This window comes from Lutjanus erythropterus, chromosome 20 (assembly GCF_056507025.1).
Source record: "Lutjanus erythropterus isolate fLutEry1 chromosome 20, fLutEry1.hap2, whole genome shotgun sequence".
Classification (NCBI taxonomy): domain Eukaryota; kingdom Metazoa; phylum Chordata; class Actinopteri; order Lutjaniformes; family Lutjanidae; genus Lutjanus; species Lutjanus erythropterus.
In genome coordinates, this window is record NC_139336.1 from 9,250,740 (window position 1) to 9,372,635 (window position 121,896).

Below are 121,896 nucleotides of genomic sequence, written 5' to 3' on the forward strand. Positions count from 1 at the left end.
TAGACATTTTTCACACTAGCTTCTTTGATATTGAATAGAATTTTAAACAGGCATTACCGATCATAGTAATTAAGGTTCTGTTTCATTTACGTCAAACAGAGTCCAGTCTATGGTAAACCCAACAAACTGGAAACAGGAAAGCTGAAGAATAAACCTGGTATGTTGGAGTTGTGTGGCTTGTTGAATTTTGAGTGTGCATTGATCTGGACACGGCTGGTTGTACAATCTCAAAAGAAAAAATACCTGACAGATCAATAGGCCTTTTTCACAGCTTCCATTTTGGCATGAAATAGTACAGTAAACAAAGGTGTGTGAGTCACTGTGGTGCTATTGTACACGTTGGCTTGTATAATTGTTAACACCTGTGTTTACCCTTGTATTTCAATATGGCTGCTGTGAAAAAGGTCTATTGAACGGATAAACACACAGGCCCTGCTCTTAACTCCACTGAGTTCAATCAATTTATTAAATTAACTTTCTAAATAAACATGATCAGCGTGATAGCAGACTTCCCAGCCTATATTGTTAGAGAGTTAAAACTCTCCTGAGACCCTTATTTTGTAAGGTACAATTGAATTTATATTAAGTTTATTTGACTAGAAAAGTTTGTTTTCAGTCATTACAAAATTACATCAACCTGTGTTTTTACTACAGCCAACTTAAAGGAGAAAGCACAGCTCAAATCAAAGCTGGAAATTCGCTGAATCAGTAAGCGTCTGTTCATAAATCATTAATAATCTTTCAGAAGGTGTAGATGTCTATAATGCTTAAATTGAGCGAAATGTTAAAGGGGTTGGCAAATCGTCACTGAACTCTGACTCCAACTTTTCCGGATAACGGACTTAGCCTCACATTGACAGACAACTGACAGTTAGAAACAGCTGATCAACTTACAGTGCAGGACTTGTCGTCGCTTGTTATCATCAAATTACGATGTTGTGCTTGTCTTGCACTCCTGCAGCCTGCCTGAACTTCCTCAACTCTGGAGAGGAGGGTGCACAACCACAGACTGTACATTAAATAGGATTTCAATATACGATCTATGGCTCCAACTCACAATTTAAATTGTAGTATTCATTTTTTATTCCCTCCCAGACACTTTATTAAAGCTTCTGGACTGAAAAATGGTATTTAGCACCAAACTTCAGCTGTATCTGTTTAAGAAATCTTGACTGATGACAAAACAAGCGCCACTAAACATAAAAAAACAACCTGCTCTCAGGAGACGCACCTTTAACGTTTGTGTCAAGTTGCTCTGTGTGAAGATCTAAGAGGTGTAAAAGCTGAGAGGCCTGAGGCAGTTTATCTTTTTGGCAAGAAGCGTTTGTCTTAAATCTTCTTCTGAACCCGTCCACTCATTTGCATAGGTCATGCTAAGTTCTATCAGATGTGGAGTTGAGTTGAAAAGCCCTGAGTTCCTCCCCTGAAATGACAGCTTGACAGTTTTGTTTAGAGGAGAAGTTTAGAGAATGACTCGAGCATTTAAACTGCACTTTAGACTTCAATGAGACAAGTGTTTCTTCTTCTGCTTCTTGCCATTTCCTGCTCTCTCACCCCTGATCTGTGCGATTATTGAAGCTAAGCCAGCCTGCTGACCTGTGATTTGCTGCTTGAAAAAGGAAACTCACACCGGTGCTGAAGTACAAACAGAAAGATATGACTTTGTTGGCCTCGATTTGATCCTCGATCTTCTTAAAAGATCAGACTTTCTGGTCAGTCGTTTATCCCGTGGGCAGTATTCAGCTCCTGTATGCAGTTTTTTTTGTGTGTTTGTTTAAAGGAGAAACATAGTGAGCAAATAGCAAGTTAGAGCCATAGACGGTATATTAAATAGGTTGAAATCCTATTTCATATACGATCTGTGGTTGAAGTGAGTTGCTTCCCCCATGCAGGCTACAATAAACAAACATTTTCTCAAGATCAAATCTTCAAGGGGACACCAAAAATACTGTTGTATTAACGTTTACAGAGGAAACCCTTATTACTAGAATAAATTGGATAACTGATAAGGGTCATACTGGCATGCTCAAATGTTTTAAATAATTATATCAGTAGTAATAAAATAGCAGTGTTCCTTATCAGTTCAACAGCCTGCATAGGTTATTTCTTGTTCAACCAGCAATACCAAGAATGGCCAGTAGATGGCAATGGTATCATATATATGATGTGATCTCAGCTAACAGAGTCTCCCTTAAGCAGATAGTTTCAGTATAAATTTGCCTTCTAATCATATTTTTCTGATACATTTGCGTAGTCATTCAATATGTGTCACCAGTCTAATCTCTGTGGCTTTACAAGAACATAAAGCTCAAAATAAGTACACATCCAGAAACTTAATATTTTAATCTAGTGTTTGTTGTAATTATGTCTTTGTTTATGAATTAAGTCTTCAGTTATTTTTTAATGTCATAAACAAAATGACATCATGACAAACATTTTACATGCATATAAGTAGGAATATGCTACCTGATTACATAGGAAAGTTACTGTTTAATATTAAATGATAGAAATCTACAAAACAAAGTATTTTGGTATGAAAACCAGCATGTGTCTAACAGGTGTACCAGAGTAAACATAAAAAGGTTGAAAATTCAGCGAGTTATGATGATTTTTAGGGAAAGCGGCTGCTCCTCACCAAGATGGCGACCGTGTTTGATGCACAAGATTCAAACGCGAGGCATTCATTCATTCATTCATTCATTGTTACTGCTTATTTTTTGAAAGGTGAGGCGGGGACACACAGAGACAGACAAACATTCACACCCACACTCATGACAATCTAGAGTCAGCAGTTAACCTAATTAATGCATGTCTTTGGACTGTGGGAGGAAGCCGGAGAACCCGGAGAGAACCCACGCAGACACAAGGATAACATGCAAACTCCACACAGAAAGGTCACAAACTCTCCAGCCCCTCAGCCGGCTGGGGGATTCAAACTCAGGACGCTCTTGTTGTGAGGCGCCAACCACAGTGCCACCATGCTGCCTCAAGTGTGAGGTGATGGAGCGAAAAAAAAAAAAAAAAAAAAAGCAGCGGAGGGCAGTCATTCTAAACTTTAAAAAGCATTGTTTTTTGTCTTTAATTAGCACAAGTGCTTCAGGAGCATTTAATTATATCAATCATATCTTTACTATGACCCGAGGTGGACACTGCAGCTGTAGCATTGTTGTGAATATTTCAGTTTATCACGTTTTCTTAATCTCTGATGACATATCATGTTTTTTTTGTTTTTTTTGTAACAGTAAATATATTAAAGATTTATCCGTTCAACTGTTACCTTTCTCAAAAACAAATGAAAAAATAAATAAATAAATAAAAACTCTTCCACTATAAAGGTCAGGTTCCTCGCCTGGAGCAGCTGGGCATCGCAGAGCGTCGTTACGCGGCTGCAGCGCTCAGGGCGTCCTCTCATAACTGATGTTCTCCCACATTCGCAGACTGGAGACATTAAACTGATTGCATTTTGGTAAAACCCTGCTCCCTCCCGCCGCTGCCAGGGGAAAGCAAACGCACACGGCTCCGGCTTCCTCCGCCGCGCTTGGCAGAGGGAAATACATTTCGCTGTTATCAGCTTCAGTTGGTTAAATGCTAAATTATTCATAGGGAGGTAAAGGCTTGCCCTCATGAGATTAGTGCGCCTAATTGTTCATCGAGTTTGCTGCCTGAATGCAGGAGCGAGGCTGGCTGAACACCAGCATCCAGGATGATTTCTTTAATGAGAAAAAGAGACATGACATTCAGAAACTATTTACAGAAGTCCTTAAACTTTTAATATGCTTAAGCTAGGCAATAATGGCCACCTCCAACTTTGCTGGTTGGGAAAATAACAAGGAAATTAGGCATCAGGTTGGGAGAAGGAGGCTGATGTTTACTCCTTAGATTTACCATAACACATAGACGCTACAGCATGTTCAACCCTGTAACATTTTATTGCCATTTAAGAAAATACAACCATAAATTTTCTTCTTTCCTCATAGCCCAAAAGGCTTTTAAAGTGATTTGATGCCCATTGTGTCTCTATAATTCTAATGAAGATCTCCTGCATCTTCGCTTGATTTCACTTTAATGTCTCAATCATGTGGTTAACATCTTTTTCCTTTGTTCTGAGTGTCCTGTGTGTATTGGGCTGTTTTCAAGCTCCACCAGCTGCAAGAAAGCTCTACAAAATGCAGAACCGTTACCTTTTCATTGTGTTTTTCCATCAAAGATACTCAGTGAGCTTTTTTTTTCCGTTGAAAAGACATTTAAAAAGCGACGGTCACCAGTGAAAAGATCTTCAAAACTGAAGGTTTTTTCACTTCATGTTGTTGGAAGATGTTAATTAAAGTCTAAAATTTCAACCATATCTCACCAGAACTTGCATTACTGACAATTTTCATTCTCATCCAGAGGTGGAAAGAGTGCACACATTTTTTACTCAAGTAGAAGTTACAGACATCTGTACCACAAAGAGATAAAAGTATTGATTCAACTTCTTTACTCAAGTAAAGAAGTATGGGTACTGGTACTAAAGTCACGCTTTTTTCACGCACATTTTTGTGCAAAATTAACTGAATCTCACCTTTTCTCTGTGGTCAAGCCTCCCTCTGTCTGTTTTGTCTTATTATATCTTATATGTTTTTGTCTTGTTATGTTTTTCTTTAATAACAAGACATTTTTCCTCTTGTCACATCTTATACGTCTTGTAAGATCTTTTACGTTGGTTTTCATCGTGTTACATCTTTTACACCATTTTCATCTCTTTACATAGTTTTCATTCACATTGTTTTTGTCTTGTTATGTCTTATAAGTTGTATGACTTAAACCGTTTTTGTCTCTTCATGTTTTGCATACCTTTTTCATCTTTTACATTACTTGTAGTCTTATATCTTTTACATTGTTTTTCGTCTTATGTCTTATACGTTGTTTTTGTCATGCTACATCTTTTGCACCATTTTCATCTTGTTACTTTTTTAAAGTCAGTTTTCATCTTCTTAGATTGTTTACACCATTTTCGTCCTGTTCCATCTGTCATGCATGATACGCACTGATGGATACACCAAGGAATCTTTTCTAGGTATTATTGTCTTTTCCATTTAGTTTGAAAACTTGAGGTTGAGAAGGTTCCCTTCACATGCAAAAAGCAATGAGCCTGTTTTGAAAATGTATAGGGTAGAAAAGTAAATACAGTACAGTACAGATACCTGAGATCTCTACTTTAAGTACAGTAGCAAAGTAATTGTACTTAGTTGCATCCCACCACTGAATGAGCCTAACTCAGTTGAAAGCCAGAAAAAACAAACAAACGCAGGACTCTGACTCCAGTTGTCTTACAGAAAGTTCTGTGTGTAACACACTCAGTCGCCCCATCTTTCTGTTCAGCTGCAGTGTTGCACGTGTGCATTTGGCTACAGCAAGAAGTGCAATTTCTTCATTTTACATGAAGAAGCTGCTTCTTTTCGCTGGTTGAGGTCTAATACATTCAGACAGAACATCAACCAGATTTTAGCAAGAAATCAACATTGAAATCCCGGGTGGGTACAGTGTATTACTGTCTACTGTGCTGCTTTTAAACCTATCTTCTGTCATGGCAAATAAAAATGCCCTTGAGCCTGCCACGGTTCACAACATAATACAATTTCTAAATATCTGCTATGTTTGAAATATTACAAAGACATCGTGACTGTTCGTTTGGTCTTTAAATAAGCAATTGCTTTTGGTGTGACGCTTCAGCTTGTTTTCTAAAAGTACAAAACTAGTATCCTGGCTACAGCTAATGATGAGCACATACAGGATGAAGCACTTGGTTTAACTGCTCTGAGGCTTTTTGTGTTTTCCCTGTGAGTCAGTCTTTAAAAGCTCAGAGCGCAGGGGTGTGGAGAAGGGAGTAATACTGCAGTGCACTACACTCTGCAGTAGATGGATATTTGTTTGCTAGACTCAAATCGAGAACAAGCCAAAGTCTGCTGAATTATATATTAAGCTATAATTATATTCTGCCTTATTGCCAAACGCCTGCAAAAAGATGTGTAATCACCAGCAAGACAAATACGTGGAGGGAGAGCAGGGACAAAAGTATAACTTCTTTGTATTTCCCTCGTTTAACCATATTTCATGTGAACAACATACACATATTTTATTAACACCACCTGTTTTTCCTTTTTTATTTTGGACAAATGAGTCGGACAATCACTCAGTTTGTTAATATGGAACAAAATAATCACAGTCATGGGATAACTCAACCACAAAACAAGTAAGTACTTAATATTTCTGGCATAAAAATCGGTGGAAAAGAATTTTCTGAGAGTGTCTTGCTGAAACTGTGAACTGGTACTGAATTGTGGCGTTAGACATAATTAAACTGTTTTTCACCATTTTTGTGTTCAGAATTTTTCAAGTGGACTGAAATCATGCCTTGATCACACACTGGAGCCGTATGTCTCCTGATATAAAGTAGAGCAAATGATGACAAGACCGGTTCTTTTAAGTAACCTGGTTTGTTTTTGTCAGCCACCACAAGCACTTTGTCCCTCCTCTCTCTCTGTTAACTTTACCTTGGCTAACACCAAACATAGACTGATAAATTATACCTTCACTGATACTATGGATAGGCCTGACAGATTATATACATATAAAATCTTCAGCAGAAAACACTACCTTAAAAACTGAAAATGCTTCCACTTCTAATCTGATTGCTTCCATTGATCAGATCAGGCTGACTACTTCATGTGGACTTCATGTGTTACAAAAGAACAGGTCTGTGTTGCAACTGTCATTCCAGCTCTCCCTTACTTTTTTTTAAAAAAGAGGGAGGGACTGCTGGCACCGACAGGTTTGGTTAGAGGGCACTTTACCAACCTGAGGCTGAGATAGAAAATACTGGGCTTCCTAGGGCTGCAGCTAACAATTATTTTGATAGTTGATTAATTGGTCGATTATTTTCTTGATCATTTGATTTATAGTTTTTCAGTCTACAGATGTCAGAAAACAGTAAAAAAAAATGTTCATCAGTGTTTCCCAGTGCATAGGATGATGTCCTGAAATGTCCTGTTTTGCCCACAAACCAAAGGTATTCAGTTAACTGTCATAGAGAAGTAAAGAAACCAAAAAATGTTCACATTTAACAAGCTGGAATCAGAGAATTTTGACTTTTCTTAAAAAAACTGCTCAAATTGATCAACTGATTATCAAAATAGTTGATGATTAATTTAATAATCAATTCATTCATTCATTCATTTTCTGTAACCGCTTATTCCGTAAGGGTCGCGGGCTGCTGGAGCCTATCCCAGCTGACATTGGGCTAGAGGCGGGGTTCACCCTGGACAAGTCGCCAGTTCATCGCAGGGCTGACACATAGACAACCACTCACACTCACATTCACACCTACGGGCAATTTAGTGTCACCAATTAACTTAGCATGCATGTCTTTGGACTGTGGGAGGAAGCCGGAGAACCCGGAGAGAACCCACGCAGACATGGGGAGAACATGCAAACTCCGCACAGAAAAGCCCTGCTCCAGCAAGCCGGGGGATCAAACTCAGGACCTTCTTGCTGTGTGGTGGCAGTGCTAATCACTGCACCACCGTGCCGCCCTAATAATCAATTGAAAATTGATTAATGGATTAAATGTTGCAGCTCTATGACTTTGATCCATCAGGTGGACTCAAACATGACCACAAACGAATGCTAATGTTGCAATGTGCCTGCTGGATTGTAAATAGGTGAATGCCTGTTAACATGTGCCCTAAAATAACTTATCAGAGTGATAATGTGTCTGGGCTGTTTGTCTGAAAGCCTGTTTTAAAATTCTTCACTCCCTGAGAGGCTGAAACTCACTGACTGCAGCTTTTATATCTCAGGTATGCAGCCTTATTTCCTGCTACTCAATAGCAGCAATTTTAAAATGCTCTCACTACTGAGACATCGTCCACCTGTTACTGTGGGTCTACCAAAGGCACGCATTACCATTTTCCCAGCATGCTCAGCAACCTGCTTAATATCTCGCTGTCACACATGGCAGCAGAAGCTTGAGCTCTGATAGCCGAGCGAGGAAACTGACACACATGTCTGTGCAGGAGTCTTATCCCACAGTTCATTTTTAATAAGAGACTGATGGTGCACTTACATCCATCAAATGTATGACACACTGTTTTCACTGCCTGTGTAGACACAGCAAGGTAGAGGTTTCAAAGAAATGATGTCAATCCTAATTTGATTTCCTGTGCTGGGCAAGGCTCTGCAGAGATGCTGGAGGACGCCTGTGGTACCAGGGGGACTTGTTTGGGAAAAAGATATAGTGGGTCCAATTAATCATGGAATGCACTTAGAGATGGGCAAATGGAATTTGAAATGAGCACTTTTATTTCATTAACTTATAAAGCCTGTGGGGGTGACAGCAAACCAGGATGGATACATCAACAGTCAGGACGAGGAGAGGAACGAGCACGAATGGAAATGAAATGGAAAGACAGCCCATGGCGTGCAATTAATGGCAGGGACTTGGCTGAGACATCTTGAGGAATTTCTTATTAATTGCTGTCAATACTGTGGTGGCTACATTTATTTGAATAAGCAAACAGGTACCTGGTTCTTTCATCAGCATATGTATATGAATGATTAAACAGATCTGTTTGCTCTGGTTGAAAATTACTGACTCAGAAATGGAATATAATATTCATAAGTGTTTTCATTATATCATCTGTAATTATGCTACAAATATTTACTTCTCCAAAGTCACACCTCTTTGCAGCACCTCAGTCAACTTTCTCTTTTCCTGTTTCCTGTATTTTATATTTAAATATATGTTTGGACCCAAATACAGACACTGAGGACAGACAGGAGCAGATCAGTGATGTTTAATAAAATCAAATTAACAAGAGTAGAGGCTTACCTAAAGTAGGCAGGGAGAGTCCTCTTCCTCAACCAGAGAAAAGTCCAACCAAAAAATAAATAAAAAATGTGAGGAAGGAAAAATGTCCAAAAAATGCAAAACAAACAAACAACAACAACAAAAAGAAATCAAAACAAACAAGGAGAGAGTAGACTTCACAAGCACATGGGGATGAACTTGCCACTACAGTGGGAGCAGACACAGCACTAAATACACTAGGATGAGGAGAATACGGGGCAGGTGATCATAGTGATCCAAAAAAGGAGGGAGAGAACAAAGGCAGGAAGACAACAGAAGCACACAGAAGACAAACAAAAATAAAACAGGAAATGATTGTAAAAAAGAAAAAAAAAAACTTTGACAGAGAGGATTTTATTTGCTGGAAGACGTGTAAAAGATACATATATATTGCATTATAAGTTAAATAATGTTAGCAAAATATGTGACTAAAAACTTCAAAACAAAACATCTAATAACCAATTTTAGCAAACTGCTAACAAGCTAGCTAATCTACATCAATCATTGGCCAGCTAGTGCTTTGGTAACATTAGCTAATTCAGTTAATGCCAAATCTTTTAAATATCTTTCATTTTTTTTTCAACATCTTCAGATGAGCCAATTGTCGAGTTAATGAGGGTCAACTGTTGCTTTTTCGTTACCTTAGAAAGTATGTTTTGATGGGGTCGTCTTCCACGGAGGCCGCCATGTTGAACCGGTGGGTTTCTATAGTAGCCCAGATCAGACGAGCCAAACACTGGCTTTGGGGGGGACATATAGTGTTCTTGGCGAGTTTCACGACCACCGTAGTTTCTCTAACAGCCTTGGGAAGGGAGAGTAAGGTGAGGAGTATTCAGCTGGTTGCAATCAACAGCCAGATGCAACCAAACAATTTTTAATTCACTGTTACGTCTAAATGAAAATGGTAAACATATTATAAAAACATGTGTATCTTTCAAATATATACAGTACTTGCACATGCCAAGACATGAACAGTCATATAGCCTAAAGATACGACACATGCGTGAATGCACAAGGTGGAATCTCCAGATTTACATGATGCACCTATTTTCATTTACAGTGTTTCCAGAGATGCAACCAGAAATAAACCCTTTTGCATGTGCACGCATATGTGTGTAAATGTCATGCACACACACTGTACATACCACAATATGTAGATACATAAATCTGCAGCATCAGTAGATACACAGTTCTCAAAACCAAAAACATATTTTTCCCTCTTACCTGTATTAGTATTTATCCATGTAGATAGTTTTGGTGTGAATTGCAGAGTTATGGAGATATAGACTTTTGAATGTTTTTATTGAGACTGTGAGAGCAATGTTGATTCTACTTTATGTTAATTTTGGATCTTAATATTACTACATTACACTAAGAGAGATTTCTTATATTTAGTGTACATTATTGTAAATTAGGTGGTCTCATCATGTATATGCATGTCTACATGCACGCCTGTAAGACTTACTTAGAAAAGAAAGTTCAGAATACAGTATGAGAATATTTGAAATATGCAAGATAGTAATCCGAAAAAAGTTGTTGTACAAAAGGGATGTGTGTTAATCTAACGTGTAGTGACTCGTGGTGGAGGAGAGTAACCTGACACACCAGATGATTTGTCACACTGGGAAGTCATCCTTAGAAAATGTTTGGAGAAGGGCGAGTACTCTAAAAAAAACAAAAAAACAAAACAAAAACAAATCACTTGGCAGGTGATTGGATGAACCATCTGTCTATCAAGTGTAACACAGGCTAACTTTAGCTAATAAAATCAAACTCTTGCCGAAGCCGGTCTGGAGAAGAAAGAAAACATCTTTATCATGGAGGAAATCCGTCAGTGTCATTCTTTGCTCTTTACTCTCCAGTTCTGACATAAGTGATGCTATCACAGTATCTATGGTAACATCTTCAGGAGCCACTGTTGTTTGTTTAAGACGAGTCTCTTCCATGGACGCTTCTCGCTGTCGTCACACCTAAAACCACGCCTGGAGCTCCCAGTAGTCCCCCCAAGGATGCTGATTGGCTGTACCACTTTGTTTGTGGACACAAACAGATAACTTGAAGCTTGGCAAGATGGATTCTCACAAATCCAGCTGCCTCGCAAGGTAAGGAGGAGGGCATGGAGTCAGTGATAGTGGGGGGTCTCTCTGTTGCTGAGGCCAACTACAACTGGGAAAAAAAAAACTGTTCTTGTGTGAGGCCTAATGCCAGAGGGGAGAGTCTCGGAAAGTTTGTGTCTGTGGTCACACGGGGGCCACAATCTTACCTGCACACTTCAGGGTCCTGGAAGCGTACAAATCACAGGGGGCAGGCAGATTGCAGCCAATCACCTGAATGATACGCTGCAGGCTGCTTTGTCCTTAGCAGTGCATAATCATTGTCTTTGGCAGATTGAACATCTTCAGCTGTACATCTTATGTTGTGTTTTCTAGCAGCTTTCTAGAAGAGGAAAAGTAAAAAATTGGATTTTGTGAATCTAACATCATTTTGAAAGTTTCAAATGTATAATATTAAAGGCACAAAATGGGGGAACATGTTTGTCAAATGGCAAAAACAAGGAAACCTTTATAAAAATGTAAAACACAGGGTAGTAGATTTCCTATATTATTATTATTTAGTTAATTGTCCTCAGTTTTTGGTAACAAAAGGAAAATGCCTTCACATTTTTGAGAAAAAATGAACAGAACAAACCTATACAATGCAACAGTAGGTACATTATGTGCCTGTCGAGATGAACAGGATGTCCTGCCAGCTCTGCCACTGCAGGCGAGGAGGCACCGCGTTCATCTCGGGAGTTTTTCTTTATGACTGCTGGAGCAGCAGCAGGAGTGAACATCTTGTGGATATAAAGAATGGGATGGTGCAGCCTATGTAATATTGTCCATGGCAGCGGGCGTACCCGGGCATCGAGTCTGGCATTCATTCTCTGCACTTTGTGATGACCAGCGACTGAAACAGGTTTGTTGGTTATTAAAGTGCCATGAGGCGTTTAAAAGATGGTGTGCGCCTCAAGACCTTCATTTGATGGTATCTATTCTATTAAATGTATCTGACTGGCTATTAAACAATGAAAAAAGTTTGTGATTTTTCTTGAAGTCCTGGATATAGCCAGCCAGAGACGTTTGTGAAACTCTGAGAAATTACAGGTTCTAAGACAAATGTTTTCTTGAAGTTACTTTAGTTTTAGTTTGCTTCAGAAATTTGTCATTTGTGGAAGGGTCTGATGATGTGCTTTTTGATTTACGCTAGAGAGAAATATATGTTGCTGATATGTCATTTGGAGTGCACATAGCTTGGATGATGGTAATGATTTAAAGTTTTTTTCCACCATTTTTTTCACTTGGCTTGCCCAATTCTGTCTGGATTTCTCACAGTGATCGGTGTTGTTTTATTTTTGATGCTATAGAGTTCATATTAGAGCACAGAAAGTTCTCAGTGAAGCTCCCTGGTTTCCTGACATCAGTAGAAAAAGACAGACCACTCCAGGCTCAAACTCTTCCCTCCAGTTACACACTTTTTACTTTTATTGCTGCCACACGCTTCACAATATTGTGTGGGTGTGGTTGTGAAGGAGGTACTTGGATTTTTTCATGTGAATAAAGGATGTTAAGACTGATTAAAAGTGATTGAAATCAGGATTAATGTCGTGCTACAATGTGTTTTGGATTTCCATAAAACAGATTGTGGTGTGCAATATGTCATTATTAAATCATTAAAGCAGATATGGATATGTATTAGTGTGAGAATCAGACAAATCTGCCAGCTCATTTGCTTGGGCAGATATGTCCGCCCCCATTCCTTTCAGACAGAGGCATGTTCAGCCGCAATAAAAAATCATTTTAAATGGAAGCGGTGCGTTGAACACCCTGTAGTGTTGCACGAGTGCACACAACTACCAAACGAGAGAAAACGTACCTCAAAACCTGCTATACACCGTTTTCGCTGTTTTTTTTTTTTAAGGATTGTTTAATCCAGAGACCGCAGGAAAACAGTGCAAGGACAGGAACTTGTCTAGCCAATCACAACCCTTTATCTAATGTGGGGGGAGCGCAAGGAGCATGAGGCTTTTTCGTAAACAAACAGGATGGCTGCTTATGTGTAACTGTCTCTGTTGAATCACACCGGTATTAAACTAATTGGACGGTATATTTTCCCTAAAAGAAGAACAAACAACTGGACTTACAGCTCTTGTTGATAAGAGGGATGCTTGCCTTACCTCCAACAGGATTTGTTAAATTTAATTTATCGACTATGCCACACACAGTACCGTGTTTCATTGCTCTGACAGGTTGTAGGTCTATCCAGAGCCTTGTAGGTCTGTGCCAGTTGATAACGCTGCTTGGAAATTGAAAATTCGCCAGACCAAGGGTTTTCAGGCTAGATAAGGATGCTTGTGTCACTGTATTATTATTTTTTTTTTTAGCCATTCTAGCTAGTTCTGTGGCACTATTTGTCTGTCAGGCGGTTGGCACACCACTTTGGCCTGTACTCAAATAACAACTGTTGGACAGATTGCCATGGAATTCTGTGCAGAGGATAAAGTTTTTGTTTATCCAAATAAATGTCTTAACATCTACTGGTTGGACATGGATTGGCACAAAATACAGACATTCATGTTTTCCAGATGGTGAATTCCCATGACTTTAGTGATCCTGTGACTTTTCCTCTAGTGCCACCATGAGGTTGATATTAGTGGTTTTGACCAAAATGTTTCAACAACTGTTGGATGTATTGTCATTAAATTTAGCAGACGTTCATGAAGACATTCATGGAAACTCACTGATTAGTATTAGTCATATTTTGGGACTTGACTTGGGACTGTGCAAAGACTTAAGACTCACTAAGTCACTAAGACTTATAAAACAATGACTTGGTCATACAGCTACTGTGTTTTAGGCTAATTGGCACAATGGTACACAATTAACATTCTGCGATGGCCACGGCCGTGCCTCCAGTATCTCCCCAGTGTTTTTCTTGTTTTCCCTCTCCTGCTGTGTCTCCCGTTTCTCCTGTCTGTCTTTGTGTGTGTTTGTGTCGTGGGTGTGGTACAAAACAGCACGTCTTCTCTCCAGTCCTCTGCCAATCATTGTTTGAGCAATGTAGTAGCATGATACTGTGGCCCTTGAATTTTGGATGCGTGTTTACCTTGCGCTCTAGTGTTTTTTCCTTGGAGACCAATCCTGTTTTTCCATGTGCCTCCGGATCACAGCCTGCCAATGTGCCTGACCTGCCAGCCACGCTCCCTTCCAGCCATTACGCCCCCCAGCCTCACCTCACTCCCTGCCATCAACTCATTCACCTCTGCCTTCACCACCAGGATCCCCCCTCATCCTTTCTTGCAATAAATTCCTTTACTGAGTCGTGCATTTGGGTCCATCTCTAGTAAAACCTTGACAAATTCTAAATATCAGAGTGTTAGCATTGTTACTGTTAGAACATTAGCATTCTGACTTAGCTGATAGTATTGTTTTTAGACTACAGGTGCTAGCATGTGTGTAGTCTCTTAGTCTTGTCTTCTTGTTACATTTAAACTTTGAAATATTAGACTCTAATACATTAACATAAGCACAAGACAAATGGCTTGAGCTGCACCTGTAGCTCTTATGTCTCTGAGTTGTGCAGCTTCGTGGTAAATAACTTGGAAAGATAAATGACTCATAATTGTATCAGTATTTCCTGAACTGTGTGAACTCTCTTCCTCTTCCTATCTGATTCAGACTCCCACTGATAGAAGAGACGCTGCCTGGAGGAGGGTGGCTAATGCTGTTGATAGTCTGCACAGCCTGTTAGGATTAGTTTAGCACTGAAGCAATCATTAGTAATATTTCTCCTCAGTTGATATGATTTTATTGGAGCATGCTGCATTCCTCCAAATCAGACTGATAAATGTTTATAGCGCCTTCAGATCTAAATCTGTATCTAACAAAGCTGATTGACTTCCAGTTAAATCAAGTGGATGACACACTACAAGAAACTCATTTCACGTGGAGATTGTTTGAAATTTGGACAGATGATATAGTAAAAATCACAAAGTAATGAAATACCTGGATGCTGTTGCACAGTGCATTTACATATCAAAACAGAAAGAATCTAGTACCAAAGTTTCTTAAAGGCTGCAGTGGATCTATTTTCAAGACACAGCTTAAAAATACAAAAGAAGTTGTGTGGCTTTGAAGAGCGAGTCATCCTTTCATTGCACAAATTGAACTGTCACCATACAAAGAATATAAATCTGATGGAAATACTGAATAAACATATTTATTTATTCAGAGAATCGCAGCTCTTTGCAACAGCAGCAGTGTCAGCCATCATATCAGTTTATCACTAATTATGTGACTGACTGTCATGACAGGCAATCCTCTTTCTACAAAACCCGAACTGAAGGATCTTTTTCAGAAATTATAGTGCCATTTACCCTCCACTTAACCAAACAGCTGCAGAGCCAATCAGCAAATAGGTTGGAATGTGATTACACAGAGGACTATGAGAGATGAAACGGTTTGGTTTACAGTAAAAATATAAATCTGAAGCTATAAATATACAAGAGTGTAATGGGAATTTAATAGAAGAGAAATAGCTTCGACAAACCCAAGGATGGTGTGTTTTTTGAGGGCTGCATGTCCAGAATTATAAGTGGACGGTGAAGATGCTCAACCTTCAGTTTCCGCTGTTAAACTAAAACAGTTTGTGGGCTTACGTCAATTTTCAAGACAAAATTGCAGAGCAAGAATAGACCACTTAATGGTTTACGATCAGTGTCTTTTGTTATTCACTGAAGGATATGTGAAGAAGACATGGGTGCTTTTTGAAACACTATAAGGAAAAGCAGTGAAAGACCAAGAGAGGACAGTGGTCAGGACAGAGAACTTCCAGGATGGAAGGACGTTTCAGAATTTCTTTAATTTCTGTTCTTTGTTGTGTTGATGTAACAGGGCTGCAATGACTCAATATTGCAACAGGTAGCCTTCTTTTCTGTGTTTTTCTTGTAGTTTTGGAATAAAGTATTTGACAACCAACTAAGCAAAATTTATTGTTAGAATAGAATTATTTACTTAATTTCTGTAGTTAAGAATTGTAATTCATTGTAGATAATTTAAGTGTTATCATTTTATTCAAATTTATATTCATACTTCACAACAGTTTCATAGGGAAGTAATTTTATACATATTTAAAATACTTTTATTTGGTTTGTTAATTATACCCTATTTACAGTACTTCATAGCTACTGTTACTGTAGAATTTACAGGTGAAAAATTTACATACTAAATCCCTGATCATCGTATGTTGAACTATTTTCATAGATTATACACACTTACCAACAGCAACACCTTGAGGCTGTATTTTTTCTGGGTACTTTTACATTATAGGGCTAAAATCATATTTCCCTCAAACATTACTTTAAGTGACAAATTGCAAAACTTCTTAGTTGTATCATGTTAATTTGTTTTGGAAAGAAATAAGTTTGAGTAGTTTTTCGCTTCCACTCCTTTTATTATTATTATTATTATTGTTGTTGTTGTTGTTGTTGTTGTTGTTGTTGTCATTGTTGTTGTTATTATTATTATTATCTATTTTATATTGCTTTTTTATGTGATGGTTGAATTTAGGGGTCCTGTCCATAACAGTCACATAACTTTATTAAGCTAAGGCTTCTCCCTTTGTTCTACCATATTTTATAACCAAATGTTTCACTGTAATGCCATGTGTAACTTACGTTTTGGCTTCTCTGGATGAAGTTGAGTACTGAGTATTAGGTCACTTGTCAGGTAATTTAAGGGAAAAAAAAAAAGAAAAATACAGCAAATAAACTCCTCTGCTCAATTTGTTGTGAAAGGGATTTCAATGCAACAAGAAACTGAATTGAAAAGGGAAAAAAGAAGACAAAATAAAAATAATAAGTAGGGCTTATTTCAAATGAATTTGTATATACAAGAGAATAACTTTAGAGCTTTTTTTTAAATCATTCATAATGTTTAAGACTTACTTAACAGTACTAACTCATTCTTTATGTGATTTAGACAAGGGTTGGTTTTAAAGTATCTGCATTTGTGTATAAAAATATTTACCTAATAACAATAAAATATTAATATCCAAATTCTGATTGACTCTTTCCTCTGTCAAATGATGGCTCAGTCCCCTTGCACTGTAGCCAGCTCTGCATGTCATACCAGAAAAACTGCACTGATTCACAATGGAGAAACACATGTTCCAAACTCTCAACTTCCCTCTCACAGAATGAACAGTTATTTACATCAAAATCTTAAGCATTTGTTTTTTTGGGTACATCTCATCTGGGATTTTACCTCTTTCACTTTAGGAAGGAGAAGGAATGAAATATATCTTCACCTGATTATCTTAAGCTCTTGTTATTGGCGGATGAACAACCTGGACATGGAGCCTGCACAGGATAAGTAACAGGACAAGGTGTTTGTGCGCATGCGCGCAAAAGAAGGAAGTCAAGATGAAACAAATGTAAATGTGGCGCCGTGGAGGAGCAGACTGAGCTGACACAACTGTAACAACACATACGGTGTTTATTACACCTCAAGTGAAGGTAAGAGAGGGACGGGGAGAAGAGACGTATCTGAAAATAATGCATTCGTGCATGTCGCGTCACGTTAGCTTGTTAGCTTTCGAGAGCGTAACTTCTATAAAGCTAATGCTGCAGCTAATTAGGCAGGAGTGTTTATTACCCATAAACAAACAATACAGGTTAACTTAGTAGCAGTAAGTATGTCCAATTTTAGTTGTTTGCTGCACAAAAGCCTCGGCTATATAATGTTATGAAGGCACAGAAGCTATTAATTACTGTTGTCGGTAATTAGCCATGTGCAGCATTGATTTTGACATCATTTAAGTGCAAGGCTTACACTAAGAGGGCTGATGCGAAACTAGTTTCGTTTGCTCCCGTTTCTTTTTAATGTTTTCTAGTTTAGGCTACATCTTTGATTTGACGACACAGTAAGCCATGATGCAGTTGCAGTAAAGTTTAAAAAGTGCCATACTATTCTTCTTAAATTCATGTAATTGCAGTAGTGTAATAGACCCTTTTCACTGCAGCCATATTGATATGAAACAGTAGGGTAAACACAGGTGTTACCAATTATGCTAATTAAAGTCCAGTTCCAGTTAGTGTAGCAGAGACTTTCCAGTGAGCTATCATGCATAACAGCAGCACCCAAGTGTCATTAGATCCTTCAGCAAGAATCTATGGAATTAGATCACTTATTTCCTATCTATTATTTTATTCATTGAATTTTTTAAGCATTCAAAACCCATCAAGACTTGTCTAGGAAGGCTACGAAGGTATGAAGATGTGAAAAAATAGATAACGCTCAAGTGTAGTCCATATTTGTATATTATGCCAATAAGATGTACATGTAATTCACAAAAATTAACGTTTAAATACCAGGTAAGTGCTGTGATACAGTATGCAGAGCCTAAGAATAATGCATGATACCTGTTTTATGGGGTAAACAGGATTTTAGATAAGAGGCATCATAAGGCCATACTCTCCCAGTAAGGCCTAGAGCCCCAATCCTGAGAAGTTTTGAAAATCTCTGATTGGTTTTCTCATGTTCTCTTTTTTTAATTAAATGAATGCCCCTTTATTATGGTTTGCTATGCAGTCTGAAATCCTAGAAATACTACATCCCAGGATAGTACATGAATTATTAAAAAACTGCTACATTTAAACAAACTATAATGAAGACATGACCTCACTGCCCTCAGTAGTAGCTGCAGCCCTGAAGGAAACCAAAGTAAAGTTTAACAAAATAAATAATTCACGTTCCTTAGAGCCCGACTGATACTGGATCTTTGGGGATGATGCCAATTCTGGTGTTAAGGAGTAAAAAAAAAAAAAAAAAAAAATCTGATGTTGATATATTTGCCAAGACTGTTTACACATAATATAATATGTAGAATATTGTGGCAAAATTGTTATTGTTGATTTATCAATTAATGAAAAAGGCAAACCCTGAATAAATGACTCGAGAAACATATTGATTTGAGATGCTTCCGTACATAGGGCTCTATGAATTGTTTGATGAGTATGAAAATAGTGTCACCAAATCTCAAGCCAAATGAATGTCAATGGGAGATTTTGGATCAACGTGTTAGATGCTGCGTTCTCCGCCACCATCATCAACAACAAATTAGGGAATATCTTTTGGAAAAACGCTGTTCATCCCTAAAAAGGAATTCAGGAAACTGATCCATGATACAGAGCGATGAAGCTGCTCTGGAGGCCTTTGGTGGACCAAAACCTCACCATAGCACTTGATGGTGGGTCTTCCTGTAATTTGTCACCCGTCTCCTCACAGAATCTTTGTTTTAATATTTAAAAAATGTAAGAGATAAAAGTAAGGAAACAAAATCAACATAATCCAAACAATCTGGTGGAGAAGTATTTGCACAAAAGGTTCTCTGTGTCCCTCTGAAACCAGTCCAGACGAATACTAATAATTCCTCCCACATATTTGTAGGTTTGTTTTTCTCAGATAATATATGGACATCCAGAAGTGTTCCTGTAAACACCTCTCTCCATTTTTGCTAAATCCACAGTATTCCCCTGCCGCAGTAAGTGCTGTAACTTCACAACAACTATAACCTGGAGCTTTCCTCATCACAAAGGCTTTGTGGCGAGCTGATGTGACAGCTGCTAGCAAAATAACGCAACATTTCTCAAACTATACTGTGTTCGAGCAGGAACAATCGTTTTTATTCATGGATTTAGTCTCCCGTGGGGGGCTGAAGTGCACGGATGCATAGAGCCAAAATCTCCAACATAAACAAAACTGAGGCCTGGAGGAGGATCAGATCACAACACTCGTGTTTGTGTGTGTATACGGATGATTATCTGTTAAATTTATGAGTAAATCATCTTTATTAACAGTTTTGAATTGCTTGTGTGGAATAAATACAAGAGGCAGTAGTTAGTATGAACAGCAGCATCCCACATGGCTGAAAAAGGAGTGCCAGATAAGATTAATACTAATTACTCTCGACAGAATGATAATTGATAAATGATTTCTTTCCCTGCTGTGTGCTTATAGGTTGATTGAAGGATGGGAAAACATCTTCATCAACATGCTTTATTCAGTGTTCAGTCCCCGGTCTGGGCAGGTTTTAGAAAAACAGACGCATCAGAAATTCCCCAAGCCACTCAGACCTTGTTAAAACAGTGAAAATGAATGTGAACTGGAAAGCTGTGTCAGACACTGGCTAAAAAGGTCTTACTTTCTCAAGAGGAGGTGACATTGTGAAAATGGAAAGAGGGGATGAGCATTTCTGCTCCCTAGCCACCCACTCTGTCTCAGATTTTTTCTTGAGTGACCTTTTAAAAAGTGTAAGGTATCTTTTTAACAATTTCTCTTTGTTTAAAGCAGGTTTGTGTGGCAGTATGTCATCAGATGATAGAAATTTGTCTACCATGAGTGATTTTGACTCACCTTTTGTACCAGGGTAGCTGTTTTTAGCTAGCTGTATTTATTTATTTATTTATTTGACAGGATGAAACCTGTTGGCATTGTTATATTTAAATTAAAAAAATGCAACTCACTCAGTGTATATAGGACAAATAGTTGCAGCTAATTTGCAGTCCTTGTCCCTGGTAAGGCTATTAAGGACACACAGCCCAATTTGAAATCTGTAAATCTTCTGCGGCCCACCCAAACCATTAATCACAAAGTGATCAATACACTGGACTAATTGTATCAATAAGATATAAGATACATCCTGCTGTTAACATGATGGGTCACAAAATATGGTGTAACACCTGTTAAACAAGGTCACATAAATGAAAACACATAATTTATATTCCGTGACTTTGTTTTAGTAGTTCTGATTATTTTTCTTTTTAACAAAGTGTAACTGTGATCTGATTACGTTTTATTTTTTTGTCACTGTAATGGAATACAGTTACATTTTTTGTATCCTGATTACATAATCTCATTACATGTAATTTGTTACTCCCCAAGCCTGACCATGGCCCTGTGGACGGTGGCCACATAAAGTTATTCTGAGGCCACCAAATATAATCCAAAATCCATGTGGCCACTAAGTTTCATACACAAACATCCCGATGTCTTCACACCTTTTAGTTCAACATTCTGCCAAAACAGCAAACAGTAGTCATCGCCAGCCGGTTACCAATATGGCACTCCTACTGAAGGATGAGTTTACTAAGCCTACACTACAACTGCTAACACAGTCCTTACATAAGTACCAGAAACACAATAGGCAGACTATGGAAAAATGAAACTGCAACAAAAATTTAAGGTGTGACTGGAAGCAAAAGTTTTAAGTTTCTAGAATATGACACTCTGAGCTGCCAGTTTTCTCAACTAGTCCCAACATGTTTTTACTAGGGCTAAACGATGTTGAGAATATTTCTAGTTGCAATTATTTTTCCTTATATTTTGTTTGTGATATGATTTGCATTACTAGAGGGAAAGATCATTGTTGTCTTTTTTATTGAAAAACCTATTAAAATGATTATGGTGTGATTTTTGCAGGGATCTCTCTCAAACCAAGATGTTTTCTTAAGTCTGTGTAGGCCACAACATGTCTGCAGCATGACAGTATTTCATTCAAAATCATATTCTGACACACATTTCACCTTTAACAATTTTTGCACCTCCTATGATTAAAAAAATACTGCAATTAAATTTTGATTAACTGTTCAGCCCTAGTTTTTATGTGAGTTTGCATTTAAGCCACAAAAATGTACTTGGCCACCAAATTTAGAGCCTTGGTGGGCTGTGGCACCGGTACTTATATCAACATCCATCCCTGTATTGTTATGAGTACAGCTGAAATAAGTTAGGCCGTGAAATGAAAGATTACTGTGGAGATACTGTGCATGATTCCCTCTGTGTTTCTTTCCAAACAGCTCCATAGCTGTAATGAAGGCAGCTAGAAGCAATATGTTGGGAGCTGGAACATCAAACAACAAGGTCAAGTATTCACGCCTGGCTGCTGATGACGATGGTTACATAGATTTACAGGTGAGAGACGTGTTCTTCTTTAGTTAATCCACAAACGTAACATTGAGCCTTATGTAGAAAGCACTTAGTTCTGCACCAATGCATCATATTCTACAAGTCTATAACATGTTTGCTCTGTTGTAGAATTTACATTATATTATTATTTTAGAGGACTGACTATCGGCCACACGCCTCCAATTTATGATTAAGTGCGTCTCATCATTTGGGATCGCTGTGTGAGAGTGGATTTTGAATATTTGATTTATTCAGAGTTGACTGCTCTTATTTTTTGTCTTAACAAGAAATTCAGAGAAAATATAAGAGAAATCTAAGAGAATGTTTGTGCATGAGGCCTCATGTCTCATCTCACTGCTCTATGGATTGTTCAGGAGCCTGGTAATCAGTAATCCTTTTACTACCACAGGCAATTAATTTGAGGTAAATCCCAATGAATGAGTTCCTTGAAAATGTGTCAAAGCCTTAAGATATGAGTAGCTGCTTGCAAAAGAACTAGTGTGATAAACTATTTGTTTCTGTTTTCCGTGTCTGTTTATTGTCCTGTGAACACTTCATAGTTCAAGAAAAGCCCGCCAAAGGTCCCCTACAAGGCGATTGCACTGGCAGTGTTCCTGTTTTTGATCGGCTCGTTACTGATAATCTTCGGAGCTCTTCTTCTGTCAGGAACCATAAAGGTTGAGGTGAGTTTGGTCAGTTAATGTATTAAATCTGCTCAAATGGCAAATCCATTGACAGGTCTCAGGTACAGATTTTGTCTGGAATCACTATAGTTGGACTGTAGTTGAAATGTTTCCCTGGTATATAAATTGAAACACAATTTCTTTGTCTGTTGCCAAAAAGCTTATTGTCAAGCATGTCACATTCTCACATAATATTTGGGTTCCTTAATGCTGACAGTAAATACTCTGCCAGGCTTGTTCCCACAATGCAAGTCTCCTGAAAATCCATTTGTGACAAATTTATTTCTGTCTGAGCTGCCTCCCTCCTGTCTGTTCTCAGTGTAATTCCTGTTTTGAAGATACATTTCTGTTTATTATGCTCTTATATGTGAGCTAGAGAAACTTTGTGTTTATGTTTTTGTGTCTCCAAACATCTCTGACACATTTTAATTAATCAAGTCTTCTGGTAATCTTGGGTGCATCGTGATATGAAAAGAATAATTTGCCATTTTGGGAATTAAACTCATTTCTTTCTTGCTGAGAGTTAGATAAGAATATTGATACCACTCTCATGTGTGTGAACTAAATATGAAGCTATGGCTAGCCAGTTAACATAAAGGATTGATTCAGGGGAAACAACTAGCCTGGCTTTTGAATAAAATCTGCATACCAGCATCTCTAAAGCTCATTATTCAGCACTAAGCAGGCAGATATATTTACGTTTGAACTAGGCCAGGTGAGCTATTCCCCCTGTCTCCAGTCTGTGTGCTAAACTAATCTTAACTGGCCGCTGCCATTAGCTACATCTTTATCATACATGTATGAGAGTGGTGTCAATCTTTTCATCTAATTGTTGGCAAGAAAGTGAGTAAGTGTATTTTCCAAAACTTTTCCTTTAAGGCTGATTTTAAATTGCAGTTCAAACTTCTTCAACTACTTAGCAAAAGATAATGATAAAGGTTTTCATCTTGCCAGTTTACAGATAGTGGTGCTTTTCTAAACAGGAATGAGCATCAATACTAATGCCAATATAATACCTGGCTTTCAGTGCTGATACTTTGCTTGTTAAATCTCTGGATTATAAGATTGTTTTTCTAAACAAGTTTCATGTCAGTCTTATAATAATAAAAAACAATAACTCATGTCATAAAGTGCTTCACACAATGCAGGAGCTTCATAACAAGCAGATCATTAAAACAATTTCCAAGCCAATAAATAAAACCAGCAAAGAGACAGTAAAAATCAAAGCAATTACAACAAATAAAGCCAGGAAAAGGTCAGTCTGTAAAGTTCAGTGCAAAAAAAAACAGCAAAAAGACAGTCAGTAAAGTTCAAGGCAAACAAATCAGCAAAGAGACAATAAAAATCAAAGCAGTTACAACAAATAAAGCCAGGAAAAGGATAGTCTGTAAAAGTCAAAGCAAATGCAAAAACGTAAAGTAAAGAGCCATCAAGTAAAGGCTCTCTGATAAAAGTACGCTTTAAGAAGAGATTTAAAAGAAGTCACTGATTCTGCTGACCTGATTTCCTCAGGCAACTCGTTCCATAGCTTTGGGGCTCTGACTGCGATTGCTCTGTCACCTCTAGTTTTCAGCCGTGTCTCGGGAACAGATAAAAGACCTCTGCCTAAGGATCTCAGGCTACAAACTGGCTCGTATGTGACTAAAAGTTCAGGTATTTTTATACATATGTATATATTTGCTTTTAAAGGTACTATGTGAAATTTGCAGAAAATCCCTATTATTAATGACACCAGTGGCCTTTAAGTGAACTCTGCTCAGCATCCTGTTGCTTGTGTTTGCACACATGTTTGCACTCCATAGATGCAACCAAGCATCCTGGGCATCAGTACTAATGCTGATACAGTACCTATGTTTCCATACTAATACTTTGTTTAATACTTAAATTTGGGTAATATAAGGGTGTTTTTCTTCAAAAGTTTCATTTCAGTCTTAAAGGTGCTGTGTAGAGGTTTCAGAAAATCCTTGTTATTTATGTTCCCATGAGATCAAAAGTGATGTATTTGACTCACATTTGTGTTACTGTACTGTATCAGTGCATCAGTATCTGACCCAACAGTAACAAAAAAGTATTTCTGTAGATATTCTCAGGTCTGTGTATGGTATTTCAGAGTTTGTATTTTTCTAGGAGATGATTTAAAACTGTTGATGACTCATCCTGCACTTGGGGATGTACAGTGAATTTGCATCTAATGAAACACTTTCTTGCTTATGACCTTGCTTATGGCCTCACTGTACAAAAGCACAACTTCATAACTATTCACTGATTTTTGGAACATATTTTATGGAGAAAATAGTTTCTATTTTTCCCCCGATGTCATCCAGCAGCTCAGCTTAAACTCTCATGATTTTATTTTAGAGCTTTCCTGAAGGACTGGTGGCTTTAGTTGCCATTACCGTAACTGTTAGCGGTTAGCTGCCGTTAGCGGGCAAAAGAACTGGTCACAGCAGCCTCCCAGTGAACATAGCCAGTCACTGGGATGAACACAACCTCTGAGACTGACAGCAAATACAGTACTGAGGTTATTTATCTATCTTTTATTTAGCTTTGCTTGTTTTTACAGTAGCTAACTGCTAACCATGAGTTTTGTTAGCCAGGGCTAAGCCCCACGGTTCTGAGAGCCAAACCCAATGAGAAAACCACCTCATAACTGTAGCCTATCCCCTGTCATCGAACTGCCTTCTGTTGGTCTCGGAGGCAGTTTTGGTCCTCGTCTGGTCGAGTTCACCTGGAGCTCTCAGTTTGGGAAGAGTCAGCTAAAGGGACTGCTCTCCCTCCTAGTCTAACATCCATTGACCACGTTCGCTGCATGGCAGGGGGTGAGTAATAAGTCCACAGGCTGTTTGCAGGAAACAGAGAAACTCATTTTTAAGTTATGCCACAATCTGTTCACACATTGGCAATACAGAGCAATTTATACATGTATATTGCTTCACATAGTATCTTTAAATGATCAAATGTTAAAAGTAGAATCAGTAGGATTTGCCTGAGCTGTTCATAAACACACCAGTTTCATTTCCTAGACATAAAATACCAATGTTCTGGGTTGGTAAAGCATCCTGAGCACAGAAAAATAATGAGAAATACAGTCAGAGGGCAGGTTCTCGGCAGATACAGCCACCACCACAAATTTCTAGGGGGTCATAAATGATGATCAGAAGGGATTATATTTCTGAGTCTACACATTGTCAGGAGAGTGTTGTGTATGAAGCCTTTAAATGTTGTCAAAACACAAGCAGCCAGACAAGAAATCTGGCCAAATGAAATATCCTAAAATCTTCGACATTTTCATATAAATCAGGAACTATCTGATCAAAAAATAAATAAACATCTGATGAGACTTTCTGTGCCAGTTTTCGAGACTCAGTGATACAGAATGAAAACATTTCAGTCAGGACCAAAAAAGTATTGCAGTGTGATACCCAGCTCTACTTTTGACACACATTGAGAGCCAACACAGCCTCCAAAATTTCAACTCAAGCAGTAATTAAAACACTCACGCTGCTGTTAATCTTGCCTTTAAATAGCTGTAATTGAACAGTTGTCTTGACATTTTACTGCCTTGCTGCCAGTTTTCTGCTGCGCTCCCACTTTTTCCTGGCCGCAATGGTTTTGTGTGTGTTTGAATATAACTAATGATTTTGATATTTTATACCTTGGAGTGCCAATTTTGGTGGATCCCCTGCTGTGATTTCTGCTTCCTAAATTCATGACTCCATGTGGGAGATAACAGAGTCTGCACATATTATATTTGTAATTACCAGTAGGAGGTTAATGTGAATGTTTTTTCCAGTCTGCAGATTGTGTTTGCAGAAAATTTGATCTGACGTGAAGGCAGCATCAGGGTATTTGAGCTGTCTACTTGCCAATTAGCCCACACAGGTTAGGAAAGCATATCTAATACCACAAATTACACAAGGTTCAAGCCAATGGATAATGGAAAAAATGTGATGCAGGCAAGTTCTATTGAAAGAAGTTTTAGGAGTTTTGTGTTGAAAGAATGTGGTTTAATTCTTTGTTGGTTTCAGCTGTAGAGAGAGACAAAGAGTGTGTGTATTAGACGACAGTGTTTCTGGTGAACTGAACCTGTCTCAAGGTCTTCAACTAACATTGTGAAAAAATCTTGAACACAGCCAGTCTTTGCAGTGACAAGAAAAAGGAAAATGAAGCCCACATTGAAGCAAGCGAACTCTTCACTTAACCGCACATTAATGTGTTAATTATTATGCTAATATCAACTCAGTTATTAATCAGTCACATTTTAATCTGAAGTATGAAAGCCCATTTCTGCCAGTGATGACAAAAGATACTGTAAGCCTTATAATGAGAAACAATGAGTTAATGAGTCAAAAATAATGAATCTTAAAATAATGACTTAGTATCTAAACATAATCACTTAGTATTGAATTCAAAATGAGAAACTTTCTCATCACTTAGTCATTATGTTGAGAAAGTTTCTCATTATTTTGAGATACTAACTCATTAAAAGTTTCTCATTGTAATGACTTGCATGATCTTGTTTTTTCTTCATAATTGTGGAAGTGGTCCTCCATACTAAACAATCAAGGGTCAGTTCCCTAAAAATTCTAAAAATACATTAAGGTTATTCTCCATTTTAATGAAAGAATGAAAGTTACAAAACAGGTCCACTTATTATTTTCTTTCTGGAGCTTTTTATCTGCATCACGTGGCCTTCGTTAGTAGATGGGGTTTGCTCAGTTCTCATGTGGAGAACGATGGCTGAAGAACAGAATCTCAGTCAAGTGCTGACAACTGAGCAAACTCCATCGGTTGATGAAGACTATGAGATGGGATTGAAAGCACATAAAAACAGTAAGTGATCTGTATGTTTAACTACAAAAACACATTTCAGTGTCCTTTTTATATGTTGTTTTGTGACGTCTCTTAATTTTGTGATTTGGGTGGAATGACACTTAATAATCCACCTCACATACATCTCAACAGATACTGTGTAAGGCTCAGAGTAACATTATATTTAAAATGCTTAAAACTGCCCCAAAATGACACCAGTTGTCATAGCCGATGCAGCGGTGCACCTTTAAAAGAAGAATAAAAAAAAAAAAGAGGGCTGCAGTAACTCAGTGCACAACACTGCCATCTGCTGGTGAAATCAGACACTTCACTTGGCGTTGATGGGGACTTCCTGAGCCTGTCGGTGGCTCACTGCCATGTATATGAAATGACTGATGATTTACATGAAACCAGACCTCAGACGGATGAAGTCATCACGTCTGTGTACCTCCTGCACACTTTTCATTCAGAGGGTGTTCACGTCTTGCTGCCAGGCGATGTGTAGATAAGTATGTTAAAGCCCACTGAGCACATTATGCACTCTGCGATGTGATGCTTCTTCCAGCACCTCATTACCAACCACAGCTTTCCAGTAAATGTTTGTGAGTAAACAGTGCATCTGACACACACTGAAAGCGAGGATTCTTATGGTTGGTAGAGAACCTTGAAAATGCTTGAATTTTAATGTGTTCAATGTTTGAAAAGGGCTTGAAATAAAAACGCTTTTATAATAAAACGCTCTCTGACTTAATGGGTTGCATTTTAGATCAAGAAGAACAAAATAAAAACTCCTCAAGATTTTTTTCCTCTGGCTTGCCACTCTGCATGTGCGACTCCTCTTGGTGTGATCTTTAGTCTTTGTTGATATGCACCCTCTGACTGAACAGTGAATGGGTGGTGAACAGATGACAACATGCTGAGAGGTTAATGTTTCAGTCGGCGCTGGCTTGAAAATGAATAAGGAAAAAACTGAAGAGGATTTAATTGAAATTTAAGTTGTCTACTAAGTGATTGAGTGTTTTTTATTAACTTAGCTGGGTTATACAGGATGGCAAATCTACTTATAGACAGATGACACATTTAAAAACAGGAACATTTGTTTTATTTTCCTTTAATTTCTTACCCTTCACATACAATGCTAGTCCTGCCATGTTGTATCATCCTCAATCTGTCCCCTGAAAACTGACATTTAGCCTGTGAATTTACCAAATAAACAAACTTACAGCCAGCTTTAGTGTAATGGCAGACCTCATTTTCAAAGGAATCTATTCAGACAGATAGTGATTTATTATAAAAGTAATGCACTACAATTTCAAGCATAAAACCCAAGCACTTTTCAGACATTAAAAACACCATGTTAAAATTCAAGTGTTTTCAAGGATTGCCAGCACCCACACAAACCATGTTTATAGCACAATAACATCTGATTTAATGTGATGAAGAAATGAAGTACAGCCTATTCATTAGGCATAAATAAGCATAAATATGTCAGGTGCTGGAAAAGTTTGTAATTACACCTTGAAAATGCTTGAAAAGGGCTTGACTTTGACTTTGGAAAAGGTGAGGAACCCCTAAAAAGTAGATTTGAAATTTCCAAGCTTCATGGCTTATTTCTATACGGGGTTCATGTGGGTGCTGCAGACCCTTGTACAGCTGAATGTCATCAAAAAGCTGTGCGTGCATTTCGGCAACAGAAGTAGCGGCCGCCCTCAGTCATCCAGACGAGTTATCAAGCTGCGAAGGTTGAATTAAGCATTTTACCAGAAGCAAAATCACCAAAATATCTGTTTGTCGAGTATATGATACTTCAGAATTGATATTCTAGTGGTCAACATAAGTTGTTCAAAATTCTGACAGGATCATGACCATTTCAGAGTAACTGGTGGCGTCTACGACTCTAAGCTATTAAATGTGTTGACTGGCCAGAGGACGCGGCCCATTGACAAGCTGTTGTAGTTGGCTGTACTTCCGTTGCCAAAATGTGTGCGCAGTTTTCCCATTGTTTACAAACTGTAAAAGGGTCTATAAATCCTTGAAAACACTTGAATTTTAATTTGGTATTTTCAAGGTTTGAAAAGTGCTTTAATTTTTGATAAAATGTTAGAAATTTTAAGTGCATTCATAATAGTTCATTCATAATTAAGTGCTTTCATAATAAATCATTATCCGACTGAATAGTTCACATTTTAGGGGGAAAAAAGTCAGAGAGCGCCCATTTGCTTGTGTCTGTATGTAAAAGTTATTTTTCAGCTGTAGTAGGGCATTTTCAATTATGCTAATCATACACTAAATTTGGCTATTGGTTTGTTTAGCTTGCGAATTCACAGGCTAAATGTCAGTTTTCAGGAGAGACTGAGGACGACACGATATGGTAGGACACATTCATATATAGTATATGCAATATAACAGCACTGCTGTATAACAGTACCGTTATTTCCTTCTTGCAACAAAAATGTAGCTAATATTAGTTAGCTGAGCTGCTAATTGCTATGCATCTCAGTTGGCTACGTTGTACAGATATGTTGGAAGTATAAATGATCAAATTCACTTCATTCACTTCAATTACAGACAGGTGACACAGTTTGAAACATGAAACTTTGTGTTTTCCTTTAATTTGTCACATTTTTGTAGAATTCTATCATGAAATCATTTTTTTCTTTTTTTTAAAGAAGTTAAATAATTATTTGGAATATGTATATGTAAAGTATATAAATATGTTTTTTTACCTCTGCTGTAAGGTGCTGGAAAAGCTTGAAATGCTTGAGAAGTGGTTGAATTTGACATTTGAAAAGGTGTAGGAACCCTGTATATAAAGAAATGTATTCTTGTAGCCCCTAATCACTGTTTCCGTTTGTTATTTTCAGCATCCAGACCGCACCATTCCCGTCATCATCATAGGGCTCCTCGTTTTCCTTCCTGGATTTTACCATTTGAGGATTGCCTACTACGCTGCCAAAGGTTACCGGGGTTACTCCTACGACGACATCCCAGATTTTGGCGACTGAACCAGTTGATTGCAGCTGATTTGTTACAGTGTGTATCCTGAGACTGTTTTCCTGCTGTTTACTTTGAGTTTCTGAATGTATATGCAGCAAAACTTTTATCACTGTCCTGCGATGGAGGCTCATGTCTGTTCTCAGGTGCAGGATTTAAACTGTTTTGCTGATTTATTTTACAATTCTGCTGTTTACTCGCTGGTCTGTGTTGTATTATATTCTCCACACAAGAGCTTGACGAACCTTAAAGGCTTTATATTTTTGAACAACCAAACACTTGTAGTGATTGCAATGAGTAGAAGAGAGGTCAGATGCTTGCCTGCATCGTACAATACTCACCACACATTCAAAACATGATAGCAAACCTTGGATGAGTGGTGAAACAATTGTTGGAAACTACACAGATGCCTTCAACTTACTACTGCTTGAAAATCCATGACCTGGATGAATTGAGAATCTTTTGCACAGTTGCACTGCTGGTTCATAGTGTATCTTAAATATTTAATTGTGATTGTAGTCTATGATATCATGAAAGATAGGGGGCACTATATTTCTCCTGAAGGATTATATTTTATCTAAAGATTGGTTACTTTGTTAAACAACAGTATATTTTTAATGGAATGTATTACTTCCTGTATGAAGTATTGCTGTTAGTGTATATTCATTTAATTTTGAATTTCAAAGAAAGATGTATTTTTACATACATTTGCTTGATTTAAGAAAAAAAAAATGCAATAAAAGTAGAAATCTGATGTAGAATCTGAAGTTATGTTAATGTGATTCTTGTCAAAGTCCTTTGAGACGTGGTTGTGACGACAGACTTTGGAGGTAAATTGAACTATTTACATAAAAAAAAATCTTATGATACTTGTGCACACAAGCCCCCAAAAATTGAAAAATTGAAACGTACTGTTAAAGTAGGGGAGAACAGGGGCAATTGTAACACAGTCCATTCCTCCAATCAGAACCAAGCTAGAGTGACGACACTTGGTCTGTACGTGCTCCATAGTGTTCTCCTTGTGCCCGTGGAACAGGTGCAGGATCATTTCACATCAGTAGAAGTTCTCAACAAAACTGATTTTGAGGTATGAAAGTCCCTTCTTGGATATACAGTATTTTTCTTCTGCTGTCTTAAGTTTAGATGACTGCAAAATAAAACTTCATCAAGTTTATCTATAGGCACAATGTAAGCACCTTGTTTGTCTACATTAATGTACATTTCTGAACATATTTGACTAAATATCAATGTTAAACAACTTTCAACTCAATTCAGATAATTAAAATCTAGTTACCACTAGAATAGTTGCAATGTCTGAAAAGAGTTTGAACCATAGATAAAAAAAATCTTAAAGCTGCTACAAACTTGTAAAGAGGCCATCAACAAAAAAAAATCATCTATTTCTATAGTTGTTCTTAGTGCCTGTCACTGGGTCAAATTCTTCTCGAAATCAGATGTCAGGTTGGAAACGCTATCGCTTTTGTCTACAGGCGCCTCCAAAATTAACAAAATATAAAAGTTCCTTTTAGTAGCTTTAAGTTACGCTGATAGATATTACAGCAGTAATCTGATTACTTTTAGGTTTGCTTTCTTTTTGAGATACAGTGGGTTGAGATGGCTTATTTAGTCAGTGTTAGAAATACCCCCAACCACTGTTACAATAACCTGTGTCAAGGGGGCAACTGTAACACTCTGACCTCTAGCATTAAATTACATATTAGTCTTGTCCTTTTTAATGAAAAACTTATCAGTTGTATTATGAACTAGAGCGCATGTACAGCTATGCTTCTTATTTATAAAAAATGTTACAATTGCCCCCAGTCTCCCCTACATATAAATAAGTAGCTGCAGAACTCCTTTTCTTACCGGTCTTAATTTTAAAAAAACCCACGAACATAGAATAAAAAATATAGTAACCCACATGCCCTAATCTAAGCACTTCATTTGTCTGTGTGGACATATATTTCTTTTAGAAATAGAACATGTTTCATTTCTATAAGGAAACTCCAGAACACCTTGAACCCTGCTTTTGGTATATGTCGACCTCTTGTACGTCACAACAGACCTGTATTGACTGAACAACCACCCAAATTGTTTTTCTACTAATTTAACGGGGGTTGATGATGTTCAGAAAATGTCCTGTTTGACATAATACAGTCTGTACTTATTCAAAATTAAATTAAAAGATTTGGACCAAAAAATAGAACAAGAACAGCTGCCTAGTTTTCAGCAAAATAGAAATAATAGATAAAGAAGTACACACCTTCATTTCCTTATAATATGACCTGCCTTCATTTAAAAACCACAGACACAGAATAAGTAAGAAATGCAAACTAATCGCACAAATGCGTTTTTATCTGTTTTAGCACCTTTTTCTGTGGATTATTTTGACTCTGAGGTCCAACAAGTGTTACTTTTCCTCCTGGTATGGACACCAACATCAGGTAAAGGACACCCTCTTGTGGTTACCACTAAACTGGATGCCATCCACACCATCAAGGGGGATTAAGGGCTGGAAAAAAAAAAATCTTTTCATCCTGTGCCTGCACAAACAAACCCTTTTTTGATTAAATCTGCGTTGGCTTAAACATTAAAGGGCTTAAAGGACCGTGTTAGTAACTTATGTTTAATGTGGTTTGGGGTGTTTTGAACACAACAAGGGAGCAGAGGGGGGAGGGATGGCAGAGGAGGGAGGGCTGGACTCTGAGCGAGGGAGCAGCAAACTTAGTCGATGCTTCACTGTCACCTGTACGTGAAATGAACACCTGTTGCCAGCGGGGGTTAAAAGAGAAAAAAGCTCATATTTCAGGTAGTTTGACGCCACAAAAAGGAACAAGGCCTGCTTCTTCTCTTCCAGACAGTGACCTCGTCTCACACGGAGCAAACCCTGGCGCGAACTGGACTTAAAAGAAAAGAGGACGATACGAAGAAGGATGTGTTTTTAGTGCCAGCGGCTGCCAGTATAACCGAGCTACAGGTAAGGACAAAAAAAAAAAAAACAGCAGTTAATGATTCTCAGAGTGTTTCTGACTTCCAGCAGCTTTGAATGGATGAGAAATTAATGCTGTGAGCCCGTGCTGTGGGAGTGCGAGCTTCCCCTTCAATCCTCTCAGCTGTGTCATGCATTTAAACGTCAGTAATGAAGTTTCTATGGCGGCTTTTCATTATAATGGGAAATGTGAGACTGATCAGAAAGTTTGTGGTGCTTGAACTGAGGAGCAGTCACTTTTCACCGCCGGTTAGGAGGTCTCTGTTAATCATTTAGGCCTCCGTGTTGTCTTGTTTTTTTTTTTCTTTTGCCATTTATTGTTTTATTGTGTTACGGTGGCGAGTCAACCTTGGGAACGGAGTTGTGAACCCATTAAAACTATGATAAAACAGAATAAGCCAGTGGGTGTCTGGAAAATTGGAAATTGCTTCAAATAATGCTGTGTCTGTGGAAGCCAATTTCTACCAATGGAATAAAATTGATCCTGTAAGTCATTAAAATGAAGAACTTTCTCGAATTAGTGACTAACATCGACAAAATTCTCATTATTTTGAGTTACTAACTCACTTATTTTATTTGAAAAATCTGATTATCTTGAAATGCTAACTCTAAGTCCTAAATTTATAAAAGTTCTCACTATCTTGAAATACTTAGGCATTAAGATAAGATACCAAGATACCATTAAGAAACAAAGTCAATATTTTGATTTAATAACTCATTATCTTTTCAAAGTGCACTTTATTTTGAGATACGAACTCATTTCATAACGAAATCTCATTATTGTGAGATACGAACTCATAATTTTTTATAAAACTTCTTATTTGAGATTCTAACTCATTATTTTATAAAATTCTTGTTATCTAGAAATACTTTTTTGAAAAAGTTGTCATTATTTTGAGATAGGGGAGACTGGGGCTAATTGTAATCGTGGGAAAATGTAACACACTCAGCTCAAGCTAGAGTGATGATGCTAGTGGAACAGGAGCAGGATTATTTCCCCTCAACAGAAGTTTTCAACAAAAAAACAAACAAACTAACAAACAAAAAAAAAAAAAACAACAAATATGAGGTCTGATATTTCATTTGTATGGTAAGTTACTTTTTGAATGGACAGCATTTTTCTTCTGCTGTCTGAAGTTTAGATGACTGTAAATTTAAACTTACATGAATTCAATCTTTAGTTTATTGACTAAAAATCAACATGAAACACAAAACAATCATTGCCATCCTTGCTAGTTGGCACCAGAAATACTAATTTCAACTTTTTATCAATATTTTATTCATGCAAAATGCTAAATAAGTGTTGCTTCTAAGATTTTACGCAGCCGCCCACAACTAGTCGGGGCAGTGGCCATCAGACGGCAGCCCCTCTTGCCAAATGCACATACGCCCTCATGGCCGAGGCAACCCCAGATGTTTATATCAACGAAGTTGAATAGATGACAGCTCGTAAAGCCAGCGCGGTTTGGCAGTGTTTTAATCTAGAAAATGCAAAATACTGTTGAATGTAGACTGTGACACAATAAACTGGTTTATAATCACTCGACTGGAGCAACGCTGCTAACATTAGCCACACTGTGTAGCAGCCTGGCAGCTAACATCAGCTCCGTGTCATTCGCCTGCCGACACTGTGATCTTCTGTGCTCAATTTGTGCTCAATTTTAAGTGCTTTCTGAGTGTTTTCTTAGTGTTAGACTAGTTGACTAAATTAAATTTTGCGTTTAATTGACAGGGAAATCAGTCGCCAGGAGCATTCCTATTGCTAACTAGCATACAAGGTTTTATCAGCCACATGGCCCAATGGAAGCACCCTTGTTCGCCTTTGTTGACATACTTTGGCAGAAATGGGCTTCTATATATATCCCATCAATTCAAATTATGATTTAATTTAAATCATAAAGGTGGAGCAGAGTATGAGCTGATGAGTCTTGCATTCTTTATCAGATTCAGTGGATTTGACAAGTAGATAGATATCATTCCTGACATGGACAAACCAATAACTTAGAACCTTACAGTGGTTCAATCTGTGGAGCCAGAGATAGAATATGAAATTTTATCTTTTTTTTGTGCTGTTGATTTAATATTGACACCGGAGTCTATCTTTATTTCACAAATTATGGGAGAAAGATCCTCATAACTTTCCCAGGCTTGGCTCATTTCAATCATTTCACATTCTATTTCTGGTTTGATTGAGTCAGTTAAGGTGCCAGATGGGTGCAGTTTCATAATATAAGTTTACATCATCAGAGGGAGATGAATGGAAATTAATTTTACACAGACTGCTTTTCTGCGAAGGACAAGGACTTGCCTGACACCACCTGAAACTTATAAAAGCAGTAAACACTTCAAATCTGATACGAAGAGGCAGACTGAAGTAGATGCAAAACAGTGGACTAAGCCCATACCAGCGTTTTTGCATGCATTTATCATGACTGAAAGCCTCCTGTAGTGTTGATGTAGAATATAGTTTGAGAGGAGAGTCATTTGGAAAATATTCCCTGCGTCATCACTTGACAATAATGCAACTTTGACCAACATTAAAGGAGACATTGTGATCATCGTGGTGATGAATTATCCATGTCCAGGAAGTCTCTTTAACAAAGACACAAATGGAAACTAACAACTAAAACTTAATTATGATGTGATTATGATTATGATAATGATTACTTAATTAAAACTGACATTATTATAAAACCAACTGGTAACATCCTTTAATGCCCCTGAAGAGTTCGAGTGTTTCTTTATAACGCTATCGCCAAGACAAGTAAGTGAAAAAGTTATTTATTTATTTATTTATTGAGAGTTTAGCGATCAAAAACTCTGCCTGCTTTATCTGGACAGTGTGGGTGCGGTTTGAGCAGATCAGCTATCACCAGGCTCTGATTCAGATGTTGCTTCATGCTGATTGGTGCAGAAGTGTGTGACATCAGCAATCTATCATGTGAAAGTTTGCCAGTAAAGAGTTTGTTTATATAGGACCCTGTCACTCATAGTAAGAAGCTGACTGATGAAATAGGTTTTTAGGGACTTTAAAGGGACAGTATGGATTATTTGAAAGGAAGTTGTATGAGGTAATTATCAATAGTTAGTGTGATGGTGGTGAGCACGTCTCCAGTTTGGAGAAGCAGGGAGGAGCACCAGCACAGAAGCTAAGCAGCGTGCGGTAAAATGTATTTTAGCCACTTTAAAAAAAAGTCCACATAAAAAGTTTAGGTGTGTGCTATATTTAAAATATTTTACGCTTTACTTTACTGTCAGATGACCTTCTCTGACAGGAAACCATCGTTATATAAGCTAAATACCACACCTTCCAATCTAACCAAACTCCATAGGCAAAGTCAGCAGTTTCACCTCACAGAACACAGAAGCTTTTGGTCAACTACTGCCTCAATCTTATTTTTTAAACAATATTTTTATTGGGTTTTGCACATATTTTACACAGACAAACAGTCACAATACCTCATATATTTAAAGAAAGAGAAATAAATAAATAACAACAAACAAACAAACAAGCATGCAAACAAAAACACCATGGATTAAAAAAAGGACTAAACAGAGGCAATAAGAACATAAATAAACTCTACACACAGCTATTTCATTCTGATTCTGATGTCCAAGAAACTTCAATAAAGGTTCTCACACTTTTTCAAATTCTCCTGCCCTTCCTCTGGTTATATAAGTCAGTCTTTCTAATACAACACAAAATGCCATCTCTCAGAGGTATATCCATTTTCCTCCAAGATAGAGCTATCATCCTCCTGGCCTGCAGGAGTCCAAAGTCAATTAAAGTTATCTGTTTTGAACTAACAATGAAGTCTTTGGATATATCCCCAGCACACACAATTTTGCTTGGCGAGGTACCTTCATTCCACCAATCTAAGATATAGTCTCAGCAACTGTTTTGTAATATTCTTGTAATACTGGACGCTCCCATACACAGTCAGTCTCCTTTCCTCCTTACGACCATTTGTGTTGTTCGTTCTTACAATGATTGATTGTTTTTGAGCTTGAAATCATTCCTTTCCAGTGCCTTAATCATTGTGTGACTTGTGTTTTACATGGATTTTTTAGGGGTGCACTGATACCAATACTGGACTTTGGCGACTGTGCATTAAATTCCATGTCAAGTCCGCATAAAAACTGAGACAACCTCACACAGTGCACCTGTAGACCGCAGCCAACCGCTGTCCAGTAAGTCCCAGCTGGCATAAAGTAGCTGAACGCCTCGGCTAATTAATCTGAAGACAGAGAAAAAAAAACAGAGCTGTCTGTAGTCCTCTTTTCTTTGTAATAAGCTACTACAACTTCTCTTTGTTAATCTTCACCAAAATGACCCGACAGCGCACACGGCACGACTCTCATACCTGTCCCCCTAAACAATGGCAGGTAGGAACTAATTAGCTCTTAGACAAGAGGGACATGAAGAAGAAACTTAAATACCACACATGTAAATCTGTAATTAAAGTACTAGTTGAAGTGCTGTAAATGATAATGAAGTAATTATCATATATAACACCATTTGTAACAGTAAACTCAATTCTGCAAGTCCATAATAATGTTGTATAATTATTATACTGAAATATATCATGTACACAGTGAACTGCACAGCTTAGTAAGAAACACAAAATCAGTAAAGTAAAATGTAATGTGTACAGGAACTGTAATGGCATTATTAAGTACTCATATCGGTACTTGCTTGCTCGGCCACAAAATACTTATTTCTCCATGGAGTTCAGTGACTTTGGATAGTGATATTGTGCTTATTAAACAACAGTTTCCTATTGGAAAAAAGCTAATGTCAAGGTAAAGCTATGAAGTTATTCTAAATATAGCATACACTTAAACTGATATTGTTAATGTGGCTTAAGTGTCTTTTCTCTGCATGTCTTGACTGGGGGTGGGCCAACCAGCATCTACTGTACTGGAGACATATACCAGACACAGCCCTACTTAAAAAATTCTGAACTATCCCTTTACAGTAGAGAGTTCTGCTTTGCTTCCTGCTTGTCCAGTTCTTAATATTGAGTTTCTACTGTTTATTCCCAGTCAAGACTCTCTCCTGTCACTTAAACCAAAGGTGGAGACTCAAGTCAAAACGTGACGTAACTAACCAGAGGATAAATGAAACAGCACAAACAGATACAACACCAGATTTACTCTAAATCAAACCAAAATACAAAATCAAACGTATACAGCCTAATAAACTACAGATGAAATGGTATGAAAATTTTATATCATGATTACAGTGACCAAAATTGTCACGGTTCTAATTATTATTGTGTTTTTTTTGTTGAAATGTTCAAATAACCAGATACACACCCTGAAGTCTTTTCACCAGCTTTTATACTGAAAAACTCTCAATGATTTGAAACGGCATCACGTCCTTTGCAATGTCAGTGTTTTGACTGATGCAAAACAAACCCACGTTGCTGCTGCGCCTGCATCTGGGAGACTGTTGCTAACTTTTTTTTTTATCAAGTTTCTTAAAGCGGGAAATCAAACACAATTAAAGATGAAAAAACACCCCAGATATATTGAAATCTACCAGCTCTCACCTTCAATAAACCTTTCCCATCTTCCCCTGTTTCTTTTTAAAGGTCATCATTTCTTTTAGTAATATATCCCTCCAGAATAAAGCAACAGTTAATAAATATTCAAAAATGATTCATCCTCAAGGAATGAACATGAGCAGACTTTTCCCAAGCAAAGTAATTAAATTAATAATATAACTTGTTTGTCTTTGAAACCTTACCTAATACCACAAACAGCAAATCTGTTTGGAAGCACAACTTCAATGAATTACACATCCTTTGAAACTCCCTCCAAAAGGCAGAAACAACATGACAGTGCCAGAAAAGATACAGATGACTCAAACTCCACGAAATGGAAACAACATTCATCTGGCTTGGCGATACCCCAAGTTTTTAAATTTTCCTATGAGACAAAAAAAAATAACCTTTAACTGAGGGATTCTCGTAAATCTCACTTTTTAGTTGAAGTGATCTGACATCCTCTTCATGACCAAAAGAAAAAGTGAACTCGTGAGGTGAAAGGTCTTCACCTCCCTACTTTGAATCAATTCCACAGACGATCACGTTGCAGGAGCTTTAGGGAAAAGGTGCACTTGGCAGTGAAGACAGCCGACAGATGATACCTCAGATTATCAGATTGAAGTGTAGTCAGCAGAAAACAGACGGCTGCATGCCAAACATTCGGCTGAGGAATTGCAAATAATTGCACTAGAATAAGTTAATGGAAAGGAATATATAATGTTATAAATAATGGATTTTTCTGTACATTTCTTATTACGCTCACTAGAGCACGGCTGTTATATCAGCTTCAGCAGTTTCCACTGCTTTCTTGCAGAACATAATAAAGATTATTCCGAATGATTTAGTTGTTTTATGGGCAGCATTTAAGTATATTTGATCTTTTACTTGATTCAAGTTGTTCTATTTGTCTTTTATTATTTTAAGTTATTTATAATTATTCACTGACCTGCCCAGAAGATAATTTAGTTTCATAAAATTGTCTTATGAAAAATAAATGAGAGTCTTATTTTGAGTTTACTGAAGTCTCGTCTGTTTCTACTAACCCCCCCCTTAGGAGAAAAAAGGAGCAAAACAGAAGAAAAGCACCTAATCCTTTGCTGAGTTTATAGGTGTCTCCCCTTGACGACTGTTTGGAGCATCAAGACCTTAATTTGACCACTGAGACAAAATTTAAGACCTCAGTTGAGACAAGAGTTTACTTTTAGATCTGTCAAGTTCTGATTATTTAAGGCAAATTTAAGATGAGAGCAGTGAGACAAAAAGGAACATTTTAGAATTAGTCTCGGGCTGAGATGAGACAAAGGCTGTTTCTCTAATCCTCAGTGTTATTTTTTTTGATAGAAGCTAAATAAATGTAATCTTAGTCTGTTTGCTGATGTATTTATAATGACTATGATTTTATGACAGGAAATACAATGTTTTGGACTTTGACTTGACTTTATGGCCAAGACTTGAGACGTATTTGTAATTTGCAAACAGTACCTTTGCCCCATCGCTGCTTTTAACCCCTGACGTGCTCTCTTTTCCGTATATGACTCTGATATACTTCATGGATTAAATCAACAAAAAAGATAGTGGCTTTCATCTGGATTTGCCTGCCTGCTTTATGATTCACAGAAAAGATACCTAATGTTTGTACTCGGCGCGCAGAGATGCGATACCTGCACAGTGGAAACCTCTTTATTTTTCCTTTTTTCTCTCCCCTTTTCAATCTGTCCTATTTTCTCTTAAGTGCACATCAAACTGAGCCACGCTGAGGGTTTCTATTGTGATGGGAAGCTTGTGTTGAATTTGAATTTGAAAATGGGCTTTTCTGAGCAAGCCACGGAAAAATAAAATGTACACTAACAGGGGGCATACGAAATATTGTAAGCGCCTCGTGGAGAAGAGCTTAAGCTCTGAAGTAACTAAATCACAATAACAATTACTGCTGCAGAGGTGGGTTACAGCAGGTTGAATGCCAACGAGCGGCATTTTTCTGTTGCAAGGGGCGGCTGGCAATCAGCTCTGATGTGTGCTTTCAAAGCATGTCACTAACAAGAGCTCCTAAGAGCTGGTGTTAAAAAAAAAAAAAAACTACAGGAACATCTTTACTACATCAAGAAGAATAGTCTCAAAAGTCTCAATAAAATAACACTGGCATGGAGGCAGTGTGTGTTAGAGGTTGAAATATTCAAAATATTGTGGACATAAGGGTAAAGTTTATTGGGGAAAAAGTCCAGGTCTTCATTTGTTAACTTCAAGTCTTTGACAGCGCTGAATTTCATCATTATGTAAGTCAAATATAGCCGTTTCCCCTCCAACCAAACTCTATAGGAGAAATCAGAAATTTGACCTTGCAGAAAATGGGAGTTGCTGGTCTAGACTGGTTATTGTGTGATTTCAGTGTTTTAAAAGGATAGTTTAGATTCACTGAAGTCACACAATAGCACACACTAACTAACCAATCGCAGCTTCAGTAGACAGCAACTCATGTACTCTGTGAGGTAAAATTGCCAATTTTGCCTATGGAGTCTGGTTGGTTTGGAGAAAGCGACATATGGCGTCTGTAATGGCAATATCCCATCAGAAAAGGCTGTCTTGCAACAAAAAAAAAGCAGTGAAAATAGTCTAAACATAGTGCAAACTGTTTTTTGTTTTTTTTTTAGGTGGACCTTTTTTAAGTGTCTAAAATATATTTTCCTGCTGACCCTGTCCACAGCAGTTCATTGCTTAGCTCGTACTCTTCACTACTTTACCAAACTGGGGGCGTGTCCACTGGCATCCGCTGTAGGCAATACACTTAATTTTTTTTATTAATAATTGCCTCATACAACCCCAACTCAAATAAACCAAACTATCCCTTTAACCTTGGTGAGACAGATCTTTTACTGCAGAGGCCTAATGATTAAATATTTAAGCTCTAAGTCCAATTCTCAAGTCAGGTCTGTATGTACGGAGCTAAGTCTAAAGTAAATCTTGACTCACAGCCAGGTCCAAGTCTAAAATCTTCAGTTTTGTGATTTAAGGCCCAAATACATGATGTGTGAGAGCACAGATAAAGCCTTGTTTGCAGTCTGCATCAGACTGTCAAACAGAGCTGAAAGGGTTAGTCAGCTGATTGATTAGGTAATCCACAGAACAGTAATAGACAATTATCTTTGACAACTGTTTAAATAATTTTCATGCAAAAGAAAACATATTCTGGTTTCAGCTTGTCAAAAGGGAAGATTTGGCTCTTTTCTTTCTCTTATGTAATTATAAACTGAATATCAGCAGGTATAGGTCAGTTGGTCGGACAAAACTAGCAACCTGAAGACCTCAGTCCTGGCCTTTTCATGATTTTTCTGATATTTTATAGACCAAATGATAAATAGATTACACATGAATCAGTAATAGTTTGTTGCAGCCTTACCGTTAAAGTCAGTTCTGAGGTGTGTATTATCTGCTGAATTGCTCTGGTGGAAACTGTAATTATTGTCAAATGTCTTTTGGGACATCCAAATCACTATAAGGGCCTTTAAACACACAGCATGTAATTTATGATGTCTCTCAATCAAAACAATAAAAAAAGACAGCATTTGATGATGTTGTTTAACAGAACAGTGAGCAAAGGCCAATGAATAATCGTGCTCCATGTTTCTTCATTGTGCACTGTGTACTAACTAATTATCTTTTATAACGTGACAATGCTGTGGTTAAAGGAATAATGTGCAGGTAAAAAAAAATGCAACAAGACATGAAATGGATTTATTCTGTTTGTGTTTTTGAAACTTTCTATTGTGAGTCTAACAATCTTTGGAGTGTTTGTGTAAAGAGCACCACTTCTCTCTTTTGCATTGCTTTGTTTATCCCTTTCAGGTCACAGCACATTAAAAATTTGACTTTTTTCCCTTTTACTCTCACTCTGGTCAGAGGTTAATGTCTAATTAACTTGGCTTGCAGATACAAACAGCCTTGAAACCAACTTAACACACTGAACAAACATCCTGCGTCTCAAAGTCCCTAAAGAATACAGTACCTCTAGCAGTCTAAATCAATGCCTGGCACATTATGTTTTTGAGCATCGCCACAAACAATCACGGAGCATGGCGGTGCTCTTGAAAGAAATGGAGTTTGATAGGAAAACAAATACGTAGGAGCCTTTTTATCTTTTGGTTTCAAGTGTGGTGGATTAAGAGGAGGCAGAACTGCTGATAAATCTGTTACTGTGGCTCGGTCATGATTAATCAGCTGGTCCCCATTTCTCTCCATGTGTAGATTAAAACGGCAACAACACAGAATTTCAACCGCACGCCTGTCACTGACATTTCTATTTCTGTCAGCTGATAAATCTGCATGAGACAGGGCACTTTCTTTTGTGAGCCACAGGCTCGTTTATTATGGCTTTAAACATTTTCTAGAGTGCTGTGCTGTCACTGTGCTTATGTTTATGCATGTCCTCCATGTCAGAGGAAGGAAGAATATGTCTGGAGACCATCTGTGTTGCCAGGGCCGAGAGTTTCACCTGCGCAGGCCGCTTTGTTTAGCAGCGCCGAGTTGTTGGTTCAGATTTAATGACAGAAAATGTCCCGCAGCTTAACGAGATTTTTTCTTTTTTTTGCTTCTCATCTTTCCTCTTGCTGTGTTTTTGCCAAACATTCCCCGCACTCCTAGAAATAAGGTTTCCAAAACAGTGGTGCCTGAAGGGCTGAAGTTTTACCCAGAACCACTGGCTTCTGCAAAAACCTTTTTTTTTTTTTTTTTGGAGAGAGGGTTTGTCAAATGGTTATCATAAGACTAAGGGTTCCATTTCATCGGTAGAACCATTTTAGAAGAAAGAGTTCTTCAAGGATTATTGAAATTCTTTAAGAGCTTTTTTGCCAAGGGTTTGTCAACATTTTTTGTGCCATAATTTAAAATGGCTCTTGTTAGAACCCCCCTCAATGTTCTAGATAAAACCCCTTGAATATAAAAAGGTTCTCTATAGGACCCTCTAGATGGGTTCTTGATAAATCCCTTGAAATATAAAAAGGTTCTTGGTGGAACCCCTGGATGGGTTCTAAATTAAACCCTTGGAATATAAAAAGTTTCTCTGCACAATCCCCTGATTGTGTTCTAGATAAATCCCTCGGTATATAAAATATTTTGCATGGAACCCCCTCAGTGTGTTCTAAACAAAACCCTTATAATATAAAAAGATTCTCCGTAGAACCCCTGGGTAGGTTCTAGATTAAACCCTTGGAATATAAAAGGTTCTCTTTGGGGTGTTTTCAATAAAACCTTTGGAATGTAACAACATTCTCTGTAGAACTCCCTCTGTGTGTTCCTGAGAAAACCTTTGAGATCTAAACAGGGTTTTTGGTAGAACCATTGTGTAGGTTCTACATAAAACCCTTGGAATATAAATAAGTTCTTGTTAGAACCTCCTGGTGGGTTCTAGATTAAGCCCTTGGAATATAAAAAGGTTTGTGGGATAACCTCTGGGTTGGTTCTTGTTGTAACCTTTAGAAGGTTAAAAGGTTCTCGATAGAGCCTCCAGAGTTGGTTCTGGGTGGAACACAATAGAGGGGTTCTCTGTAGAACTGTGGCTGCAACCATTCACAGATGGTTCAGTATATAACCCTTTATGTTGGGTTCTAGGTAAAACTCTAAAAGGTTTCCAAGTGGAACCTTATGAAAGGTTCTAACAGGGCCCAAAAAAGGCTTCTCCTGTAGGGACAAGCTGAAGAACCCTTTATAATTCTAGTGAGAACCTTTATTTGTAAGAGTGTGCACTCTTTTTTTCTTCATAACAGATTTTTTTCATATCATTGTTCCACTTTATTGCTTTGCCATTTTGCCAGACACACAAATAAGTTTTACCTTGTTAGAACAGTAAAGCCATAAACAACATTTTTATTCATCTGTAGCTGTCTGTGTTTGGATTGCCAGTGCAGAGCAGAACTGTCTGGTTTTATTTCTTTAATCAGCGACATGATGAACGCCATTACAGGGTATTCAATCCTTATCATCTCTATTCTTGTGTCAACAAGAGGCAGTCAAAGAAGAATGAGGAGAAGATGCCGAGCATCTGTTCATTATGTGGCAAACAGGGGAAGAGTCGCCGCTGCTTAGTCATGGCAACAGGCAGTCTTAATTCATGCATGTGTGTCTGTGTGTGTGCTGCTCTTTCGTGCTCGCCCACAGTGTGAAGATGAGAAGCAGCACAGTCATAATGATGAAGTTTTTACCTTGGCTCGCCTGGCGCAGTCTCAGCAAACACTCGACGGCTAATTCAAATGTAATGAGTTCAGGATAAACTCTCTGTTGGGCTGCTTTGCATGAAGCCACGCGGGTGAAGGGCAAGGGACAGGAGTCTGTTGATGTTCCAACAGACAGCGATCAGCAGACGAGGCGCAGTTCTGAGGATTTCTTTTGACTTTCACTTTGATTTTGTGGAAAATCTGTGTACGCCGCGCTGTTTGCTGAAGCATGGGAGTGTGTTGGAACAAGCGCTGCAGCTGTTGACAGCCTGCGTAATTGTTTTTCACCGGTTCAGACTTTGCCCCTGCCATGAAAATGAAAAAAGCCCATAAAAGCCTTATGGATATGGCCTGCGCCTCTGCTGCTGGGACGAGGGCGTGCTTACTGTTCATACTGTGGAAGTGTACAGATCACTGACGATGACAAAGACAGGATTCATTTGACCATACAGATCCATTCAAGTCAAGCTTGTAATTTATAATGGACTTTTTTTATCGTGTATACAGACGGATATAAACATACATGTAACTGTAAATAGAACCCAGGGTTCAGCATCAATCATGGTTCGATGGCTTGTGGCTACAGAAAGTTCCTCTGTGGCACCAGATATTCCATGTAGGTGGCCCCCTGTGGCTACCAATTTCACCCACATCCTGCAAGCTTTCGGCAACATAACATAATGCAGTTCTACAAACCTTGTGATTCCTTTACACCATAACATTAGGCTATAAACAAACAACACCATGGTTGTGTGACTCAGTGTTGCCCCCACCAGGTGTCTCGGTGTGATGAAGTTTGTCTGTGATAACCACTGTAGTCTAATTTACCCACTTCTTACCAGCTACCTTTTTAAAGGTGCATATTTAATGACATATTTTATGTACAACAAAACATGACAATCTCTTCAGCTTGTGTTAACCTCAGAAAAATAACGAAAAGCCCATTCAAAAAGTGTTCAAGACGAGGGAACCGCAAACTCACTTCCGTATTTTAGGACTCATTCCTGCAGTACTCTATGTATGGATGATCTTTCTACGATTGTCATTGCTCCTATGCAATATGAAACTTCAGTAATTCCCTCTGTGTTTTGTCTAGTTAACTAGCTAACAAAGTTAGCGAATGTGCTAAAAGAGTTAGTGTTACAAGAGACCTGTTCTTCCTTGTTTCCCAACTTCTGATTAGATGAGAAATGACAAAGCTTTAGACACGTAATGCTATGCACGCAAACAAAAGACAATACTTTTTTAAGCCTTACTTGCTATTAAGTGTGCACTACAAACAGGCATTTTGATAATCGCCTCAGTCCAATCTTTTCGTCTTGTTGTGTTTAACCATAGTTGTCTTTGACTTTCTGGCTGGCAGTGGCAGCTTGTTTGTGATAAAATTTGGAGCCAATAGTCCTTCAATTGTGGCACCTAACAACACAGAAAATTGACATTGACAAAAAGGTACTACTGCAAAATTCACTTTAAGAGATGCCACTGTGTCCTGAATTCAAACACTTGCTTCAATCACTATACATTACTGTAAGTGTAAAGTATAAAGCACTGTTTATTGGTTTTTGTTTGGCTGTACATGTAGATGTGATGCCATTCATGTTTTATTATTTTATGATAAGTTCTCTTTTCCTGCACTGCATCACGTCTTCTCGATGTTGCAATGTTTTATATTGCACTGTCAAGGACAGATTCCTGTGATGATGGCCAATAAAGTTGTGTTATACTCTTAGTGCCAATGTTGACGTTGCGCTTTGTGGCAGGTAGCATTCAAGAAATTAATGTATGTTAAATTTTACAACAGCCAGAAATGATACAAGCCGTACGCTGTCAATCAAATTTTCAATTTCAATAAGAGAACTCTTCACACACGGTGAGTTATTTTTTACCACAAGGTTTTGTGCCTTTTCTTGTTTTATGAGCTGTCATTGGAGCTGGTGTACCTCTGCCAAAAGTTTTTCACTTCTCTCCTGCTGAGCAGCTCCGTCATTTGTGTTGCTGCTTTCCACTAAGGAACAAAAGTAGTCTATCAGCAACACAATCAAGACTTTAACAACTGGCAATGTGAAGTATAGCCCATTTCTTCAGTATGCTGAGTTATTTTCCACCTGTACATTGACAGTGCTGGCAAGTTCATTTACTGAAGTACTTCACACTTGCAGTTGACTACATTTCAGATGGATATGTTATACTTTTTACTTTAGTACATTTATAACTAAAGTTTCTACATAGATTCAGAGAGGTTTTTAAATGCAAAACATGATCTTATATATTTTAAATAGCAATATTGGTACTTTAACTTAAAGTGAGACTATCCATCCATCCATTCATCCATCTTCAACCGCTTATCTGAAATGAGGTCATGGAGGTAACAGTTCAAGGAGGGGACCCCGACCCCTATCCCTGGCTACATTAGCCAGCTCTCACTGAGGGATCCCGAGATGTTCCCAGGCCAGGGTGGAGATATTATGCCTCCACCTAGTCCTCGGTCTGCCCTGTGGCCTCCTCTCTTGGGAGGTGACCAGATGCCCGAACCACCTCAACTGGCTCCTTTCTATGCAAAGGAGCGGTGGTTCTACGCCAAGTCCCTCACAGATGACTGAGTTTCTCACCCTATCCCTAAGGGAGATGCCAGCCATCCTCCTGAGAAAACCCATTCTTGTTTTTGATCTCGTTCTTTTGGTCATGAGCAGGAATGAAGATTGATCAGTAGATCGAGAGCTTTGCCTTTTGGCTAACGCAATACCGCTCCTGCTGCTTCGATTCTCCAACCCATCCCACTCTCCATCGTCCCCCTCACTCGAGAACAAGACCCCTAGATACTTGAACTCCCTCACTTGGGGTAAGGACTCATTCCCTTCTCGGAGTTGACAGTCCACTGGACACTACGTAACTTTTGAAAGAATCGATAGCACAATCTGAAATTGAATTCATAAATAATAAAACACAATGTTAATATCTAACATTTCTATGTTAAAATGTCTGAAAACATGTGTTGGCCAATGCTAGCTTGTTGCTAGTACGTCCAGGAAAACATGGAATACATTGGATACATCAGAGAGTTAGGAAGGAAGTTGGAGATAACAACTCCCATCATCCCACGCCACTTTACTTTAACAACATTAGTGGGAGAGGGACTCTTTGCAGCATAACGTACATATTGTTCATTTAATTTAATGCACTGCTGCTGCAGCATTAGTTGGTCTGGTCACAGCAGACGTTTGAGATTAAATGGTAGACAATTATTAGATGATGCTAAATGCAAAACTACTGTTAAGCATTTAGCTAAAATGCTAAGCTATAAACCTTTCTCGTAGCAGCCATTTTGACATGAAACAGTGGGGTAAACACAGGTGTTACCAGTGACACTAATTAAAGTCCTGTTTCTTTTAGTGTAGCAGAGACTTTCCAGTGAGGCAACATGCACATTAGCAGCACCCTGACTCTCTTTGACCTGAACCTTAATTACTATCATTGATAACATGTGTTTACACAACTATAGCTGCTGTGACCAAGTTTTATAGCTTAGTATTTTAGCAAAAAGCTTAACAGTAACATTGTGTGTATTCCTGATATCATTTGTAGCTGCAATGGTCGCTGTTCAGCACGAGTTCTAGTCTCATTTTAAGTGAAGAATAATTGTTTCTCCACTGTGCAGGTGTGAATGAAACATATTCAGCGCACAGTTTTAGTCTTGTATGCACAGAACAGAGAGACTTTTCCAGCTCTTATCTGGCACACTTCCTGATGTTTGCCTTTGTGAGTGTGTCGACATGTTAACTCGAGCATGCCGCAGTTGTCGGTGGCGTTGCCACCAAAAATTAGCCATTCCTCTTGGTGTGCTGCAATTAACTTAGCTTAATGAGATGTTGTTATAGATGTGGGCTCAAGCAAGCGAGGCTGGACTGGTGTGTGTGGATGTACATGCAGAACTGATGTCAGCCCATTTCCCTTCAAATCTGACCCTACCCAGCAGCAGCTCACTGTGAGGCTGCCTGTGTGATATCAGGACAAATATATAGACAAGAAGACCTTGTAACAGCGTGTGTGATGTTTATCAATTTAGAGAGCAGTTTCGCACAGTGGCTGGCAGAGGAGACAAAAGTATACCAATTCTGTACTGAAGTAGAAGTACAGAGACCTGTGTAAAAAAGACTGGTAACTGGATTCAACTTCTTTTATCAAGTAAAAGTGAAATAGTTCAGGCTCTGCAATGTACTTAAAGTAAAAAGCAGCCCTCTGAGGGACATATCTACACACTGTTTTGTGCAAAACCAAACTTGTTACTTTGTTGTTTTCATCTTGTTACATATTTGACATCATTTTTGTCTTGTTATGTCTTTGCTGTTTTCGTCTCTTTACGTCCTTTATGTAGTTTTCACCTTGTTACGTCTTTTAACGCTGGTTTAGTCTCACTATGTTTTCGCACGTCATTCTTGTCTCGTTACGTCTTGGACACCATTCTTGTCTTGCATTTAAGGCCATTTTCACCTTGTTACACCTTTTTATCATTTGAGCCTTGTTTTGTACTCCCACGTACTTTTAGTCTTAAGTATTTTACAGTGTTTGCATCTTTTACTTCGTTTGAGTCTTCTTATGTCTTTTCATGTCGTTTCTGTCTTCTTACATCTTTTCCGTCATTTTTGTCCTGTTCCATCTTTTATATCATTTGAGTCTTGTTACATTCTCTCGCGTCGTTTTAGTCTTGTTACGTCTTTTACGTTGGTTTCGTCTCGTTATGTGTTTTACATCTTATTACAAATGGTCTTTTCTGTGTGTTATCGTCTCATCCCTCTAGGGTGAAATTCCTCTCAAATAAATTAAAACTAAAGTAACAAGCTTATGTTGAAAGTACAGATATGGTTGTGTTAAAATGTAGTGAGTAAAAGTAAAAAGTTGTCAGAAAAATAAACTCTGAAGTTAAGTACAGATACCTGAAAAATCTGTTAAAGTGCAGTCAATAAGTATTTGTAGATTATTATGTTATTTCCCATCTTTGGCAGCTGGTGGCTTCAATGACAGGAGGTTATTGATGGTAAAAATGGTAGAGTGTGTGTGTGTGTGTGTGTGTGTGTGTGTGTGTGTGTGTGTGTGTGTGTGTGTGTGTGTGTGAGTCTTAAATCTGACCTGTCATGTTGATTTCCTTACTCTGGTTTGACACATTTGATAAAATGGAAGCGGGGGTCGTTTTGACCGGATTGAATCCTTTGCTGTATCCTGACATTAACTCGCACTCCTTGATGCCTTCCTGTAGCCCGCGCTGCCATCAGCTCAGCTTATCTCCGTCCTTGAGTGCTGAGTCTCCTGGCTGCTCCAGCCAAACGTCTTCATTGATGTGTTCTAAATAAAACACTTAGATGTCGCTCCGCACGTGACTCTCTAAAGATTTATGTGACATTTATGACATTTACTTTCAGAAAAGGATATAGGGCCAGGGAGTTTTCTGGCAGCGGAGGCAGCTCTGCCCATTTGTGTAATGATATGGGATGAATTCCAGTTATTGGAAAGCTGTATAAAAATCTGAGCGCTCCTCTCCCCCCTGTCTGTAAAATTATGACAGAAGCGGCAGCTCTGCTGTGGCCTTTTTAGTTTGGAAATCTGTCACAGATGGCTGTCTCCATGCATGCAGCCAAGGAAGTAATGCGATTGTGACAATTGTGTCTGTTTTGCCAACAGATTGAACATGCTGCAGGTTGTATGAGTGACAGATATGGGGTCAGCGAGATCAAATTTGCAGACTTTCACTGTGGTGGCTGCTTTTTGCCTGTTGCGTAAGTATCTCTACTTTGTTTAATTTAAAAGATATTTTGCATCCCACTGTCTTTTAAACTAACCTTTTCCATGATATGTTGCATCGTAATCATTCATTTTATAAACTGAAAGTTATTTTGTCATTTTGCTTCTGACAAACCCAACAGTGACCACTGAAGGTGCAAGGCCGGAAGTGCGTGGAAAGGTTGGAGGTGTGGTGGAACTGGAGTGTAGTTTTCCTCCATCAGGCCCAGCTGCTTTGTCCCCCGCGTTCTTGCATGTGGTGGAATGGGTTCGACAAGGACTCGACATCCCCGTCCTGATCAAATTTGGATCCCACACGCCTCGCGTCCATCCACAATATGAAGGTGAGCATCAATGGAATCCTGTAATGCTATATGTGTCTTTGCTGCCATTGAGGCAGTATAATGCAGTATTATACATGCCTGCTTTACATGAAAACTATAATTCTATTTTTAACCTGGGCTTTGTATTATATTGCTTGATGACTTTTGCTTATTATTATTATTATGAAACAATGTATTTTTTATCATTTCACACACCCAATTGTGCTGCTAGTGTTCATGTTATGCTGAAAGAAGGTGAAGAGGAGTTTAATTTTAACACTTTAACTTGCAAGTAGAATCTAATTGACACATTTGCAAGACTGAGATTATCAGCAAATTTTGACTTATCATAGATATATCTGTTTTGGCAAATGTGTTGGCTGGCAAGAAACAACATATCTCAGTCACAGTTGTTTAATAATCCAATTTAAGGGATTGTTTTCATATATTTAGTGTGGTAGAATAAACAAAATTAATAAAAATATATAGGGCTGTCAGTTGCTTGGTTCTCATATTGCCTCACTGTTCTACCTATTTGCCCGGGTGTTCCACAGGGCTCTGTGCTTGATCCACTTCTTTTCACTGTTTTTCCAAATAATTCGTGCTCATTTTCAGCAGTATGTTTTACTGATATGTGGAATTTTGCACGGGCTTATTTGCAAGTGTTCAGGTGTTTAAATAAAAGGTTGTCTATATGTATGAATTAAACACACCACAGAGTGCAGAGCTACCAGGAGCTACTGGAGCGCTAAAAAAACATGCCATAAACTTATCTTAGCCATGGTGACATGGCTCTATCAATGGCAGCGTTGGTCAGTCTTGTAGATTGGTCTCAACTGAAATATTTCAAAAACAATTAGAGACATTCATGGTCACCTGTGGATTAATCCTGCGGATTTTGGTGACATATTTGGTGGACATTCTGGACCAGAATTGGAAATTCAATTTCAAAAGATGTCTCATGACATGGTGTTGTCATTTTATGATTTATTACAGTAAATATATTACAGATTCCTCTGTAAACATCCAAAATGATTTGAGGCCATTATTATTGTTGTGAAAGTAAAACTAAGTTTCTCACATTAATTGAAAAAATAGGCTTATTTGCCATCACACATGTGATTTCAGGCCATGGATCATTGGTCATTTTGATGCAGGTCTTACTGCAGTCTGTCTGTTTGAGAGAGGTGTGCTTTAGTAAGTTTTTGGCTAATTTAGATTTTATTGTAACTCAAAAATGAGAGTGAACCTGAGACAATCAATCACCATTATAACAGCAATCAGGTCTGTAAGGTCCAGGCTGAAAATAATTAGAACGAGGATTGTTAAGACATGCTTCAGTCCCAGTTTCTGCCACTCAGAGAGTGTAACCAGTATCTGGGTCTCAGAGTATATTCTCTACCACACCTTTACGGCCTTTCAAACCAGCCACAGAGGGAGCTTCTTTTTAAAGGAGCTGAAACTCTCACATTGCATCATCATCTATTGTTCAATTTCTGCCCACAGCTCCGTGAACAAAGACGGTCTGTGGGGAGAAAGATCCTCAATGGACCAAGAATACCTGTATGTAGCTCCTGTTATCCTTTAAAGTCACAAACAATGGGACTAGTGTGGACAAAAGGAAAGCATGTCTGGGTGGCTCAGCTCTTCCTTTTGTCAGAGTCGTTTTTTTCTTTTCCATAGAGCTGCCTGAAGAGAAATCCAACCTATCGACCTTTGCAAAGACTATTTTGAATTTCTGTTTGAGCACTATGTGAACTTTTGACTAAGATGCAGTTTTAGAAAGAAACTACCCGAGCAGGCATGATGATACCACTTCAAAGAGTGAAATGAATTCTTACTGTTTAACATTCAGTTGGAAGCAGGTAGCAGACAGCTAACTACCACTTGTCATTTATTTCGGCATCTTCAATACCACCAGAAAGCAGATATCAAGGTTTCATATGACAATGAAATAATTCGATTTAACCTCTTAAACCCTACTTACCCGCTGTTGCGTCAGTCATTACGAATTCATGCAGCGCAGCTAAACATTGTTCAAACCCTCAGAATTTCATTTAGTATTCTAGTGGTGATCCCGAAGTTTCCAAAGAGACCAGACATGTCAGGCTGAATTTTCTGAAATGTGTATAAAATGAACCACAAAACATCTAGAATATTTCCATTTGGTTTAGCTTCAGATATCTATAAAACCACCCAGTGTGAACATTACATAGCTTCAATGAGGAGCTGAAAGAAGCTGATCTCTCTCAGACAGTGTGCGATGAGTGGGTTTCCCCTCAACTTTAGAGCTCCTTAAAGGGAAATAAAGTTGGGATAAAATGGACCTTTATGGACCTTTTGTCAATCCCATATCATCAAAATCTTTGTTTTTTTGTAACTATATTCAGAAAAAAGCAATTAAAGGGCAGCACTTTGGGAACTTAAGGACTTTTTTTTTTTTTTTTTATCAAACAATGAATCAGTCTGACTTTTACCACGTGGTGTTCCACTGTTTACTGGACACTAAGAGTAGAACTAACTGCTGAAAAGTTACATAAATATGAATTCTGATATCGATATATTGGTCAAAATTCTGTATTCTTCATACAGTGTGGTTATCAAACACTTGAGACAAAGATATTTTACAGTTTGACAATAAACTTTATTGTCCAAAATGACATCAGAGCACTGAAACGGTAAACTTATACTGGTATTTTTAATAATTATAAATGACTATTTTAAAAAAGCACACACAAATATAAGAATCAGAAATGCTACATATTAAGCTAAATAAAAACAATCTGCATTATGTTCTGTAAAAGAAAAAAAAAGTTCTCATATTGGTGCATATCAGACAACATATATGCAGATATCAATATGGATCAGTGTAGTTGTGAAAGGCCAATATATTTGTATGCTGTTTAAGAGGGCAGAAACACTATGGTGTCTGCAGTGATCCAGTGTTGATTTTCTCCCATTAAAAGACCAAAACCAACAATGCAACAGTCTGTCTCTAAATAGTTCCCTATCCTGCCTGCGGCTCTCAGCCTGAAGCCCCTATTGAAGATATAAATGTTTAAAAACTGCTAACAAATATGTTTAATCTCCTAAAACTGCTGGGCACTGTAGATTTTATCAAACATTACTTAAACAGGATGTAATAGTGCGTTTGCTGGGGACTATTTTCTGCTGCAGAAAGATGCATGGTGAGTATTTAGAGCACTGGGGTGATGTGCACAGGATTGACTTAAAATAAACTGCAGTATCCATTTTCATCTTAATGAAGAAACATGTCACCCAGGATGACTCAGAAACACATTTTTTTCCTCATTTTTGAACAAAAACTGAGCTCTGTGACACAGAAGCCCTGTTCTGAACTGGCTGTTGTGCCCTTGAAAGAAAGTAAGCTAAAAGATTTCTCCCACTCCTACAAATATCTAAACGCATAATACAGTGCAAGTATTAATACATGTGTGGTTTAAAGTTCACCAGGATATTGTTGCATATAGTTATAGCTAACCATGAAAGTACACAGAGTTAGGACTTTCTGGGAGATTTGACAGGTTCGATGCCACAAAAGGAGTGAACAAAGCATGAAATGGAAAGGGAATGAGACAATTCTGAGTATGTTTTGTAAACTTGAAACCTTTTTCACTAAGTAAGCTGAGCCCAATCCGTACACAGCACTGAGTAATATTCAATTTCCATTCAACAGTAATGTTGATGATGATCCTGAATTTAAGTCTGGAAGGATGCAGTAATTTTGATATCGATGCATCCGGGCACCCTATTTTTTTTTTCCTGGTAATGCCACATTGTGAACAACAAATCCATGTTGAAGTCATAAAAATAAACAAAAGAAACCTTGCTGTCAAAAAAAAACTTTACTTACATCTGTGAATATATCTCTCCGGCACCAAAGAGGAAGTATCACACCGGGTGGTTGCTTTGGAAGCAGCTGAAAATGTGTTATGATTATGTTATGCTATCAGCCGAGTCTGTCCTTGTGTTTAATGTTTAGTGTATTTAAAAAAAAAATCATTTAAATTTATCTTTGTGAATGCTCCTGTAATATCAGACTTTAAATGCTTAAAGTTTCGGGGGTGTTGAAACTTATTCAGATTAATTTTAATAACTTTTAGCTCGTTTAGAGATTTAGAGTTTTACTCCCACTCTAAAACGAATTAATCAGACAGCATTTTGTTGTCAAACATTCATGGTTGATTGTATGTTCTGTCTTCATACAATGTAATAATCATTTGTTGTGGTTTTTCTGCCCTACATTGTAGTCACAAGTGGCCTCGCCCTAAAATTGACTTAATTCCAGGCCTGTTGTTTGTAGGATTCATTCATTGTTGGTTTTGGGATTTGCTCCCAATAAGAACAGTATAGAATATTGCCGGTCTTATCCTTTAGGCCACTGCAGTCTTTGGCATTATAGATTCATTGGTTGTTCTGACACACAGTAAAGAGTAATCATTGCATTAAGGTGCCTGTTTGTCGAAGGATCAGAACCTGCATTCAGCTGAGCCAAAGCCTTTTTCATTTGAGTCGAACGCCACTCCCTCACCCAACCCGAGGAGGAAATACGATACAGACATTTACATAGCAATAAAGTCAGGGTGAACCTTGGCTGATGAATTATCGTAAGTGGGAGCAGGGCAGGCTTTAATTCCAGCCCGGCCTCATAAAAGACAGTAGCCTTTTGTCGCTGACTCTGAAGACGATCCTTCAACGTACGCTGATGTCACACTTCATTACACTGGATGTTAGTTTGAGAAGAAGCAGGACAGTATACTCTTAGTAAAAAAAACAAATCCTAAAGTTTGCCTAGTCTTGGGCCGATGAATTACACTTCCTGCTCACTTCACAGAAAAGCACCTTGTTTAAAAGGACAGGTATGCTAATCACATACCTCTCAAGTGACAAACAGAAAGCTGCCGTTCTTAACGGCTACAAAAGGTTTGAAAAAGATTCTTTGTCCAATCTGATGCTGAGCTCCAGCTTTCTCACAGGTACTGGCTGGTGTGGGAGTAACAGGTGCAGCATGGGAAAGTAACGCTTTAGAGATGCAACGAGCAGTGTGGATTTCACCTCCTCGGGCCGTGAATGTTCTCCGATGTCTGGACAGTTTGGCTGCAGGATCCAGAGTCCAACTGTTGTTTAGCTGTTTAACTGCGATTGTTACGGTTAAACCAAGTGTTTCACTCTGCTGAGGCTCAGTTTCCTTCACCATTATTTCTTCTTTGTCAGAGACGGTAATTATTTAATGTGGGGGTTGTTTGATGTACTTACCCAACCAAACTCCATAGGCAAAAGCAGCAATTTTAACTCACAGAACATGAGAGTTGTCGGTCTTGTTCTGTTATTTTGTTTATGTTGTTGTGTGACTTCCATGACTCTGAGCTGTCCTTTCAAACCACGCAAGTCACACAATAAGTGAAACAAACTAACAGATCAAGAAAGCAGTAGACCAGTTACTCTTGGGTTCTGCGTGGTAAAATGACAGATGGAGTTTGGCTGGTTTGGAGAGAGCAATATCCGGCTTCTATAACAGCAGTTCATTCATTCATAACAGCAGTTTCCCATCGGTAAAGGCAGTCTGACGGCAAAGTATAATGGTGAAAATATTCTATATACAGCGTACACTTAAAGTGATATCGATATTGCCGCTGCTCAGTGAAAACATCTCCAGAATGTCATCTTTTCAGGAGCTAAGAAAAACAGCCATGTTTTCAGCTTTGTGGCGGTGCATTTTTTCAGATGATGCAGCGGCTTTGTAAATAACTTTGGTTTTAGAAACAGGAGAATTCTCTCAACTCAGACAGAAACACTCCCTCTTACTGTTTTCACAGTACAGTGACACTATATAACGCGGGCCTTTTTTTTAACTGTGTAAATTACATTTTGCCGTTGACCCTGCCCATAGCAGTGCACTGTTTCGCTTCCATGCTTTTGCCCTTCTTTGCTTCTCCAAACTTGCCGGTTGTGCCTCTGACTATCGCTACCTGCCCCATGCAGATCCACTTCAAATAATCCAAACTACCCCTTTAAAAGGATAAAAATTGACCTCTCCTGATTGCGGGTCATCTCTTCCATCAATATTCTTTCTGTCTGACCATGCGTGGAGCTTCACAAAGTGTGAGATACATTAGATTTCCTTCAGATTGCTCCCTGGAGAGTGTTAAGAGCTAAAAGGGTTTAAATGTATTTGTTGTAATAGAGCAGTAAAGATCAAAGGATTAGAGTCTGCTCTGTGAGGAGGACAGAGAGTCCCTCAGCACCCACATACAGCCGCTGACTCTATAAAAAATACAGCTGTATAAATACACTGGTTGCGAGCTCTTCCCATGTTAATCTCATCACAATCATCCGGAGCAGAGTGTGTGCAGGCGTAACACATTACACTCAGCTAACATGGCTAATATGCTTCCCTTTCCCGCGTGGACAAACATGAGAGTTTGCACTGGGATTACTCATGTTCGTTAGAGCAGCGAGTAGTCCTGCTTCTGACGGCGAGACGGCCCTCAATTCAAATTTCAAACCATCACACAGTGGAGCTTAATAGAGCGACAAGCGGCGCGGAGTGAAACCTTATCTGCTTCTCCCCCCCCTCTTAACCGAAACCTCAATGGCTCAGCGCGGCGTGCCAAGAGCTGACGACATCTCTGGGAGACGATGTGGGCCTCCTGCCCGCGGATATCACATTTTTGGGGACATAAACGTCCGTGTCACGCAAAATGGTATTGAATTTAAATAATTTTTCACACTGTACAGAGCCCCGTCCAGCCAAACAAGACACTTTCCCCGATGATTCCCCAAAAGACTTCATTTAAAATCTTCATTTCCAGAATGTTACATATCCATTTTCGGAGAAAGAAAATCAATATCTCTAAGGCATCCGTCACTCTGAATAAAAGGGGGAGAAAAAAAAAACAGTCCATGGCCTTTTAAAGTGCTCCTTTTGTCAGTAAAGATCCTGACTTATAGTGAGCTTTATTAAGCACCTTGAACGTGTAACCATTTCACAAAAATAGTTGATTTGATGTGTTGTTCAAAGCACAGATCACCTCATGATTGTCAGTGCTTTACATAAAACGGAACAAAAAAAACAAAATGGAGTAAGATCTGTTAAACGCAGCACCAGTGAAGCAGTGGAAACATAAAAATCAAAGCTGTGCAGAATTTAAAACAAACTGAATCAGACGTAACATTTTTGCTGAATTTATTAAAAAGCCGATAGATTAAAAGTGAGTTTAAAAATGTGTTTTCCAATGATTTTTTTGTGAAGGATCTCAGTCCAAAATGCTTATTGATTCATCTCAAATGACTTCACACGGAGGTTTTTAATTAGTATTTTAGCTGAGTGCAGATAATTTTTTATTTCTCCTTTTTGAAAGCAGTTGTCTGGTGAAAGATGATGGCCCCTGCGCACAATGATCTATTTTGGTCTAAAGGCAGCAGACTTTTCAACCTTTTCATCTTACATTTCTTGACGGAGCTGAATGGTTTAGTGTTTCTGCGTCACCTGAGAGTGCATTGAAGGAAGGTGCCTTTGGGGGACTTCAGTTGGAAACAGTTTGGCAAATAAATGCATTGGGGGGGGGGGGGGGGGGGGGGCATTGTGTGTTTGTGACTGTGAGCGTATCGATGTGGGTGTGTCAGTGCTTGTGTGCATGAAATGAACTGATAGGGGACATTGTTTAGCTTTGGCCGGTTCAAAAAATCAGCTCTATGGCTGATTTAATGGAGTGAGCAGGGGTGGGGGGGAGGAGGGGGGAGGTTGATGGATGAGCAGGGCAGAGAACATGAGGAGGGGGGTAGTGTTGTTGGTGGGGGTGGGGCTTCTACCTGTTGTCAGTGTCATTTTCAGTCCCCGCTGTAGCGCTCTTATGTGGTTACCTGCATCATGAGCGATTTAGTCTCTGAGTGATTTCTCATTAATTTGAGGCAAATTTGTAGCAGCACGTCTGTGAGGAAGCCTAATGACTCAATGCTGGAGAAAAAAATACTCGGGGAGGTTTAAGTTTTACATTTATTTGATAGTGTGGATTATTTGAAGTTACGCTGTATGAGATATGTATCATAGTCAGTGTGTTACCTACAGTAGATGGCGATCGACGTGCCTCCAATTTGGAGAAGCAGAGAGGAGCACCAGCCACTTGAAAAGGTCCACAAAGGGCCACAGGCAAAATCAAGAATTTTAGGTCGCAGAACACAGGAATTGCTGGCCTTCTGCTGCCTTAATCAGTCAGTTTGTTTGTGTTGTTTGTGTGAATTCAGTGAATCCGAATGATCCTTTAACAACACTGAAATCACACAGTAATACAAACTAACTTACTGTTTGAGGCAATGGTCGACCAGCAACTCCCTTGTTAAATTGCTCATTTTGCCCATGGAGTCTGGTTGGTTCGGATAGAGCAATATTTGGCTTAACAGCGTTTTCCTGTTGGAAAAGGGCTGTGTGATAGCATAGTAAAGCAGTGGAAATCTTCTAAATATAGCATACGCTTAAATAGATATTGTTTTTTTTTTAGGTGGGGCTTTTTTTAGTGGCCAAAATGTGTGTTGATGCTGTCCTTGTCCACAGCAGTGCATTGCTTTGCTTTCTAAATCTGATATCCTGCTGCTTCATCGAACTAGGGTTTTGTTGACTGCCAGTGACTGTAGGTAATACACTGACTATCAATAAGTACCTCATACAACCCCACTTTAAATAATCATAACTGACCCTGTAAACTCTCAACACAATAATGAGTAGTCTTCCAGAGCTGCTGTAACACATACAAATGCTGTACACTATATGCTGAAAGTTTGTGGATATGTGCCGTATTTGATTGGTGAACACAAAACCATAAGCATTAACCGCTGGCGCACAATAGGTGGTCAGGTAGAGTTGAGGTCAGGGCTGTGTGCGGGCCAGTCAAACTCTTCCACACCAGAGAAAATCATTCCTTTCCGGGCCTGGCTTTGTGCACAGGGGCTCTCGCCACAAAGCTGGAAGCAAACTGTTGTCTGAAATATTGTGTGTTGTAGCATTAAGATTTCTATTGATTGGAACTAAGGGGCCCGACAGCCAAAAGTAATTTGGCTGAACAAATCTTTACAAGAGTGCAAATGGTATTAGAAAGTAAGCAATACATTGATAAATTGAATTAGACAAATAAATCAATAAAAATACAATAGTAGTTAGTAAAACAGTTAGCGGTGCGTTACAATAAATCAGTAAAGTCTAACAAAAACAACATGCATGAATGGAATTCCCCATTCTGTCTTTAATTATAAACTAAACTGCTACTTATCCAGTATTTGCTGAAGGTATACTGTGCAGGGTTTTCCTATTTCTTTTTTTTTATTTTTTATTTTTTATTTTATTTCCCTAAAAACCAGTGTAGACTCATAATAATAAGCCCCGTCAATCATCACTTATGACCCAGTAGAAGTGTGTGGTGGTGTCTGTATCTTCAGAGAAGCTGCACTCTGCCTGTATTTTCTCATTTTCTAATCATTTTGCTATTTTCAGGAAGGTTCTGGGTGTCTGCCTTTTTGTAGTGGTGTGTAGCCCCCAGCCAATAACAATGCACGGGTCGTGACGTCGGGACTCCCTGCTATAAAAATGTAGCGATCAACGGTTACATCAATGTCTCTGTCTCTGCTCTCTCTTTTCTCTGAGAGCTACAGACAGAGATAAACACACAGACATACACATGGGCAGAGGAGATAGCAACAGGATGAGGGTTCACCTCAGCTGCGTTCACAAAATATCCGTCATTGTTCAGAGGTGTGGCCATTAGGGGTGTGAAATATCGTGTCGTTCACTATAATAACATTTTGTATGATAGAGAGAGTGACAGCTGCAGACAGAGATACACACACAGGTAGAGCAGACTGAGGATCGCTGCGGCTGCATTCACTCAGAGCGCAACTGCTGTAAAACAATCAGAAAATTAAGTTTATTTTGTTCTTACAAATGGCAGTCCCTCACTTCCATCACTCTGTGGCTCACTCAACCCTCGCTGCTCTCCTTCTTTCATTCGTTGAGATGGGGAGGCAGACCTAACTGTGAATGGTGCGCTTACAAACAGCGACCGACAAATCCTGCATATTCTACCTTTAAATTGTTAAAAGGATTTTTTTATGTTAAAGAAAAAAATAAATTATTCCAATGGATTACCGCCTCATACGTAACTGTTTTCTGTCGTTTTCTTTGGCAGCGTGGATGGAATTTGGATTGAAAGAAGACATGGGAAACGTTGTTGTTTTATTCACACAAACTACTCAAAGTTAAATTTACCTAACTTAACTACACTCTAAATTTGTTTGAAGACAGAACTCATTGAAGCTTGTGTTGCTGAGGGACCGAGAGTCTAAATTTGCCTTGTCTGTTTGTTTCTTCCTCTGCTCTCGCTTCTCATCTTGCCTCACACTCAATTTACCTTCCATTCAAATCTCTTGCAATCATGCATTTTTCAGACGGCGGCAGCTGTGGCGCCGGGTCATGCTCTTAGCTTTGCCTCCACCCTTTCCTTTCTGCTTTTATCTGACGTCTCCTCCCAGTCACGGTTCTGCAACATCCCTGCCTCAGCACAACCTTTTCCTCTGAGGTGCTACAGTGACCTATATCACACTGAGCCGGTAAACATGAGGGAGGGAGGGGTAAAAAAAAAAAGCCTGCCAGGGGTCAAAGGGTAGGATTTTGAAATGCACTAATCCCCGGAGCGTATGCTGATGTGTATTTTGCTCTGCTTTAACCCTCCCTCCTCTCTTCTCCCCTGTGGATTTAGTCCCCTTTGGCAGCTTGGAAAAGTAAATAAGGTGTGTTATCGCTGCCAACATACCTAACTCTGACTTCCTGGTTCTTTTTGACTGTCAGGCCTGTCCCTCCCTGCCACAGTCACCAGGAATCAGAGCTTCTGTTAATAATTACCATCACAACACAGTCATTCTAGCGGAGCTGAGGCTTCCATGCTGCAGTCTGCCTGCTGTTGACATGTTTTTGTGTCTGACATGGTGCAGAGAGAATCCTTACATAATGCCTCCATTGACACTTTCTCCTCAGCCGTGCTCTTTCTTGCTGTTAGGCCACTGGACAACTGTCTGTCTGATAAAGTGTGAAAACTGGACGGACATGAGAACATGTGGGCTGCAGACTGGGAAAGATAAAGGGTTGATGTTGCAAGCGATGCTCCGGCTCGAGGGAGCCGTCACCTGGCAACCAGGAGATCACATTTCCAAGTTTGCGTGTGCGCGAGCCGGTGTTTGTGTGTGTGTGTGTCATTGTGCATGTGGCGGTTTCAGGCTACGTTAGAGGACGGTGTTCTCAACAATGCTTCACACTCCAACAGGTACACACAGCTCAGTCCTGAGAGATGACGAGTGAAATCAGCATCACGCGCAGCTGGCCTGACTCATGCGCCTCACGCTTGCCCTCTCACCTTGTGTTTCCGCAGGGCGCGTGTCTCTGGTCCGAATCACCGCCCTGAGGCTGGAGGGCCTGCAGCTGGATGACCAGGGCTCGTATGAGTGTCGAATCCTCTTACTGGATGAGCCCACGGATGAGCTGCAGAACGGCACCTGGACTCTGCTTTCTGTAACCGGTGAGGTTTATGGAACAGTGGCTTCAAGCCTGTATGGCTGAAAGTAGATTATATTTAGCTTCATAAGGGAATATCAGTGATCCAAATGTAAATAAATAACATTTGGTCCTGATATATAAGATGCTCCTCGCCTGGTATCAGTCAAAACAGAGGAAGTCAGAATGGACAACTTTTACACTTCTGACTTAAATAACAATTTTAGACGGAAAGGAAAGGAAAAGTTAAAAGCCAAATCAGAAATACATATTTCCCTCTGGCCTGTAGTGCTATTTATCTATCTACATTTTTTTGATGTGAGTTGCAGAGTTTTGGAGATATCAGCCGTTGAGATGTCTGCCTTCTCTTCAATATAATGACACCAAATGGCACTAGTCGTGTGTTGCTCAAAGCAGCAAAAAGAGAACTACATTTGAAAAGACATTTTCCAGAAATCATGAAAAAATCAGAGGGAAGCGGCATCTACTCATGGACGAGAGGCTTGTGCTTGTGACAGCGTGAAATGTAAACATTAATGACATCTTCCTCAGCTTAGCTGTAACCTGTAACCTTGAGTAGATGCACCCTTCCTTCTTCATGGTGATGCGGCTAGTGGGTATAGTTCAGTAGAAAGAAAATAGTTCTTACATGAAACTGCTCACAACAAAGTCTGTGGATTATCTTGAGCAACAGGGTCATCGATTCTGGGAAGAGACATTGCTGACAGTTTTTTAAATGTTTTTTGGTGGTTTGAGCATCAGATACTGAGGGCCATTTAGTTCCATTATATTGGAGAGAAGGCAGACATCTCTACGGCTGAAATCTGATATGATAAATAACACTGCAGGTAAGAGGAACAATACGTATTTTTGATTTTAGAACAAACTGTGCCTTTAAAGTCAAACTGAAATATACATTTTCTTCTCTTTTTGTATAAGCAAAACTATAATGGTACTGCAGCTATTGTGTACAATTTTCTATTTTTAATATCTTTTCAATATGTATTTGTGGAAACAAGTGTCTGAGCCCCAGGCCTCTAGCTGGGTGGGTGTTTCCCATGGCAGTGTTTGACTGACATTTGAGGGCCGGTGTTGCTAGGAGACACACTGTCAACTCCCATGATGCACTACTGACTGAAGTAGCGCTGCATCCGATGAAGTGATTTGAGACATCTGTTCCTCTACAAAGTGGCAGTAGTTCAGTCTATAAGGACTTGGCTTGGGGACTGGTGGGTGGCCAGTTTGAGTCCAGCACGAGCCAGTCGGCACCGTCTCTTCTTCCTCTACAGCAGTCAACATTTGGGAGGGGGAGCGATCGAAGTTTGTGTTTCATTAGTTGAACCTACTTAGCCCAGCCTGTTAGCATTAGCACAGATTCCCACAGTTCTTTTCAAACATGTTGTTTCAGCACCTGCTGAGTCACTGGCAGCTCTCACACAGTGTTATGTTTGTCCCACATTATACAAAGGAGGGGGGTTTAGCCAGTGTTAGCTGTCGCTCCTTCATGGGTCACATCACGGCTGCACCCATGTTTAAATAAAAGTCACAAAAGTTTCCTCTTGGATGCTACTATGGTAGATCAAACATGACAATGTGCTCTTCTCGGTGGCCCAGTGTACAAGAAAACTTTTGTCTAAGGTGGCCCTTCAGAGGAGAAATCATGATGCAGTGCAATATAGGCTTCCCTAAAATGTTGCAATAATAGCTGGCCTCTACATTCCTCTAAATCAGGGGTGTTAAACTCGTTTTAGTTCAGGGTCCATATATAGCTCAGTTAAACCAGACCAGACTAATAAAACCCTCACATAATAATCTATAAATAAATTTAAAAATCCTTTCCTTTTAGTGTAAATAAATGCAGGTCTGAAAACAAAATCTGCAGCATGCAAGTCTTCACAAAGTCACTCTCAGAGTAGACTATGGCTTTAATTCTGATGATTTGTTGGCACTAAGGTAGTTAATTTTCACAGCTGCACCACTGATGTCTCAGCTGCGACTAAAAACCAGACTGCTCTTTTCTCAAACCTGCCAACAATTACTCATATAATTACTTATATATTCTTTTCTGTTCTCAGTTGTCCTTGCAAGTTGTTGTATATTTTGCCATGGTGAGTCTGATAATGGCAGCAACTGTTATATTCCTTGAGCACTGAAAAGTGCACGCTGGCTTCCCATTTAGCTTTGTAAAGAATTAGGAACTGGTCCGTTTTTCTTCGAAAGCTCATCACACAATGTCCACCTTTGTCCTTTTTGACAAAGACATTTCCCACTGGCAGCTGCTGCATTAACAGTAGCAGTAACAGTACTTCACACTTGATAGTGTTGTGTCACACACAGCCTGTATGCAAGCATGTTGGATCTGTAATAGTGTAGGACCTGTTATTAGGACAGCACAAACCCCAGTGGACAAACTTTTCTGGAATTTCCACACTACGCACAGTCATCCAGGCCGGACTGGACCCTTTGGGCTGTATGTTGGAAACTCCTGCTCTAAAAACTTGGGTTAGGAACCGCTTCACTATAAATGCATCACCACTCTGCACGCTGGTTCCCCACCACATGCAGCTGGCGCTATTTTTATTTTTTCGCCCCTGACAGCTTGAGTCCGTAACCATCTCTCTTTGTGGTGATAGCAAATGATCGGACTGTCAGAACTCTCAGCAACAGATCCTGCAGCCTCTGAGTGCTGACATCACAGATGGAACTATGAAAGGACAAAAAAACGACATGCTCAATTTCAATATAACATGTTTCATTAATGTCCAATGACTGTTGGTCATTTTATGATGTATTGCAGTAAATATATTACAGATTTCTCCTTTAATGATCAAACAGTGCAAGCACCCATTAACTCAGAAGAAGCTTGTTGTTTTAATAAACCATGCATTTACTCATTTTTAATATATATAAATGATCAAAGTGCTAAATTGAGGTTGTTAAAGGGTCAGATCCATCCCACAGGCTGTCAGTTTAATAGATCTGTTCTATATGTGTCACACGTAGTCTGTGTAAAGGAGAAGGGGAGTCTTTCTTCTAAACACATTATAGCTGCTAAAAGTATGTGAAAAGACTGAGAACTATTGAATTGTGGAATTAGACTGATAAACTGTTCACTGTTCATTTCTGTGTTCAGGATTCTTTGGGCGGACCTGAAACATTGCTCGGTGTCGTGTCAGAGCCGTGGTCTCTCAACACTATATAAGCCCCACAGACTGACACACAGACATCACAACCTCCTCGTCCCCCTCACCCCTCCCTAATGGTCAGTTATGAACATACCAGCACACTCTCTCAGCCCAAATCAACCCAGCCTTTCACTTCGGCTCACTTCAGTTCCGACAACACGACACATCCTCCCACTGTCCTCTGGCTCTGTCCAATAACGCTGCTAGATAGAGCGTCCATGTTTCAGGTCGTTTTCAGGAGTGGACACGCCTCCAGCGTTTCAGAGCAGAGAAAACTAGCCATTTTTTCATGATTTTGAGACATTATTTTGTATACTTAACCGTTTCTTCAATCATTCAATATGGCTGTGGTGTGACAAACCCAAAACACACATTTTTTGTTACTTTGCACGATCTTTAAACTTAACTTAAACTTCAGAAACCTTTGGAAAAGAAGTCAAAACAACTTTTGTTAAACCAACTCTTTCAAAAAACTTACCTTTTAATGACTCCTTTTTAAAAACTCCCCAGACAGATCAGGTAATTTGGATAACTTTTGACTTCATGCAGGTTTTTGGAAAGGATCACCTCAGACTAGAATCATCATCATACTTATTGATAGGTTTAAATAATACATATAGATATGAAATATGCATCATTATTTTTGCGCTTTGAAGTTTATGTGTATTTGAGAAAAACCTTTGCTATGACTCTGCGCACAAACACACAGAACAAAGTATCAGATCTGCAGATCAAAGCGAGGTGAGGCAGTTTCACCGAGCTGGTCTGTGTCAGCGAGCATCAGGTTAGAGATGAGAATTATAATAGATTATGGCTGTGTGCTTGAGGCCTTGGATGCAGCTGCACTGATGGGCCCTGCAGATGCTCTTCATATCTGATTGTCAACATTTGAGACCGTCATTGGCCTTCACAGACTGGAAATGCAGCTAAAAGACCATACTCCCATTTGTGTGCGACTAAATCTATTGAAGCCTTATTCATTGCAAAATCAAAATTACACAAGTGTCCCCTGGCTTGTAGTGCTGTTTATCCATCTAGATTTTATTGGTGTGAGTTGCAGTGGTTTAGAGTTATCGACCGAAGAGGTGTCGGCTGTCTCCAGAATATAATGGGACTAAATGGTGCTCTAAGCAACAAAAAAATACATTTAAAAATTCCAAACCAGTGAAAAAACATCACCAGGTTACTCAAGAAAACGTTTTATGTGGGAACTACTTCATTTCTAGTAGAAAAGAAAGTAGTTCCAATAGATTCTAAAGTAATTCTAGTAGGTTCTACTGCAAAAAGAAAGTAGTTCCTGCATGAAACTGCTCACAACAAGGTCTGTAGATTGCTTTCAGTAACCGAGGCATCTTTTTTTCAAACGAGATACTGGTTTTGAATTTTTCAAATGTGCATTTTTCACACCAAGACAATCTAGATGATAAAGAGTACTATAGGCCAGGGGAGAAATAAATATGTTTGATTTGGGGGTGAACTGTCCCTTCAACATGCCACAGCTTATTTTTTTAGGGACTTGTAGTGAGTATTTGGCAGGTTTCACCAGGCCTCTCCTGTGTACAGACACCGAAACGACCTGTAACTCAGATAAGAAAAGAAAAATGACTCTTACTCTGGTAAAAAGAAAAATACTGAAGCCTTTTCCACATTTCTCCGGTTATTTTGATACAGAGGTACAATGAGGATATGAATCAAGAGATATTGTAATAAACCGTTGAAGTTGCGAGTGCTTTGTTTATGTTTGGGTGTTTGCAGACGTTAAACGAAAAGGCTCCGTCCTCTGTTCTCTGACGAGATCTGAGACTTAAAGTGGCAGCAGAACGTTCTCTTTAGCAGATCTAAAAGGCAGCGCAACTGACGTTTTTACTGCAGCATGTGAAATAATAATGTAAGTTGATGTCAGGAAACTGCACACAGGCCGCTGCTGTTTAACAAACAAGACCGAGCTGCTGTCATGCTGTATATACAGTGATGAAAAAGGGACGAGGGAGACCAAAGATTTATTGTCTGATAGCCCAACTTTTTCTGTACAGTTTTTCCCTTGTTGTTTCTGCTGGTTGGAAGACAGCGTGAAATTTACATTAGATTCCTCCTTTGCTGCAGACAGTGAAATGTCCATATCCATGCAGATTTTATAGAAAATCCTGTGGACATAGACTTGCTAAGAGAGGTGGATTCCAGGTCTAAAAGGGGAAACCAATCAGGAAGTGTCTTAAACCTGCATTTTTTTTCATGGCCACCAGGGGGCAGCTGCACTGGTTGCAAAAACAAGTCGTAAGGACGCCTATGAGAAAATGACCCTACTTCTGAGTTTATTTAAACAGTTTCCAAATGAGTTTATGGTCTCAATCACAAGTTTCAAGTCTTTGTCAACACAGCATGATATTTATTTTGTTAAGTATGGTACCATTTAGAGTGAAATAGAGAGAAAAGAAGGGTATACTTTTTCTTTGTTATTAATTGTTTTGGTTGCAGTTTAGTTTAGTTTAATTTATTTTCCACAGTGGTTTAGGTAAAGTTTTAGTTTAGTTTTTATTAGTCTTGGTATTAATTTTAGGGTTGTATTTTAGAATATGGGATGTATTTGTCAGGGGCAAGACTTAAGAAGCTCAGAATAGCTTTTACAATACAAACACGGCACTTTGTGAAGGCAATGGACTCACAGTCATGTAAACATCTCTGTCTTGATAAACATCTACACCAACAGCTCCTCATGTTGTTGCTTTTAAAAATTTGACCAAATTGACAAAAAAGATTAAAACTTCCCTGTGTATTTTTATTTTGTTTTAATTTTGCAAGTACACAATTTCATTTTAGGCAGTTATTTTTTTTTTCTAAATTCTAGTTTTTATTTTCATTTCATGTTACTCAAGTGGTTTTTTATACCTAGTTTGAGTTTTTAGTTTAATTTGAGTGAACTATAATGACATAATGTCACTTCTGGTTACAAAAACCCAGAAGGTGGTGATGCTAAACTCCCAACTTCAACATGGTAGTCCACAAACCAATGGATGACGCCAACAGTGGTTACGTCTACTTCTCTGTTACAGTTTATGGTTGTGTATCATATTTGGTTAAATGTTCACCCTAATGTTTTTTCCCCCATAGCCCCACCCACCTTCACCAAAGCTCCACCTCCTGTGGTGGAGGCCATGGTTGGAAGTCACCTGTCTCTTACTTGTGTTGTTAATGGCAACCCTACTCCAACCATCACCTGGCTAAAAGATGGCAGCGTGGTTCGACGAATAAATGATCAGGTATGTTATTACAACGTGTATGCATTAATGTACACTTAAAAGAGGGATTTTTTTCTGTGCGTCTTGGTTTTTGTCTTTGTCTCAGCTGTATCTACATTATCTATCAAACTGCTCTGTTTTGTTTATACCGTATCTATCCACTTTGTCTATTTATTGTATCAAAATTCTTTAAGACATAAAATAGATATCTAGAGTTAGCTACTTAGCTCAAGTCCCCAGAAAGAGAGTGATGCTTTGAAGCCAATTTGATATAGCCGCTAAACGCTGTAATAACAACGTCACATGATGCTCTGCAGGCAAACAAGACTTTTTGCCCATAGACTTACATTGTGGAAGACAAAATTGCTAATTTCACTATGAGGATTTGATCCATTTGGTCCAGTGACGTTTGGAAAGTCTGGAAGAGCTGCATGATTAAATCTATTAAACTTTATGTCAATTCAAGTTAGCGGAGGGCTAAAGTCGAAGTTAGCTGCCAGGCCAAAGGACGTCTCTGCTGTGCTTGCTCTGTGGGTCGCACAACATGGAAGAATATGCAGAAGATCATACATAGAAGTTAGCTTCATGTGCCACTGAGCAGCTCTCATGGGAATGAACAGAGGCCGACCTCTTTTATACATCCATGATTGAGCTGAGTATTTATCTAGCTAGCAAGCTAGCAAGAATAGTTTTTACCCTGTTGTACAGACACTTTTACAATAGCTAGCTTGCTTAGCTGTACTTTTACCAGAGTTAGCCGGCTTAGCTCTAGTCAGAGTAGGCTACCTGTATAACAGAATAAAAATACTTAAAAATTTTACAAAAATGTACAAAAGTACTTTTGCAAACTGTATCAGAAGCAGTTATAGGCCTGTTGTTCCTTAGAAAAATGTCCCCTGTGACTGATTATTATATATTAGACTGTTAACGCTCATGTAGCAGTGGATAAGCAGCATTTTAATGCTACAGCAGTTTAGTTTAACCATTTTGCACACACAGTGATGCCTAACTTGAGGGGTGTTGAGATGTTTAATAGGGTAGGAAAGAAAAATAAGTTATGTTGGACCAATCTGTATTCAGTTTTTGGACTTTTGTCTGATCCCTTCTCCTTTTTTTTTATTTTTATAAAATACTGAATAATTTAAGTCAGAGGTTTTCAAAGTGGCAGACGAGCCTCCCCAGTGGGGTTCCAAACAGTTTCATTAGAGGCTCAGTGAATGGAAGTGAAAAAGAAAAAAAAATATTCTAATGGTTATTACATTAGTTATAAAAAAGAGATCACATGGCATAGGAGAAGTGTGTGTGTGATTTGGTTAAAGAGATAGTACACCTTCTCAGAGTCATAAACTAATAATCACCTTTTCACAGACCTTTTTCATGTATTTGAAGTAGTTTGAAATAAAGAGCAGTATTAGGCTCTCTTGGCTCAATCGTTGAGTGTCCATGAGATCAAATAATCACAGTCATGATCCCACAGACATCCAGGAATTGAGTGAAATTAATTAGTAAACTAAAAGTGCTACCAAAAGGATGCTGTCATTATGTCGATTATGTTCCAGATTGTAAGTTGTATATCTCGGGAATCTGAGAAGTCATTATCATTTCAGCACTGGCCTATTAATCATCAACTTAAAGGAAGATGGATAGGCCATATTTCAAGGTAAACAAAACAAAACTGCTAGCCCATTAGCTACAGTTAGACAAAAGCTAATGTTAGCATTCAGCCACCTCCTAGCTAACAGGCTTCAATAAATGTGTTTAACATGTTTTATTGTATTATGTGACACTATCTAATAGTATTGTTAGCTAGGAGGCTGTTGTAATAACGGTAGCTAACGGGTTAGCAAGTATTTCGTTTTACCTTGAAATATGGCTTAAGTCCCTCCAGTTTTTCACTATAAATTGTCTTTTAGTTAATAATCAAGCTGTGAAACTCTACTTTGACTTTGCAACCCTGAACATATAATATTACCTTTTTACCTTTATATTAACATATAATATTAACCTTGAATAATATGATATTATCCTTCTGGTAACAGGGTTTGACGTTAGCATACTGAGCATGATGTCAGAGGAAAATGGCTGCCGTGTGAATATGGTGGATGTTCACACACTTTGAAAACCCCTGATTTAAGTAGTTTAAAGGAAACCATTTGAAACGTTTATAGTGGGAATCATTGGAAGAAGAAATATAACAAGATGCCCCACTTACACACCAATTTTTATAGGGAGTCACAGGCCAAAATCATCAGAAAACACTGGTTTAATTTTTTGGACTGAACACTTAAAATCTTAATCAGCAAAGGAAATGGTAATAGTTGTCAAATAGAATATATTTTATGTATCTGTCTCTCACCTTCCTGTATGTGCGTCTGTCTGTATGTGGAGCTATCTATTGTATGTATCTATATGTGCTATCTGCATCCATCCACCCCTCTGTTTATCTGTCATATTGTATTTACCAGGAAGGAGTCTTATCTGTACGAGCAGTGAGCATGCAGTCAGCAGGACAGTACACCTGCCACGCCTCCAACTCGGAGGGAAACGTGACTCGCTTGACGAATGTGAAGATCAAAGGTCAGTTGTTGCCTGATGCCTGTCTGTCTTTGTGTCTTTCTGTCTGTCTGTCTGTCTGTCTGTCTTTGTGTGTGTGTGTGTCTGTCAGACTGCCAGTTCCTTCAGTCTCTGTGATGTGTGTGTGCCTGACTGGCTGGGAGCCACCGTAATTTACATTTCTGTTTCTCCCTCTTGCATCATATGACAGAGTGGTAACAGAAAGTCAAAATGAATTCAGCTCTCATTCTGTCCCTGTGAAGATAACTTTGATATCATGATATGAGACGGCATATCATCAGGGATTTCGGGGGTGTTGCTTTATCGTGATAAAACGTATGTGATATACTAAATTTAAAGGCTGCATTTTCAGAGAAGGGACTATTTCCTGAGATTGTTAGGCTGCTGGAGATGAGAGAAATCTGTTTGATCTCTGTTTGGCCCTCTGATTGTTGACTGACTATTAATATCTTTCTGAAATAAAATGTTGCTTGTTGAAAAATGAAAATTTCTATTAAAGGTATATTTCAGACTGTTTGAAATAGGGTTGTGTGGGTTTGAAATTTTCTGTTTGATAGCAGTACTGGAGCGATACTTTTTTCAATACCAAATCAATTTTAACATAAAGAAAATAACATTATACATTATGATAGAATTACTCGCTTTAAAGGATGAAGCTGTTCAAAGACCTGGAGTTAAAACAAAACAAAACAATGATCCCTATCTCTGGCCATAATGCAGCATCTCTCGTAATGTTAGACAGCCAATCACCAGCATTATTCTATCTGCAAGCATGCTGAATGCTTATTGGCTCACTGACGCTTATCAGATTTACTGTTATGAAATTTGGCATTGAATAAGGCATTTTTCGGTACTTTTGGTAAATACCTTAAAAATATCAGTTTAAATAATAATGTAAAATTAATGTAAAATAATATGTTAAATGCAGAACATTTTCACTGCTTTATGTTATGAGTCAAATGTCACTATCTGTTGCTCAGCCAGACTTCTCAGGCAAAAACAGTCATTTTACTTTGCAGAACACAGGAGCTGTGGGTCTACCGCTGCCTCTGTCGGATGTTTTTTTTTGTGTTATTGGGCGACTTTTGTGAATCTAAACTCACCTTTTAAAACACGGAAGTCACTCAACGACAGATAAACTAACCAATCAAAGCAGCAGTAGAGCAGCAACTCATGTGTTCTGTGAGGTAAAATTGCTGTTTTCGCCAATGGAGTTTGGTTGGTTTGGAGAAAGTGATGTTTGGATTATATAATAGTGTTTTTCTGTTGAAAAAGGCTGTCTGACGGCAAAATGAAGCGGTGCAAATATTCTAAATATAGCGTACACTTAAACTATGTTTTTTTTGCTGCCCTTGTCCACGTCAAATAATCAGAACTATCCTTTTAAGGTGTGCCGTCAAAAATACGTATCATAAAAATGAATGTTTGCAGGGTTTAATACGAAGTTTTCAGGTTACAGATCTTTACAGTCCACTTTAAGGACAAAAACATGTGGAATATGCAAATATGCTCCCGTGTATCATTGGATTACACCGACACAGCACTGCATAATACATTGTGGAATTTATTTTTCGACTCCTTCCTGTACTCCTACTCCTACTCCTACTGCCGATTTTCTCCGAGGAACCAGGACTCGTCTGAAGCATGGTGCATGGGGAAATATTTTGTTTTGGCATAACGTCTCACCGAGGTTTCACTCCGTTTTGGAATCTCACAGTGACAGTGGCCGCATTTTGAATAATAATCATCATGAGCCTATTACTGTTCATCTGAGCTTTGGCTGTGTTTTTCTGCAGCGGTGCCACATGGATGGATTACAGTAGACTAATGGCTGATCTGGATGAAGTCACTCTAAAATCCCTAAGTAACCTCTAAACTGTCAGTCATGCATAGATCCATCAAGCGTTTAAGGTTATAGACCTGATAAGTAATGACTGCTATAGAGATCATGTGGTTATTTATACATGAGACATGTGGCTTGTCAAGCCTCTTTTATTAGCTCTTTGCAAATAGCACACGTGTCGGAGGTGGGCACGGTGGAGGGAAGAGATAAATGTGACACTGTAGCGCCGAGCTGCAGAAGCTGTATGTGATTATTTTCTTTTGAAATGACATTGGTATGTTTGACAGCACAGGCTCTCAGGGATATTGACAGCTTCCCTCAGTTGTTTTGGCATAATCGTCACATGAAAATCATGATTCTAAACACACTGTGCCTCTCAAATTTGCAGCTCATTTTCTAACAACACTGTATGTGTCTTTTGTTGCTCAACCCAGTGATGCGTTCACTTTTCTTTGCTTTATATTTCTTTAAAGCACATTCATCAAGCTGCTCATTGTAAAGTCCTCACTTGCGAGATATTGCACCCAGCAGGGATGGTCAGATTACTTTGAAATGTAGAAATGGAAATGTTGATGGGAAAAAACAAAGTTTTGCTCATAATAGACAATACTAAATGCACCCCACCTCAACAACATATTGCATTTTCTCTGACAGCATTACATAACCAATGAAACATATAAAGGCCTACATATAATAACCTCCTCCTCTCTTTCAGATCTATATTTGATAGTCCGTCAATTAAATATTACTTGACTGATCAAATTCTTAACAACCAGTTAATCAATCATAATCATAAGCTGAATGCTTTTGGATTACTTCCAAAGCGAACACTGAAAATGTTGCACTTTATACTAAAAAATGGATGCATCTGCAAAAATTTGAGAGCCAAAAATATTCTCTTTCCTCCCACCGGGTCTGCCACAAAGTAGAGCCTTGGTCGGAGAAACTCCATATGTCAGACCAGATGCACTTTTTATGAGTTAATAGAGCACTGGTCATCATAAAAAAAGTTTCACATATCTTAAAGACATAAACTAAAATGTACCATGACAATGTAACTACAATCTAACGACACATATTTTAAATATAATCTGGTCCGACTACGTTTTTTTTTGTAATCTTGATTATGCAATCCCGATTACATGTAATCCATTACTACCCAGTTCTGGCGCTTTCAAGCATGAATGTTTCATATTTTCAGTACTTTAGCATGATCTGAATAATAAACTGGTAATGGGTGAGTCTTCAGATTCAGACAGAAACATCCTCAATCTTTAATGCAGTTTATTAGATTTACACCACAGTTTTTCAGAGACATGCAGGAGACAGCTGCATCATACCAAAAGCTTTTTGTGTATTTTACTGTTTTAATGTCACATAAAAAATATAGTGTGACCAAACAGACAAGAGTATTTGGATAGCAAATCAGGTGCTGAGAGCGATTTACATTTTCATTTAAATGTTTTCTAGTTTACATGCATTTGTTGCACTTGATATTTGATGCACTTTTTCTTCTGCTTTCTTTATTAATATCTATTCTCCATTACTTGTGTAACCCACCTCATTTATGCAGCCCTGTCTGACACAGCCTATATTTATTTTAAAGGTGGAATGTGTTAAGATATGGCCAGAATTTTGATCTAAAATATTCCAAAAATGAACTGACATGACCAATGTGATAGTAACGGCCCATTCTGTCTCAGCTGGAGGATGTATGTGAGCCACGAGGTTGCTACTTTAACAAGCTCTCTTAGCTTTTTTAAACAACAAAACAAACCCACAAAAGGTCAAGAAAGAAAATATTCTTTCATCAAACTAAGACAAGCTTGTTTATAAGACACACTTCAAACTCAAAAGAAGCAAGAAAGAAAAAATCACTAGAAATATGTTGGTTTGTCTTTCAACTGTTAGCAATCAACAACTTTAGTCTGGTTGAAAATAAATCCTTGATCCACCATGTTAGATGTGAAAATATTCTCCCCACCTGTTCTCGTCAGAGTCGTGGTCGGAGTTGCTTTAAGTCGCCTACAGGATTCCCCATCTGGAAACTGGCCTCCGTCAGTGTTGGAGGCTGTGGTTGGTCCCGATCCAGCCGTGTTCACTGAGACGCTGCAGGTCCAGCTACACTCGGTCGACTAAGGGTCACTAGATGCACGGCTAACTGAGCCAACGACAGCATGTAGGCTAACTACAGCCCCAGAGAGCTACAGCAGAGAGAACAGGGTGGAGAAAAGGGAAAACAGGGGTTACAATTCAATATATTGCAATATAATGCGACACTGTAAGCAAGGCAATATGTTGTTGTTTTTAACCTAATTTTAGGGAAACTGTCATAGTAGGAATACACAATCATATGCAAATAGAACAGTGAAGATGGATAAAAACACTGATATCTAGCAGTGACGCGTTTAAATTAGGGCTGTCAAAGTTAACGCATTGATTGACTGGCTCATCGCAAAGACACAGAAGTATAGGAGTAGGCAGATGAGTGAGTGCTGATCGAGCTGCAGCTCGTGAAAGTGAAATAGGTGAAAGTAAAAATAAGGCTGTCCCACAGCAGGGAGAGAAGGAGAAAGCGAGTGAATATGGACAACTTGTCCGTGTCAACTTGATATAAAAACTTGTTATGATAATGAATCATAATGTTACTGTACACTTCTGTGGTGCGTGATTTTTTACTCCAAGTCCGAATTGTGTACTTTTAAATACTTAATTACTTCATGCTGATTGATCACAACAGCGAGGTAGGAGAGACGAGCAGCAGAGAGGAGGGAGGGAGGAGAGTGAGTGTGTGAAGTGTCGACCGATATAAAAACTTTAATGACGATGAATCCTGATGTTGCTGTACAGTTCTGTGGTTTAAACACTACAAATTAAAATATCCGTTGCTACAGAGGACAAACTGAAAGACGCTCGTCTCCTCCACAAAACGTTTGTCACTGCGCTGCATTATTTTAAGTCATGATGAAGAGTCCAGACTCTGTCTCTCCCTCTGCGTCTCGTCAGTGTGCAGTTTGCTGTCTGAAACTACCTCGCTGATGTGAACTGTCAGAGTGACACTGATGTCAAATGATTCTTCTGCCTTATTACAAAAACACGAATATCACGCACCGTTTCATCACTATCTAGACTGAGCTGAATAAAGGTGAGTGTTTTTCTCCTCAGAGGACAATATTTTATTAAGAAATAAACTATTATTAACAATAATACTACTAAATAAATACATGCACATAAATACTGAACTTTTCCTAAACTACTGCTGGTTCTGTAGTGTTGAAATTTTAAATCTGAAGCCTGCAGTGCACCACAGAAGCTTCAATTGACTTTTGTATTGAAACTTTTAGTGTGCTTTGGCCTTCATGTTAAATTGAGCAGGTCAATGTGCTCATAAGTGCCTGATGGACTTGGATTTATCATGTTTTTGTTGGAGGTTTTTTTTTTTATGCCAAATGCAGTGCCTTTATGGGTTTCTGGACAGTATTTGTCATTGTTTTTGGTTAATGTATTTTATTTAATAAAGTTACATTTGAATTACATTTGAAAAATATCCCTTTGAGGTACATTTTCTATCCTGAACTTAAAGTCTCTGTATGGAATAAATAACGTTACAGAGCTGTTGATGTATTGATGTCTCTCACAGGTCCACAGCATATGATAGAAAAATCCTCTTTGTTGTATCTTGGACATACAGAAGACACTGAAGGGTACAGCTGATGTAATTTAAAAAGAGACTCATGTACAATGTAGGACTTTGAGCTGGATTATCTATGGTGTTTGTATGAATCAGCTGTGAGTCTTTCAATATCTTTTTCCATTTTTCAGCTGCGCAGCTCTTACAAAGAAGCTCTTACAGTTTCTTCATGCTGGTTTCACTGTTAACAGAACACAATGTGCTTATTGTGAACGGGGGCAGGAGGTGAACACTGGAATAGAACTGATTTCTTGAACTGGTGTTCTGTCTACTGTCCTCTGCTACACTGACACGGTTCATTAGATCATTTTGCTGTCTTAACTTAAGCGATGATAAAGGGACGTTTCATTTTGAAGGCAGGAGTGCACTCGAAGATGAGGTTATTAACTTTTGAAACCAGTTAAATGTTTAGACTGAAGAACTGTCTTTTGCAGGAACAACATCATCTCATGGTGTCCACATAAAATGGTGCTGTGATTTCTCTGAATGTTTTATGCAAAAATGAGGAAAAACTGTAATCTCATCCACTGCACTCAGTCATGATGAAATTGTGACTGAAATGTTTTTGAGCAATTTTCTATCATTCTCTAGATAATCGCTCATTTCAGCCCTTTGTTTGAATGAATTTGATGTCTTTTGCAACCTGCCTCCCTCTAGGTCCGCCTGTCATCATCGTGCCCCCCAAGAACACCTCTCTTAACATGTCCCAGAATGCCCTTCTGCGGTGCCAGGCGGTGGCCGACCCCCCCAACATGACCTACATCTGGCAGAAAGATGGAGAGAACGTCTATCACATAGAGTGAGTGCAGCCATTACTCTTTGTTCCCGCGCAGTTTTTACACTTTGATGTTTTATGTAGTGCACTCAAGCAGGTGGAGTAAAGTGTTCCATTTGTGGGTTCTTTTTATTCTTAATGTTCTGAAAGCATACGACTGGTTGTTACATCTAATTCAAATCTGACTCTGTGCTCTTCATGGAAGATTGCAAAACAAAATTTTACACAGAGGGGTGGCAAAGAGAACAACCAGAATAGATAGTGAACACAACAGTGGATATGGTAAATAAACAAGATTAGAAAGATTAAAAAAAAGATGGTGAGACCTAAAGAGACTTAAATGTCTGTCTTTATCATAATGTATAATAAATAGTGGACTGTGTAACAGGTAGAAAGCAACATTACAAGCAAAGCACACCGATTTCTCAGCTGTTGGCAGCAAGAACCAACAGAAAAGTTGTCACCTAATGTTATTCCCGTCATCCAAGGAAGTGAATACTCAGTGGAATAACTTTATTTTTGATGGAGGAGCCTCCACAACAAGTGGAAAACTCATGTGCGTGCTAAGATAATTACCCACTTTACCTTGCTCTCTCAACAAGTGCCATTTCAAAGCAAGCTTTGCTTCAAAACTGAAGCTCAAGGATTAGTTGACACTGCTTTCAAAGTCGGAAGCTGTAAATCTGATGATTTTATGTTGTTTTACAGGTTATTTTTCAGTTTTATGTTGCAGGGCGTGTGGCTAGTTTCTGTAGGACTCCCACAGGCTGTGACGATGTTGCATTAATGTTCTAATGTTGTCAGACAGTCGAAGCCAGTTAAATAACAAAAGCAGTGGGTTAGATGTGGGACATCACTTTGCTCTTTGTGGAACTTTGTGCTGCAACTCAAGCTCAGCTGGTTTTGTTGTTACAGACAGCTTCCTCTGCTGTGTGATCCACACCACTGTGTGTCTGTTGTTGTTGTATGTAAATGCACTGATAGACATTGTCCATGGTACACTGCCCACTGTATTTATATTGATCTATGATAGGTTTTCTGCCAAACAAATTCTGAATGAATCACATTACATGTACTAATTAACTGATTATGGGTCAGGCTGCTTCTCCAAAACACATGTAGGCCCACAGGCGCCATCTATGGGGGACACCCCCTCAAAGTTGGTGAAAATAAAGTCATGGCATGTTGCTATATTAAGAGAATAAGAGTGGGCTGGTGTGTGTTTTGTTGCTTGTTACCAGTCAAACACACCAAGCGCTGTAATTAATTAGTTGACAAGCACATTGACAGTGCCACAAATCCAGACACTTTTGATCTTTAATACACTTAATACAGTAATTTGTGGCTCTAGCATCTGAATTAGAGACAAAACATGATGTCTGCCGTCAGCTTTGTGTGGAAATACTTTGAAATATTAAACTATGGAGATGCAAATTGTGCGCTGCGCTGGAGGGATGAAATCCACTGGACTGAGGTTTGCTGTAACATTTGAAATATCAGACAAAATTCCAGGTGAAAGTCCAAAGTTTCAAGAACACTGAATTAATACTTTATCCAAAACACATCTGGGTGAAATACTGCAGCATATGATGGATGATGATGGATTTACCTTCAGCAGGCTGTGGCAAAAAAGCGCCCCTCACTGAGGAAAGATGCCACAATGTCCTGAAGAATCCATCCAAAGCCTCACACTGAGGGAGTGAGAATTTTTATAGAGTTTTACTTTTTAACTTCACTGATCATTAACTTTATTAAGCCGACTATGTTGAACATTAGAGCATGCATAGTATAGTGCTGCGCTCAGCAGCAGCTTCTGAACGCAAACAGAATGAGGAATCTTTGACTTTGAAAACACCAAATGACTTGTTTTAACAAGTTTTGTGAGTTTAAAATATGAAGAATTGTAAAATATCACTTCCATGAGGCTGTTCAGTCAGACACTGACAGATCACAGGCAGTGAACTTGGTATTTCATCCTCGCATGCAGCTGCAGCGAAGGTCAAGCTGCACGCAGCCTATTAGTCATTAAAATGTTGATTAATGTTGAAATGACATTCTTCTGCCTCAGTAATAATTATTAATGCCACCAGATAATAGACTTAAGTGGTCATGTGGTCAAAATGTGTCATTTTCAGGAAAATATTAATCCCTACCCCTCACTTCATCACACCTCAACATTATATAAACCAACATTATTTGTCACCAACTTAAGTCGGCGCTCATGTGTAGGCCTGCACCTAATTTTCATTAAACATGTCTTTTTTTAAGAGATGTGTTCCATTGATGAGAGTAGTATCCCTTATTATTTTGGTAATATCGTAATATAATACCATCATTGTAATAAACAAACACACAAAAAAATACTGTGATATACATTTTAGGCCATATTGTCCACCCCTATCATCTAGCAGTCAGCCATCAGAACTCACCTGTCACTCAAAGCAGGCACACCCTTACTTATGCACAACTTCAAGCCTTAATATGTATTTAATTGCAATCTGCTTCTTCAGTCAATCTGAAACTAAAGTCTTCCTCCTCATCGGGGGTTAATTCTGGCCCGTGGAGCTCAAGTACATGAAAGTCGGTCTCAGCGGACCAGACAAACCTAGCGGTGACATTCCTTAAAAGCCTGTCTGACGCGTCCTCATGTGCCGGTTCACTGAATGATTCGATGACAAATGTTGAATTTTCTTCGAAAACTGACCGGAGTAAGTGGAGTGGTTTTAAAAAGGGGTTGTGCTGTTGGATTCTGAATAAAAAGTTACTGTGACTGAGGGACATTTTGGAGAGCCTGCGCTACATTAGATGGAAGAACACAAAAGAACACACAATGCACTTATGAAATTTACAGTTGTTTGAGTCAAAAAATACCAATGTTATGTCATTATTACTCAATAATTTATTAAGCACTTAAAAGCCAGTCAGGTATGAAAAAATCAGCTCATGAAACTGTAGTTAGTTTGAACTTAACTTTTGAGTATTTATATAGTTTTTACTTTTTCTCCTTACATTTTAAGACAAATGTCTGTGCTTTCTATGCCTTACATATTCAAAACAGTCTTGTTGCTTCAGTTTTAATGCATTTGAGGGGAATAACAGGCCAGCTTTATGTTGCATTATTGTGTGTCACCTTCAGAACATCAATACTGATTTCAACCAGAAGAAACAGAACAATAGCACAGAAAAAAACGATTCAGTGCATATCACACATGACAGACACAATGCAACAAAAGATGAAAACAACATAAAACACATAACAAGACGGAGAAAGACATAAAAGGAAAAGATCTAGCAAGATGAAAAAAACATACCTAGATGAAAACAACATAAAAGGCGTTACAAGAACAAAAGATGGATAAAGACAAAAACAAAGTAAACAAAGGAGACATAACCAGACAAAAAAAGATACAAGAGGAAAAAGATCTAACACAAGACAAGACAATAACCACATAACATAACAAAAATGATGTAAAATACGTTATAAGACAAAAAGATGCAACAAGAGAAAAACGATAGAAAAGACATAAGGTAAAAAAGACGAAAGAGACGCAACAGAATGAAAATTATGTAAGAAGACAAAAAACAGGATAGAACAAGACAAAAAAAGACTTAACAAGACCATGATGTAGCAAGACAAAAAGACAAGATGTAAAAAGATGTAAAAGACATAATCAGACAAAAAAAAAATACATAAAAGACGTCACAAGACAAAAATGACATAAAAGATGGAGTGAACCAAAAAAAGTAAAAGATGTAGCAAGCTGAAAAAAGAAGCAAAAGACAAAACGAGACAATAACCATGTTAAAGATGTAACCGGATGAAAATGACTTTAAAGACATACCGAGACCAAACAGACAGAAGAGGGAGACTCGACAGCGGGGAAAAAAGTGAGGTTCAATTTGCATAAAATCAGCTTTTTATACTCTTGAGTACATTTCACAGCCTGTACTTTTTCACTTTTACACAAGCATCTGTACTTCTGCTTGAGCAAAGATTGTGTGTACTTTTACCACCTCTGCAACACAAATAGCAACACTTAGTTAGAAACTTAATGATGCTATAGCAAGGCCAAAGATGGCTCCTTGCAGCAGTGCTTTTGTTATTCACAGAAACAGAGTGATGTGTGATTCCTGCTTTGGTTACCACGGTATGCAGGTACCAGTAAATATTTAAAAGGACAGAATAAAAAACTGTATTAATCAAAATGAATAAAGAGTAATTTTATAATGCAACTTTTTTTTCCTTTCACTTGATTTTAACTTTGGCTGCAGAAAATATTTTTACGAGCCGGCAGACATCTAAAGGCCACGCCAGTGAACTCGACACTGAGAGGTTTGTCTGGTATACCAGGAAAAACAGAGAGCTTTGCGGTAATCAGGCCTGCTAGTGATGAAAGAATGCTTTATTCCTCCAGTATCTGCCCAGAAGAGAGAGAGAGTTTTACATCGACAATATTCCAGAGATGATAAAAGGTGGATTCTTTTTTTTTTAAGCTACTTCTGATGTGAAATTCAAATCAGCATCAAAAAAAAAAAAAAACACACCAAGGTTACTGGCTCGGGGCTTGACATTTTGTGCCAGGGATTTAAAGTTGGAGCACAGCTTCTCTTTTTGGATTTTTGCTGCAATGTTTTGGATCTCAGTGGTGTGTCTGTTCGCTGACAGGAAGTGTGGTAACATAAATAAGTTTGTGTGATTTCAACATCACATCATATAGAAGTGCATAGAGGCAAAATGTGAAGGCAGAATGACACAGATGCCAGAGCAGTGATTTTACTGATATGGAACATTATGGTTGTGAGAATTTCAACATTAAATAGATAAATCAATCGTAATAAGCTTTCAGTTTCAATAATTGAAATCAAAGACAGAATTGGCGATTCATTTTTGACTTTAACCTTTGTTGTGACCTTAAAATTGAAAGTCAAATCGATTTGTGGATTTTGAGAATCATCACATCCCTGTTTGATATCAATAACTGGTTGAGTTGCTGGAAAAAGTGTTATTTATGGAAAAGGTAACCAGACAGAAACAATCGATTCTTTTAAGTATTCTGATTATTTTTATTATGATTCCTGAATTGAATTTTGGGTTATTGAATAGATGTTTTTAAATAGTTAAAAAACTAGTGCTTTTTTTTGCTAGATTGATGCTAATACATGATGGGAATTCCCATTGATATGCTTCACAATCATTTTATTTTAACAAATAAATAAATAATGCAGCGTTTGTACTCGTACTTTCGGGCATATATTTCCCATGCTTCATGGAAATTGACTAATAGCTGCTCACATTGCTAACTAAGTGAAATGGAAGCACCCTAGTAATGAGAAGACAACATCAACATCTTTTTATTTCCAATGAATACCGTAATGTACCAATATGTACCAATTTGTAAATATATAAGCATAACAGAGGATAACAGAATATGCCGAATTTTCTCATGTCCTTCATCCCTTCCCTCCACCCACAAGTAAACAAAATAGATGGACAAGCAAACACAAGAGCAATTAATGGGAAGGCAAAGAAAGAAAAACACATATACTTAGAACTTCACCACACTACACAAAACAAAACAAAACAAAGGAAAACAAAAGAACAAAAGTGGTGACAGAATTAATGGTAACAATATCTTACTGGTTCATCATTTATGATGTACATGTGAAGGCTCTAGACCGTGGAAGTCCAGGTCCAAAAAGGTTTTGAAAAATATGTCCTAATGGTAGGAATTAAAAGTAGGAGGAGATTCAATTTTCAAAATAAAAGTATAACATACATACAAAGTGTGTTATGGTAATTAATGTTCTGCATTTTTTTAATATTGTAGATTTTTATTGGAAATCTGGCATATCATTTAATAAATACAAACATTGATTTAAAACAAAAATTGTATTTTCTGGACTGAAACTTTTCAACAGATAACAGTGCCAGAACCTGTACATGAATGTACCTTCTTCAGTTTTGCATATCAGACATTTGTGTGTAGTTTTCTTTGGAAATTGTATCCACTTTTTTGGGAGTAAGGTAGAATTTATGGATGTAAATGGAAGAGGAAGACTTGAAAGGTTCCTCAAGGTAGCCTGGATCGTTTTACTCACCAGCAAACTAGCGAACCGACTCTTTTGTGTCTGATAAAAGGGGCTGAAACTGAGAGAAAAAGGCACCAAGGATTTGATAACGGACAGCACAGTTAGACTACTGATATTTCAGAGGCATGGTCGGGCTCATAGATTCTAACTTTGACAAACATGGATCAGAAAAAGGATCAATGATCGCTACTAGTGGACGGAGAGGGGGATGCATTTTCATTCTTCTGCCAAGAAGGAGAATGGCATCCCCTCTCGTCCCTCCTCAGCTCACCTACGTCCTCGATGATGAAGCTAGTGGCTATTTTTCTCCGAAGTTAGTGGAGAAAAGAAGAAGAAATAAAAGGAGAATGAATATTGGACTTACATTCATCAGGTGCGCAGACATGCGACTCCAAATGAATGCTAATGTTTTTTCATGTCTGCTGGGTGCGTGAGGCAATTGTCTCCCGACACATTAGGCAGAATAACTTTGTATGGTAATAATATAGTCGGCATGTCTGTCAGCTTGTTTGTGACTTGTTATTCCTCCAAACAGCCAAAAAAATAAATTAAAGTGCGCTTAATGAAGACAATATGTAATAGTCTCTGGCAAAAAAAGACACATAAAATACAAAACACAGCTGCAAATAAAATAAAACAGAGGAAAAAAAAAAGTCATTTTAATCTAAAAGGAAAAAAATGAAATTGGCCTGAAACTGTGAAGCACTGAATGTGCTTTTTTAGCAGGAGAGGTTTCACAATAGCAGTGTTCAGTGGCAGGGAGAAGATCTGAGTGAGCAGAGAATGGCTCATGATTGCCAGCACATCATCCACCAGACAATTGAACACTCTCTTAAAAAACGGTGGCTGGGATCGGGTCAGTCGAGCAGGTGGAGGGCTTAATTTGCATTACTTCTCCTCCTGAGCATTTCTCTATCGCACGAATCACTATTCATTACAGATACACTCAGGTTAATACTCAACCTGATTCTGATGAGGAGAAAAGTTTCAGAGAGGCTTTTTGGAGCCGATATATAATGCTGTTAACGGCTGAGTACAGCGCACGAGGATTATTCTGATTATCTGTGACTAATTTTGGGAAATAAGCTCTTTTGTAATTGCTTAGTTAAAAATAGGGTGGTGCTCTGTGAGAAAACTTTTGGTTTAGTTTTTTCCCCATTTAAATAATTTAATAAGTATCAAGACTAAGAGCCGCACCCATGCTAGCTGCTGGAAGTGGGTGAATATCTAGCATGTAAACCAAAGGAGAGGTTTTTAATAGCTGCAGTGCTGGGCTCTTAATGTGAAATGAAACACGCAAATGTGCTTATACAAGCAGAAGAAGTGTACCGTTAACATCCTGGGTTGTCAAAAACTGACATATTTGTCACAACCCTCAGCGAGTGATACTGATGCACGAGGTACCTTTTACCATCTGTGTGAGGCGCTGCCAAAAAACATTTCTAATACGTGGTTAAAGATATTTTAAAGCCACAATAAGTGTGTGTTCTGAGTTTGTCACACCGCAGAAGCATGTGTTATTATCTCTCAGCCAAATGTGAATTATTAAAAAAAATCACCAAGTATATAAAATTAGGTCACAAAATCATTCTTCAAACACTGAGTTTGCAGAAGAGTTTTGAAGAGAAGAAAAATATTGTGACCAGAAACCAGTGTGATTTTTTTCCCCCCCTCATTCAGAGATGGAGAGAAAGAGAAAAGAGACAGAGAAAAAGAAAAAGAGAGAGCACACCAGAAAAATACAACCATGCTCTGGATTTTTTTCACTGAAACTGTAGTGAAAGGAATTGTTTTGCTGCTATGATGTCAATGTGACTATTAGCAGATTATTTTGTCTTTGTTTTGCCGTGAACCGTGTGCAACGTGCGGAAAAAAAGGCGAAGGTGAAACGTGGAGTTGCACGTGCCAGTGTGGCCTTGTGCGTCTCTCTGAATCACCGAGGTGTGTGACAAAACCTAGGTATTTGACAACTTGGGAATGAGAATGTGCAGGAAAAAAAAGTGAGGACAGGAAAGGTTAAACCACGCTAAGTCTACAGCCATGCTGTTTGATCACACTGCAAGCCAAGAAATTTTGACCTGATGGTGGTGGTGAAAAATCAGCAAAGTCTCCCTATTACATTGTAATAAATGTAATAGTTGAAATATATCAGTCTGAACTGTAGTGGCCTACTGACTGACCGACATCACAGTGACCTCAGTTATGTTCAGTCATAAACCAAACAGACTTTTTCTGTTCCAACACTACGTACAAGCCATTAAAAAAATATATATATATATTAACCTATTTTATGTGCCTAGTACTGTTTTTTTGTGTAGAGTTACTTAGTTATTTTATAAAATAAATGATTAATTAGCTAATATATACAAAATGAAAAAAAAGTTAATCTATAATAAGAAACTAGGAAAAAAAGACTCAGTAAAATGCAGATTTCTTCCAGGGAACCAATGGTGAAGCACCTACTGCAATGACACCTCAACTGCCAGAAACAACCGGCTAAGATTTGCAAATCTTGCAACTATATTGACCTGTAACTTTGAAGGAATTTAATAAAATGTAATTATCAGTTAGTGAGTGTTATTGGGGTATTTTTTGGCAAAATGGAAGTTATCACTACACATGTGTGATTCCAGTGAATAATTATAAGTGAGAAACATGCTGTCTTCATTTAGAGACTGTTTTACTACAGAGGAGGACAGAGGACTGATGAACATTATGATGTCACAATGAAGTTGACCTTTGACCTTCGGATATAAAATGTCACCTCCTCATCATTTTATCCTATTAGATATTTGTGTGTAATTTTGCCAGAATTAAAAGTATAAAAGTGATTTTAAATAAGTTGTTTTCAAGGTTTTTCAAGAATCACAGAGGTCCTTCAGCATACAGTTATAAATGTGCACAAAATAAACTGGATAATCGTTCCAGTAGTATTCCAGATTAGCTCTGGACAAGATGCAGATCCAGTCATCATGCACACATGGAGGTGATTACATGATCCCCTCCTGGCTGTCCTGAGAAAACTGCTCGACTCTTTAGCTGCTTTATGGGAGCATTGGGGGCTTTTTTTTGCTGAAAAAAACTGCCTCCTGCCTGGAAACACCGCAGAGATTGAACAAAACAGTAAATGTGGTATTAAACCAAAGTAGTGTCCATAAAGAGCCTAAAAAGCTCTGTAGAGCTGCATAATTCTTTGTCGGTTTTCACCGTTAGCGACCCCTTTCACATTAGTCATTTGATTCATTTTTAATATAAAAAATATTAGTAAGTGGAGCTTAAATAAAAGCAGCATTCAGTAATTGATATCACTGTGAAGAGAGAAAAACAAAGTAGTGAGAATATCCAGGTCGGTTATAGTACATGAGTCATATGGCCTTTATTGTAATTAGCCTAAATGTGTGATTGAGTCGTCCCACGAGTGTGTATCGTCAGTGGACACGTGTCACCTGTGTGTAAGGTGCAGCCTGGTACAGTCCTCCACTTCTCTCTCTGGTTCATCTGTAAATGTAAGGATGTATAAAATGAGTGGGCACTCCTCTTCCCACTCTATGAAATGAAATTTCCTCAACCTCCATCTGCACACAGCGGTGAATAACTCACAGGGAATAAAAAAAAAAAAATCCCTCCTACACTGTTGATGCTCTGAGAGCGTGTTTAACTGGAAGAGCTGAATTACCCCTCGCTGTTATTCTGTTATTCTGAAGTGGCGGGTTTGTTCTCTTCATATTGAACACTTTGTGTGTGTGTGTGTGTGTTTTTTTCTCAAGGTCTCTGAAGTCGCGAGTGAAGATTATGGTAGATGGAACGCTGCTCGTCTCCAGTCTGCTCCCAGAGGATTCTGGGAATTACACCTGCATGCCGACCAATGGCCTGCTGACACCGCCCACAGCCTCTGCCAACCTCACAGTGATGCGTAAGTTACTGTGTTTACTCTGTAGTCGTGAGTCCTCATGAGAGATCAATATTTCTATTCTTCTTACTATTCCTTCAAATTTTCAACACAATACATTTCAACAATAAACTCAACAACCAAAGGGATTTTTAAAATGTTTTGACTTATTAGCACCAAAACAACATTGTAAAGTACAGTATTATGTAATAGCATATTAAAACACCAATAAATCAGTAGTTATATACACATATACAAATCGTCATTTGTTATTGTTAACTATGGTTAACTCTTGAATGTTACATATATTTTCAAATGTAGGATAGATGGAATTAAAAGCAGTTTTTGAATTTATTTATATAGTCTAATATCACAAATAACACCTTTGACTGAAAGGCGTTACAATCTACATCACTGATCTACGTCCCCACCTCGATTAGAGTTCACTAAAGCCTCATGAGGGTTTGCAAGGCTGTGTTGATTTTGAGAAATGTGTGAGAAAAGTAGGCCTGTATTACAGAATTTTTATTCAATTTTGTGAAGAAAACTGTAAGAAAATTGCTATTTTTAAGGTTTCTGGTTTAGATAGATAAAGATAAAAACTCAAAACTCAGCCACATCACTTGTTCAGTGGTTGTTCTGTGCTGTTATTGTTATGCACTGAATATAAGAAATATGAATAAAGTATGGCACTTACTCAGGGGTCATCAGTTTACCCAGTGATAGAAAAGGGGTCCCCTGAGAAAAAAAAGGTCTATCCTTCAACCCTCAATTCAGAAATTTTTTCCCCCAATAAATCCTTTAATGGAGGAAAAGCAGAGGACGGATCCCTCTCCCAGGACAGAGAGACATGAAATAGATGCTGTGCATACGGAATAGACCAACAAAATAAAATGACAGTCTGGACAAACCAAATGAGGAAATTATAGATGAATTGTAAACATATTCAGTATGAAGAATATGGATCTGAGAGTGACCTCCAGGTGCCACCAAAGAGACCTGAGCAACACAAGCTCCTCTCCACCACTGAGACCTGGAAAGAGGACAGACTGCACAAACACACACCATTCACACAGACGGGAGAAACACAGGGGGAGAGAGAGATGAGGACAACACACACACAAGGGAGGGAGTTAGAGAGAGGCAAGGCTGAATCTCCTGGAGGACGAAGATCTAAAACATCTGGAGAGAGGGAGAGAGAGAGGTCCCAGGATGGCCGGTGGTTCAGCTCACAGAAGGATGAGTGAAAAGAGAGGACAAGGAGGAGAGACTGGGGAGGGACACGCACACACACGTATCTGCTTCATCTCTGGGTGCGGTCGGTCAGGTGTCACTATGTCCTCACACACCTTTAAAGGGAGCTATTTATCCACAGTGGACAGGATCCACAACAAAAGGTATTTTAGCCACCTAACACAATCGATATCAGTTTAGGTGTAGCTTATATCATCAGACAGCCTTTTCAAACAGGAAACCACTGTTAAATAAGCAATATGTCATTTTCTCCAAAGCCACCAGGCTTAATTGCCAAAGACATTCATTTTTGAACACAATCTGTTTGTTTTATTGTGTGATTTCAGTGAACCTGCACTAACCAGGGGTTCAGCAGTAAAAACGTTCTGAATAAAGTGTACACTTAAAGTTTTTTTGCCAAGGAGTCTGGTGGATTCGGAGAGAGTGATATTTTTTCTTATATAACAGTAGTTTTTCATCAGAAAAGGCTGTCTGACAGCAAGGTAAAGCAGTGAAAACCTTCTAAATATAGCGTAATATAGCGAAACTGATATTGATTTCTATTAGCTGGGCCTTTTTTTTAGGTAGCTAAAATAGGTTTTGCTGCTGACCCTGTCCACTGCTTTGCTTCCTATACTGGTTCTCCAAACTCGCGGTGTGGCGACCGCCTTCTTCTGTTGGTTTTACACTAACTTTTAATAAGTACCTCGTACAACCCTACTTCAAAAAAAATCCCAAGCTATGCCTTCAAGTACACTTCTACATCGCAGCAGGAAAGTGGAAGGTGAAAACCCCCGGAGGTCAGCGAAAACAAGATGCTCTTCAACTTGTATTAACTTTATTGCCGTTACAACAAAAATACCACATAATAAATGCAGAGAGGACCATAAGCAGAGATACTTTCAAGTGCCATAGCTTAACAGCTTTTTAAACTTTATAAATTAAAGAAAGAGATGAAAAGGAGTGGCCAGAAAATTAAGATGCAGTCCTTTTCTGTTTTCTTTAATGCATTGGTTTCAGCTGTAGTCACGGCGACACACTGTAATAGAGAAAGTTAACACAAACACTCTCTACATCTGAGGTGTAAAACTGAACCAAAGCTTCCCTAGAAAATGCAATATCTTTCTTTCTTTTTCTTTCTTTCTTTCTTTCTTTCTTTCTTTTATAAGCCTGTTTATCTGTTCAACATAAGATTTAGTCTGCGTTTGATGGTAATCAGTGGATTAAAGGACATTTTAATCCATTTAGAAGTGACAGCAGCAGATCTTTGTGGTGGGCCCACTCCTTTTAAAGAAAAGCACATTTTGTAAGCTGTTTACTCGTACATGGTCCTGGATCAGATCACAAACAGTTAGAAATTACTTTTCCTCTGCACATTTTACTGTTGTTTGTCGAGTTGTAAAACCTGTGCAACACATCCAGTCAGCTGTAAATACAAGGAACAGCACTTGTAGTAAAGCATGGGCTCATAGAAAATTGATTACAACAAAACAATCCTGTTCTCAAAACGGATCATGGCGCCGTTTCTCTGCACCACTACAAGTGTTTTCCCACGTTATTGAAACAGTAAGATGTATTTAAAGTGCAGGATTTATTACAAAGTCAACAACTTGGTTCTTTTCTCCTCTGTTCAGACCCCGCCAAGGCTCTTGAAATGCCCCAGCAGACGTACCTTCCCACAGGTATGGATGGCGTGGTTGCTTGCCCGGCGGCAGCTCAGCCTCCACTGCTCCGTGTGGATTGGACAAAAGATGGAGAGCCACTTGACCTGTCCTTGGTGAGAAAAACAATATTTTCCACATGAAGGCGCAGTCACCATAATACTGCCCGACCTTTACTGTGTGCCCAGGCTCAAAATTTCTGCCCCTTGCTTTGTCTGGTCAACGCTACTCGAGTTATTGATTCCTGATACTGCGAACATGGCAGTGAACTGGCAGCTGAATCATTTTCTTTTTGCAGAGAAATGTCAGACACCTCTGCTGACTACAGGAATCTATGAAGCAACAGCCGTCACGAGCCCATCATGCAACACTTTTCTAACAATCAGCCCACTCAGCTTGCCTACAGAACAGCAGAATTTTCTTGCTATTACAGTGTGAGCACTGAGGTAGACATTAATGGTATTCAGATGCTTTAAAGGCATAGTTCAGATTCTTTGATGTAGGGTTGTCAGTGTAGATGCCAGCCGGTACGTGCCAACTTTGGAGAAGAGAGGTGCACACAGGGTCAGCAAAAAAGATATTTTAACCATTTAAAAAAGGTCCACATGAATAAAAATCCTTATCAGTTTTAATATATGCTATATTTAGACTATTTTCCCTGTTTACCTTGGCGTCAGACAGCCTTTTCTGACAGGAAATCACCATTATCCCTCTAGTGTGAACGTGCAGAAATCTCTGGCATAATAATCAATAATGATTTTGTCCTTGCCCCTAAAAGAAAATTGACATGGCGGATTTTACAGAATGCATGCCCCTTTCCGTTAAAACTTTCTTCTTTTCTTCTTATAAAGCCTGGTTTGGTGTAGCCGTGTGAGTTTTAGAATCATATAATCGGCTTTTATGTGTTATACAGAAGCCGGTTGTGATAGTGAAAAGGAAAAGAAAATGTGTGAAAATTTGTTGGAAATCGTAAGAAATACAGGAGATTGTCATCCCAGGAGAAAATAGGAAGAGGGTGATGAAAGACTTCTGGGAAAATATGGGAGGGTTGATAAGTATGTTCACTGAAATCACACAATAGCACAAACAAACAAATGGTGTGTTCAGACAGAAGCACCTGTGTGTTTATTTGCCCCAAACAGCCAGACATAAGCTAATGAACAACTAGCTAACAGGCTGTGTGTGTGTTTGGGTTCAGTTCAGCCTCTGAATGAACTCAACACTCACCAGAGACTCTGGTTCTTTCTTTTGCTTCCCTTCCGTCTCTCTCAGTTCTTTCCCCGTCTCCTCTTTGCACATTCATGAAGTTAAATGAAGCCGCTCCTCCATTTAGCAGTCGACATGCACAGAGACTAACTGCAGTGAACAGTTGAGGTCGGCTCTTCCGTGCCTCGCTGCTGCAGAAGGGTCAAGACGCGAGAGGGAAGATGAATCCGCTTTTCAGTCCCAGAAGTTTGAAAGCTCTCCTCCCGCCACTAAACATCTGGATCAGGACAGAATCCGGCATGACTCCAATGTTAATTCCTCTGGAAAATTCAGTCTGCCAACTTGCGCAAACGTACATCGTTCATTTCACCCAACAAAAGTGATGTGAATTTTGTGTCTAACCGCATCTTCGCACTAACTTTGTATACTCAGCAGCACCTCCTGTGTTCTGCAAAGTAAAATGACTGATTTCACACATGGAGTTTGTTTGGTTTGGAGCTACTTTTGTCTTATTTACCAGTGTTTTTCTGTTAGAACAGGCTGTCTTACAGTTAAGTGAAGAAAATAATCTAAATAAGCTAACTATAACATACACTTTGATATAATTTTTTTTAGGTGGACCTCTTTCAAGTGGCTAAAATACATTTTTTTTTTGCTGATCCCATCGCCAGCAGTACATTGATTAGTTTCTGTGCTGGCACCTCTGTCCAGAGATGCAAAAGTACACAGAGCAGAAGTACAGATACTCATGTAAAAAAGATTCTGGTAGAAGCATAAGTACTTAGTCAACTTCTTTATGTCAGTAAAAGTGAAAAGGTACAGGCTTTGAAATGTACTTAAAGTATGAAGGTGAAAGAATTGTCCTCTGAAAAAATAATCACTGGAATAAAAAAAAAATTTAAGAAATAAAAGTAAAAAGTTGTCAGAAAAAGTAAAGTACATGTACCTGAAAAATCTTAAGTACAGCTTCAAAATATTTGTACTTAGTTACTGTCTGCTTCTCCAAACTGGAGGCAAGTCGACCTCCATCTACTGTAGCTAACACACTGACTTTTGATAAATACCTCATGCAACCCCACATTAAATGATCTCAACTGTCCCTTTAATGGGACATTCCTTGTGTCCACTGATGGAAATATCCTCTCATAGCCCTATTCAACTGAAAAGTCATTCAACCACATACTGTACATCTTAATGGACAGGGACGGCATGTTCTGCCTTAAAAGCTTTCGAAGGAATCCCCAAGGAGCTCCTCACTGTTCCGTCCAGTTCAACCAGTTCGCTTCACTTCATGTGACGGATGGGTGTAGGAGCCTTGATACCGTAAATGAGGGGCAAAGGTGTGACATCCCAGTAGATTACAGCAACATTTTAGATCAGAAAATCATGGCTGCATGTGTTTTTTTTTCTCTCTTTCAAAATAAGAGACAAGCATGACAGCTTTTAAAACCATGTTCTTTGTCTTGCGTGCAAAAGATCCACCCACTTCCTCCTCCTCCGCCTTTGCATGCTGAGCCGACCCCACCTCCCTCAACACTTTTGTCTGTGCGATGGACACGCCAGCAGATGAGACGCGCTGCAGGAAATGTGATAGATTCCTGTAGTGCGGGACACAGGCGTTGGAGTCAGGCTGTTATTCTGCCAATTATTCCAATTCCACCACGGATGTCACAAGCTCTCCTACTCACAGTAATATGTTCTCACAGCCTCATTCTGGAGAGGATAATAGCAGTTTTGACTTCATTAAACTGAGTGGGAACCTTTTGCGCAGACAAAGCGCAACAAGAGCCTTCCGCTATGACTTAATGGAAAAAAATGACTTGAAAATGTATCTGCTTTTAATGCAAATGCCTCGAAAATCTCATTTCTGTTTTCTGTGTTTGGATTCACTCTAAGAAATGATCAAGAGAACATCCAAACAGGGTTATTTAAATCTGAGAAACAGAGGATAACACTGCCATTTACATGTTGTTTCGATATCATCTCGCAAAAGCTGTGCCAACATTAATAAATAATACACAATTTTAAAGAAGTTTGGAAATAATCAGCCCAGCAGGGATTTAAGTACTTAACCACTGCAGGACTGTGGCAGGCAGATATCAAAAAAACGATTTCCGTAAATCCTTCAAACAGCTGTGGAGCTCATATGTGGCTTTGGAGTGGTTGCAGATTTCCTGCTCTTTAAGCTCTTTGCGCACTTCTAACTTAATACACATATACATATATATATATATCTACATATACATTTTCCATTGATGCTATGTTTATTTCAGGACTGGACATACTAGTTCATTTTCTTTTTTGCTATCAGAGATGTGTGAGGATTATGCATTTCTTCCAGTATCCAGGATGGACCTTGAAACCAGAAGGCTCTTTGTTCATGGCCACAGTCAATGACGATGCGGCAGGCGTGTACATGTGTACTCCTTACAACAGCTACGGCAGCATGGGTTCATCCAAGCCAACAAAAGTAATTCTACAGGTAAGCGAGCAGTCAAGGACTACTTTCACCTGAGAGATACTGTATGTAACATGAATGCATTCAAAGGGATAGTTCAGATTATTTGATGCAGGGTTGTAGGAGGTACTTATATATACTCAGTGTATTATCTACATCAGGTGCTGCTTTGTATGTCCCCAGTTGAGAGTAACAGCTAAGCAATGTATTGAGGCAAAGAACGAGGTCAGCAACAAAAGCAACAAAAGGCATTTTAACCAGTTAAAAAAGGTCCTCCAAAAGAAATCAATATTAGTTTAAGTTTACACTATATTTAGAATATTTTCACCGCTTTACCTTGCTGTCAGAGCCAAACTCCATAGGTGAAATCAGTAACTTTACCTCACAGAACACAGGAGTTGTTGGTCTACCAGTGCCTTGATCTTTTAGTTTGTTTGTGTTATAGTGTTACTTTGGAGTTTCACGAGGTTAGTTTGAACACAAACTAGCAAACTGGGCAGCGGTAGACCAGCAACTCTCATGCTCTGAGGTAAAAGGACTGTTTTTGCCAAAAGAGTCTGGTTGACCAAGAGAGGGCAATATTTGGCTTATATAATAACGGTTACTCATCGGCAAGGGCTAACAGCAACATACTCTAAATATAGGGTTTACTCAGATTAATATAGATTTTTGGTGGGTGGACCTTTTTTTAGGTGGCTGAAATATGTTTTGTTGCTGACCTGTTCTACAGCAGTACAGTACTTAGCTGTAAAAAAAGACACACCTAAACACAATAACAAAAACAAGCTGACAGATTGAGGCAGTGATAGACCAGCAGCTCCTGTACTCTGCTAACGTAAAATGACTGATTTCGCCTATGGAGTCTGGTTGGTTCAGACACAGCGATGGCTGGCTCATCAAACTGCAGTTTCCTGTCAGAAAAGGCTGTCTGATGGAAAGGTAAAGGAGTAAAAATATTTAATATTTTTATTTGTTGCTGATCCCGTCTACAGCTTGGCTTATATGCTGGTGCCCCTCTGTCTGCCCCAAACTCAGGGCTTGCTGACCGCCATCTCTTGTAACTAAGACTGTCCATCAATAAGTATCTAATATAACCCCACACCCCATAACGTAAGACAGAGTACATTTCTTGCACCATAAAGCTCAAATTGTTGGTCAACCCTGCCCAGGAAGCTCACTGAATCTGTCCCTCTAGTTGTACTAAACTGTCCATCTACACCACTCTGCATGTATATTAATTAGCCGAGACTGCATCTGTCACGGCGAATTAAAAACTTAACAGAAACGACATTTTATTGACCTTTTCACTCCGACGCGTGAGCCCTCTGGCATTAACGGAAGTCAACTCTCACTCCCCACAATGGCTCCACTATTGGGGAGTTAATTGTGGTGTCTAATCCTTTTGTTATTAAGATAATCTTGTCCAAAGCGGCAGTAATCCAGTCTTAAAATCCATTGTTGGCATTGCCGCAGTCTCCTTGATTCAGCTACATTGCTTTGGCAATTCGCAGGACCCCCCATCATTCAGCGTCACTCCAGAGAAGCAGTACAGAGAGGAGGCCGGTAGGACCCTGCTCATCCCATGTCAAGGAAACGACGACCCGACAATTAAAGTGACCTGGAGCAAGGTAAACAACTCAGTACTGCTCATTAAATAAGTAAACAGTGCTGTTTTATTCATGGCACTCCAAGGGTTTACAAGGACATCCTTTTTTGTTTTATGTTTTCTATTAACCAAACTCATGTTTACAAAAGCTGTCTTTTTATATGCAGTAAGTACAAAGAAAAATGATTACAAAAATGTGCATGTACTAAAAGATATGGTGCACTCTGGACATACTCTGATGTTTTGTCTTGTTGTCTTGTTCTGTTGCGCTATTCAAGACCTTTCAGAAAATGTGTCTGTAATGGCTTTTAATTTCTAGTGAATTCATCCATTATTGATGTTCACACCATCAAACATCCTTAAATACACAATGAATTAAATATGTGTTTTTTTTTCTTTGAGGAAAGTGTTCCTTTATTGATTTACTTCTCTTTTTTTTTTGTTAAATAACACTTTTTATTGAAGGTCCAGTGTTTCCATTTTTTCATATTTAATAAATCACAGTGGGAAAAGAAAAACAAACAAAAAAACAAAATCCAAAACTGTAACCACCCACACAGGCAGCCTTAGTGTTCAATTAAGTAAAAATCTGTTGTACGATAATTTCAGTTTTACTGTAAAACTATAGTGTGGTATCAGTGAGACAGACAAGGAACAGACAGAGGACTGGATGAAGGTGATTCTCATTCAGGAGGCAACAAAGACAAGCTGTTAAATTATGAAATGAAAGGTTACCACTTCTCAGTGAAATGATCATTAGATCCTCCAAGTACATATTTAATTTTGTCAAGGCTCAAGAAAGAGACGACATCTTTTAGTCCAGCAGAATGAGCTGGTGAAGTAGGAGACTTCCAGGTGAGACGTGTTGCACCTGAAGAGTGGTAAGGGCAATAATGTCATTTAAGATAGGTTTGTCTGGCACTCCGAAAATCACTTCACTGGAGTATTTTTATTGAAAATCCCTCTTTTTTCTTTTAATGTAAAATGCTGAAGTGTTTTTAATCACTCATCCTGCTCTCATCCAATTAAAAGTGGTTTGAGGTGACAAGTAAACCTATCAAGTCATGGTATGTAATAGCTAGCAGAGGTATATATATATGTATATATATATATTTATATATATATATATAAATATACATATATATATATATATATATATATATATATATAAATATACATATATATATATATATATATATATATATATATATATATATATATATATATATATATATATATATATATATATATATATATGTCGGAGGTGTTTGTGTCATTTGGCAAAAACTTTGTTTAGATTATTACTCATTTCTCCCTCATCCACCTGCTCTTGATCTAATGATGCAGTTAAGGGAGGTGTGGATAGACATCAACAGACCTCTGCAGCTCTACAATATGTCGTGCTGTATTTGCTAAGCCAGCCCACTTCTTAGTGATCCAATTAAATCTGAAAAATTAGATCACATTGCTGTTGTAATTAAATCCTCTCCCCATATATCCCATTTTACTCCGCAATACAGCACGTTATGTAAGTAAAAGGTGCCCCAGCTGCCGTTTCACTTTGACTTTAAACACAGAATATGTTTGTTCTGCCACCAGGGGGTCTCTCACGTTAAAACAGTAAGAAAAGACACGATTTGATGATGTCATGAAGCAGCGTGGGATCATGGGAGTGGTTTTCTTAATTGTCAGACAAACCAGTGAAAGTCTGTCTGACATGACTCATGCAGAAATCATGTTCACAGATGAGGTGATATTTAAATTTCAGTCACATAATTTTTGTCAACTTCTTCACTCTCTAACATATCCCGTCATTTCCCATAAGTTATAGAAACTATCAGCGAGCTGGAAATGCATCGTTACTTTGACTAAATCTAGGATTTCTCTTGTTTTTAAGAGATGTTAATGTGGAAATGTTACATATTTTACTTTTAAGGACTAACTGTACCAACGCTGAAAATTCAGTTAGTGCTGCCATCAAGTGTTCAACAACATGTTTTGTGGTCAGAAGTGCAACCCTTTTGATGGCCTTTAAAATTTCTATGGCAAGAAAAACGATGAAGAATAAATTTAAAAAATAAAAATTTAAATTAATTAATTGGAATGATTGCCCAGCTGAGACTCCTAGTATCATAAATTAAGGATTTTTCATATATGCAATGGCTTGATATGGAAAAGGTTCTCTGCCTGATACCTTTTTATATCTACAGAGGATGCAGGTCCACACAGCGGTCATTTAAGGTGTTACCCTTCCCCAGAAAATACTCGAATGGTGAACTAGAATAATCCTGAAAAACTGGAGAGCTGTACAAACTTCAGTTTACCAAAGCAAATCTCATCAGCGGATAGTATAGGTTATTTAAAAGCAGTCTGAATATGGACTGACTACAAATAAGACAGGAGTTCATGTTCCCTAGGACTGATTTACAAGAGAGATATTTTCTTACAGCACATAAGTAATGGGAAAATATGAAAAAGCCTACTCTGATATAAAAGGCAGAATTGCAAGTTGTGTATGAGGTTAGAAAAGTAATCTGTATAGTGTATACTTAATTCCCCTCTCGATGACCCCAAATAACGCCTCACGAATGAAGGAGGAATGGGAGGCTGGAATGAACACGGATGTATCACTCGATCCCTGGAGGGAAACGTGATGGCCAGTTCTAATACTTGGAGGAAGTTAACAGGATACTTTATGAAATGAAAAAAAAAAACAAGCAAAGTGGACTCCCTTCAATTGAGAAAAGTGCTGGAGAAAACATGGACCACAACCTTGTGTGTATATGTGTCCTCTGAGAGCGAGAGCTAGCTCCACAGCTAACTCACACAGCAGTTAGCCTATTATAGCAACAGGTAAACTTGCTAACTAGCAAGATGTCTGTCCATCAGCTAACTCTGTAAGCAAAATCAACTTGGAAAAATCAAACTGGCCTTGTAAACATTTAATGACATCTTTATGACAAGTCCAAAATATACCACTTTACTTGAGGTCAAGGAAAACGTTCAAAACACACTTAGAATAGTCTCATGACAGCCAGTGTCAAAACCAACCACAAGTGAAAACATAATGTCATGTTAAAACATAACGCTAAACAGTTTCTTTAAACTTGATGTCAGGTTGTCATGACATTGACATGTTATATTGTCTTGGTTAATGTCAAGTTGTCATAACAAAGACATCTCAAACAATGTCAACTTTGCATTAAAATGACATAATTCACTGAATGACAACAGTCATAACTGTCATAAAAACACCTCCATGTTCACAACAGGTGTCATGACATGGTTATGGCGGTGAAATGACAATCTTATGCACACCTCTTCAAAACTTACTCTTAAACTTTTTTTAATTTTATGAAGTAACACATGAGATTTTGTTAAAGGTTTTATTTCTTAAATTACATTTTAGTCTCATATTTTTTAGTCAACAGTATTGAATGTAGGTATAATCACAGTTAGTGTTTAATGACGGCCGTCTCGTCTTAGTCATGGAAAGAAAGGTCATTGATGAACATGTTTCGTCATGGTTTTTGTTAATGAAATTACTACAAATTCAAAATCCAGACACTGGGACCGGAATCAATTGACAGTATCACAAAGTGGTTGTGCGTGCTGTGTAACAGACTAACTCTGATTTAGTGTGAAGGCACTCTATAACGTCATTCATATTTTGGAATTTTAAATCCAATTTGCTGGTGTGGCGTGCCAAAAAAAGAGGAACACATCAGAGTCCTAGTATTTCTGCCTGCATATTAGCTGCACTATATGACATATGCACTATATGACATGAATGTAATTAAAAACGTTAGCTTGAGAAGAGATCCATTGTGCTGGTAATTTGATTTTTTTTAGTTTTCTGTCCATCCCAGGTGTATCAACAGTGTATTTAGACAGATAGAGAGTTTTTTTCCGTATGTTAATGGTGTTTGTGTTCTCTGTAGGTTGACTTGGCTCGTCGCACGTCGTATTCCATAGAACCCAACGGTTCTCTGCTCCTGCAGCCGCTCACAAAGGACCACCAGGGGGCGTGGGAGTGCAGCGCTGCTAACCGTGTAGCCTCAGTGACAGCCCGCACACAAGTCTTTGTCCTGGGTGAGTGCAAACAGAAGGACTCCTATCTGGAAGCACCGCAGCAGTTCTGCTGTTACGTGAGCCGTCCACATTAAAATTTATTTATTTATTTTTTTTTCAAATTGTTCTCTTCATACCTGTGTAAAACTCTTATTACACCCAGCACAGGCCGGATGCCTGTGCCTCCAATCCGCCTCCGATGGATAAATGTGGTACATCTAGAGATGGCCTCTAAACTTTAGCGGTATCAGGGAGTTGAAGTGCTGGCCGATATCCATCAACTCCTCTCCGTTCCTTCCATTACAGGAACCAGTCCCCATGCGGCTACTTCTCTGTCCGTCTCTCCTGGGGTGAAGCAGGCCAACATATCCTGGGAGGCAGGCTTTGATGGAGGATCAGCACAGACATTTTCAGTTTGGTGGGTGTAAAGCCTCCCACTTTCTTCTTGGGCTGTAACCATGGCAGCCATCGACAGCGCTGGTATTACTCTATTGATCTCAAGGATGAGGAATTCATTTATCTGTTATCACTTCTTGGCAGCTACAATAAAAAACGGTGCTGCAGAGCATAGCTTTATAATGCAGTGGCCATGCTAGCTACAATAGGAGGTTACTGACAAAAGAGAGCGTAATACATTTGCTTCTGGTGAATCAGCACTTTTTTTTATTGGCTTAGAAATCACACATGAATATCTTCTGTATTTTGGCCATGCCTGTGATGTATGAAATGACTGTGATGTCAGGATAAAAGGATGTAAAACTGCAGCCAGTTGGACAAAAATGAACCAAAATTATTCTGCTCAGAATCTCCTTTCACTAACTATATCCCTGAATTTCAGTTATAATGAATGAGATGTATTAAAGCTGCAGTATGCAGTTAGAACATACACAATGCAAAACCTTACACCTCTCCATCTGCTGCCTTGTGTCGCCCTTCTAAGCTCCTCCCACTAAAAGAAGCACCAAACATGCATGCGAATTTTGCTGGGCTTGAAGGTGGCGCTTGTCAATGTTGTCAACTTTTGTTAAGTAACAACACTTGAAAATTAATATCTGTTCCCCTCAGCTAGTTTTGGCTGACTCAGAGCAAAGAAAGACACATAGAACCCAGATAACCCATTTGTTCAGAGTCACTGTCATTGGGTAGCTATGTGTTAAACTAAAACTAAACTTGGACCGCATTGGCTATCGTCCTGGGTCCTCCAAAGACAACTGCCAGTGTTTCTAGGCTTCCAGAGTAGCCAGCGGATATCCAGATAACAGATATCGGCATCAAAAGATTAAAAAAAAAAAAAAGAATTATTTATGAATGGATGGGCACCCCTTAATTAGATATTATTAATAATATGCAAAAGGACTTATGTCAACCAAAATTTTGATACAATTTTTACCAACAGCAGCTTTAAATAGCAGGTTATTTTCAGTAAATTAATGTAAAAGTTAGTTTTTTGAAAAATATGATTTAGTCTTCAAATAGAAGAGTAATATTTAGATGTTTGTATTTTTTATGCTCAGAGAATACAAGCAGTGATATACAGAAAACTTCTACTAATGCTCATCTTAATCACGTTGTAACCTGGAAGCGCTACATGAGATGAAGATGAGATGAGCTATCTTAATCCCTGAGAGGGAACTGGGTCATCAGCACAGCAAGGAGCAGCACAGAAATAAATATAAATTACATCAAAATACAAAAATAGATCAGCCAATCAGTCTAAACAACCTCCAGAAGTCTCAGCTGCTCCTCACTCTGACAGCCTGACATGTTATGACCATATATGATGAAGGATAGGCAACTTTTTTTTTTTGAACTTTAACAGGATATAATGTGATTTTTTTTTTCCTGTTGACATTTCAGCTGAAACCTTCTGTCTCATCTTATTAGCACTTTAACTTCCAGCAAATTAAATTGTAATGATCATGTAGTTTTTTGACAATTATGAAAGGTGTGTGGGCAAATGTTCACAACATACTTGTAAAATCAATTACAACAGAACAGAAAAGGCTCCTGCAAATGTCATGTGTTGCTCTTAGAAAGTGAACTAATCTCTGCCCTTGTGTTTTACATTATAAAGATGATCTGCTTTATGCACCACAGTAACATACAGTATGTAGACTGAAATCACATTATTTTCAAGTGTGTAAAAGAGGAGGACTTCACAATTATCCACACCATGTTAATGTGAATAATATTCTGCTCTCTTCTATTTTCTCACAAAAGATCAATCACACCACTTCTGTAGGGTCAAAGCTATCATCTTCAAAAACAAAAAGGCCTTATTTTCAGACTGACATTAATAATTTTCAAAAGTTCCTCCCGTTTTGAAATGGTGAATAGATTTTTTTTTTTTTTTTTTTTTTTTTTTTGGCCCCAGGTCAAGTAATTTGCTCTGTATAAAATAGAAGTGTAGAACCTCAGCTCCGGTAGAACATGAAAATCACCATAATTGGAGTTGCAAGCTCTCTGTGCAATTGCAGGGATACATCAGTGCTGTCTCTGCCACAAAATCCGGAGCGGATGATGAGTATGAATGATTAATGAAACCTACTTTTCTGTCATGTTTCATAAAGCCAGACTCCCAGAATTTCACGCCGCTCTTTTGTTCTCACTTCTTTCCTCCCTTCCTCTGCAGGGTGAAGAAGATCTCAGCGAGTGATAATGACGGGAAGCAGGACTGGTTCTCTGTGCCAGTGCCCCCCTCCTCTGGTACCAGGCTGCAGGTGACAGGCCTGTTCCCTGCCACCGACTACCAGTTCAGCATCCTGTCGCAAAATAAGATGGGCACGGGACCCTTCAGCGAGATCGCCACCGCCCGGACCTTGGGTCAGTACCGTTCCCCAGCTTCCTCTAAATCTGGTGCAGTCCTACAGCCAGGTCCATTTTGAATCCAGTCGCACAGTTGCACAATATCTTATCAAGTGTTGTATCTTTCTCCACTCTTTTTTTATTTGCAATTAACAATACACAAAACATTCAGCTAGCAGGCTTTTTATTTTTAGCCAGTGCTGACTGTCTCACCAGCAGCAGATTATATCAACTGTAGCCAATTAAAGTTAATCTTCTGAATAAGTTGCCTAAAGGACCAAAAGAAACTTGCTTTTTTTGTAGTTGATATGCTAACTAGTATGGAATGCCATTTAATCTTAATATGAAATAAATAAACGTAAATATATGTCACTCATTCATGAGAGTTGGTACAAAACCATATTTTGAGGGTTTTTTGATTTTTACTTGAGTAAAAACTCACATAGAGTTGAGGCAGAGCAGGATGCCAGAGGTGCCAGGAGCCAAACCTGGCAAGAAAACCACCTTGGTACTGTTTTCCCTGTCATCAAACTGACCTCCGTCGGCCTCGGAGGCCGTGTGTCGTCCTGCTGCTTTTTTCTGAATCACTGAGAACCAGGCCTCATTCATTTGAATATAACAGATGGAAATAAATAGAGCTGGAAAATAAATGTGTTTATGGGAATTAAAAATCCCTTGAAAGGTTGTCAGTTTTTTTCTTTAAATAAAAAAAACAATATACTTATTTATTGAACTATATTGACTCATGTATATTTACATGAATTTCTATATTTGTTACCTCATTTATTTAGTTTGAGGATTTATTTCATTGCCATATTTTTTATTTCATATTGAGATAAATGGCATTCAATAAGCCACAAGCTGGTATCTGCTGTTTTTTTTTAGTTTAGGCTGTCTCATCAGTAACTTATAGGGAAAGTTCACCCAAAAATGAGAATTCAGTTATTATCTACTCATCCTCATGCTGATTTAAGGTCAGGTTTAGCGTTTTTAGTCCACAAAACACTGCTAGAGTTTGACAGGAAACAAAACCTGATAAACTGCCTCTATCCTGCCCGTCTTGTGTAATCCAAGTCTCCTAAAGCCCCAACATACCCAGCTGACTTTAAAGACATCATTTACACCATGATTTTAGCCTAAATCTTCACTGAAGAGCACACTGACTGAACTGGGTGTGTGTGGTGTGATGGTACATGTGTGTTAGTGGGCGGCATATCAGGTCTTCAGGAGACTCGGATTATGCCGGACAAGCAGTATGGAGGCATGTTATGTTTTTTTTTTCTGTTTGAAAACCGGTCACCGTTCTCTTCTGTAAAGCTGTTTTCCTGTGAAACACCAGCAGTGTTTTGTGGACTGAAAAAACTAAACCTGACCTTCAATCGGCACGAGGGTGAGTAGATAATGACTGATCTTTCATTTTTGGGTCAACCATCCCTTTAAGTAGTCTGTGCATCACTCTCCCATTTGATCCAGCATTCTCAACACAAACCTAAACTTATTTTTTCACTTAAATCTCTAAACATCTATTGAATGGATTGCCATGAAAGTGTGGACAGACATACTTGTCCCTCTCAGGATGAATTGACGTAACTGTGATGATCCTCTGATCATACATCTACCAGCATCATCAGGTCAAAATTGTAATTTGTCCGATACTTTGATTTATGACCTTGACGGAAATCTTTAAGAGCTGGTTAACTCATGATTGAAGAAGTTTCAGGAGACCTTGATGTTTTTCACAGAAGCATTTATTGTAGCTCGATCGAAGATCAAGAGAACAGAGGAGCAAAAGAAGTGATTCACTGTGTAACTGCCGCCCAATTCTGAAGATGTCCTCCTGTGTGGGTGTATTTAACCTCGGTATTTGAAACAAATACTTTAACTTAAGTCACGTTTTCATGTTTGCCTTCTACTCCAATTTTCTGTCCGTGTGTTTGGTTCAAACGGTAAAGCACAAATGTATCCTCCTACACCCTCGGTCTGTCTGGGAGACGGAGACTTATCTGGACAGCTGCACTGGCCAGCCCTGAGACAGAGGAGAGGCAGAGATAGTGGCGGGGGGGGGGGGGGGGGGACTCCAAACCTTAACTTAAAAGGAGGAAAACTCCTACACAGCAACCAAATACCTACTAAGCTCATGACATTTCCATCTGTGTCAGTTGCACTTTGTATCTACTGCTAATTATCAGGCTAACAGTCTAACCAGGGTTGGGAGGGTTACTTTAAAAGAGTATTACCTGTTAAAAATGCAGTCAGTTATGTAATCCAAGTACCAGAATATTAAAGTAATGTAGCTTTGCCTTAATCAAAACGATTCATTGATGAATTATTCCTGTCACAGTCTTGTCACTTGAAAAATAAGTCCAAACATATGGAGCGCACACATTTTTTCAAGACACCTGTTGATCATTTTCTCACTTTATCAATCAGTTGTTTGGTCCAAAAAAAAAAAAAAAGTCCAAGATGACATCCTCAAATGTCTTGTTTTGTCCACCACTCAAGAATATTCAGTTTACTGTCAGAGAGGAGTAAAGAAACCAGAAAATATTCACATTAAAGAAGATGATATCAGAGAATTTTGACTTTTTTTAAATTAAAAAATGACACAAAGCGGTTAATTTACAGATGTAGATTAATTTAATAGTTGGTTAATAATAGATTAGTCATTGCAGCTTTAAGTGTAAACTGTTCCTCCCTTTGTTGTGCACATTTATTTATTTATTGATTGATTGATTAAATGTAACTTTAATATGTAATGGTATACAGTTACCTTTTTTGTATCCAGATTACATAATCCCGTTACATGTACTCCCCAAGCCTGATGCTAACATGTTAAAGTGAGATGGTGAAGATGGTAAACATTACATCTCCCAAAGATTAGCATCAGCAAGTGTTGTCAGATTATGTTAGCATTTACTTCAAAGGACCACTGTGCCTAAATACAGCCTCTCAGAGTGAGTGTGGCTCTAGACACGCGGTCTTATTTTACCTGTTATCCAGCAGTGAGTTGGATCTTCAAAGCTGTTTTCATGATCTTGTCTACAGTTTTCTTGGAATGCTCCAGTTTTTTGCTCCGGGGCGAACATTCAAATCCAATGTTTCCACAGAATGTTCTTCTCCTCTTCTTAACTGGATGAACAGTACTTAGAAGAATGTTTAGCCCTCTGCCCCAGCCGGTGACAGGCCGAGGCAATGGATGGTGCAGTCTGTGAAAATGTTGTGAGTTAAATGTTGATTTTGCCCCTGGAAAGAATTTATCTTTCCCGGCAGAGAGTAGACATCCTTGAGACATCTAAGAGATCACGAAAATACCTTTGAAGCTTCAACCTGCTGCTGGATAAGAGGTAAAAAAAAATAACTGTAGACTCCTTTACCAAAGATATGTGTTCGAAATAGAGCAAAGGGTCTTCCTTGGTGAAACAATCCAGCAGATCATGGCGAATTTAGTAGCTGAAATCTTTCAATTCAATATTTATGCACAATGAAACATTACCAGTATTCCAGGCTTATTAAGGTAAGGTGCGTTTGGAGCAAGTAGCTCTCTAAATAATAGGCATAAGTGGGCTACACCTGTTGACAGGAGATGTGTCATTGTTAATGACAACATTTTTGGACACAATTTTGTAGCATGAACATTTGATAGTCTTATCACAAAATTAAGTGAACTTTCGAAATATTGCTATTAGGCCTGAAATACATTAAACATCAGTGTTGGGTAGAGTACTCAAAATCAGGAAAGGTGCAATTACTCCTATAAAAAGTGTCACAAGTAAAACAGCGACTGAATGCTGCCTCAGAGACTGACAGGTTTCACAACACAGAATACAGTACAAAGTTTCTTGTTGAGTTTGGCTCCTGACAACTGAGGGCTGAGTCAGCTAACTTAGCTAGCTAGAGCTAATGGCAGTTAGATGCTTTAGCAACAAGTAAAGCCATCTTTTCAAGAGGAAAAACTGTAAAAGACCTCAGTACTGTATTCTTAGGCTGTGTTCAATCCTGGTCCATCTGTGTTCACTGTGGGTCCTCTTCCACCATATGAGCTCTGGGTCTTTAACCTGTTCTGTTCAAGATATTTGGAACCTTGGTGCTATCTAGTGAACCAGATAGCAGAACCGTTGTAATCAAGCATGTCTTTTACAGAGTTCAAGAAAACCTGCTTTTTCTGGTTCCAGCTGGGAACCACTTTTTCAAGTACTGCTTGTTAATTTTTAGTGGAATTGCTTTAAATGAGTCAAAATTAGGTGGTTGCAGCAGCTAATTTAGCAGAAACTCAGAGGACAGCAAAGGGAAAATCAGAAAGTATGGCAGACATATTGATGTACCATACTGTCGCTAGCTAGCTAGAACAAGATTTGAGGTGGTGAACGTCTTTGAAGACATAGTGATGTTCCATACTGTGCTAGCTAGATGAAAAAGACCTGGCAAGAAGAGTAAGACATACTGAGACAAAAACAATATGAAAGATGTGACTAGACAACAAAGATGTAACAACGTGAAGAGATGCAACAAGACACAAAGATGTAAAGGATGTAACAAGATGACAATTACGTAAAAGACTTAACAAAAACTACGTAAAAGGGGTAAGAAGACAAAAACAATATAAAAAACTTAAAACAAAAGAGATGCACCAAGACGAAAAAGATGTAACAAGATGTAAATGATGCAACAAAACGAAACAGACAAGACAGGGAGACTTGACCACGGAGAAAAGGTGAGGTTCAGTTAGCTTTGCACAGAATCAGCTGGTCCGTAGTGCAACATTTTACTTTTATTCTCTTGAGTACATTTCAGAGCAGTACATTTTAACTTTTACTTGAGTGAGAATGTTGAATCGGCACTTCTACTTTTAGCAGAGCCTGTTTTACACAAGTATCTGTACTTCTACTCGAGTAAAGAATGTGTGCACTTTTGCCACTCTGGTTACTACACACCCGATAAATATACCGCACGCCATGTTTGATATAGGTTTGATCAAACCTAACGATCTGATCATTAAACTGAACTTTGCAACTTATTTGGACTGTGCAAAAGACCTAACATCAAGCTCGACTGTGCTCCTCTCACAGTCCCAAGGTTGAACATCTGTGGCAGTAGCAATTTCCTCCCCTGTAATTTAATTTTTCCACCAGGATGTATCTGGCTGATGAGACTGAAGGTCTTTCTCATTCCCTCTGGATCAGATCCTCCTCCACGGAGAAATAAACTAAAGCCCCCATCGTCGCTGTCAGCTGATCAGGGCTCAGCGGGTGTCGTTCTTCAGTGGTCCCTTCCTGAGGCTCAGCAACCTCCCATCACGGGCTTTGTTCTCCAATTCCGTAGCGAGCAGGGGGAGTGGCTTATTTTGGATGAAGACATCAGTGCCAACAGCAGTGAGATAGTCGTTCCAGGTCTACGCAAGGTAATAAGCCAGTCGCACTGCTCCCTCTGAGACTAATCAGTCCACGCCGCTTGTTGAATGCCTTGGAGATTTATATCTAGGCTATACCTCCATGGTTTTACTTTTGTTGACTCTCAATTATGCACACTGCATGGCAGCCGTCACTTTTCTGTCGTCTTTCAATCTGCGTGCTCCGTCTTTGCTTCTCTCCGTGCCCGTTTCATCCTTCTTTTTCTCTCCTATATAGGCCTACACAAATTCAAATGAACTTCATTAGCATTGCAAGCACAGTCCCGTGTTGACAAAGTGTGGTTTCATCCTCTGTCCTCCCCACTGTGTGTTTGTGTGTGTGTGTGTGTGTGTGCGGATGCTGCTCCCAGGACTGTGTGTACGAGCTGCGGCTGCTATCTCGTCGCGGGGAGTTGCTGAGCGAGCCTAGTCCATCAGTCAATGTCTCCACCATGGGTAGGTGTTCGAGAGCAACCTTGCCCCCTTCACATTCCCGCCCCACCCTCTGTTTCAACCCTTCCTCCTCCCTCAGTCCTCCTTTTTCTAAATCTTTTTCTTTTATTTCCTCCCGTCCCTCTGTTCCCAGCGTCGGACCAGAATTAGAGCAGGGCCCCGGGGAACACCGTCCATTAGAAGCCTGAATGATAGAAATAGCTCCGCTAATAACTTCTCAAAAGAGTTAGTGATAGAATTTGTACTGGTCTTTTCTGATTCTTTATGTGAATGTGGCATGAATTTTTCATTAGATATGATACAGAGATATCAGATAACGCAGGGATCTACAACACCTACTGGTATCACCCAAGGATTGTACATTGTTTAACATAAGTCTGCTGATAATTTTACACTTAAAACGGGAATAACAAACCTCATAGCAATCTTGTATTATTTTTATGAGTTTATTTGTTTGTGATGTAATTGTGTTTATTGTAGTGGTAACAGAATGACAGAAGTAGCATGAAATATGCATGTACTGAAGGTCAGCCAGTATGATTAGATGACGGTACAGCTTAATGAAGAAAGCTTTATTTTCTTAATTAAAAAAAGGAAGTTAAATTGGTCCGGTGTGTAAGATTTACATGGATCTATTGGAAGAATATATCAGGAAATTAATATTCACAAGTACATTCTAATTAGTGTATAATCACCTGAAAATGAGAATTCTTGTTTTCATTACCCTAGAATGACCTTTTTATATCTACAGAGGGTACTGGTTCACTTTTATGGAGTTTGTTATGTTTCTGTGGTGAACCTGATCAGACAAACCAAACACTGGCTCTTAGAGAGGGCCAGTCATGTTTTTGGGGAGGGTGAGGTGAAATATTTGCAATGTGAAAGCTCACCACTAAATGTCACCACACACCGGTCCTTTAAAAATATTTAATTGTTTATGTATTTATATTCATCAGTAATTATGTAACACTTTTTAAAATCAAATTAAAGGTCCAGTGTGAAAGATTTATGGGGGTTTACAAGCAGAATATGGCAGAGATTTATTATATGCTTTTATATACATGTAATCATCGGAAAATAAGGATAGTGTTCTTTGTTGCTGTAGAGCGATCCCTCTATATGCAGAGACTACAAGTCCTTTTCTATGGAGGCAGCCATGTTGCACCACCATGTTTCTACAGTAGCGCAGATTCAAACCAAACACTGGCTGTAGACAGGGCCTTTCCGTTTTATTGAGAGCTTCATGGCCACCGTGCCAGGTTCTTTACACACTTGGAAGGGGAGGGTGAGGCAGTCTGAAAACTCATGGCTAGATGCCACTAAATCCTACTCAGAAATATAGAAAATGTAGCCTAGTAACGAAAAAGGATGAAGACTTTAACTGCATTTTTTTTAAAAAACCATTTCTTTATTGCCTTTGTGTCTGAATCCTAGTGTCATTGTCTCCATCAGATGAAAGCTTGTCCACAGCTAATCTCATATCAGGTCTGACCCATCAACCTAAAATGTTTTGTGCACATTTATAACTGCATACTGAAGAACCTCCTGTGGGTTCAATGATTCACAAGTTTTCAAAAACCTTGAAAAATCTATAAAACCTCTATGTTACCTATACCAACTGCTGACTCCTCACTCCTCTTAACCAACCGTTTGGGGCCACAAGTCATTTCTAACTGCTAGGACAATAACAAGGCTTACCCACCAGCAGTGCTGAGGAGTAACTAGTTATGCATGTATGTAAGTTGTTATATGTAATTAAATTGCAAAGTCAATTTAATTGTAATCAGTTACAGTTACAGAGAATAAATATGTTATTAAATTACAGTTACTAATCAAAATGTTGGTGATTACAAAGGGGTTTGATCTGAATATTCTTTTCAGGCTGCCTAGCAGACACCTGCACTCTGCTGAGTGCATTCTTCCAATTATAAATCAATTAATTAATTATCAACGTCTAAAAATAAAATACTACATATAAATTAAAATATATACTTTTTAAAAACATATTCAAGTGAATATATAGGCTATAGAAAGATGGAATAAAGACAAAAGAGGATTATGCATTTTTAACCTTTCTTTATCGCCTTTGTGCCTCAGACATACCGTCATCTTGTTCTTTTGTTGTTCTCAAGTGTGTGTTACTGCTGCTAATGCAAGCAACCGTATTTTATCTGGCTCTTTAATTAAATTAATTGTACTTTTTTATGGTTATTGCTGACACCACAGTCACACCTTGCCTGCTCTTATTTTTATTTACTAATATAATATATATCACTGATGAAATGATGTCACAGGGATGGAGGTCTACCCTGCCACGTCCCGACTCCTGGAGTTCGTCCCGGAGCCATTACTGGCCGGCGTGCTGGGCGGGGTTGGCTTCATGTGCTTGGCACTGGTCTTGCTGCTGGGGTCCGCCTGTATCATCAGCCACAAGAGGGACCAGCGCCGCAAAAAGAAGAAGGAGGATGGTAAAACGCCCCTCACTCCAGAGACTCGGCAGACACTCACTTTGATGAACTGCATCATGAATATCATCATTTATTCAATAAAATATTGAAGGCACTTTCAATCCATTATATAAATCATACCCCACTGCATGGATTTGGCGCTCTTCTTGTCCCCCCTGCTCGTCCATTCAGTTGTAAAAGTTATTGATGTCATTTACATTACTTGCTAATTAGGGTAATTTCTCATTAGTGGCTGATAAATGTAAGTGTAATTAACTTTTTGGACAAGCCTGGGTGCCTCAGGCCCTTTAATGGGCTCTTATTAGGGTTGATTATGTTTTTACTTCTTGGTCAGTGTGGTTGTATCCTAATGAGTCAGATACCATCTTTTCCCATCTCCCTCCCTTCCAGAGCCCACCCCTGCCATCTATAAATGCTCCCCATCAATGTAAGTACCCCTTCATCATTTCATTATAATACCGCCCATTGACCTTTCCCTCTGCATCCCTTACTAACTAAAATATGTTGGAAATGCCAGCTCTTCAGTTATTTTCTATTTCGTATCTTCTTTCTCTTCCTCATCTTCATCTATTGCTGCTGCTGCTGTTTTGGTCTCTCCCTGTCTACATCCCTCCGCCCCCTCTTTCACTCTCACTCAATCTTATTTTCTCTGTCTTATTTTCTCTCCCTCTTACACCTCCAGTTTTTCTTACAATTTTCTTTTTTTTCCACCCCTCCCTCCCCCTCTTTTCTTTCTGTAACAGAAAGACTTCAGGCACCGGCAGTCCAGACAGTGTGTTAAAGAAGAGTCTACTTCCAGCCAGCGTCCTCTATCCCACCACTTCCTCTACCATCACCTCCTCTTCCTCCTTTTCACAGACAGACTGTTCCTCCTTTAGCTCTGAGAATCATCACCGGCGGAAGCATCTATCGTCCAACTACAGCAGAGGCCGCCTCACAAGGACAACTTCTACTCCGATTTCTCCTCCGATTGAATTGATCTCTAGAGGTCCGGACGGGCGCTTCATGCTCCCACCGTATGACAATGACACGCTGAGTGTCCACAGCAAGAAAAGTGTCAGGTATGACCAGCCTTCTAGAGTCAGAAGGTCTGTGTCAATGCACTCAGACAGAGAAGTCAGAAAAGATCCACCGTTTGTGCTCTCTGTTGATCTCCCACCTTGCAAACCAGTAGAGATGAATTCCACAAGCCAAATTTACAGCGTGACCCATCATGGCCCTTATGTCTTGGATCAGAAGGCAAGCTATGATGGATTCCCTGACCTTGGCAGCATGTGCTCAAATAATAGTTTGGCCACCGTTCCTCATCAAGATCGGGAACCTACTCTCACGTTTCCAATGCTCCCTCATATCCGGTACAGCCTGGGTCAGTCATCGACGATCGCCCGATCTGGCCTAGGTCAGTCATCAACAACCGTTCGATCAGACTTAGATCAGGCCTCAATCACCACCCGATCCGGCCTAGATCAGTCATCAGCGATCGCCCGATCCGGCCTGGGTCAGCCATCAATGACCGCCCGATCTGCTCTAGGTCAGCCGACAGTGACCGCCAGCACTCTGGTCCTCCAAATGGAGCATGAGCGGGAGACGGGAAACCTGAGCCACTGCTTGAAGCTGGCTCAGGAGAGAGAGGAGCTGGAGAGGGAGCTCCGGAAATACACTTTGGAAAGAAGCTCCATGAGAGAAATGAGATGGGATTATTCCGACCTAGAGAGGAGCAAGGCTGGTGGTGATGAGCTTTCTTGGGAATATAAGAGTAGCACCCTGCCACACAGATACCCCCAGTGCAGCACAGAGAGCTTTGGTCTGTCACCGAGCCCTTTCTCTTCTGTGCATTGGGAGGCCCGTCCTATTGTCTCTCCTCCTACTGTGATCCCGGCCCACAATCGTGTAAGTGCGCCATCACTTGGGAGTCCCTCTCGTTCTGACTCCTGCGACCACCGTCTTCCTCCATCATTCGCCAAACAGGCCCCCCTCCGATCTGAGGAGGCAGGCAGTTTTTCCAAAGACGGATTAACTCTCCCACATCTCTCCTCAAAGCACCAGAGACATGAAAGGGTAGAGGCAGCACCAGAGGGCTATGATAATTCACCACAATCCACACTCTTAGAAATGCAAACGAATGATTCATGCTCTGAGGCATGGAGACAGAACAATCTTAGTCATGGCAGCCTTTCAACGTTGTCTTTCCACAGCAATAAATACACTGAAAGATCTAATTCGGCTCTCGATGCGGTGCCAGACTCTTCAAAAGTGGAGGTGGCGTTCCCCAGGCCCACTGATGAAGATGTGTGTGTGGAGATGAGTGTGGATGAGCCAGAGTTGGAGGTGTGTGTAATGCGGCCCACAGAGCCCATGCTGCACCACAGGATTGCCTCTCATGTGCTACAAGGGCGCCCGCTGACTCGCAGAGGCCGGCACGAAGACATGAGTAGGAGCAAAAGCTTTCAGGGCCGGAGTCCTGCCTCTGTGGATGATACTATCAGGGCCCAAGCTTCTCCAAAACTTCCTCAACATTGGAGAGCTGCTACCCCAGGGACTAAAACCTGGGACTCAAAGCAGCGAAGTCAGAGCCTTGACTCAAGGAGACGGAAAGGGAGCAATTTCCTGACTCCTGATGCGTGGATAGACTCTCTCAGCCAAGAGAACTGCTCTGCTGCTTCTCCCCATCGTCCCGATTCATTGTTCTGGGAATCGCAAACTTCTCCTACCAGGAACATCTCCAAATCGCCTGTGAATTCTTCTGCTGCCCATGCTGCCTCCAGTTCACCTCCCGCTGTGGATCCTTTATCTCTGAGGACCAGTCCAGACAGGGCCATACCAAATCCCGACGTGCCTTGCCACTACGGGCCAAGAAACGAGGCGTCCATCTTTCCCAATACTGCCAAATGGCCCGTTGCCTACCAGGAGGCCATGAGAGAGGCAGAAGGTTCCTTGGAGGCCATGAAGGAAGCTGCCAGATGCTTACCACCTGAGGATAACGATCGAGACGTGCTGGAAGTGGAGGCGGGCGGCTACAATGGCGTGCCAGAGTCTGGGAGCAGCTACAGCAGTTACGCCAGCAGCGGCCGAGGCAGCATGGAGCCCGCTAACGGACGCCTGTCCTTGTGTCACCTTTCCCCAACCCTCATCAGCTCACCCGAGACTGTAGAGGAGAGTCAGGGGAGCACAGAGGACAGACATAGTCACCAAATGGAACCAAGCCAAAGGTATTAAAGACATAATGGATGAGGGAAATTAGGTTTAACTGTGGACTGTATTTTTCTATGAACCAGTGCATCAGTGTCAAATTCCCATTACTACATCATGCTATGATAAAACAATATTAAAAACAATTTTTATATGCTTGAATTACTCAATAAACATAGATAAATTGCATTGTGTTTCATAACTCTGAGAATTTTGAGAAATCTTCAGTGTTCAGTGTAATTGGACAATAATTTAAAGGGACAGTTCACCCCAAAATCAAAAATTCATATTTTTCACCTGTCCTGTAGTGCTATTTATCCAGTGTATCTTTCCAAAAATCATGACTCAGTTTCTCAAGATAAACCGCAGACCTTTCTTTTCATGAGAAAGAAAGTAGTTGTGGTAAATTCTAAAGTAGTTCTGGTAGATTCTACTGCAGAAAGGAAGTATTCCCAACATGAAACTGCTCACAACAAGGTCTGTGGATTATTTCAAATAGGTATTTTTTGGTGGTTTGAGCACCACAAGCTGAGAGACATTTAGTCCAGTTATGTTGGAGAGAAGGCAGACAACTCCAAAAAATCTAGATGGATAAACAGCGCTGCAGGCCAGGAGAAAAACATGTATTTTTAATTTGGGGGTGAACTGTCTCTTTAATATATTAAAATGTATTGGTAGGATGTTAGAAGGAAAAAAGCAAACCTACTCAGAAGATCTGCTCTGTTTGACGCATGAAAATGTATGACTCAAGGGAAAAAAGCAAATGGCGCTTATTGAGAGCATAATCTCTCATGAACTTGATGTATAGTTGATGTGCTTTGCCTTTTGTACACATGGTTGAATGTGTGTATGTGTGCATTAAACAGCCAAACTGTGTTTATATACTAAGTGGTGTTTTGTGACCTCTCCAGGAGAAAGGCCTCAGTTGATGAGAATTATGAGTGGGATGCTGTTGATTTCTGCTCGCAGCCTGGAGACCATGATGGTAAGGATTTTTTTTTTCTTTTCTCTTCTTATTAATATGCAGCTCACGTTCTGGTACAAACACTGGTGAAAAACTAAACACATTTGTCAGTGTGGAATCATTAATCAATACAATACAATGCAGAAGCAAGACAGAATGATACGCCGGGCAACTGCTGTTATTCAATACTCATCCTGGCTATGTCTTCATTTCAGTAGACAAATCCTCACCATTTAACATATGGGAATTCCATACTCCTGAGTGGATGAGGACATGAGAATGATATATTTTTAGAGGTGAAGAAATTGTCACTGCACAATGGTGGAGCATGGTATTTGGTTTACAGAGGTCACTTGATCTTTTAGAGTGATACAGTAGGTGGGAGGGGGGGGGGTACTTTTTAAGCCTAGTAGTCTTGTAAGAGGTTGTACAGTCTTCAGTGGTGCCTGCTTTGGATTCAACATGCCTTCCCTCTAAAGAGAAGATTAGATTACAAATATGACTATAAAATAAAACACTTCTAACTAGCAGATCTGCCCATTAGTTGCTTACTGGGGAGAGAAATAATATCATAAATAATATCAGCCTTAGCATGCAAGCACAATTAACTGCATCAGTTGGCTAACAAATAGCCAGTTTCATGTAAGCTATTTTGAACAGATGTTAGATGAACAGATGTTTTTCCACTAAATAGTTCCAGGAACCCTGGGCTGCAGGAACAAAAGACGGAACTAAATGTACATTTTGTGTATTCCTGTTTGCATTTTCACCACATCCGATCCAATAGTTAAGTAATAAGTGATGGTGATAGAAAGAAACAAGGTTTTGTTTCTCTCTGTTAGCTCTTAATACCACTGCTTCAGACTTTGTTTTTAAAGTGGCAATTTCAAGATTTCAGTCCTGGTGGATTTGGCGACATCTGCAGTTATTGGTGGTAACAGCAAATGCACTTTGATAGTAATCAGGGGCAGCAAAACAAGCTATTGGCATTTTGTTAGGTTAGTTTGTAATTCAGCAAATATATACAGACTGCAGTACTTTCATCACTGGGTCAGTCACCATTGTGTTGCCTCTTTCAGTGATACATAGTAACGTAACAAATGAAAAACTTCCAGATGGCCACTTCAACGTCAATCAGTGTTACTAGAATTGTTTAGTCCTTGTTCTAATGATTTTAGCGGCACCCAGAGCTTTCATACTGTGCCAGTGAAGCTGTGTACTATCTGTAGCAGCTGTACAACCCCTGAAGCAGAGACTTCTCTTGAGGAACAAAATATAGAGTCTGGTTCCTCCAGTCAAAATGCAGGTTAAGGATTTTGAAATGGTTCCTGCTCCCCTGGCAAAGTTATTGTGGTGGAAACGGCTTTAATGTGCACTTTTTGGTTACTAATTTGTCTGCTGATATAGAGTCTAGATTTTCTGTATTTACTATATAAATGTATTCAATTTATATGTAGAACAATGTTTTCTATTGGCTTAAATGTAGGTTAAAACCAGCATTATTACTGTATTACTGTATTTCCAGGAGCAAATGAAGAAAGAGGTCAGACATGTTTTCACTCCTTGTCTCTTCTGAATTAACTTGTAAGCTAACTTGCATTTGCACTCAGGAGCCAATATTGAATATCCACCTCTTCATCTCTGAGTGTTTCATATCTGGATGTGAGGGGACAAAACCAACGGGGGGGTCGGACATTTAATGAAATAACATCTGCGGTAAAATATCAGGAAACTCAGGAAAAGATCATTTCACAAGTTTCTTTTTTACCCACAGGCCTGCTTCCCTCATTGAATCTACTGAAGCCCGCTCGGTGCTGTAGCCTTCCCAGCATGCAGCGCTCCACTAAGGCACTGAAAAATTGCACTCAGCTCTCTTTGCTCCCGGGGCATCAAAGCAGCTGCTCTGCTGAGCCAGAACCAGACACCGTGCTGTTCTGACAGCGCCTGCCTTCGGCTCATCTCACCTAGTGTGTCCTTTTCACTTATTGACTCGCGTCACAAGTGCATGTGGCAGAGAGTGAGCTTTTTGTCTGATCTATTCAAATCCCTTTTTTTTCCAAACCAAAAACCAGCCAAAGCACAGAATAACTTTATCTGCTTGGTCTCTTTTGTTAAACTGCACTTAAAAAAATAATGGTTTTCATGAATACGGGTCTCAGTTAAAGTAATTGAGACACGAAATCACCTTTACCCTTATGCAGAACTTTAAAAGTTTGTTTTTCGTTGTGTGACCATCACGCTCTTGACATTTTCTTTTGAGAGTGGCTGCCAATCTGCCACTATCAAAGCATTTCACTGCAGTGCTCATGGATTCAACACATTCTCAGTGTGTAGCTCGATAAGCATTCATCATCCAGGGATGAGTCAGTGGCCACACAAGGCACAAAACCATCTCAGTCATCATCAAGTGAGTGGTTTAGGCAGGGGATGAATAAGTTTGTAGATATCATCAATCACCTTGGAGTTTTTTCAGAAGAGGTGCTCATGAAATGCCAATAAATAAGGAAGATAAATAGAATATAAAGGTTTATTCTGCTTTAGCTTAACACTTTTATTTCCCAACATAGATCATTATCTGTTTATCTTGCCCTGTGTAGATTTTTGGATAACAAAAATTCAGTCTAGATTAAAGCCTTCATTTCCTCTCCAGGCCGTCTGTCTGTTCAGCCAAGCAAGACCTGTAATTATGTTCAGTAATTGAAGAGGGTCAAGTCAACTTGTAGGGTTTGTCCTTGTTTATTTTTTATGGACATGAGGGGAGATTAGCTTTAATTTGGGCTCCAATTTACAGAGGGTCAATTCACTGAGTGATGACTGCTGTTTTTTTTTTTCCCTCCCAGCAACACCTGCTTTATTCTCGCACAGTTATTCACATTGACACCTGGGAGCCAGCAGTTGTGCTGATAAGTGGCACCAGTTGAGTGGTTAAATGCCTTGTTTGAGGGCACGGCGACAGCAGGTACTGAGCACATCCTTGCAGGGCTGGGTGATAATTCAGACTCATAATCAAATAACAGTAACGCCGTTGTTTTACAAAATGCTGTAGTCCAAATGAAGAGTTCAGGACAAATCATAATTGATTTGTTCTTCATGTTGAATTCATAAAGCAAAGTTTCAGACCCAAGTTCATTCATTTCAGGCTTAACCAGATGTTCAGTGAATTTTCTCGCAGAGGGGGAAGAACATTTTTTAATAATATCAGCATCCAAATACATTACTATTTTCAATAGTAGGCGGCTAAAGCTATGTGTAAAGAGGGTTAGGGTAAGAATATCAGGGTAAACCAATCAGATGCAGGACACAGAGATGCGGCGATCCAGAGTTGTAAAAAGATGAATCATCCAACTGATGGGATGGCCTGTCAATAGAAATCTCCACATATTCTTCCAAACAATGTGCAGCTTCTTACATTTGCATCATGTCGCTTAATATTGTCTTAGATTCTACTATTACATGAAATAATCTGGCAATCAGAGCAGAGGGATTAAAGTTTAGCAGCGAAGTTGTCTCATGGCAGTAAACGTACAGTTTGCCCACGAAAACACTGCACAAACAGTCCAACAGAGCATTCTCTTCCGCCCTGGTTATAAACTGTGGATAAAATATGTTATGTCAACATAAATAAATGCTTCAGCTCACGTTTACACCCCTCAGACGCAGCTGATGGTGCAGACAGCTACACTGATAAAAAAATTAAAGTGTTTCTGTTGTGTGAGTCGCTTGTGGGAGACAGCAAGACAGTGGGTTTAAAGAATGTGGTCCTGAGCTTGTATCTCAAGGTGCTGTAGTAATTTTGTCAGGTTAGAGCAACAGCTCTTCAAAATGTGTTTGCGACTCATCAGATGCCACTAGATGGCGTTGTAGAAGTCAGTCACTTGTATTATTTGTCAGGCTGCTGTCGTGCTGTTGTATACATTGTGAGGTGTCAGAAACAGACAATGGGGATCAGTGATTGGTCGTTGGGTTCGCACATACAGAGCTCATTGAGGTTTCTGTCTGGCTGATGATTGGTCGACTGCTCCTGCTCCACTCACTAAACACAGTCAGTCCAAAGAGAGAGAGAGAAATATTGGGGGAGCTTAAAAAGTCACTAGATTTGTCACTAGTGAAAAGTTTCTAAATTGACAACAGTGGTCTGAAAAGACAAACAAGTATGAATGCCTCAGGTCAGGCAAACTGGGTAGTAATTAGGTAAAAAGTCTGCAGTACATTAATACTCACTGTAAATGTCAGAAATTTCCACATTTCTACCACTCATCCCATTATATGAATGCGTCAGTAGTCAAATCTAATGTCCTTTATTACACACATTTGCACACTTGGCCAATTACAAACCAAGGAACAGGAAGAACCAGACAGTCTAAAATGAAAAAGCAATCAGTGACTCACCATCTAATTTTATGTCACCTTGCTCTGCCTTGTACACAGCAAATTCAGTAAATGTTTCCTCTTGATTTCCATCTCTCTATCAATAACAGCAGCCACAGCCAACAGTAGTCACGGCACAGCCGGCATGTAGTCAGAGGGTCACCAGGTTTCCAACCAATGGTGGGAAAAGAACTTAGATATTTTACTTAACATGCAAAAATTAAAAGTCCTCTTCTGGTCCTCCTCTAATAATAATTGGAATATAATTATAGCAGCATGCATTGTTGCAGCAGGAAAAAGTGGGGCTAATTTTCTCTGCTTTATATGTAAAGCAAATATATTACTGCAATACATCATAAAATGACCACGATGTGTGATCAGAATTCAAGCAAACATTTTAAGTTGAAATAGTCTCTTCATTTGACATAAATGCTACAGCTACAGTGTCCCACTTTGATATTTCCATTCTGGTATGGAATAACTGTTCTGTATGCTTGTTTCATGCTAAAAAACCCTCATCCCTGACAAAAATTAGTTTTAAAATTGATTAAATTTTTTTTTTAATGAAAATATTTGCCCTTTAAAGCTGTGTCCCAGATTCCCATCAACTCCGCTCAGGTTTGTACAAAAATATAATTTAATCAGGCATATAAAGGGTCAGTTTCTAAAAAAGGTGGGATTACTGTTCAAGCACTAGTTAGCTTTATATTTTCAGCAAATTCATAAATAATATTGCTATCAGATTTGTCTCAAACATAATTTGTCAACTCGAGAGCCCCTCTGAATCAAAGCTAAATGAGAATTATGGTTTAAAAATGTGCATGTAGATTAGCATTAAGAGAACTCTGAGCAACTTTATAAAAGAAAATGGCCACTCACTACAACTATGCTGTAAAACTTTAATATTTTGACACCTCAGTAAAACAGATTTTCTGTCTTACTATAATAGACATGTACTTTTAATAAAAAATTACTCAGCAGGAGCTTGGCCGATTACCAGCTTTAATAGCATTTGATCTAATAAAGTTTGATCTTATAAAATATGTTTTCACAGCATGAATGAGCAAGAGTTATCAAACCCCCCTTAAAACATGATTTTGAGTGCTGTATATGGGGTAATGAGTGCTATATGTCCTGTATAATGAAACATACTGATATTGGAAAACTGGACACACTAAAAGTGCTGATTTCCGCCACTCCTCACTTCCCAGTGTAGATTGTTCCTGTTAGTTCTGGCAGATCAAACCGGCGACTCTCCAGGCACAAACCTGCCACCACTCCCCTACACCTGCTGAAAGAAACATGCTTATGCCTCGCGCTCTCTTTTCTTCATGAACAATGGAGGAAAATGGAAAAATTTGGGCTTTTGCTCGCTGCTCTCGCTCAAGGCCTTTATATTAGTCAACCAAATAATTAACTCAGAACTCCACAGTGTACCGGAGCATTGTGGGGAATCCATCCTATAATTGAAATTCACTCATAGAGGCCGCATTTACTCCAAATCAATGTTTCACTTCTGTAGAACATTTTCATTTTCTGGTGTACACATATTCCACCTCAAGTCCATAAATGATCAAACCCCAGCGTGCTGCTCTGGGGATTTGTAGTCAGCACTACTTTTTTGCCTACGTTTTTGAAATGGAATTCAAATATTTGGCTTCCAGTGCATCAATCAAGGAAAACTATGTGGATATAAAGTAATACTTGACATTTAGGGATAAAACCTGAAGAGTGGAATCATACAGGGAACTACTTCTGTGTTGTATGTTGAATGCTTTGGAGGATTCAATCATGAAATGTTCTTGGAGAAAATATACACAGAACGTCCTTGGCTATATAATAATGTGGGTAAACAGTACCTCAGAATGCAGCTGCACAACAAAGAGATGTGTACAACAGAGAGGGCTCATAAAGCGGATTGTTATACTGCTACCTTTTTCAGTTATTGTGTATACTTAGGGGGATTAGCTTTAAA

General features: G+C 39.0%; 2 protein-coding genes across 2 annotated transcripts; both read left to right on the top strand.

Moving 5' to 3' along the window:
* The first annotated feature begins 17,306 nt into the window (after nucleotides 1–17,306).
* LOC146308176 (transmembrane protein 230-like) lies at nucleotides 17,307–30,475 on the top strand. Its single transcript, XM_084746371.1, has 4 exons — nucleotides 17,307–17,438; nucleotides 21,780–21,894; nucleotides 22,449–22,571; nucleotides 30,248–30,475. Exons 2-4 carry the CDS (start codon nucleotides 21,793–21,795, stop codon nucleotides 30,386–30,388), a joined length of 366 nt encoding a protein of 121 aa, XP_084602497.1. The 5' UTR covers nucleotides 17,307–17,438; nucleotides 21,780–21,792; the 3' UTR covers nucleotides 30,389–30,475.
* Nucleotides 30,476–33,109: 2,634 nt separating this feature from the next.
* Nucleotides 33,110–118,303, top strand: igsf9a (immunoglobulin superfamily, member 9a). Its single transcript, XM_084746255.1, has 21 exons — nucleotides 33,110–33,354; nucleotides 50,795–50,889; nucleotides 51,037–51,237; nucleotides 62,649–62,795; nucleotides 69,064–69,212; nucleotides 71,657–71,768; nucleotides 77,957–78,098; nucleotides 87,932–88,077; nucleotides 90,921–91,063; nucleotides 94,495–94,635; nucleotides 96,123–96,239; nucleotides 100,159–100,309; nucleotides 100,595–100,706; nucleotides 102,921–103,111; nucleotides 108,274–108,491; nucleotides 108,851–108,935; nucleotides 111,227–111,400; nucleotides 111,791–111,827; nucleotides 112,144–114,609; nucleotides 115,501–115,574; nucleotides 117,328–118,303. The coding sequence occupies exons 2-21, from the start codon at nucleotides 50,829–50,831 to the stop codon at nucleotides 117,489–117,491; spliced, it is 5,031 nt and encodes a 1,676-aa protein (XP_084602381.1). The 5' UTR covers nucleotides 33,110–33,354; nucleotides 50,795–50,828; the 3' UTR covers nucleotides 117,492–118,303.
* The last annotated feature ends 3,593 nt before the right edge of the window (nucleotides 118,304–121,896 follow it).

Excerpts from the sequence above, each read along its gene's own strand:
- LOC146308176 (XM_084746371.1), top strand. The coding sequence starts at position 21,793 with ATGAAGGCAGCTAGAAGCAATATGTTGGGAGCTGGAACATCAAACAAC. Across the intron at positions 21,895-22,448 it reads ATGGTTACATAGATTTACAG|TTCAAGAAAAGCCCGCCAAA; the intron begins GTGAGAGACGTG and ends AACACTTCATAG. Across the intron at positions 22,572-30,247 it reads CAGGAACCATAAAGGTTGAG|CATCCAGACCGCACCATTCC; the intron begins GTGAGTTTGGTC and ends TGTTATTTTCAG.
- igsf9a (XM_084746255.1), top strand. The coding sequence starts at position 50,829 with ATGGGGTCAGCGAGATCAAATTTGCAGACTTTCACTGTGGTGGCTGCT. Across the intron at positions 71,769-77,956 it reads GACGAATGTGAAGATCAAAG|GTCCGCCTGTCATCATCGTG; the intron begins GTCAGTTGTTGC and ends GCCTCCCTCTAG. Across the intron at positions 96,240-100,158 it reads TTAAAGTGACCTGGAGCAAG|GTTGACTTGGCTCGTCGCAC; the intron begins GTAAACAACTCA and ends TGTTCTCTGTAG.